Here is a 136,838-nt window from a genome sequence, read left to right on the forward strand (position 1 = left end):
GACCTACTGGAGGAAGTGCCTGAGCGAGCTATTTCCCAGGAGCTACAACCAGCTGTCAGCTCAGAGGTGGAAAGAGCTTGAGGAAAGGGGTGAGTACCTGTGGATAAATGTGTTGAGTGTGATTAGAATGGCAAAAAATGCCACTCTTGCAGTTCTGTGATGAGTGCTAATTAATCTTGCCAGCTTAGCCGTTTTAATGGACGCACTTGCGCAGCACTGGCTTGATCTCTTGCAACCGGTTCGAGCCTGGTTCGATGTCGAACTTGGCTTGGCCAAGAGAGAGAGAGAGAGAGAGTGCTCTTCGCGTTAACAGTGAAAATAAAGCGCATGTGTCCTTGGCCAATCAGCTGGCCAAAAATTGTTAGGAAAGCCCAAGACATGCAATATGCTCATTCATTTTGTTGTCTGAGCATTTCTTTCTTTTCTATACTCGAAATGTATTCAGTTGGCTATTTTGAATAACAGCATTTGTGTACAGTAACCGTTTCCGGTAACATCATTTTCGAAATCAAAACTGGACCCTTCAAAGTAAAGGCTTTTTCCAAAAGGAATATCTATCAATTCCAATTTGAATTTCTGCCATGGCACTCTGAATTTGAATTGCGACAAGTTGAATCCTTATAAAAATGCTACTTCGGCTAAATTCGACAGTATATTATTAACATAATTTCATATATATTTTGGTTTTTAAAGTTATTATTTGCTAATTTAATAAGTTATACGCGCAGCCCCTAAAAGTAGGCAGTGCAATTTATGAATTGTTGAGACTTTCAAAATATAATATAATATCCTCTTTGTTAGCAATCCTATTTGTTAGCAACATAGCTCCTGTGTTCTTTGTATCTGGTTTTCACTGTGCCATCGCAGACTGTTGCCATGCGTGTTTGCCGTATAATTATAATCGTATCATGCATATCTGCTTTATGGCGTCGATCCGCAGAAATTGCTGCCTTATCGCGCTGCTTCCAGAAACTGCGTCAGTCTCCAAGTCGAAGTCGAAGTCCACGTAGAGGAGTCCCATGTCCATGTCCATGTCCGCATCCATGGAGGCGGCCGATCAGGGGGCGGTGTATGCCGCCAAGGACACACCGTTAAATGTGGAAAATTGCCGGCGGCCCAGCAGCAGCAGCATAAAAAGCACAAAAAAGAGCTGAATAAAAAGAGGGGAGTAAATTGTTGAAAATTATCACATACTAAAGACGCCGCGAGGATGCGAGGCAGACAGCGATACAGCTCCTGCTGCATCTGCTCCTGGTGCCGCTCCCCCTCCTACATCCTCCCCCCGCTTTACCAACATTGCCCTTCACCCCGCCGAGCACGAAACAAATCACATTATTAGCCGCCGTCGTTGTTGCACGTTATTTTTAAAATTTTTCGTTTCGTTCGGCCCCCGTTTGATTTTAGGCGCCAAGCCGATGTCGCCGGCGTTTGGCTGCAAATTGCGGCGACACGTCTGGAGCGTGGCAGCAACATTCAGCAGTACACTGCGCAAAAGGCGGGCTGTGTATGTTAATAGAGTTCTTCATAAAATGATACTCAGTCTATATGAAATGACAATAAGTTGCGACACTAAGATTATTCATACTCGTAACCCAATAAGACTATAATTATTGTAATTCTTTATAAATAAGACTTTTATTATTGTAATTCTTTATCAATAAGACTATAATTGCTCTTGATAATAGTATTGATCTGTTGTTTAAAGGATTTAGTCTTTTATATAGTGCATCTTAAGACATCAGAATATCCACCTATCTTAGTAAACAACTACACCGTTTCTTTCAGTGCACACACTCACACGCACGAGCCGCAGATAAGGCAACGAAAAAAGCGCCGAGCGAGAGCGAGTGAGATGGAGATAGAGATACAAGATAAGAGAGACAGCCAACAGACGCCAGACAACAAAAAAAACAACTGCAACAACAACGACGCCGGCGAAGACGCAGCATCGCATCTACACTGGGAAAAACAACCGCACATAAGCCATATGTAAACACAAACTTGTAGTATATGAAGGGCGTATTTGTGAGATATTTTTGTCAATGGCAGATAGACTATTGACTATTGTAGCGTAGAAAGAGTGCAGTTTTTTTTGGAGTGTATAGTCGGCGCTGCCGCTGCGATGCCAACAGATATCAAGCACGTCTCAATCTCAATCATTCAGGGCCGGGCTCCGGGAAAGGTTTACGTTTACGTTTCTGCCGCTGCCGCTCAATTAACAATGAAAAGTCGGTCTGGTACGTCATAATATATTTTTATCTGATTACCTGGCTGCGGTGTGCACTAGAGGTGGACCAAAAAAGTAATCTGTTGAGCATAATATAATTTATTATGATGTGAATGAGCAATAAATCGATGCAATTACAAAATCGTCTCGGGTTTGCAAGATTGTTTAAAAGCAAGACACCTGTTTGCATTACACAACACACACAAAATTCGTTTTCAAAGTTACGAAGCCCAGCTTATGATTCCCAAACGCACAACTATCGCATCGAGTGATCCACAGGCCGTGTCACGCGTTCCCCTCCAGGAGCCTGAATGGCAGACAGTGGCGCCGGTCGCCAGGGACCAAATGGGAGCCAGGTCCAGAGATCCCACCGATCCAACGAAATCGTGCGTTAGTCGTCCGTCTCGACACACAAACATACACACACACACAACGCGGCACTCAGATACTGTATCTTCGTATCTTTGTATCTGCGGCTAGGCGACTCCAAGCGACTGGGACAACATCATTGCTCGTCTGTCCGTCATCCGTGCTGTTGGCATTGTTTCCCCTGCTTGTGCTGGTGGTTGTGGTTGTTGATGTTGATGTTGATGTTTTTGTTGCTTGTGGTCTATGTAATTTTTCGCGTGACTCCCATGTCAAGATTTGATCTGTAGCAAATCTCACTGGTCTGCTGGCGTCAGTCTCCAAGTCTCCAGGTCTCCAAGTCTCATCAAGGCGACGCCGTCCGTGTCCCGGCTTAAAAGCTTCATTACTGTGGGAATTACGCAAATAAATTGTAAAAACTCGACCCCGGTTGGAAAAAGTCCTAAATAGCAACAGAGTCTCAGGAAAGAGTTTCACTGGGTATAATAACATTAAATAACTCAACTTTTAAACTAATTTGTGGTGGTTAAGTGGGTGAAATGGCTTGTAATATAAATATGATATGACTTATTTGGAGTTTTATGTTCTGTTTTCAATACAAAATCAATTACAATGTCGGAATAATGATAATAACAGGCACCAATTCATTGCATACAATTCAATATTTACATATTTTCTGGTTATTGGGCTTATTTCTCAATAAGAAATTAGGTGCCATGCCACTTCAGAATTCAAATCATCACTTATCGATAGCAGTGGGCGCGAAGAGCGATCGAAATGCGATAGCAAATCAGCTGGCTATCAGCGCCTGGCAAATATCGATAGTCAACAAAATCCAGATGTGAGAGAACATTTTGTGTTGTTTTGGCCAACAAATTGGGCCCTGTTTCTAACCGTTTTTTCGCCATTCGGACGCGGCCGCTGGCACCTTGATCCTGCTTGGCGGAGCCTGACCAACGTGGTCAGATGGCGCGCAATGTGCTCGAGAGCAGCCTGCTGGGCGCCGGCTTCAGCATCATCTTTCAGGTGAGCCCAGCGCGCTCGGAATCTATTTTGTGTCATTGCCCAGTGCCTCGGAATTGTATTACTCATACGCCACCGCTGCCGTGATCTTATCGCCCCGCAGATACTGTGCCGCATCCTCACCTTTGGCATCAACGCGTACATCGTGCGACATGTGGGCCGCGAGGTGTTGGGCATCATGAACGTGCGCCTGCTGCTCCTGGAGAGCACCCTGCTCTTCCTCTCCCGCGAGGCCATCAACCGGGCGGCCCTGAGCGCCAATGCCCAGCAGGGCGATCGCTGCTCCTGGGCGCAGCTGATCAACCAGATGTGGCTCACGTATGCAATCCTGCCTGACATCCTGCGATAACTTGAACTTTCCTACTTCCTACTACCTTCCTAAAACGTTCTTTCGTTTTATTGCAGAGTTCCCATTTGCGCTGTGTTGTGTGCTCCTTGCCTATACATTTGGCTAAACTGGCTGTCGGCGGTGGACACCATCTACGCCTCGCAATACGAGTTCGCCTGCTATGCCGTGGCCTTTTCCTGCGTCCTGGAATTGATGGCCGAGTCGGCGGTGTTTGTCGCTCAGGTCTTTTGCTTTGTGAAGCTAAAGATCCTGCTGAATACGCTGCACATCCTGGTGCGTTCGGCCATCTTCCTGTGGATTGTCACCGGTGATCGCAGTGCGGCAATCAATGCCTTTGCCATTGCCCAACTCTCCAGCGCAGTGACCATTGTCCTGGGCCAGTATGGCTTCTTTTACTTATATCTGAAGGGCTTCAAGGATTTCGTGGCCCAGCAGGCGAAAAAGAAGCCGGCGACGCCGAAAGCCTGGCAGGTCTCGCTATACGAGCACATGGACGACTTTCCCTTCAAGCACCTGAACGACTTCCTGCCCGGCGTAATGTTCAATCCGAACGAAAAGCATTTCAACCGGGAACTGCAAACGCTCACCCTGAGTTTCGTGAAGCAGGGCGTGCTGAAACAGATCCTCACGGAGGGCGAGAAGTACGTGATGTCCGTGTCGCCGGTGCTGAGCTTTGGGGAGCAGGCCACCTACGATGTGGTCAACAATCTGGGCAGCATGGCGGCCCGCTTCATTTTCCGGCCCATCGAGGACAGCTCGTACTTTTACTTCACGCAGACGCTAACGCGGGACATCAAGCTGGCCAAGCAGCCGCAGGAGCGCGTCCGCCAGGCGAGCAGTGTCCTGAACAATCTGCTTCTGGGCGTGAGCTCCATTGGCCTGATTGCCTTCACCTTTGGACAGAGCTACTCGTATCCAGTGCTGCTGCTCTACGGCGGTCCTGATTTCGTGGCCGGCGGATTGCCGCAGAGCCTCTTGCAGTGGCACTGCCTGGCGATCTATCTGCTGGCCGTGAACGGGATCAGCGAGGGCTATATGTTCGCCACGAACACAAGTCGGGATATCGACAAGTACAACTATCTGATGGCCATCTTTTCGATCAGCTTCCTGGTGCTGTCCTACATTTTGACGGGGATCTTTGGTCCCGTGGGCTTCATCTTCGCCAACTGCATTAATATGCTGAGCAGGATTCTGTACAGCACCTACTACATCAGGCATCAGTATCGACCCCTATCACTGGATCCGCTGCTGGGCCTCTGGCCGGGAAAACTCTTTGGGTGCACGCTCTTCCTGGCCGGCATCGTTTGTTATTGGGTGAGTTCTTTTGCTAGTGCCTCGCGTCGCAAGTGAGGTGTAAAATGTCTTAATGTTTCTATTTTTTGCAGTACCAAAGTTCTGACCTTGCCACACATCTGGGCGTGGGTGTCCTGGCTGGGCTCGCCTGCCTTCTGTCCTGGGCGCTGGCTCATCGTGATCTGGTGCGACTGGCCTGGCGCTATGGTCGCCGCATCAAGATTGAATAGGTGCCAATTCGATTGGGATTGATTTCCTCGCTTCCCCTCGCACCGGAGATCCGCAATGAAACGCACAGTTTGAGAAATAATGGCATATTTATACAAAGTTGACATTTGTAAATTAATTCCAAAATTAAGTTATGTACTTATTGAGTGTTTGCAGAGCCTTGATTGCTTATTTAACCTTAAGACATGCATTAAAAGACAACGATTACTGTTTACATATGAAATTTTTATTTACAAGAAGTTGGAAAAGTGTAGTCAACTTAGTAATTGCACTTTACCCCCCAGAATACCAAAAAACTCGCAGAAACTTGGAAAAAAATACATTTTTTTATATTAAAAAAAAAATGTGTAATATAATATATATATCTTGGCCGGTTCATAAGTAAAACAATTCAAAGCGCCTATTCAATTTTTGTAAATAAAAATAATAATAATAGTGCTATACAAATATTACTTCGTACTACATAATAATAATGTCACTGAATTGAGTAGCTAAATTTGTTAGATGTGGACTGCTATTCTGTTTTGTTCTCTTGAATGGCATCCTAATCGCACCGCGATCAGTAGTTGTTGTTCACGGGTCCGTCGAAGGGGCCCATGCTCTCGCCGAAGTCCTGCATCTCCTCCTCCATGGGATCCTCCAGTTCGTCGCCCAGTTCGCCCTTCGATTCCGGACACTTTCTACAGCGGCTCTCGTTCACGCCGTAGTTAATGCAGGTGGATCCCACGCACTCACAGCAGCCGTCGTGGAACCATCTAACAAAAAGCATATATGTTAATACACATCATTGATATATGATCTTCCTGTTACCAACCTCGTACTGCTGGCGCCTGTTGTTTGGCAGCTGGTGCGGCACTTGTTCCACGACACGCACTGATCCAGATATATAACCGTGCAGTTTACGGTCACTATGTTGTCCCGCTCCTGGATCGCTTCGTCCAGGTTCTTATCATTGGTTCCTGAACGACAAGGCATTGGTTAGAGGGTTAATTAACTACACAAATCGCTTGGCTGACACTCACTCAAGAAGTAATGACCGTCCTTCTCCAGCTTGGGTCCCTTCAAGTACTTGTCGAAATCCACTTGAAACGTGAACACGTTCCAGTTGTAACCGAAGCTGTCGCCCTCATCCGGAGTGGCCACGGCGTTGAACAGCTCCGGCACTCCATCGAAGTCCTCCACGTGGGACTTTTTGGACAGCGAATTGCGGGTGTCGTTGGGCTTCGGGCAGAGTTCTGGAAAAATGAGGTAATGAGTTATAAAGTCAAGTGCTAGTTATTTTTGAAAATCATATTAGAACGTAAAATATTTCCGAAAGGAAATTGCAGTCATCACGATGCACATTCCTTTCAAACATTTACGATGCTTTTTTGTAATTGCATTTATTTTGCATCTGATAATTAAAATGATCTATTTGTATTCGTCGAAAAAAGACATGCTTTTCCTATTCCGATCTCGTGTGCATATTTGTTTTCATCGTCATGCTCGATTTGTTTATAAACAACATCATGTGGGCCAAACGTAAATTGCATTTCCCGAAATCCCCATCGGAATGATTACAGGCTATTATTTATTTACTTATATACACCATCAATAAACTGTTCTTGGCGCACTACCAAAATGGATAATAATGACAGACAATTTGCACAATTGAAAGCGTGTTTGATGATTAAAATGACGTGGAAACTATGTATGGTTTGTATAAGATTTTGGGATATTTGATTGTAACTTTTTAAGAAATGTTTTTAATGGCATTAATATTTTATGTAATGTTTTGCTATCCTAAGGACTTAAACTTGTTCCTTTCAGCGGCTTAGAGCTGCGACCCCTTGGCCCATGTAAGGGTTAAGGCTAGGCCCGATCGTCAGCTCAAGCCCGTTATCGATAACTAGTTAGCACATCGCAAGCTCCCCCCGCACACTCACACACATGCGCATACGAACAACAACAAAAACAAAGCGATGATGTGATGGTCCATCATCAGTGGTGATCAAATCTATGTATATGTATGTATTTTTATAACCACCCACAGCCCACCGCCCATCACCTACCACCTACCACCCACCACCCATTGACCGAGGATCGGACGACCTTCCTTACCCACACAGCTGCAGCACTCCTCGTAGTTCTTGCCCAGGCACTTGAGGCACTCCTTGCAGCAGGAGCAGTTCTTCAGCTCGCACTTGCAGCTCTGAGTGAGCATGCACTTAGAGACGATCGAGGCGCAGACGACCTCGTTGCAGGACTCCACTGTGCCGTAGAAGCAGACGATGGCCAATAGCACGATGGTGCCCACTGTGAGCGAGCGCCAAATTTCCATGATCGGCGGTGGCTATGTGTGTGCGTGTGTGTGTGTGTAGGGATTGGAATGCGCTCTTTACCGCAGTCAAATTGTGTGTGTGTGTGTGTGTGTGTGTGTGCGGGTGCAATTACAACAAAACAACAATTACAGGCACACAAGCACACGCAGATTGGGCATTTGATTTGATTTGATTTGACTTGATTGCTCGCCTTTGTGCACCACTATTTATATATTTATGCATATATAATATCGCAATTCGATTCCGGACGGATCAAAACAACAACAAGCGACACCACAACGAACACTAAACAGCAACAACTAGCGAGCGGATCGAACTGTGCGCTGCGGCAGCGACGTTGACGGCGGCAGAGGAGCGACTGCGCGGCGACAATGTCTCTCTCTCGCGTTGTTTTTGTTATTGCTAGGGCACAAACTGTCTTTTCTGCTTCTTCCCCACACCTAAAACAACAACAATAGAGCCAGGCTAGACACAAACATACAAGCACACACACACACACGCACACGCGAATTAAGCGCGCACACAGGCTCACCAAGCAGGCTGGCTCACACGCACACACTTACAGGCCAGCTTAGAAATTCGAATGAATGATGCTGACGCCGGCGCCGCTGCTTTTTGTTGACAATTCCGGTATCTGAATCAAATAGCTGTGTCTGAATCTGGAGGATCGGTGCGGATCAGATCGGCGTATCTAAGCGCACGCGTACGCGAACTGAATGATCAACTAGCCAAAGCAACAACACGGTTCGGTTCGTTACATAGGTGTTTATGTGCAAGTGTGTGGTGATCGAGAGAATGGAGATGAGCACATCTGCGACAGCAGTGATCAAGTCCCAAAAAGTCACGGCTAGAAGTCGCGAAATACTGATCACGCTAGATTACACGTTTTTGCAAAAGACCTCATTACATTGAACAAAGAACTAAATCAATTCATTAAAAGCTTTTTCTATGATTAATTAAATAAATTTACAAAATTCGTTAGCAATACGTTAGCACATTATACATATGCAGGGCCCAGGACCATGAGCAGTTCTATTCATTTTGCAACTGGTTTTTTTTAAGCTATTGTTTCAAAGCAAGTGTAGCAAACATAGTTTTAATTAGTTACTTGAATTTTATTAAATTTTATTATGCGTCGCCGTGATAATTTTACTCCTAATATGTTCATATTTTAATTTCCTTTTATGGATATGCGATACTTAAACGATACTTGTATTCATGGGCCGCTTGCACACCACTAGCAAGTACATACCCGATAAGCTATCGATAATTCGCGTACTATTTGCATCGCCTGATATCGAAAGGATGATAACAAAACAAGACAATAAACAGATATGAAAAACTGAGAGCCCAAGATGTTTATGTTCCGGAACTGCGCTGTTCTCCTGGTGATCGGCTCCATCTGCTGCTTCATCTATGGCCTCTTTCGCCTGCGCGTGGAGGTGGAGCCCAATGCCTGCCGGATGACATACATGTTCGGCGAACCCATGTTTGCGGTGAGTACGAGTCGGTTTATTCGGTTTATTTTACGAGATGAGTCCAATTGCTGATAATATTTTGTTTGCAGAAAGTGGGAGTCAAGGATGGCGATCAGTATCCAAACTACGGGCTGTACTATTACTACGAGGGACTGCGTCAGCCGCTGGATCCGCTCAGGCGCCGGATGACGGGTGCTCCGGTTATCTTCGTGCCCGGCAACGCCGGGTCCTACAAACAAGTGCGTTCTTTAGCCTCCGTTGCGCTCCGCAAGGCAATGTCCAACGATGCGGGCATACACCTGGACTACTACACAATTGACTACGACGAGGAGTTGTCCGCTCTGTACGGTGGCTATCTGCCTCGCCAAAGGAACTATCTAAAGCTTTGCATTCGCACCATCCTGTCGATTTACGAGGGTCGCACGGAGCAGCCCTCCATTGTGTTGATTGGCCATTCAATGGGTGGCAAGCTGGCGCAGTCGGTGCTAGTGGATCCCGCCATTGGCCAGCACATCAATACAATTATTAGCATCTCTACGCCACTGGATCAGCCGGTGCTTAATCTGGATGCCCAACTGGAGGAGTTCTACGACCAAACAGACGCCGTGCTGAGCAAGCTGCGCACTGCAACAGTGCCCACGATGACCACAAATGTCTGTGACAGCCTGCACCAACGACCACCGAATGTGCAGCGAATGGCCAGCAAGGACAGCTCGGCGCGGCTGGACAACGTTCTGCTTATTTCCACAGGCGGCGGGAATAGGGATCTGCTGGTGCGACCAGGACTCACCAGCTCCCGGTTCAACGATCTGCATGCCATGGTATTTGTATAATTCTGATTAACTGACTGAATCCGAATTTATTCTTTCTTTTCTTATTTTCAGACATCAGCGATACCCAAAGTCAGTCTGAGCTGTGACCACCTGTCGGCCGTGTGGTGCTTGCAGTTCATGCAGGCCATCAATCGGTTTCTGTTCAGCGTAGCCTACGTCCGCGATGATCGCTCATCGATCGCGTTTGGAACCAACAAGCAGCGCAACCTGCAGTCGGCATTGTCCACCTTTGTGGTAGGTTGCATTGTATTTAAAACACCATTAAATGCTAAATATATAATTACAGAAGCCTCGAAGGCGTCAGCAGAATACTGTGCGATTCGGAGCTGCTGGAAATTGGCACGAGGAGCGGCGCCTGGTGATAAACAAGTTCTTCACGAACGGCCTCAAGGGCACCTTCTTCGATTTGATTGGCTTGCAGCGACAGGAGCGGTATAGAAAGGCGGCCATCGAGGCCTTGAATGTGGATGACGAGGACTGGTTGTTCGGATGCTCCGCAGAGGACCACAATAAGACGGGACAGCTTTATTGGTAAGTGTACAGAATAGTATGTAAAAATAATTTGTATAATCCCGTTTTGTACAGCGAAAAGGCTACCTCTCTGATGCATCTCGTCCAGTGGCTGCCCAACGAAGACCGCGATCCACGCAGCGTTGCTCTTCTCGATCTGCACAACCTGCGCAAGACCTATGTTCACTGGACCCATTTGCTCGTTCGCCTGCCACCGAGCGCCAAGCGAATCGGCTACAACCTGGACATCTACGATCCCAAAGAGCGTGTGGCGGACATCAAGATGCCCCGCTGGTACACAATATCCAAACTGCCATTAATAAACGAGACTCTTCAGGGCACGCTGCACCATCGGCTGCGCATCTCCGAGATGGTGGATCCATACCAGAGCATTCGGGTGATTGTGGAGCCGCTGCAGTGCATCAGTCCCGAGTATAGGGTAACTGCGAGGATATGCGTTCCATGGGCAGCGGGCTACGAACGCTACCAAACCCTAAAGTCAGTTTGCTACAAAGGTTAACGCTTTTCGGTGTATAATAGGTGTATTTTATATTTGCAGATCGTTTGATCAGAAGCCCCAATTGTATGTAAATGTGCCTACATTAGTGCCCAGACACTATAACACCACGCTCAATCCTGTGACACTGGATCTATATCTGGATCCCACCTGCCGCTATCGAATCAGGTACTTTCTATCTCACACTTTTATATGCCTATCTCACTCTGATTTATGTGCTCTTCTAGCTACGAGTACTCATATTCCTCAGCGCTATCTCGGCTTGTTCTGGAATTCTACGGCTGGTTGCCGGCGCACCTGGTCTGCGTGCTTCTGATTGTGCTGAGAAAGCAGGTGGAGACCTTTCACGACGTGGGAACTTTTCGCAGCCTGCGTCCTTATGTAGGCTATCTGCAGTACACATCGCTCTATATTGTCACAGGTTCGTTTTAACCATCGTATTTGACCGACTCATATTAATCATCTATTCAATCGAATGCCAGCCTGTCGCCTTCTAAAGAAGCTCATCATCAGCAGCCGCGTGTTTCCGGAGCCAGAGCCATTGGACTACAGCATCAATGTGTCCATTGTAATCCACTGTGCGGCCATTGCCCTATCGCTGCTGGCCACGCTGGGCACTTGGTTGGCCCTCACGCTCTATGGTAACGCATTCTATCGCCTAGCCCTGCGGATAACACGCCTATCCCAGGCGACTTCCAACGTGATGATCTCGATCATGACCCACTTGCCCATTACGTATGGTATTCTCACTATTGCCACGGCCATGGGCACCTGCAGCGGAGTGGGTCTTCTTCTGGCCTTTGTCTTCTACTTCCTGATGCTTTCGAATGCCTACAAGGATTATCTAGAGGACTTTCTATGGCAGAAGGCGGCTAATTTGGTGCGTGGCAAGCCTTCTGCAGTGGCTGGACCGGAACCTTCCAACGGAGAAGATTCAACGGAGGAGCAAACTGCAGAACGCAAGGCGCTGGAGCAGAAAGACGAACAACAGCAGCAGCAGGAGGAGGAAGATCCGGAACCCTGTGTGGGCCTGCAGAACTTCTCCTTCCACGTCACACTGCTGCTGATGCTACTCATGCAGCTGCTGCTCAATGCCCCCAGCAGTTTGGCTTGGTTGCGCAGTCGCCGGTAATTAGTGAACTGACTTTTTAAAGATTCTCTTAAGCTAAATAGCCACTCTGTTTTCGCACTTCAGCCACGGCATTCAGCTGCCGGATCCGAGCTTGTATCCCAGCATCGTGGTATTGGCATCACTGAGTCTTCTGCTGCAGCTGCGCGCTCCACAAAAATGGTAATATGAAAATGCCCTATTAATATATTGTATTATCGTTAAATGCTAACATTTGCAGCCAGGGACACTGGATGCTCTCCATGGTGTTCTACGTTCTGGCAGGCGTGGTTTTACTGTACTGCCAGGCAGCTATCTACAGGCTGACCTATGTGATTGCCGGGGCCTTCGCCCTGCTGTCTGCCCACCAAAGTCTCTGGATCCTCTGGCGTCGTGTGTCCCAAGTCTAGTTTCAGTTTTGTTCTCCATGTGTTAATTCGTTATTAATTACTGCGTTAGTTAATTCACTTCGATTCGAGAGCGCGAGTCGTGTTCGCTGGCTTGAAGTCGCTTATGTAAACCAGCAAAAAACGAGGCAAATAAGCCCAGATCTGGATCTCCACCAGCGGGAAGTCCAAACTGGGCACGGCTGGGCGTTGATCTCGATTTGCCTCGATCGCACATTATATGTATTAATTGTTTTTACGCCTGTTTGCCGGCGCTTTCGGTTGGCGATACCTCGCCATCTCGGGTGGCAAGCACGTCACTCGCCATTTGAGGGAAATGTGTGAAAATTTTAATGCCCATTAGCAGCCGTGCCAGTTGAGCACACTCGCCAGCCAAATCGCGGTTTTCTTTTAGCCAAAGACTTAGTTCTTAGTATTTTAGTCCATCCGGAATTATTTACTTAATATTTTGTTAGTTACATTTGCTTGTTTAAGAATTTACCCTTTACTTGCTTCGACCTCTGTAAGCGAAGACAATATAAATTTGTATTAGTCACTCCATTTCTTCCGTCTTACAAATGGATTATCGACCTGATGTAGCTGCCATATGTCACAAACCGACTTTCACCCAAAACAACCTCTTGTAGAAATGTTGTAAATGTTTTTATTTAGTTAGTCCCTTGTTTTACCATTAAAATACAATTTTATACATTTGTAAAGTCAAAAAACGAGTCCAAGTATTTTGCGCGCTTTGCTGGCCAGTTTAGATGGGCGTTCAATTACGGATTCATCGATCGATTTCATCCTCGCCCACAAGGAGATCTCTAGCGCCCAACTAAATACCGATGGAATCTGGTTGTTGTGGTCCATCAACGCCATCACCGCCATCAACTTAATGTCTTATTTGTGCGACGTGGAAATCTGGATCAGTCGGTGGTCAGTGCATCGCGTCATACACGCAAACTGGGTGAGCCATTCCAGCGCCAACAGTGCCCACGGGAGTCGTTTGGAGCGGGCTGCTTTGGGTGGGCTTCGCTGGCTTAACTTGGATTGGCTTGGCTTGGCTCGGTTCAGTGGACAAACACGATGTCCCGATAAGGATGTGGCCACCAGCAGAGGCATATATAGTATTCATAACGATGGCGCTTATGATGCTTATGGCGCCGACATCTGTCAGCCGACTTGTGACGAAAGTGGCCAATATTCGTGTGATATAACCAAATGGCATTTCGCCGGGCAAGCTATGTTAATATCGGCATAAAGTGTCCATTTCAATACCGATCTAAGTAGCTCACTCAGCTTAGCCAATTAAACGGCTTAAACGTGAAACGTGGAGCAAAACAGTTGCCAAAGTCAATTAACTACTTTTTGTTGGTTGTGCAACTTTATGGATTTAATGGATTGTATCATATTTTGTGCGTGCTCTTTAATTATCCCAAGTATTTGTTGATATTGCAAAGCTACCAGTTGCAACTCATTAATGGATTATTAAATAAATATCGAAGTAAATCTCAGTTTTTTTTAGGCAGTAGTTTTCCTTTGATTCTTTATCTACAAATAAAGCAATCATATCCAACATCTAACACATAAATTTCCAACAAATCAATTGAAATATGAAATATAGTTTGTTAAAATATTTTATTGGTATAGTCACAAAAAAAAAACATACGACTTGTTAACGGCATATCATACTAGAACATACAACTTTGTACAGTTTTGCTTAGAGAGAAGTGGCAGTACGACTGTAAGACTTGGTAGTTGGATATTGGACTATTGCCAGTAGGCGGGCACCAGTTGCACGGGACCCTGGACATTGGCCATTTGGTAGGGCGGCGGTGCCATTACGTTGATGCTGCAAGAGGAGGAAGAGGAGGACAGTATGAGTTGCTAATGGTTCTGCACAGAGCAGCGTATGAGAAGGATTACCGCATGGGCTCCGTATCGCGATAGTAGCGCGGCCTGGGCGCCACATAGTTGTTCGAGGTGAAGCTGCGCGGATTGGCCACCGGGAAGCGTATGGCTGGCTGCTGGGCATTGGACGCACGTCCTCCGATCCTGGCCCGAGCTCTGGGGCGTGCCAGTCCGGATCGTGCCGCTGCCGCAGCGCCAGCGGCCGCCGCTCCTCCGCCACCGACCGCTGCAGCTCCTCCGGCTGCGGCCGCACCGCCGCCGAGATTGTTCAGGGCAATGCCACCGCCCAGACCCAAGCCGCCCAGATTCAGAGGACCCAGTCCGCCGGGCGCTGCTCCGGGCGCCGGCTGTTGCCACATGGCCGCCAGTTGAATGGGCACCAGGGCGGGCAGGGAGACGGTAATGGGCACGCCCGGTGGTGGACCAGCTGGTGCCTCTGGTGCTGGCGCCTCTGGCTCTGGTTCGTCCTCATCCTCGGGCGGCGCAGGGGTGGTGGTCTCCGGCTCGGGTTCGGGCTCTTCGGGCTCTGGTTCTGGCGCTGGAGTCGTCGGCTTGGCCACATCCTTCCAGGCGGCCAGCAGGGCCAGCAGCTCGTCCTTGGTCACATGCGGACTGTGGGATGGCGGCAGCGGGCTGAACTCGAAGCTGGGACTGTTCCAGCCGTGACTGAGGCCACCGCTACTCCAGCCGGGCGGCGGACCGGGCCCAAAGAGCGATCTCTGCTGGCGGGGAATGGGGCCAGATATCGGGCCCGGCACGAACTGGGCGCTGGCCAGCTGATCGATCAGTAGGACCACAAGGATCCCGATGCTAGTGCTACTCTGATATCTGGCCATTACGACTTAACTGCTGCTGCTGTGCGCGATTTGTGTCTGCGAAGTTAAGCGATAGCGGCGCTTATATACTCCCATCGCAGATGTGATCCCCGAACTCCGCTCGTGAATTGGGTTAACAATTGGCTGCAACCGGACTAGATCGGCTCTACCTGGACTTGGACCTGGACCCGCTGACCGGAAGCGTCATGGACATGAAGAGCTGAAGAGCTGAGGAGCAAGAGGCGTCGAGGAGCAATCGGCATTGGCATTTGGCCAACTGGTTCACATCGAATCCAAACGCTGTTCACGCATTTCGGTGTGCCTAGGAAGCGTGCACCATTTATGGCCAGCAATTGCATCACATACTTATACTGGATTACCAAAGTAAATGGTCCGCAAATGAAAATGAAAACGTATACGAAAAACGCCAGACGCTGTGAAAAGTGGAAAGCGCGTGCAAAAAGCGAGCAGATGGATGGATGGCTGGATAGCTGGGAAACTGGTTCCATCATCGACTGCTCGCAACTGTGTAGCACAGTGTTTTAATTGCCATTATCTGTGCCAACATGTAAACAGCGGGTAAATAACAAATTATGGGTAACCGCAAATCGCATAATTAAATATTCAAAGGACTCTGCTACTGTTGCACATTAATATGCAAGGCAACGCTGCGTATGAGTGATGTGCGATAATCCACCAGGAAGAATGGTCAACTGATTGCGCATAAGTTAGTGCATTCTGCAGCCTGTTAATTTGCGCAATCTTTAGGCGAAAATGCTCCCAAATTCTAATTTCAAATAAAATGTTAACTGAACAACGGTGCGTATGAGTGATATTGTATTGAAATAGATTTATGTACATGCCAGTTAAAGCGTCTAATTCAAATTGGTGGACGAGCAGTCCCAGGACTTTTTGTCCTCGTGAAACTGGATGAGCACCAGTTCATAGGTGGCCACCGTACCCGCCATCTGAAAGACATATGTATTATACACATGGAGATTAAGCCTGGATTATCTCACCGCCAGAAACAGCTTCCTGGTGACATTGAAGAACTTGAGGCCCGTTAGCGCCACCTGATCGCTGGCCAGCTCTGCGGCAAAGCGGAAGACCTCCGGATGATAGCCGTTGAGCGGAACCAGGCGCAGCAGACGCAGTGGCTCCCTGGCCTGGTCGTTGATCGCCGACACGAAGAGCAGCACGGCCGTGGCGCGGCTGAGCAGGAACAGCAGCGAGAAGTAGAAGTAGACGGCGTGGGCGGAGGAGGGCATGGTGCTGGATAACAGGGTACGAATCAATTCGAGCAGTGCTCTTGTCTCTCTCTCATGCATAACTCACTTGATGCTTTTGAGGAGCTGCAGGCAGATGAAGTACAGATTGCTGCCGAAGGATATCAGCATTATGCCGGACACGGCGTCATCCACCTCGCGTATGAGCTCCACTATGGAGCGGTAGAGAGTGCGTGACCAAGTCCAATAGGCTTCCGGCATGGGCTATGTATGTGCATGTGCATCATCCTTGATAATGATATGTGCATCGATAACCCACCTGTCGCACCTGCTGCTCCAAGCTGCGATTCAGCCTGGCCAGCATCTCGCTGAGACCGATGCCCAGCATCATCAGGAATATGTCCATGTAGCTCCAGCCGAAGGTGAGCAGCACGTTCTGAATCTTGCCCAGCCACGCCAGCCAGTTGGAGTAGGGAAACACATCGAACAACTGGGCACTGGTGCCATGCAAATAGGACTCCACGGGATCCCTTCTTCGCGGGCAAAAGTCATAGTACACCACCGAAATGATGCTCAGCAGGTGCTCCACTGGAAACAAAAAGCATGCAGTTATAGTCAGCGATCCAAAACGTATTGGTGGGGTAACACAACTCAGGGAAACCGTCAGCAGCACGAAGGCCACCAACTTGAGGCGACGGGCAGGACGAGCCCGTTGCAGGCAGCAGGTGTAGCCGGGTAGCCGCCGTTCCACCGCCGCCCAGTGGCGCATCAATCCCGGCCAGAGTTGGGCCAGTTTCAGGAACTGCCAGGAGGCGATCAGGATGCTCACGTGAAAAACTATGGGCTCTAAATGGAAATGTAAGTATGCAGTTAACAAAGTAACAGGGCGAGTGTGCATCATTTAATCTCACCCACACTGCGCACATCCAGCACACTGTGGGCCACCTTGCGGATGCTGAAGCCCAGATCCACCGACGTGGAGCAGAGGTACAAGGAGCTGTACCAGAAACGCCAGCTACGCCGACTGAAGCGCAATCCTCTGTAGGAGGGAGCACTGATACCACTCACGGGCATCAAGCAGAAGCACTGGGCCACTGCCAGAACCGGAGCCACTGCCTCGTGGAAGGAGCCATTGTGCAGGAAGTTCTTTCGCGTTCCGCGCACCTGGCATTCTGGCTTGTAAAAGGTAATTAGCGTGGGAGTCTATAGAATAAGAACCTCACCTCGAAACTGATCCAAGCCGCTTTTAAGGTTTCTTAACCAGATCTTGCCCTGAATTCCCAGTTGCCGAACAGCTCGACTATACCGATTTCGCTCCTTTAGCTGTCGCATTTTGAGCAAGCTCTAAATCCTGACTAAATCCTGGCTAATGCGAAAATGCAGGAGGATAGTATAGAAGTCCACCTGTTATCAACTAAGGGCCAGTGATGAGGAATATAACAGGTCTGTACTTAAAATATTTAAATTATATACTTTTGATAAACTGAACTTTGACATGCATCTTTTTCTTTAGTTTCAAGAATAGGTTTTATTGTGCTATATTAATTTGACAAATTGTATAGAATAATTGTACCTTTGCCATCACTTGTAACGAGTATTTAATTAGCACGACCTTTGACGAAAAGTCGGCTGAAACTCAATGGCGCCACAACATGCAAATTGGCAGCACACTCCATTAGCCATGAACTTGGCACTACTAGTGCAAAGTTATAAATGATTGGTTAGTCAAAAGGAAAATATGTGCAGCTGTCACAAGGCGAAAATTGATTGCGCATAGATCCTAATGGCAAAAATCACCAATGAAAGTAAGTTACAGCTACTGATTTAAAGCCACGAGTAAATGGAAGTGAGGAGAGAACAAGAGAATAGACAATAGTCAAGGAAATTACTTTTCCAAACTTAAGGAACGTTATTAATTTTCGCTGATCGACGAGTTACGTGTCTATTTACAACGATCCGTTAGGCCTGGCTTAGAATTTCGAAAACCGATAGGCGCCTGCGCAGCGCTGCAATCGATAGAACGCCCACGACGATAGCCGCTGCAATCGATCGCGGGCGATAGAACAGTACGCTTACTGTAAATTCATATGCCCACAAACGGGGCTCAAGCCGCTCACAATAGTCTTTCATTCCAGCTCGATCGGTGAAGTCGTTCGCTGTGCGGCGCTGCGCATTTGTTGTTCTTGTTGCCGCTGCTGCTGTTAATTGCCAAAGAAAATACGACACTTTGCGCTGTGCGAACGCGATCGCAGATGTCTCTCCGTTAGTTTGATTGGTTTAGTTGACCGGCCAAGCAGCGCTTCGGTTTCGATAAGTCAGAAGAAGTCAATGTGAGAGAAGGCCAGAATCGTTTGGCTGTATTATTTACATATTTTTGTTGCGTTTTTTTTTGTTTGCTGTGCTGCGCCGTGCAATTTAATGTCAACACCAAAATGCAATTCGAAAGCATTTAAGAAACGCCAAACGAAGTATAAATTTATAATAAGCGGAAAACACTGAAACGAGTTCGTGTTCGGGTGAGTTGTTGTTTGTGTTTTTTTGTTGTTTTTTTTTTTTGGTATGTGTTTCTCTTTCAAGACCAGAATCCAAATCCGGCCAAAAACGGCCTTACCTTTGTTAACAATTTGAGTTGCGCGTTTTATTGTTGTTGCATTTGGTCCACACGCACGCACACAGAGAAACGCAAACTGCATGCGCATGTGTATTTGTAATGGAACGATAATGGAACGGCTGTTTCCACAATTCAATATATCGCCATCTTCCTCGCTCACATCCCAAATCCCGAATTCCACCCTCTCACAGAAAACAAAAAAAATCAGCAAAGAGGGGAGAAAGAAGTGGATGGGGGAAGAGGGAGGATGCGTCAAAATGCAACCGATACACCGAGAAAAACTGATCGCCATTAGGCAGCTAATCAAGGATAATGCATGAATGCTCATGCTGTTGAATTACTTCTAAAATGCCTAATGTGTTATTTCAAATTAGAAAATGAGTCTCAGCAATTGTTTTTTTAAATCATGCCGAAATTCTGAAACAAATGAGTCATTTGTTTATTTGCATACAATGATTGTTTTGATGAAAATATCAAAATGAAAGCCAGGCTTAAAAACCCAAATGGAGTTCCGAAGTCTTTTGTTATTATTAAAACAGATTTTTTAATTCCGCCGCTTCCGATTTGCTTTCTCTTTCGCTCTTCCCCTGTCCAAACATCAGCTGCATGAATCATCATCTCCCCACGCCCCCTCCCCTCGCCAACGCAACAGTTGGTAGCGACTCATTCAGCTGAAGTCTTTTTAAAAAACGACGAAAAAGTTACGAAAAACCCAGCTCGAAAACACTATCGACAAAAGCTCGATCTTTTACAGTATATATAGTATACTACAAGCTATATGCCCACCATATCGGAAACTCATTTGGGCATTACACTGGTATTTAGCTTTCGATTAGTCAGCGAAATGCAACAGAAGCGAGGAATGCGATCACAGAAGAAAGAACAAGAAAAGATATGGAAGAGAATATTAAGTAATTCTACAAATGGGAATTACTCTAAGCAACTCGGGGAAAATCTTACAGAACACCGTTTCAATGAATTGTATTTGATGCACTATCAATATTGTATATTTTCCAAAAACCCAATTAATCCCCATGACTAAAAAGTCGAAAGGGTTTATATAGTATCAGTTTTACCCATCATTATGTTGAAGAAAATGACATGAGATTATGCTGCTTTAATTGATGAATAATCATGAATAAAACAATCGGGGCATTCACAACCTTATGAACTGGGTTAGATAAAAACGACAGCGATTGATCAAGAACTCAAGATAATATAACATAAATGCTGCGATTAGCCGTATTTGCATTCGACTTCCCGCCCGCTATACAAATACTTGATTGTAAATATTTGTTGATTGATTATTCTTAAAGCTTCGTTGGCTTTTTTTTTTCTTTTTTTGGCCGGCACCCTGAGAATTTTGAGCGTTGGGAAACCAAGGCTGATAAGACTTTAATGTAAATATATACATAGCGCATTTCATATCCGCTATGTGCTTAGCTGTGGGTACATAATGAACACATATGTACATATACATATGTATGTACTTGTGAGGGGCTCGATCTGCGTATTGCGAAGTGGGAGTAGTGTTATCTCTGATATCTGTGCCATCATCATTGCCAACTGTTGAGGGGCAGCTTGGGCAGTACACTCGCGGCCAGCGCTTTAGTTCCGACTGCAGTGCAGTACTGTAGATACTGTGGATTATTACATTGAGAGCCCTTGGATCTCTTGAAACGGCCGCTGCTGTTTGGACACGCATTTATGGAAAGGGAATTAAATGAAACGACATGGGATGGTGCCTCATTTCGAACGGAACGGGAATGCTCTGGGTTGCATATTCAGATTTCCATTTCCAGTTGCGACTCAATGCTCCCCCTATTCGAAAACAAAAGTAAGAACGCACCGAACTGAACTGAACAGAACTGAGGAGACCGAAAGAACTGAAACAACACACATAGCTGGAAGTTGAGAAAACAAACACACATGTTGATCATGCATGAAAGCGAACCGCTCGCTCCCCCGCCCCCTGAAAATATCACCCCCATGCCATGAATCCCCATATTTGGATAGTTGGATAAATGTACGGATGGGTGGATGAGGTTCCCTATCCCGTTCCCAGAAGCATAGCACCCACCACGCACCGGAAACAACGTTAAATGCGTAACAAGGCGCTTTTTAATTTAACCGATCCAAATAAAAGAATTAAATAAATGGAATTGTGTGCACATGCAAAGCAGTTGGACACCAGCGTTATCAGCAGGGTGAAGCCTGAAGTCTAAAGCCTGAAGCCCACGAAAAACGCATGATAAACCACGGCTTAATTGAAATTGTCATTGAATCAATACGCAACATGGCGCAGCATATCATGATAATGGTGGTGGGTTCTGTGCACTGAAAAAAAGCGAAACTCAATCCATTTGATTTGTGCATTGCATTTGTGTCGCAAGAACGAGGACCACATTGCTTCCATCGCTTCCGCTTATCAACGGCAGAGGAAAGGAGAATGTACATTTAATTGGTCGTAAAAAAGTGCATTAATGGTAATGGTGAAGTCGGTGATAGCTGTTCGCAATGATAACAGTGTAACGAATTCCAGAGGGGCCCCCTCTTCAACAACAAAGATTCCAAAAAAATAGAAGAAACGTTTCGAAAGTCTAAAGAAAAACTAGAGAAGATAAGAGTCTACTTGACGGCATAGCGAAACTTTTGTATATTTCCAAATTTCAATTGGAAACGAAACGCGGACAGTCAGTCAGTCAATCGCTTGGGTTATCGGAATAATCGCTTGAATTGCGTGAAGCTATCGCCGCAAAGTGAACGGGTTTCGCCTCAACGCCAGGTTTGTTTATATTCACTGCGATATATTCTATATTTTTGCTGACTTATTCATGGGAATAAGAAATGTTTGAGCTGAACTCGATACCTCGACAATAACACGACTTTGCGTCGTATTTTCCCTCAATTAAAAGATAATACGTGACTAGACCAATGAAATCCTATAATGGCTATACGTATACGTATAGTTGTTGCAAAGAAAGCAGCGTAAACTGGTGGTCAGGTAATGAGTCATCAGAGTCATCTTGGCTGATTAGCACAAAAGCCAGTTCTTCTCATCTGTATGCAAATGGCCTTACCGCCTGCAATTACTATAGTTGAAGTTGTTGAACAGGAACTTAAGATGCCACCGACTTTAGTTGCCACAGCAATTAACCACCGAATTTGTAATTGCACATAACAGGCGCCTTTCATGTTCCTGTCTGCGTGTGACATTGATCTCCTTCTGAATCCTGATTCGATAATATGCAATCTTGAAGCCATCAATCACGCAGTCAGCAGCAATTCGATTTGATGTATATATAACACCATATAATATACATACATTCAAAGCCGTTTGCCTTGCTCGAGTGATGAGGAAATTGGTGGAAAAAGTCGAACATTTGATGAAAAATTCGTACAAATGTGAATTCAAATGGCGTGCAAACCGGCTTGGTCATTACGGTTGACCACAGTTGGCCGGCAGAAATCTTATAACAAAATCAGTTAACATAAATCAAATGTCTCGGATGCGATAAGCTGGTGGGAGTACGCAGCAGACTTCCTCGCTAATCCCGCCGATCGGATCGGGTTTTCCTCGGTGTCATGCCGAGGAAACTGGGCTATTGCATCCGCAAAGCGGCGATTAGTTATCTTTTTGTATGACGTTCATTCATTCACGGATTTTCACGCGCCTGAAACTGGATTTTGCGACTTGCATTTCCTTTAACGAGCACAGAAATGGCCATAAGTTCGATTAGATAATTCAATTCTTTACCGTCCCTAACGTGCATCATGCTGCTGGGCAATTATGAATGGTGATTCAATTAATTTCTCCCAATCATTTGAAAGAACGCAACGGAAGTTTGCATAACGTATTGAGTTGTATACATCCGGCTATTAACTTTATGCTTAAATACTCATCATACGGGCTAACAAATTTAAATAAACAATAAGTTTAGCATAGGCTATTCAAATTAGACCTCCAATATAGCTCCTTTCCCTAACAACCTGATCAAATATTATTAATTGGAATGGCTACTGACATCGTTTTCTCATTTTCTTCGCAGAATGGAACAGGACATGGGTATGGGATTGGGCATGGCAACGGGCATTGTTTCGGACGCAGACATGCTGATGGATGAACCGGCGGCCACGCAGTCGATCTACCCGCATTCGGCGACATTATTCGCGGCCATTAGTGCCTGTGTGTTTGTGACGATCGGCGTTCTTGGTGAGTAATTGGCATCCTGCATTCAGCTCCTCGATTGCTAACCTGTCCTCCACAGGCAACCTGATTACCCTGCTGGCGCTGCTCAAGAGCCCCACGATACGGGAGCATGCCACAACCGCATTCGTCATCTCGCTGAGCATCTCCGACCTGCTCTTCTGCTCCTTCAGCCTGCCACTGACCGCAGTGCGATTCTTCCAGGAGGTGAGTCATCATCATCATACCCGCCTTATGGCAACTGATAATTCATATTCTAATGCATATTTCCAATTGCTTGATTTCATCGGCAGAGCTGGACTTTTGGGACCACGTTGTGCAAAATCTTTCCGGTGATCTTCTACGGCAATGTGGCTGTTTCACTCCTCAGCATGGTGGGCATCACCCTGAACAGGTAGGCGCAGTCTGGTTCGTTTTGTCGCAAGCTAATCCGCAACCGCCACTCTAATCCCCCGGCAGATATATACTCATCGCTTGCCATAGCCGCTACTCGCAGATATACAAGCCCAAGTTCATAACCCTGCAGCTGTTGTTCGTTTGGGCTGTGTCCTTTCTGCTGCTGGTAAGTGAAGCATCTAGAATGCGCAATTCTTAAGCGTCCACATGTGTTGTGTGTGTGTATATGCATTTAACTAATCCATTTCCTTTTCCAGCTGCCGCCCATTCTGGGCATCTGGGGCGAGATGGGCCTGGACGAGGCCACCTTCTCCTGCACAATACTCAAGAAGGAGGGGCGATCGATCAAAAAGACGCTCTTCGTGATCGGCTTCCTGCTGCCCTGCCTGGTGATCATCGTCTCGTACTCGTGCATCTACATTACGGTGCTGCACCAGAAAAAGAAGATCCGCAACCACGATAACTTTCAGATCGCGGCCAGTGCGGCGGCCAAGGGCTCGTCGTCATCCGCCGGCGGATCGTACATGACCACCACATGCACGCGAAAGGCGCGCGAGGACAATCGACTGACCGTCATGATGGTCACCATCTTCCTGTGCTTCCTCGTCTGCTTCTTGCCGCTCATGCTGGCCAATGTGGTGGACGACGAGCGCAAGACCTCGTACCCCTGGCTGCACATCATCGCCTCCGTGATGGCGTGGGCTTCCAGTGTCATCAACCCGATCATCTATGCGGCCAGCAATCGCAACTACAGGTGAGTTTGCTGGCAGCTTTGGCTTTTAACAGGGATCTAGATCTATGGCATATCTTTTGTTTTTTAGAGTGGCCTACTACAAGATCTTTGCGCTGCTCAAGTTCTGGGGCGAACCGCTGTCGCCGATGCCGAGTAGAAACTATCACCAAAGCAAGAACTCCAAGGAGCTGTCGGGCGTCATCCGCAGCACGCCTCTCTTTCACGCTGTGCAGAAGAATAGTATTAACCAAAAGTGCCAAACATATTCAGTGTGATCGAGATCGCAGTCGAGTCTTTGTATTAGAGCTTGTAATTCATATCAATTACCTACTTATTACTTGTTAGTTCATAATTATTTACGATGTATGGCCGTGCTTACATCAAAGACAATCGAATTAAATACATATACGTAGACCAATTGAGAATTCTGGTGTTTTTTAAGTTTGCATATGAAAAGAAAGCAGATGGTATTTAAAGTCAAAGGCTGAACTTAAGATTCGACCTTAAAACAAGGTGCTATCTCATTGTTTTTGCTCGACAATGATCTTAAGGACCATTTAGAAGTAAATACGCATTCACCAGCACATCCCAAACAGTGATCACTGCATCTGAGATAGCCTTTGGATAAAACCAACATTGTATGTGAATCAGTGAATACGGCACTTGTGTTGCAACTAATTTCGATGAACCCATGGCCAAGCCATGTGCAACTCGCGTTTCTCGGTCACAAATCAAACACGCATCGGTATTTTCACTTTAAAAAAAAGATTTTATTTCGTTTTTCTTCTTCATTGAACCGAAGAACCCTTAACACGCACTATAGACAGACGGAGTATCTGGATGCATTCTAGGCCTTGACGGCGAACTTCCTCTGGGGGAAGACGGAGCGCTTGCGGATCTCCTTGAGGGTCTTGCGGTTGGCGTCACGCGGAGACAGGGCCTTGCGGATGGCGCGGGTCTTCTTCTTGCGCAGATCCAGGGGCTTGTACTTCTTGTTCTTGAAGACCTTGCGCAGGTTCTCCTTCTGCTTCTGGTGCATCACGATGTAGACGCGGGCGATGGCCTTGCGGACAACGCGGCTGCATGGATTGGTCGAAAGTGCAGAAAAGACAAGAATTAGTTTTGGGACGCTTAGCCACTGTGCCGCTGTATACTCACATCTTGGAGAGCTTGGAGGGAGCTCCACCAGTCACCTTGGCGACGCGCAGACTGAGCAGCTCATTCTTGAGCTCATCCAGCTGCTTGGTGAGTTCCTTCTTGTCCTTGGTCCTCAGCTCGGAGCACTTAACCTTCACCTGGTCGGGAGCACAAACAAACAGGCAGAGAACAGACCATTAGTATATATCGGTGCACTAGAAATAGCATGGCCATTGGCCAGTCAACTGGCGCTGTGGTTCGAGCTACCATCGGCGCGAAACCAACCATTTTTCTAGCTCTGCTATTTTACACTCAGCACAGAAAAAAAAATAGACGAATTATCCGTATTCACTAAACTAGCAAATCAAGAAATTCAGCACGTGGCTTAACGCAACCTCTCCGGAAACGCGGCGAAAAGAAAAGGAAAGAAGAAGAGGTGCTAGGGGTGAGCATAAAATAGTGTGCTAGCTTTGGGCGTCTTAACTAGCGTGCTGCTGCATTATTAAATGTATTTTGTATTAACACCATGCACATCAGTGATTTACAACGCGGTTTAGGCATAGTTTTGCCTTTAAATTGTTTGTTTCATCGTAAAATTAGTTAAAAATCTCTTCGCTCACAAAATACCAACCATTTTTCTCGCTGGTCACGTCAAAAAAGAAAGATGGGACTGGGAGGAAAGAACTAGTTGGTGGTGGCACTATTGTAACTCCGCGCGGCGATCCAGTGGCAACGCTGATATCGAACCGGTTCCGAGTCCGTCGGAATAATAAATAAATCAAATTACTACGATTGCTAAAATACTTTAATAAAACTATGGTAAGGCAAAGGCTTTTAGGAAAGTATTTCTTTTTTTAAAATAACACAATGTTGGAGAGCTATACAATTAATACAAATTTTTTATATAATCCTTTAAACTATTTACTCTTATGGATACTATGGATATTTATAGATACAGCGACGTTAAGACATTTCTGTAATATTTCTAAAATTGTTTTTTTTTTAATGTTTCTTTTCCAACAAATATTTGTTCTCATATGCATCAGTTAAATAGTAATAATGGTAAAAGCAATTCGTAGCTGAGAAAGAAATTCTAAAATAATAATATTCAATAATTGTAATGAGCTAGATAGGTCTGATAAAAAATAGCCAGATTAAAGCCAGAATCCCACCACTAATTTAAACTCCCGGTCTGGCAGAGCTGCAATCACATAGGTCCATCTCTAGCGTGAGAATGTAAACAAAGCAGGCAGGTGGCAACGCCGCAATCACTCACTCCAGATAATCTGCATAAATAATACAATTGGCAATATTCTTATCGGTTTAAGTAAATAATAGTAGTGATAAGCAGCAAGCGAAGCTCAAACCATAGAATGGCTGATCGGGCTATCAAGCTCCTGGTGATCGGGGAGAGCGGCGTGGGCAAGTCCAGGTGCAGTTCCAAGTCCAGGAAGCAATTCCACTGCGTATATTACCAAAAAGCTTGCATCACTCAACCATTTGTATTTCGCCATAGTTTGATACATCGCTTCGTGGAGAACAAGTTCGACGAGAACCATGACGTCACGATTGGCATGGACTTCAAGAGCAAGGTGATGAACGTCGACGGCATAGACTACAAGGTGGCCCTGTGGGACACGGCTGGCGCCGAGAGATTCCGCAGTCTGACACCCAGTTTCTACCGAAAGGCTCTGGGCGCCATTGTGGTGTATGACATCAGCAACAGGGACAGCCTGGTCAAACTGGAGGCCTGGCTGGCCGAGCTGGACAGCTACAGCGACAATCCCAACATTGCCATCATTGTGGTGGGCAACAAGATCGACCAGGAGCGAGTGGTCGATCGCGAGGAGGGTCGCAAGTTTGCCAGGAAGCACAGAGCGCTCTTCATCGAGACCTCGGCCAAATGCGATCAGTTCGTCAGCGATGTGTTCCAAGACGTAGTGGAGAAGGTGAGTTACTTTCCCAAATGCTTACCATCAATGCTTCTAACCACACCCATCCGCTCTGCAGATTGTTTCTTCCGAATACTTCAACAATGGCAATAGCTCCGGCGGTCTGGACATCGCCAGCAATCGGGATTTGGAGGCAAGCGCATCCACGTGTTACTGTTGATTACAGATGTTGTACGTGGTTTTTTTGTCAAATTTATTTTGTGTATTTATTTAATCGTTTCAATATCACTAGCATAAACTCAACCTTAACGTTCAATCGTGTACTCCTATCGAAGCAGGGATAAAGATTCACTTAATTTGCAAGGAACAGTCTGCCAAATCAGTCAGTAGTATCTTTCCATTATCCCTGTACGAACTAAAGTTAATTGGTATATTCTTATTCTAAGGGGCTCACAACTTCTTCTCAATTTTAAATTTATTCTAAAAAAAAAAAGTAATAATATTCCACTTTGCGCACATCTGATACAATACATGTGACATTTTATCCGGCTTTTGATTCCTGCACAACTTTCGTTTGCTTGCAGTTCTTTTGCGACCAGTCAAAAGTCAAGTTGAGAGTTTTCTTTTCATTGTTTTATTGAAATGAAGAAAGTTTTCCGTTTGCGTTCAAGAACACAACAAATAAAGAGGAGAATTGGATCAGAGACCAACTGAAATGTACATGGGCTATGCTATTTTTATTTCCGTACGATTTTCCCTTCTTTGCTGCTTCTGGTGGTGTAAATTTATAAGTGAGTTTAGTGTGTATTTACAATAATCGATGAATTACTTTAGCAATTAACGCTAACAAGGTGGATTTAGAAATCATTGAGGCTGCGCTTCTGCTTCTACTTCCGCTTTTCACGATCGGCTCCCTTTTCATCAATTTCTTGTATATTCCTTTTTGCACGCGGTAGAGGCTTAGAAAACAAAGCTGGACATTTGGCCGCAATAATTTCCGGAGCACGCCCCCTATGTACAAACTTGTAATCGCATAGGTTCCGTAAGAGTAACTTAGAGTCTATTCACGCAGTTGCTCCTCCATCGATCCCATGATCGCACCTCCGCACCTGCTCCCGCCCAGTTCCCCAGGGATGCGCACGGCGGGCATCCTACTATTTCCCCGCAAGGCCGAACCTCTTGGCGTCAAGTTCGTAGATAAGCAGTCGCCACATCTTCACCACAAAGACCTCGGCTTCCTCGTCCAGTACCTGATGATGCCATCGAAGCAGAGGGAGAAGGGTAGAGTATTGAATTAGTTATGGTTCATATTATTATTGTAGTGGCAATCTAGTGGCGATCGCTCCACACTCACCATTTGCACATCATCCAAGATGCTTTGAGGCGGGCTGCCGGCCAACACTTTGGAACATATAAAGTCCACCAGCGTCGGCTCCGGCTCACCGATATACTCGATGATTTTCTTATTGATCCATGGACGTATTTTGCGTTCCATTAGACCGCTGTCAATCTCGTTGCGTTCAAGCATATAATTAAATAGCTCCTCCTTTTGCGTGGGTATCCTGTCAATAATGCTTTTTATATGCCGCCGTTTTTCATCATACACCTTTGCACCATTCTCATCCTTTTTGGTGTTTGCAGCGGCAGCATCTCCGCTACCGCCGGCAGATGCAGCTGCCTCATTCTTACCATGTTTGCTGCTGCTGCTGTTCTGTTTGTTGCTGCTGCCGTTGTTCTTGCCACCGGAGCCACCGTTCGAACCGGAGCCGGAGCCCGAACCAGAACCAGAACCCGACCCCGATGAGCCGCCCGCCTGTGCGATCTTCTGGCTAACGGCAGCTGCTGCGGCGGTGGCCGCCGACACGGCGGAGCTTTGGCGATCCGCCGAGCTGCTGTTATTGTTGCTGCTGCTGCTATTCGCAGCACCGCTGCTGCTGCTGGCTGCATGATTGGATGGCGTCGTGTTGCTCATGTTGTCATCGTAGTCTACGAAAGCAAGGCAACAGCAAGGCATTAGAGGATGTCTATGATAATGCGTCGAATCGAAAACTCACCTAGCGGCACCAGCTTACGCTTCTTGGGATTGATGTTTTCATCGTTGTCGTCGTCGTTGACGAATACGCCAGTGGCCTCGATCTTCTTCTTCTTGAGGTTGTTGCCCAGAGTCAGCGAGATGAGGGGCATTGTCATGGGCGGCGTGGCCGAGGGCAGCATGCCATCGTGGCCCGATCCTTGGTCATTCAGCAGGGCGCTCTGCGTGGGAGTGTGGATCTGGGCCAGTGAATCGCGCGACTCACTGTTCTGTCTGCTCAAACTGTTCGTCCGCGACTGGTCGTTGTTGTTGTTCTTGGCATAGCCACCACTGGCATTGGAGGCTGTGTCGGCCATGGAGGCGCGGTCGTCATTCGATATGGAGTCGTCATCATTCATGCCGGCCGTGTCCGGATCATAGCTGTCCAGCTGCTGGTTCTTCTGTCGCTGCTTCTGTCCCTCACCGCCTTCACCCGCTGCCGAGGCGGCCTGCTTGCGCTGATGGGCCGAAGCTGTCGCCGCTGCCGGCGGGTCTTGGTTCACACTGATCAGAATGCGTGGCTCGTAGAGCTTCTCGATCTCGCGACGCGCCTTTTCGAACTCCAGCGATGGATTCTCGTATTCCCCGCTAAAGAACTTAGACTTAAGCTCGGCCAACTCGTCGGCCTCCTTCTCGCGATCCTTGGAATCGGCATCCGCCTCGCGCACTCGTTCCGCCAGTCGCTGCTGCAGTTCGCGACCCCGATAATAGAGCGAATCGTCGCGCTCATCGTCGTAATCTTCGACGAACTCCTTCAGTCGCTTGGCATCGGTCTCGCGCTCCTCCTGGCGCAGCAGCTCCTTCAGGCGGTACTGGTGGGCATAAAGTTAATATTGGATGAGTGAGAACATATGCAGCAGACCTTGGTGACTTACCTTCTCGTTCTCCTTGGCCTTGCGCTTCTCGCGTATCTCCCAGTTGGATAGGCGCGTCTGGTAGGCGGCCTCCTTTTCGCGCGCCTTCTTCTCGGCTTTCTTGCGGTCGCGCAGTTCGTCCTCCATTTCCTTTTCACGCCGCGAGTCCCGGGCTGGCTTCAGCAGCTTCTCCTCGCGCTCCCGCTCGCGTTCTCGGTCGCGCTCACGTTCCCGCTCCCTTTCGCGTTCCCGTTCGCGCTCACGCATCTCGTTGCGCTCCCGTTCGCGCATTTCGTTGCGTTCCCGCTCGCGCTCACGCTCCCGTTCCCGCTCCCTTTCACGTTCGCGCTCGCGCTCCTTGTCGCGAAGCTCGCGCAGCTCACGTTCACGTTCCCGTTCCCGATCTTTGGAGCGGGATTTCGAGCGGCGGCGGCGCGACTCCTTGGAGTCGGAGCGGCGCTCCTTTTGTGTTACCTCAGCCGGCTCCTTGCGACTGCTGGCACTGCGTCCCGTGGAGGAGGACGATTCTTTCGGCTCCTTAGCGGCAGCTGCTTCCTTGACCAAAACGGGGGCTGCTTCTTTGTCCACCTTTTCCGATGCGTCAGCGCCATCGGCGTCGGTTGTTGAAGAGGTGGCTGTGGCGCCGGAGGAACTGGTGGCCCCTGTCGTTGAACTGCTAGACTTGCTAGTCGACGATTTGCGCTCCTTCTCGCGCTGCTTTTTGCGCTCCTTGTCGCGTTCCTTCTCCTTGCTGGCCGCAAGCTTCTCCTTTTCCTTCTCCTTCTCCAGCTCCTTGCGATGTTCGTCGGCCTCCGCACGCATACGGAACTTGCCTATCTCGCTGCTAATCAAGTTGCGCTTCTCCTCCTCCAGTGCATTTTCACTCAGCACCTTGATCTTGATGTCGTCCTCGCGGCGAGTCTTCTTGTTGCGACTAGTGCTGCCGTACAAATCGGCGCGACTGCTGCTATCGAATCCGTCGAACTCGTGCTTGTGCTCCTCCAGAAACTCGTGCATCTGGGCAATGGCGAACTCGTCCTCGGTCTTTTCGTCCACTGGGTTGGAGCGGTCGCCGTTCTTGCACTCCTGCTCCTTGTAATCCTCGATGAGTACCTTGTTCTTGGCATCCACTTTGGCCACCAGCTTCTTGCCATCGATCTCCAGCTCGCTGAGCAGGCGTACAGCTCGCATCGCTGCAATAGGTCCGCTAAAAGGAGGTCAAGGATATCGGTTAGCAGAATACCAATAGGAGCATTTAGAAAAGGTATGCGTTCAGCGGCTATCTACGGTTGCAACAGCCTTCAAGAGTAATCAATTGCTTCTCTAGCATTTAACCATAATTTGGAACCTAAGCCTAACAAGGTGATTTTGGCATGACCTAAAGACAGATAAGCGTACTCAAATTCGCAGAAGCCAAATGTGGAGACCCGTTTCCAGTTGATGACCATGCCGCAGGCGGTCAGGATGCGTTTGAGCAGTGCCTCCGGGACGCGTTCGCTGATGTTGCCCACGAAGACGGTGATGATCGGTCCGCGGAACTGTGGCTGCGGCTCCGGCGGACGATGGTATACTGTCGGCTGTGAGCTGATGGTGGCCGAGTTGCGGAAGCTCCTCGGCGGCTTGGCCATGTTCTGCATCATCTGGAAGCGAAAGAAGTTGGTGAACGAGGATTTGGCCTCAGATTCAGACAGTTCCATTGTGATTGTGACCCAGAAAGGGAGACTTACGTGCGGCGGCGGTATGGATGCATTCATGTAGGGCGGCATGGGCGCCCGCGGCGGGTACGACATCTTGTGCGCCGCGACTGCTTTATGATGTCCTGATGTCCTTTAAAAACCCAACTTTAGCGAGCTTGCAAAATTAAAGCCGACAATTCACACACACACACACAGACGAGCAACGCACACACACACAGGTACGCACGGATGGGCGCAAACGCCACACGGAGTGGTAAATGTGAGTGTGGATGTCCTGTTTCCTGCTTCCTGAGCTGTACGCCCGCGAGGTTCACTGAGCAGATCTCGGGACGGCTGGCCTGCAAGTTCTGGTTTCACGGCGCGTGCTATATCCACGCGTAAATTACCGAATAGAATCTCCTTTTTCTGCGGCCGTTGCTCTAGGGATGGTAGCTGCTAGCAAGCTGCTATCGACTGATGGCGTGTAAAAATCGATGGGGTCGTTCAGTTATCGATTGCCGGCGGGGCTGCCAACGCTATTCACATTCGCTATTCGATTTCATTATTTTTTGCGACAGCGGTAAACAAATATTTTAGTTATTGGGTATTTAAAAAAACTTTCTCTTTTAATTGTATGCAAGATACCCCTTTTTCGACTAATTCACAAAATTTTGTTTTTGTCCTTTGTATTTGTTAAGCCTATCGTTGCTATCGATGTTGGCTCACCTCTAGTAACGTAACCGAAAAACAACTAAATAATACTTGTGATAATACATAACAAAACAATGCGTGTGGGCCAGTTGCTCCGCTTCCGGAGCACCACCTTGCGCAGCTCCACCGCCAAGCAGGAGTACGTGCCGCATCACAAGCCCGCCGTGGAGGACGACATCAAGCGGCTGGAGGACTTTCTCCTGTCCAAACCGAATGTTTTGGTTCTCACGGGCGCTGGCATCTCGACGGAATCGGGTGAGTTCCTGGATTTACCAACTTTACTATGTTCAGAATGCATTCCAAAAGTTTTAAAAGTTTTCACATTATTCATTTACTTATATAATGCTAATTGCAGTAACTTGCTTTAAAGTATTATAATTTGGCAATTTGAGAACACATCATTTAAATTTTAATCAACATTTCTAGTTCTCTAAAACCTTGAAATAATTTTCAGGCATTCCCGACTACCGGTCCGAGGGCGTGGGACTCTACGCCCGGTCCAATCACAAGCCTGTTCAGCACATGGAGTTCGTCAAGTCGTCGGCGGTGCGAAAGCGGTACTGGGCCAGAAACTTTGTGGGATGGCCCAAGTTTTCCGCCACACAGCCGAATGCCACGCACCACGCACTGGCCAGATTCGAGCGGGAGGAGCGGGTCCAGGCGGTGGTCACCCAGAATGTGGACCGGCTGCACACGAAGGCGGGCAGCCGGAACGTTGTGGAGGTTCATGGCAGTGGGTATGTGGTCAAGTGCCTGTCCTGCGAATACCGTATCGATCGTCACGAGTTCCAGAGCATACTGGCGTCCCTCAATCCGGCCTTCAAAGATGCCCCCGACATGATTCGGCCCGACGGCGATGTGGAGATCCCACTGGAGTACATCGAGAACTTCCGGATACCCGAGTGCACCCAGTGCGGCGGCGACTTGAAACCGGAAATTGTCTTCTTCGGTGATTCTGTGCCACGGCCACGAGTGGATCAGATTGCAGGGATGGTGTACAATAGCGAAGGCCTGCTGGTGCTCGGATCCAGTCTCCTGGTTTTCTCCGGCTACCGCGTAGTCCTGCAAACAAAGGACCTTAAACTACCTGTGGCCATTGTGAATATTGGCGAAACGCGCGCCGATCACCTGGCGGATATCAAGATCTCCGCCAAGTGCGGCGATGTGATACCCAAACTGTTTGACTTTCGCAACGCGAAAAACGCCAGCTAATCCTCACCGTTGTTATATGTTTACCTCCCACTAAAGTTGTAGTTATGGAAAGCAACACTTTCTATTTTAGCTAAAAAATAAATGTTAAAGATGAATATTTGCAAATGGGAAGTATGCACCTAGCATAATGAGTGTCGTTTATTCCTGTGCCTTTGGCTCAATTTCGCGCAGGCTCCTCCGGAGCCAAAACACAATGACACGCTTTCCGGAAAAAGGGTTCTCTCATCCCCCAAGTACACCCACGTCCATGTCCTCCGCATCCTCTCTCAGGGCGCTCTCTCTCAGCGTGAATGTGAGCTGAAATTCCAGCACATCGCAACAGGAAGCGGAAGCAGGAGCGCCGGGGAGAGCTGCGCACTTTCGCTCGCTCCCGTTGAATGTTTTTGTTTTTGCTTTAGGCCGCTGCTCTCTGTGCTCCACATAAATGAACCGCAATTGAGGCATGGTGGTCCCGCTCGCACACACAATCACACATCGCACACACACATCACGCACACATTTGCACAGGCAGTGACACTTTTCACACGCTGTTCATTACCCCCTCCACGAATCCCCGCCTCCTGCCGTCCATTCCTGCTAGGAAAACAAATGCGTAGGCCCCGCACAGTGGGCAAAATCGCAGGACTTGTAAGCATCATTAGTTATTTTAGAAATATTCAAATTGTATGGGCTAAAAGACCTTCTATACCTTATATACTCATTTTCTGTCCAAAATGCTAGGATTTTTATGCATATCTTTGGAAATAATGATCCAAAGTTGGAGTGTTATACCTCGTTGAGCTCGCAATTAAATTTCCAATCGAATTGCATTCATGGTTTGAAATATTAATTTTGACCCATTTATTGCAAATTTTGATGATGTTACCCCTTACCGAAAATGCGAAAAAATTAAACAATTAAAATTCTTTGAATGCCTTCAAAAAGTGATAGGGCTCATTAGTATTGAAAATTAGCTGTACAAAACAGGCATTCTTTTAGCAATATGACAATTTTTAGCGAAGTTTTTAAAAAAACCTCTTCGAGAAGCGTCAAAAAGTATGCTATAGAATTCGTAATCTTCGCAACCGAAAAATTAAAAAAAAATCTGAAGGAAGGGGTTTTGGAAAACAGTAAGCACATATGATTTTTTTTAAAGTAGCTTTGCAGCCCAGTTGCAGTAAAAAACGGATTTTCCCATGCATTACCCGTGGAAATTGGTGCTGGTGCCCACCTGTAAGTAGTTGCTGTACTTGCACTCCTTTCGACCGCCACTTGACTTCCTACCCTACTTTAATCTGCGTCGCGGGATTGCGGGATTCCGCTATGCCGTTATTCCGTTATGCTGTTATTCCGTTATTCCGGAATTGGATGTGCACTCGAAACTGGAAACTTTTGCAAGCGAAGGCAATTGGAATCCGGTCAAGTGCGTTGTAGTTGTAGTTGCAGGCGAAATGCCGTTCGACAACCACCGTTAACCGGCACCGTTATGCGGCGCTCTCTCATTTTTTCCCTCTCTATCTTACTCTCACGCTCTCGTTTGAGATGAAAACTCATTGCGATGTGGGTTCCGTTGCGAGTTGAAACTTAGTCTTCTTCATTCTAGAATTAAGTGCCGCCGCAGCAGGAGTCGCACAGTCAGTCGGCTAAGTAAATGTAAATCGAGCTCAAGTCCGTGCGTTCACCGAGTAGCCGGAACGGAACAATACACGGACGGAGTCCGAAACCGGAACACGAACCATAAACGTTGATTTTTTTTCTGTGTGCTAAAAGATTTGCAGTGCCAAATAATATATGTTATTGTTTTTCATTCTAAGTTTAAAGTGCGTTTATGGTTTATTATGTTTGTGAAACCAATGGCTCATTTTGCTATTCAAAGAAAACGGAAGATGGAAATCCCTATTCCCTTTTCTTATCCTTTTTTACCCACCCCTTGCCTTACTTCCCAGCTTGCCACTTTCTACTACGCACTTTCACACACTCACGCACTCCAATTGCGTAAAAAGCCAAATGCGCAGCAAGCTGCACTGCCACGCCCCTTCCAAAAACGCCCACTGCTCCGCCAAAAAACAGAGAGAGAGAGTGAGTGAAGGAGCAGACAGAGAGAGCGGGATGCTGTGCGTATGCGTGTTTTTGACACTTCCTTGTGCATTTTAGGGATACACACAATGTGCGTGTGCTGTGAAATCAAGTGAAAGGCCAAAACCATCAACTAACTGAATTAAAATATTGAAAAACTTTAAGAATTGAGCGAAAAAAACCAGTTAAAAAAGATAGGCAAGAAGCTGAACGGAAGCCAACGCTAGAGGGCGCCACAGCAGGCGTGTGTGTGTGTGAAGGAATTTCCTGAAAGGACAATAGGAAGAGAGAAGTCGGGGAGGAGAGAGAGAGCGAGCACAAACAAAAGGAGAAGTCCCGTGTGCGAGCAAGATGGACAGCTCGCCGGATCTGTCGCTCAAATTGCGACGCGGTTCCAGCGATTCGCGTGATAACTTCTACATGGATTTTGCCCAGGGCATCGACTCCGACATCGAGGAGGTGGACAACACGGCCAACAATCAGGAGGCCGGCGAGGTTCCACCGCCGCCGCTGCCCACAGTTTCGCTGGCCGAGGAGGTACTGCTCCTGGTGGCGCCACCGCCGCCGCCTCCCTCTTTACTGGGTCAGCCGCTGCCCACGCTAACGGAAACGGATGATATACCGCCCACACCCACACCGCCACCACAGCAAAAGGACGATGAGGGGGACGATGAGGAGGAGCGGGAGGAGCCCGATCCGGAGCAGGATCAGGGAGCCCGAGCAGTGCCATCGCCACCGGGTTCACCCATTAATTCGGTCCTTGAACTGGAGCTGATACCACCACCACCATTATCGCCCATGGAGGATGCCGGCGTTCGCACCGATGACGATGGCGAAGGCGAGGAAACCGATGATGCCGAGGAGGTGGCGGCCATTCCGCCGCCACACGAAATGCTGGACATTGAAAGCAATCCCGATGAGGAGGAGGTGGAGGAGGAGCAGGAGCAGGCTTCCCAGGAAGACACTCCCAAGGAAGAAGACGAAGAGGAGGACGACGACAAGTCCACGCCACCGCCACCACTGCCACCGCTTCCCTCAAATTTCTCCTACGTGCAGGGCCACAATCTCGGCCAGGTGACCCCGCCCCTGACCAAGTCGCCATCCACCTCCCCCTCACCGCCCGTGACACCGCCGCCCTGCCCGGAACTCAACATCAGTCGGATGGTATCGCCGCCTGCCCAGCACATCAGTCAGATACCACCGCTCACGCCCTCCGACGAGAGCGAGGGCGAGGCGGAGTCCCAGCCGAACTCACCGCCACCCAGACTGGAGGCGGAGCAGCCACCACCCGACATGGATCAACAGGAGCCCGAGGATCCTGAGCTACCTGAGCCGGAAAACGAACCCGAACCCGAACCGGAACCCGAACCCGTGAGCGGAGCTCGGGAGGACTATAGCCGTTCGCTGGACAACGAGGATGAGTCCACCACCATAACCACACCGCCCAGCAACGGTTATTCAGCCTCCTCCATCATTGCTCCGCCTCCAGAGCATTTTGCGGAACTAGACGAGGACAGGGGCTTCATTCCACCACCACCCTTGGAGCAGGAGCCCGAGGAGGAGGAGGAGGAAGAGGAGGAAGAGCTGACCAAGGGGACGGACGAGATCTCCGTGGACAGGGAATCGCTGCAGGATCAGGGCGGCGACAGCATCAGTTCGCCGCGGCCCGCCAGCATCTTGACTGGATCCATTTCCACATCGGTTGGCGGCGGCGGAGCAGGTGGCTCACCGAAGCTCGAGAGTCGCGGACCAAGTCGCAGTGGCAGCCAGCGATCGCAGCTGAGATCTGGATCGCAGCAGGGATCGATTGCAGGATCTCGCGGTGGCTCTCGCATCGGATCGCGCACAGGATCCGTGGCCTCCGCCCAGGCGGCAGGCGTTCTCTCCCCGCAGGCCTCGCTCAAGTCGCAGACATCCATTCGCTCGCAGGGACAGGCATGCGTCCGCAGTCCAGCCGGGTCCATCAAGTCCGGATCGCAGCGCGTGCAGAGTCCACAGGCCGGAGAGGGTGCCCCGGCGATGCCGTCGCCGCCGCTAATGAGGAGTCCGCCGCCGGAACTGGCCCGCCAGATGCACAGTCCGCCAAGGATAACGACGCCGCCAAGGGTCTGCAGTCCGCCGCTGGTCAGCAGCCCACCCAAGCTGGCCGAGTCCGCTGCCGCTGCCGTGGGAGTCGCAGCCGCCGTCAAGGAGCAGATCGGGTGAGTTGTGGGTCTATTCTAGTGGGTCTATTCGTTCCACCTGTTGACATGCTTTTGGATAACTCATTGAAATGGTTTATAGATAGGGTAATCCATTGTTTTGCAGCGCTATTATGTTAAAAGCTTTAGTTTGATTATCGCATTAGCACAGGGCTTTATTATCTTATCATGAAGAGCTTAGATTTTCGCTTAGGATTCGCGCAAGTTCTCCCCCAACTTGAGATGTAAATCTCATTGGGCTTCGGGGCTAGAGAAAAACTTCTCCTTGAGTTGCTGCTCCCGCCGCACGTATCAAACTGAACCATCACGTCTGGTTCTGGTTTCAAAGTTCCCTGGGGCACTCCATTAATTGCATAAAAGTCCTCGGAACGTTGCGCCCTATCCTATCCCCAATTTCATCTAACTACTTCGTCGTCAGCCTCCATTAGTCGCTGCTAATAGCTCAACTTGTGTGCTCGTCCTGCCATCGTGTCAGTGCTCCACCTGGGCCACTCCGCCACTGCTCCACTGCTTCATTGCTCCACTTGGTGCTCTGGGCGCTCCTCCTGCCACGTAATGCGCCATCTGCCATCTGCATACGCTTCGCTGGATCGCTGCCTCGCTGCGGCGTTTGTCTGCCTGCATCCTCCTCCGTATCGTATGCTCTCCACATTAATTAAACAACCGTTTCCAGAGCAACACCCTCACAAGTTTCACGCCGTAAACAGAGCCGTAAACTGAGAGAAACGAGGACGTTGCACTGGCAAAAGGCCAGCTCTTCAGTGGCTTAAAGGTTCAATATTTATGTTAGCAATTTGTGCTATCCAAAACTAATAGCATAATAGCTCAATTACTCTAATACCAATTTCATTGAAAGGGCTAACAAGGCAAAAAGTTTACATTCAATTTAGTTGTAGAATTTCGTACTTCACGTGCAAGGACCACACGGCGTATGCGGCATTTTAAGTGCGTATACGCCCGGTATGCCGACAGGCCGTGTGTGCACATGGATGTGGGAGGTGGTTGGTGGGTCTGACTGTAGGTTACGAAGGGAGGATTTTACAGGTGCACACGACCTGCTCGATTGGCTTGACATGCACAAATTGTTGCAGCTCCAATAAAAACGGTTGCATGCAAGGCAAAGAAAGGCGGAAAAAAAAACGTGGAGCAACGCGGAGGTGAAAGGTGAAAAGGATGCCCGGGCAGGTTGTTGTCCTCGGCCATTGCCACACCCATTATTATGGCGCTAAATGCGAGCGGCTCGCCAGCAAATTGCCCCAAGCCAGCGCAAAACCACCGAGAGACCACCGCAAAATGGGTCAATTGAAAGTTTGCAAGTTTGCTGTGGCATGTGCTCAGTGGCGACTTTTGTGTTGGCATTGCGGTTTTGTCCATGGAGTGCAAGGAGCACCATGGAGCACTAATGGACACAATTTCCATGCCGACTTAGCCGGGGTGAATGCATTCGCACCCATGAATACTTGATGTCTTCCGCCTTTCGAGTCGAAATGGAACTGCCCCGTCTGACTGACAGGTAAACGGAATGATGATTGCTGATGGAGTCGCCACTTTTTCGATCGATTTCTGGCTATCAGTGGAACTGTCAGTGTTACAGTTTGCCCAAGCTAAACTCCGCATTCAATTGCAAGGTGGATAATCCAGCGAAATCACGTTACTTCCTTGTGGCTCCTTGTTGCGATTAAGAGTAACTCATGAAGTGGCACTTGCCAAAGTGTTTACTCCTTTGACTTTGTGGCGCTGGCAGGCGAGATGCAAACCCAGGTGGTAGCTGGAAAAGCTGAATGAAAAGCAGGTTGCCCCAGCGTCATCCATTTATGCAACAGTCGGGGCAAATGGTTGCCGTCGCGTCGGGTTAACAACCCCAAAAAAATACGAGGACACATCAGGACGCCATGAAGCACACACAGCATACAGCACGCAGCACGCTTTTTGAAATCAGATAACAAGTGCGCTCGAGTGTGCAATCCACACAATTGCAGCCGCTCCTCATGTTGCATGCACCACTGTCTCTGTTTCGCACTCGTGTTGATGGCTGTGACCTGATGTCAAGGTTATTCACAAGCCCGAACGCTGGAAAACAAGTGCAAACATATTTCAGCCATCTACATTTTATTTGCTTTGCCAAAGCTAAAATATAGCAATTCTTGTTGGGAATCGTATGAATGCAGTTTGCATAAGTATTATATGCATATTTCCATATTTAATAACTTGCCAACTTTTCTTTCCGTGCCTGCGATTTTGCGTGGCTCTACAGCCAGATGTTATAATGATGCCCGGCATTATTTTCGAGTGGCTTTGCGATTTGAAAGGTGCATTTGAATGCGAATAAATGATGCGTGCTCGGATCGGATCACATCGGATTGAACGGATCCGTTGGCTTTGTTGGCTTTGATGGCCTTGTTGGCATGGGAAGCGTGTGAAGCAGGATGTGGCCCCTCGACTTGCTCCTCTTTCCCATTGCCGATTCACCTGTCATCCAACATGTGTCATGTGTCAGATGCATGCCGCGCCGCCTTAATTAAACATCCCAATCACGTAGCGAGCATATTTCATATTTCCATTTGGCCAGCAAACATTCGCCGAGTGTGTGTGAGTGTGTGTGTGAGTGTGAGTGCCGCCGCCAGCTAAAAAACCTGCACAAATCTCTATAATCTTTTATCAGCGGTACAGTGCGTGCCATTGTGTATGGCACACATTGCTTTCGCCTTTCATTTGCTATAGCTCACCATACAAGCCAATACATTTCAAAGTCAAAGTTCGAGCGAGCATGGTATTCATGAAACGCACTGTACTAGTCGCACTTGTATCCCGATTTGTGCTGTGTCCACTAGACGGCGATTAGTTTCAATTGGCCGTGGCGAATGGTTGGGGACTTTTCATTAAGTTTCTGTTTCGAGTGGCTATTGTTCTTTTTGTGTGCTGCTATTATTATTATTCGCCAGCTCTGTGTGCTTATCTCGATCTGAATCTGTATCTGTATCTGTTTCTGAATCTGGATCTGCTATCTGATATTAAGCGCAATTGGAGAGCGCATGCTGTGTCCGCCGGTGGGTGGAAGTGGGTGGAAGTGGGTGGAAGTGGACGATGGGTGTTCCGGAAGGCCAGAGATTCCCCCGGAATGCCAGCGTCTATAAATAGAGGGCCATCTTCTGGCAGGGTTTAAAGTTCAGTCGAAGGCTGCCGACTGCCGGCTGGCTGCTGGACACCAAGTTCAATGTATTCGCGGCGGAAATGTCTGGCATCCGATACAATAAATCCCAGCACACACGCACACAGATATATAGACTTGTATAGAGATGTATATATATGATTTGGAGGGGGGACCATTATTTAATTAAGCCGCTCGCATGTATTTGTATCTGCAAAATCGGGTGCGCGGCCCAGAGCCCAGAGCCCAGTCCACCGATTTAGTGAGTCCACGTCGGTCCGCCAATCCAGCCACGCATTACCATATATATATTCGCCAATCGCTGATCCGCTGATCGCTGATCCCACTAATGTCGGCCACATCCGGTTCATCTTCCTCTTCCATATGCAGCTCTAGTAGCTCCACCGCCGAACCGCTGGAGCCATCGAAGCCAGAGCCGCTGAAGCCACCAATAGCCACCGTGAGCTACCAGGATGAACAGAAGCCACCACCACCAGCTGTTGCTGTTGCTGCTGCTGCTGCTCCAGCGGCAACCACGGCGGTCACCAGTCAGCCGAGGTCGCACTTCACGAGCAGCCACCATCACTACCACTTGCCGCACCAGTTCCAGCATCCGCACCACCAGAACCACCACACCCACAGTGTCAGGGTGCCCACGCCGACGGTGCCCAGCAGCTATGCCCCACCGCCGCCGCCGCCCGACAGCGGGAGCAGCAGTTCGCCCGCGGACCGCCGGCGACTGTTCATGGCAGGAGTGGCTCCGCCGATCGCCGCCGGCGCTGGCTCCATGATGGCCATGCCAGCCGAGCCAGTGGTGGCCATATCGCCGGGTAGGGTCTCAGCTCGGTCGGGTTCGCAGCACCACGTGACCATCGACGAGTCCAGTCTGCCCAGCCACAAGGGCAACATCCAGGAGACGCCGGGACCCAGTGGCCTGATCATTGGCGGCGGCGATGGTGAAGGCGATCGTGACATTGGAGGCGGCGGTGGCGGTGGACCAGACAGCTCGGATCCGCCCTCCTCGCCCGGCGGCAGCAGCTCCCAGCCGGCGCTCAGCGGCAGCCAGGCGGACGGACAGCTGGCGCTGATGTACCACTCGCACCAGCTGACCAACTACCCAGTGCTGCCCGCCATCAAGCGCACGCACCGGCCATCCTTCGTCTATCCGCCGATGCCAAGGGTTAAAGCGTAAGTAGAATCGTTTATTAGATAACTGGCAACTATATAATATTGTTATATATTACAGCGGCGATGCACTGGCCACTCTGTTCTCCGCACTCTACGGCAAACTATTGGTCGTCATGGGCATAGCATTTCCCATGGCCGAGGTTATTTCCACCTACATCCCACCCTCTTTCTATGAGGTAAGCACTATAAACCCACAAATAGCTGTGACTATAACACTTTCCATCTTCCGGTTAGGTGTACTATTTGTACTTGTACATTGGCAGCATGATATTCCTGCTCTTCATGTACGCCACTTTGATATGGGGACGTCCCAAGTTGCCGGTTCCGATTGGTAAGATTTGAAACAGTACTGGAACAGTATGTGGATTATTAAATCGAAATCTCGCACTTCGCACAGCAACATCGCCGAATAAATCGGCAACGAAGGCGAGCGGTACGGACAGCATGGACGAGTCGGATACGGACAGCAACTCAGTGCACCACCGACTTCCGCCGCCGATTCCCGTGCGACGACCATCGCTTCTCTCGCCACTCGGACGCCGGGATGCCCACTACGGGAGCTTCTATCTGCGCATGGGCGCCGTGGGTAAGTGTGCTTCACTGGGCTCCAGTAATTTGTGTACACGATTCTAAATGCTAATGCTGTCAATTGTAGCCTTTGGAATTGGCAGCATGATCTACTCGGGCCTGGAGTTTGGGCAGTACTTCGAGCTCAACCCGGACACCAAGTGCCACAACGTGCTGCTGGCCTTGACTCCGGCCACCCGGATGGCCTTCATCTTCATTCAGATGTACTTCATCTTCCTGAACAACGAGCAGATCAAGGTGTATCGCTACAAGATCATTGCACGCTTCGGTTTAATGCACATGATTGGCACGAACCTGGCCGTTTGGCTGAATGTCCTGATCCAAGAGACGAAGCACGAGATTTTGACGTTCTACAATCCGGAGAATCGCACGCTGAGGATTTCGCACCGAATACCAGGACACTCCAGAGGTCATGCCATAATCCAGCACGATCCGACGGCCCATCTGCGAGTGCCGCGCGGCTTGAAGGGACCTTACCAGATCTTTGAGTGCCGGCGAACGAACATCATCGGTACATTGGTGCAGGACGCCTCGCCCTTTCTGTTTCCCTGCACCATCGAGTACTCGCTGATCTGCGCGGCCATATTGTACGTGATGTGGAGGAGCATCTCCAGGCCGCAAACACCGACGCCCCAGCGTCCGGATATGATCAGCTCGCCGATGAAGCGATCACCGCACCACTATTCCGTGGACTGTGCCCGTGCCCACAAGGGATTGTTTGTGGGCATACTCATCCTGGTGCTAACCATCATATCGCTGATCATCTTCTTTGTGCTGATCTCACGGCCGGAGTTCGTGGCCATGGCCGTAACGGAGGTGACCATTTGCGAGCTGCTCATCTATGGCACGGCCACGATAGCCACTTTGGTGGGCATGATACAGATCCGTCATCTGCAGTACGATGCCTACAGAAGTTTCTCGCTGGATGACATCCTGCTGGTGGGTGCGCAGACCGGCTCGTTTCTGTACAACATCTTTACGGTCATCGCCGGGCATTTCACCCTGCGCAGTGATGACATGTTGGTGCCCATCAACGCCCTGGCCTCCATTGTGCAAACCGCCTGCCAGACCATGTTCATTTTGGATGCCAGCCGGCGGCAGGCCGTCAGTCCGGAGCACTTGCGCAAGAAGCCAGGCCGCGAGATTGTCACCTTCATGCTGGTCGTCAATCTGGCCATGTGGGCCATCAGCACGCTGGAGAAGTCACGCGCGGAATCGCATCCCATTCAACTGAACTTCTACGGCTTGTGGGCATGGACGATTATCACGCATGTGTCGATGCCGCTGGCCATATTCTATCGATTCCATTCGACAGTCTGCCTGTGCGAGATCTGGAAGAGGGCCTACAAGCTGAAGCCCACGTATATGTGAGAATTCGCCCGCTCGCGCATCCAGAGCATTGCGCAGCAGCAGCAATTCTGCGAGGATCTCAAGACGAACCTGTCCTACTGCTACTGCTCCACTACGCTGGCTGGCGGCGAGCTGGAGACCGTCGAGGAGGTGGATAGCGGCGAGTGTAATTCGGCAGAGGATGCCGCGGCCGGATCGGGAGGATCGGGTGGATCAGGCGGATCGGGCGGATCCCGAGGAGGTGCTGGAGGTGCCGCCGAAGCGGGAGAGGCCGGTGGAGAGGGGCAACAGGGCGGCGACAGCAGCTGTGGACTCAAGGTACCCAACCGGGCACTGTCGCCGCAATCCCTCAATACGGAGAAGGCCTTCTGTCCGGTATACGTGATCAACGGCGAATGAGTTTACGCGCACTTTGAGTTCATCGACGCGATCAGCGGGCATGAGCTCAGCTTTGTCTAGGACTTGCATCTGCTGGACACGAAATCAAACCAAACCAAACGAAATCAAACCACACCACACCACTTCACACCACCATTACCAATCCACCCACCAACGAACAACCAAAAACCATACAACTAGGCACCCATCTTCGAGAACCACCAAGAGCAACAACATTTGACCAAGCGGATGCAAGCGTTGAGAGCCAAAAACATATCCTAAAAGGAAAGAGGAGAAGAGGAAAACATTAGGAGGACATGGGAGTACGAAGGGTCTCAAGCAATGGAAAATCAAAAAGTTAGGCACAAGCTATGATAAAAACAATGGGTTAATCTTAGGATATGCAGCAAGGATAAGTCAATGTTGAAATTGCAAGCAATGCCACTAGGGCGTATACGCAATAAATTCCCAAGCAATTGTCACTAGTGCGTATACGCAATATCTTAAATGGTTTAGTCTCGTAATGTTCACCTAAAACCCCATTGGCTCTAAAAGAAAAAAGAAGGGAAAGGAAGTTTAAGGGATACATATGCAGATTTTAGCATTAACCAAAATGTTGTATGCGATTTGAAGGGCCGTATTTTGGGATCTCTGGTAGCAAGTGAGCGCAATGAGTAGTATTGTAGGCAAAACAGAAAAAACAACGTAACCGTAGATGAATTCATGTTTATCCCACACACATACAGCCGCAAGTTCTACGGAAATATCAAGTTTGATAAATGTTGCAAGAAACTGGACAACATTTTATATATTTATATATAGCAACTGACTGAGGATCAGCGAAAACGGGTTGTGAACCAACCGCACTACGAGGTATGCCGCCAAACTAACGATCAACCAAAAATATAGAGAGCAGTATACCAAATATGTACGAGTATAACCGAAAACAGCGAGTTCTATCACAGATATTTACAATGATTATTAATCGGCGTTCCAAAGCAAACTGCATATATTTCAGCAACTACACGTTAGAAAAGGAAAAAAGATAGAAAGAGGAAAAAAGGCGAAAAGTGGAGAAAGGAGAGGAGTAAGAGGGATTGGAGAAGTCATTAACCCCACCAGAAATCGAGGAGTCGCAAAAGTTATTAGACAACACCGTACTACATAGTAGACGGTTCACACAGCCTAGCACCTAAGGATATAATACTCACATACATGCATGTAGAAGTTCAATCCGCATTGCTAAACCCCCAAACCGCCCCCTTTTCAAAGACCCCAAACCCACCCATGGATGGTTTGAGCCCCTTGTTGAGACGCCTGATTTGTAGCTTAGCATTTAACCAAAATTTGTTAACTTGACTTGAATCCGAATAGGTTTTTTAATGTGATACGTTTGTGCTTGTTCCGATTCCCAAATTTCCCACAATTTACCCGGAAAAACCAACCCAATTCAGTATTATGAAAGCTCAAAGAAAACGAAATTGTAGAAGGACAAATCAAGAGATTGCGAATAATTCGAATAAAATCACTTACTGTAAGACGCACAAATCTATTTAAGAACGTATTAATATGTCTGTGTTTTTTTTGTCTACCATAATGGTATAAGATACGTATAGATATAGACTCATAGACTCCACTCACACATACGACGATGCGATGCGATCTATGTTTTCAATGCCAAAGAGTTCCATTATGTAGCCTATGTTGTAATTCTTGTTTCCTGTTGAGTTCGAGTTTTTTGAATCTACTGACTCATCCATTGTATATTCAAAGTTATATGAATGCCAAAATCGAAATCGAAATCAAAACCAAAAACAAAAACTTAAGGGAATACAAAAACAAACGATATATATATATATATATATATATATATACATATATATTAAATTAGTTATTTCAATTTTTATACTCGTACTAAATTTTTAACTAGAATTAACTGTAACTTTGTATGCATTTTCTTACATGTATTTATTGTACGCCGACTCGAAAAACACTGCTCGAAAAATCGCATGTTCAGCGAAAATGAAAATTGAAAATTGAAAATCGAAAATTGTATTGTATTTACAGCCGATTGTATTAGAATTTATTGAAACTAAGTAGTTATGATGAGCGATCGAACTCATTAGAGGAACTCCTAATCCACGTAGAATCGAAGGACATTTTATGCGAAATTAATAAAACTCAAAGAAAATCGGACACAAAAAAAAATCAAAAACAAAAACAAACTGAAATATTCAAGTTATACCCGACAACCACTATTTGTTCTTATTATTCAAGAAGAAAAATCAAAATAAACGTAATAATCGTAATTGTGGGACTCACTTTTAAATGCGTCTAAGAAAACTGCTTTCTATTTCTGAACTTTTAAATTTCATATTTAACTATTTAATGATTTAAATTCTTGTATATTTTCCAAAACATAACCACCACACTTTTTGCTTTTCTATTTCCATTTTCCAATTGTTTTATAAACAATAACATTTCAACTGCATCTTTGAATTCATATAATATAATAATTCATACAATATTTATGGTTACGCATTGGATTGTTCAAATATTCCCTAGGAGTATTTGCTTTATTCGCATAGTAAGTAATTGCAATTTCCACATTTCTCTCCATCATTCACTGTTCTATTCTAGCCTTTTTCAAAAAACCTACGCCCCCCCGTCTAGAATCCACTTTCTATTTCATTTCAAAACCTTTTTCCAAAAAGAAAATACTCAACCAATACAACTTGACTAAGGAAACTAGGAAAAGCAATTTGTATTAAGTGTTACAAGTATTTATACGTATTTACAATAATGGCTATGAAGATATGAAGTTAAAACACACAAAGTAAAACTAGTCGTGAATGTTCTGTGTTCCCCAAAAAAAACATACATAAATTACCACCACCACCACCAGCAGCCCCTGTACACCCAAAAGAAAACTATATTGACTATAAAAGAGCAGTAAATATGCAATAAATATGAATAATAAATTGAAACGTAATTCGATTACTATGGAAAATGGCGTTGTTTTTCATACCGAATGTGGGTCAGCACACGACTCTTAGATACTTAGTGTGAAAAGCGTTGAGGAGTGCGCTTTTCGGTGCCTCAGGGTGGGGTTCTCAAGTGTTGGGGGCTTAGGGGGGCGGGGGAGGAGAACTTCGGGATGGCGCTGTTTTTTAGCTTGGGGAATGGGCGCAGTAGCAGATACAGATACAGATACAGATACAGATACAGATAGAGATACAGCTGGAGATAGAGATAGAGATACACATTCGCAATTATATCTTGAAGCGCGTGCATGTATCTGCGAGTTTCCCCGTTTCTCCTACTTTCTCCCCCCTCCCCCCCTTTATGCTTGCATCCCTTAGAGCAAGATGGACTATGGCATTCCCCAATTCCCCACAAGCTACCTCTCTCTCTCTCTCTGTCTCTCTCTCCCTCTCTCGCTTGTTCGGCGGCTGGGAATCCTTTTTGTGGATGCTGTTTCCCCTGACTCGCAGTGCACTGCAATCTGTGGATGCCATGTGCCAGATATCCTTGGGTATATACACGCACCAACTGGTTACCCGGGATTGGAACCACGCCCTGGCCAACCGAGCTGGCCGAAAACTAGGTTACCACCGCTCGAGACTACATGATTACACATGAAAGGCTAAAAAGCAGGAGAGTTTCGATGCTCGAGAAAAAGTAAAGCTGCGATGTTTTGAAAAAATGTTTGAATATTATACACGTATGTAGGTTTATTTTTCCACCACGAAAACATTTCGTTTGAATTTCCATGGCGGATTTAGTCCTAATTCAATTAACTTGCCGCCCATCTGAACTTATTGTTTATGCCCTTTTGTGTGGGGGTGCTTTTGTTGTTGTTGTTTTTTTTGTTTGGTTGTGGGCACGCCTGCAATTAGATACAAATGCGAGCGGCCTACGTACATAAATGCACCCTGTTTGGCGGCAAAAGCTGAGAAGCAAAAGGTGAACGTCCTTTGGCAGGACTCGACGCATGCGCTGCGCCTGGGCAGGAGCATGGAACATGGAGCATGGAGCATGGAGCGTGGAGCGTGGAGCAGCACTTCTCGCACTTTGCCGCCCAAGAACAAGAGGAAATTCGGAGAGCCGCCCAACCCAGCAGCTTTTTTATGCATCTTTGGTGGCCCGATTGTTGGCTCCACTTTGCACTCGCCCCGTGTCATACCTTTTTGGCCCATTAGCGTCTTTTGCTGCACATATGTATGTATGTATATATGTACTGTGGGTCGCCCAGGGGAGTTCCCGCTTTTCCGGGCAGTCGAGTTCGGATGGCGATAATCTGATTACGCCGCTGGACACCACGGGACACCCGGAAGAGTCCACTCCTCGAGGCTCAAGGGCTGGCCACCAGTGGACGAGAAATGCAGGTTTGCCCAATTCCCTAATTGCTTGGGCAAACATGAAGGCTACTACTATTTACTCGGCCGATAATTAATTCCAATTCACAACGATTTGACGACTTCCGTTTGTGTTTTCTACCTCGCCAAATAAAATATTAAAAAAAAGGTTTGATCAAACAGTATGTTTCAGTAATATGCATACACTCGTATGTGTGCCACATATGTTCAGTTTTCCACACTTTGCAGTGCATTTGGATGAGGTATCGCCATTGCTCTCGTGTCTGGCTTAATTATTCAATCTGTCGCATAGGCATTACCACTAACTCACGTGCTTTGGCCACATTTCCCAGACATTTGGGCTATAATCATTTATTACTGTGCCTAGGGATTCGCCACTCGCCACTGCCACTTTTGCGTTGCAGCGTAGGGTGTGAAGGGGGAGTGGCAGCTAAGAAATAGAGAAGTGGCAGAAGTGCACTGAAAAAACACTGAAAATGAGTTGTTGGTAAAGGACAGTCTGAATTAATTGTATTAATTTTATCTTTATACATTTTGGATAATATTGAATTATGCTATTGCAAAGTAGCTTAATTTGTAACAATACAATACAATTACAATTACAATGCCTTTTTTTAATAGATTTAATTTATTTTTATTTAATTTTTACATTTGGGATAATATTAAATTATAATATAGCCATGCAATCAAAACAAATCTTTAAGAGAAGAGCAACAATTTCCAATGCGCAAGAGAAAAAAAAAGTGCTTCAAAATGTTCTCTTTACGTTTTTACAAAAGAATCCGAATATCGTAAAGCGTTTACGATATTGATTTTTTCTACGTTTTGCTTTTGCGTTTGCGTTTGGCTTTGCCTTTGCCATTGGCTTTGCATCGCGCTGCTTTTGCGTTTGCCTTTCGGTGTTGTTAGTTGCGTTGGAAGTTGGAAATTTCAGTCAGAAGCGAACTTTTGCGAGTGATGGAAGACACTGCCTCTTCAGACCGGTGCCCAAAAATAAAATAAATAACTCATAAGTAACTCAGAACTGAGAACAGGAACAGCAATAATAGTAACAATTAAGAGCACACGGTGATTTTCACTAGATTTTCATTACTTTTTTACTGGTTGCTCCCGTAATTGGTATTTTATTTTTGCGTTTCTCATCGCAACTGGCGATTGTTGCATTCCAGTAATCGGTGATTGCTATTAATCCGTGTTATTGTTGTTGTTCTGCGTCCAAATCAATTTGCTTTGTTTTTGTAAAAGTGCAGTGAGAAAAGTGCTAAACAATTAGGCATCCGCATGACTGGCGAATAAAAACAGGAAGCTGCACTTTTTTTTGGGCAGTGCGTCGTCCATTTTGTCTGTTGTGCGTGTGCCAGTGTGTGTGCGTGTGTGCCTGTGTGTGTGACTGAGTCCGTTTCCGGTCCAGTCAATCAACAGCAACAGACTTGCTTGTATTTTGCATTCGCATTTGGCCAAAAACGCAGGACCACAATAGCCCTAAATCTGCTGAATTGTAGCGAAGCGAAAGGAAACGAAATAAATAGGAAAAACGCGCGCAACAGACGCCACGCCACGCCACGCCCCCCGCCCCCAACGGCATCCTCTTCCTCCGCACGAGCGGAAGCAAAACAAAGGGAAAACAGGACAGCAGGCAAGGAGCAAAGGAAGTGAAAGGAAACGAGAGGAGAACAAAGCAAGCGGCCGCAAAGGAAACGCATATGAGCTGAACGGCAGGATATAAACCCCAAAAAAAAGTAAGTCAAGTGATGGATCAAGATAACCCCTTCCATATCTTCCATATGACATCATTCCAAACCAAACTGACCAGCACAGTGTTAACTTGGCCAAGAAGGAAGCCCGCAGGCAATGTATCATTCAGTAACAAAGGTGCAACAAGTTATGGTTGCGATACATTTCAATCTTACATTTCGTAGATCTTTAGCCTGCCAAAAAATGGAGAAAAAAAAGTGCCAGTTTGTAATCTGATCTATTGAGGTCCGACCGTAACACTAAGCTCCTTGATCCCCCATTCCCCTTCCCCCATCCCCCGCGAAGGCAATCAAACGGCTGCCCTTCTCGGGTTACACACACATTTCTTGGTCTTCCATTAGAAAGACATTGGCATCACCACCTTCGGTCCAAGTAAACCCATAAAAGTGCTGGGCCAAATGGAAAATCTTAATTGCACAACGCCAATTCTGCGCACCAACAAAAAGGCCTGCTTTCATAGATCAGCAGCTAGTGATCCATTGCTGCTATTAATTTCGCTTACAAGATCCTTTCACTTGTTCCCCGTTACAATACCTAAATAATATGTAGCTAATTGAAGCAGGTTTGAGTCACTTGCAAGTAAGTCACTTGATTCTGTAATGTCACAGCATCGAATTGATCGCCTGAATCACTGAGCTAAACTGAAAGTGCCAAGTTCAGAGGTGAATCATTGTCAGCGGTTCATCACTGCCACATGGAATACGATCAGAATGTGGCATCGATTCGCATCGATTCGAAATCGACGCCTATGTTTTTGGGTTTGGGTTTGGGTTTCTCAGCATGGAAAATCATTTGCGAGGGTTGAAACCGCGACACGCGATTTCTAATGGTGGTTTGTTGCTGTTGCTGGTGGGTGGGTGAGTGGGTGAGGTGGTGCTTCCTTGACGATGACGTTGATGATGAGGTGGTGGCCGAGTCGGTGGTGGTGGATAGCCATCCAGTGGACAGCTCGAAATCTGAAAGGCAGGAACAAAACAAAACCAAAAACAAAAACACAAAGCAAAACGAAAACGGAGTGCATATTCTGCATACGGTCGCGTTTCGTGTGCCAGCATACATATGTATATTAACTAATGAGCCGACGACCTCGAGGGGATGGACAACTGGGTGACTGGGGATGTGGGTGGGTCGGTGGTTCTGAACGAACGGAACGCACCACCCAGCCGAAACCCACTGTGCATCACGCACACACTGAAATTTGCATAATACAAACACAATTAGAAGGTTTCCGAAAACATGAAGTGCTCTAAATCCAATCGCCCAATTATGGCTATATGTTCCGAATAAATTACAAGTTATTTAGAAAAACATTTGCTCCAATTTCCTGAGAATTTCCAAATTAAGTAGCCACTATTTCGCTGAGTGCTTTGGCCAACTGGCGACTGCAGACGGGGGTTTGTTTATAAGGTCACCACCCTATTTTCACGTATTGCATCCATCTGCTGACAGTTCTCATGCTCATTTCCATAGCCATTTTCATGCCCATTTTTATGCCCATTTTCATCTTCATTCCGATTCCCATTCCCATTCCCATTTCCCTTTGCATTTCCATTTCCATTTGGATTCCGATTCCGATTCGTTATTTTCTTTCTTTTCGGTATACAATTGCATATCCGGTTCTCCATGTGGGCGCCGTCTCTGGAACGTCCACGGATCTGCATAGATCAACTTCTCCTCTCCTCTACTCGCCATACATTTCACTATCTTTTATTGTGGTGCGTTGTCTTTTTCCCCTGGCGCCGATCCACCGATCCACCGAGCTTCTGTGTGGGTGGGTGGGGCTGGTTGGGTTAGGGTGGTTCAGTTGGTGGTGCAGTCGGCTGTCATTTGTGTGCAATCTGTCATCGGACACTGTCATAAAGTAGCTGCAATGATCTCCCGATCCAATTCAAGTGGCACAGTTTGTTTACAATGGTAAACCAGAAAGCTAAAAAGCCAGAAGGCCAGAAAGCCAGACAGTTGGTCCCACTCGTGTTTCCCCTTTCTCATCGACGGCTGCAATCTGCCATCTTGTGTCTTAAAAAGGGAAAACCTTGTTAGCCGCTTGATTGGCACGCGAGAAAAAGAAAAGAAAATACTCGAAAAGTGATATGCATTTTCGCGTCATTCGGTGCGTAGTTTGCTGCAATTAATTGCATTCATACATTAAAACAGCGAATTTGGCAGTGTGTTTCAGCCTTAGATTGAAATCGGGTCAAGTTAGCGTTTTGTTTCGTTTCGATTCGATTTGCGATGGTGGGCAATAATAATGTTGCACAGAGCCAAAATAAGAGAGCTCTCAATTAACAGCATTGGTCTAGTTTTTGCGCCAGTTTCTCAGTTTTTGCGCGAGTGTTAGCCATCGAATGTTAATGGTATTAGCCAAGCTTTCAATTTGCGAGACTGTGTTGGTTGCCGCTTGATGTTTTCTCTGCCTGCCGAACGAGAACATGCGACAATTCTGGCTTGCAAATGGCCATGGAAAAGCGTGGAAAAACTACGAAGCTGCTGACCAACAAGCCAAAAAAAAAAAACATGGAAAAACTACAGAATTACAGCGTACAGAAAACTGGTAAAAAGATAAAGGCAACAATGTGGCCAGAATGCTTTTTATGACCGCCGACGTTGCCTTAATACGCTCTAAGTTGGCTTTTACTAGTTTATTTGTTGTTTTTTCTTTCAACAGAAAAAAGGTAATGGCGTTTCCCAAAGGGCCTCGTTAACTCACTTGACTATCCACTTGAAGATCACCTCGCAATTTGATGGCAATTTACCCAGCATTTTACAAAATACAATACTTTACCACGTATATTTCGTTTTTTAGTTCCCAATCGATTGGCATTCAAATTTGAACAAATACATTTTTTGGCATTTTTCGAAAATTTTTATGATGTTACCAAAAATGAAAAAAATGAAATTTCCCCTAATCTGTAAAAAAGTTATAGGGTTTGTTAGCATTGGTTATTAGCTGCTCATCTTTATCACCATTTTAAGCTAAGTTATGATGAAAATACCCATCGAAAATATCGAATATTTGCCAAAAGTCGTTTTTCCGAATTTCCGGCATAAAATAACACGTTTTTTTAACATTTCTTTAAAAATAATTGTCTGAACTTGGAATGTCATACCTCGTTGAGCTCGTAATTAAATTTCCAATCGAACAGTGTCCTCAAAAGGCGATTCTATTTTTTAGCCATTTTTTGCAAATTTTGATGATGGTACCCCTTACAAAAAATGCGAAAATTTGGCCAAAAAATATTTTAACATAGTCGGTCAAAAAGTGATTTGGTTGGTTAGTATTGGTAATTATGAGTAAAATTCTTTTCGCTTTCTGACCATTTTTAGCCAAGTTATGCAGAAAATACCAATCGTAAATATTGCATTTTTGCCGAAAATTGATTTTCTGTTTTTTTGCGTAAATAATTATCAGTATTTTGAACACAACATTCGAAATAATGGTCCAAATATGGATTGTTATACCTCGTTGAGTTCGTAATTGAATTTCCAATCGAATTGCATTCCAGCTTGGACATGTCAAATTTGACCCATTTTTCGCAAATTTTGACAATGTTACCCCTTACCAAAAATGCAAAAAATTAAAAAAAAATTCTCGACAAAAAATTAGCTGGACTGTTGGCATTGGTTGTCCGCTGCTCAAAAAGGTATACTTTTTGACAGTGCGACTAATTTTGACCAAGTAACTGCCAGAAAACTGCTCAAAAAAGATTTTTTTTGGCTTTTTTCAATGTTTGGAAAGTCCATACAGAATCTACACACTTGGCCAAATGGAGCAAGGCACATAAAAATATTATAGCTTTTATGATTTCTTGCCAAATTCCAAACAAATATTTTCAATCGCAACCAACTGAATACAATGCGCTCGATCGGCTGGCTATATAGCGACTAAGAAAAATGAAAAACAATTCTGCCCTTGAACAAGTGGAATTTCCAGAGGGAAAAACTGGCACAATCTTTATGACCCTCCATCGCTGGCAAATCCAATCCAATCAAGATGATATGATGCCGATGGATGGGTGCCAAACACACATTTTGACAGATTGAGGAGCTGCTGCTTCTGTTTTTTTTCTGTTTTCTTCAGATTTAATATTGAAACTAAAGAGCTGTAGGCAAATGGAAATCTTGATTCAAAGTCACGAGCAGTGGCAGCCATAATTTCTTGCCCGATTTTTCGCCACACTTTTCGTTTGGCTGCCAGCCAGAAAGCTAATAAAAAATTGCCGATCTTTATTTGTATTACTATATATCTAAACACGAAATCGGGCAAAATGGTTGGTTGCAAATGCATGCTGCACATTTGTAGTTGCAAATTGTTTATTTTTTTCCTCTCGCCTTTCGTGCGTGCGGAAAAACAAATTCAAAATAAACACATAGCGGCCACTAAGTCAGTGGAAAACTTTATAGTCTAGACTACTCCATTCATCAGCATCTTTTCGTGTGAATACCTAATAAATTTTTCTGATCTTTTTTCTCCGCTTTCAGAACGACCAATTTGCGAAACCAAAAGTCTTGAGAATATTCAACTGCTGCTGCAAACCGTATGACTGATTTTTCAATTTGAGCAAAGCATAGCGATTACCTACCTAAGAACTTTATACCAGCTTACAACTACGAACGCATTCTCGTATACACCCGGATATCCATTTGCGTATTTGAATGGCACGGCAATAGCGCCGATTATCTAGGATTACATATAGTAGAGCGCTAGCAAACGATCCCGTAGATAGTTTTTTGTACTCAAACCGCTCTAGCCGATTTAGCCTGAAAGTATTTACATATATACATACGTACATATATCCGATCTGATCCGATAGATAGGAACAGGAACAGGAGGAGGATCGGCGGAGGAGCGAAAGGAATGCAGCGGTGTCCCTACATTCATGAGATGCGCGAAAGATTACTGGACCAGCCGCGGGAGACACTACAACTGGAGAACATGGAGCGGGCCAATCTGCTCGACAACCGCCAATCGGCATCCGAATCCAACCAGGTCGGCACTGTGGTCAAGGTAGGGGCCATCGATATACTCGCTACAAGGATTGCCCCACTCATTCACACTCAATATACATTCATATACATATATACATATCATCATCCATCTGTTCATCTAACCAAATCGAAACACACACACATAAAACCCATTGTTTCACACGCCCAAATTATCGAATTTACATCTGTCAAGTAACTGGAACCTAAAAAACAAACATGATTTGATTTGAGTAACAAACACAACTTCATACATTTCAAACATTGCCCATGCAAATAATTGTATATATATTGTAATGAAAGTTAAAAGCAAGAATATAAATATCCTTCTCTATAGCAGTGTGTGTGTCGGTGTGTGTGTGACAGATTAATGACTTCTTTTTCTAAAGATTTTTTCGCCCTAGCCAAAGAATTTGAAACGGATCCCAAAACTTAAACCATCAAAATCCTTGCACGAGTTACCGATTCGCCCTTTCTTTATGTTTCTCGAATTCGAAATCGAACTGAAACGAGCCAAAACCATTATGAGTAATATAATTTGCAATAAATTGGAATTGTTTTAATAACATATAAATATTATTTTCGAAACGCATGTGAATGAATCAATATAAGAGGTTGATTGCCACAGAAATTGCATTTCATTTAAGAAATCTAGAACTTGTGCCCCAGTTGCAATCAAATGAACTTACAGTTTTGAAGTTTGTGTGGCAAACTCTGGAATTAACTTTGTGTATATACCACCTACTACATGTTGTACTATATGAAATTCCAATTTATTGGCGTCCATCGAGAACGAGTACATTCAACGCAAACTAACCGCAAAATGTGTGTTTTTGATCCACCAACAGCTGCAGGGCGATGGCTACCACACGAGTCCTGCCCACCAGCGTACTCCACTAGTGCCGCACGATCTCGGCGAGGACTTCAATTTGGATTTCGACGATGATTTTCCGATCGATGCGCGCCGACCGAAAAATGCCAAGTAAGTGTGTTCCATTACTCCTTTTTTTTCAATGTCCCCCCATGTCCTTTATGTTCACTCTGCTCTACATATATGTGTTTTTGTGTTCCGTTGCATTCTTGCATTCCATTTCCTGCGTCACTAAACTTCCGTTTCACATTCCAACGTTCCGCAACTAAAAAACCAAAAAAAGTAAATAATAAATAAAGTGTGCCAGAGATCTCGTGACCTGCAATTCATGTTAACTTTTATGGTCTGTGACCTTGTGACCTCGTGACTTCCCTAGTAGACCCGTAAATACCCTACAATCGCAATTCGTGCTCAATTTAATCAGTTGGCAAACCGTTTTACAGCGACAAACATCCAGCGGTTCTCACGCGCCCACAGCAAAGGTCAGATTTGCTATTAATCATTTATGCAAAAAAACCCAAACTTAGTCGCCAAAGGCCAAGCACACATATATCTCTATACATATAGAACAAGTAGCCCCTAGAAGTAACCAAAAATCTACTTTCCTACTAACCCGCGAATGATATATTAGCTAGTTCGCTCTGGAACGTAGTTGATCTTTTTCTATCACCTGCATTTTGACTTGGCTTTTCTTATAGCAGTAGTAACACCTTTACCTACTTTAGGTCCACTAACCCCCAAATCTCCTTAAGAATTCTTCATTTCGGGTAATTCTACGGGTTTTGTACTGAGTGCCTGCATACATTCAAAACTAAGTACTACATTTATCCGCTTAGGAAGTCGCAAAGACACCGGAGCCAAAAACCAAACTCAGCCCAAATTTCATTCAGCTTTTTCTTTGTATCTTTATGGCATTGTGTGCCTTTTACTTATTTATCTATTTTTTGGCATCCAGGGGATTATAATGTCAATGAACTGGACGCAAGGCACATTGCCTTACATTTCCGATGGTGTGGCATCGTTTTTTTTCCACGAGCGTGTTCCTTATTTCATTGCTCCTCTCTGGTCGGGACATAAAACAAATAAGTAGGCGGCGAGTCATCCAAAATCGCTTATACAATGCTGTTGCCACTGGGTGGTGCATGGGTGGTGCAGGGTGGTGCACGGGTGGTGCACGGGTGGTGCAGGGTGGTGCTGTGTGGCGCTGGGTGGTTTGGAGTTGCAAGCAAATTACGCAACTTGACAAACCGACAAAGCATTCCACTCGGCTGGCTGCGGCATGAACCGTCAGCGATGCATGCCAACCAGATCAGTTGGCGTCTTCCATATGCTACATACACTGCTAAAAAATAAGCAGCATATTTATTCAGAAATATTAGTAATGATTTCGAAAGTAATAAGCAGTTATACAATATATTGATTTCTTTGCTCGTAGTGGCAACTTCCTCGCGTCGATGTTCATTTTGCGCAGTGTATTGCATCCCCAGCAGCTCCATGCCCAGCCGTTGGGTGGCAGTGGAATCCGTGGAACTATGGCTTTGTCTCCGCCACCAAAGAGTCATTGTACGAATGACTTACATTCGTGAGTTTCTGCAATTTGCCAACACAATGGGTGGCATAAGGAGAGCGTCGCAAACTATCGATGCTTGGCATTTGGCCAGAGTTGTCAGCCTCACTTGAGAAGCACCATCCTCGACTTGTGTTCCAGTTGTTGTACATGGAGAACTTAACACTGCAACACACAGCGTTCCCCATTTGGCTACATTTCTTGCGGTGTAGTTTCTCGTTATTGATTTGGCTCCACTCAGTTCATTTAAAAAACAAAAAAAGAACAAATGCCCATCATCTATTCGCGGCAAAACATTGTCACCCGATTAGGCACAAGGTTTTTTTGTGGTAGGCCCAAGGATCTCGGTGGCTGGACCCCCAATGCTCCATACTTTGTTTTAGAAGTGCTAATTTAAGCCACCGATAAAGACCTCAACTGCTACGAGGGTTGCCTGTATACAATATAGGGTATAATTAGGCAAGGCCACAGCAACCCTTCTACGATTTTACCAAAAGGGGCTGCAGGATGAAAGGACACAATAATTATAGAAGCCACCCGGGTTATTGCTGCCAACAAAAAGTCGGAGATTTATATGTGCTTTTGTTTTAGCTTAAGGATAACAGGGCATTATTTTTAATATTATATCTTCAATTGCGCATTATTATCAAAGAGACTGACAGCCGGTTGATTAGGGAGTCTCTCATCAATTGCCAGGCTTTTGCAGTGCATTTTTCCACTGCGGGGATTAGTGAGTGGCATCTGGGTCACACGTCTCCGCCTGGCGGGGATTTGGCATTTGGAATCCGGAATCCGGGATCTGGGTTCAGGGTGCGGCTGCCAGCGATTCGATAGAATCTAACCTACCGCCTGTAACCCTCGACTTTGCTGCTTTTATGCCCCTTGATGCAACTACGTCGCAGTTGGCGATTTGCGACGCAAATCCTTAGATGCCGTGTCCTTACACTGAACATGAAATATAACTTAGAAGTGTACAAAAAAAGGCAACTAAGTTGCTCAAAACTAAACACTGCTTATTACTTACTGTCTCGTACTTGTAACCATGTTTCCAAACTTATATAAGAAAAGCGAAATAATATAGTGAAGGGGCAGCAGTGCGTAATTTCTCTCAGTGCAGCCACACACTTTTTATTGCCGCCACTCCTCTGCTGAATGACTGCAACCCCTTGTCGCGCACTCTGCACTCGACGACGTTGTTAGTTGGGAATTTGAAGGGATGGGGCGTTCGTGTCGGCGAATGGGCAACCAAAACAGAATGCCGCAATGTTTTTGCGAATGTGCGGCACACAAGGACGCAGCGCTGAAGTTACGATAAACGGCAAAGGACGAAGCCGAAAACGAAAACGAAGCCAAACTCCGAAACGCAACGAACCAGACAGCATGACGACGTCGTCGCCTTTTATCGTAAAGCTCTGCCGCAGCGCACAGTGGGTAAAAACGAATGGGCAATTGAACAGTGGGACTACTCAAAACGACATCGAGAACATTAGTTGGACAAAAGTTTGTGTTTTCGGCTAGTATTACGTTAGTAATCAGTTAAATGAAGTAGAATGCAATGACAGCATATAAGTTAATATAGATTTTGATAAGCGCCCACTATGCCAAAGCGACTGATGGTTCGCGGGGTGGTGGGGAGTGGGGACGTTGGGTGGTTGAGTGGGTGGTTGTAACATGCCGCGTCACAATGCGAACAACAAAAACACCAGATGACACCAGATGACGGTAGTAAAATCAGTAGAGACAGGCCGGGCATCGTGGGTAATTGAGTTTTGGGCTGTTGCTTTTCGATGACTGATGGATTTCTGTGTTGGATTCTGTTCCTTTCCGTTCCGTTCCGTTCCTCAGTTCCCCGTCAGCGCCACTGATGCACTCTGCACATTGCCATGCCTGCTGATTGGCATTTGGCATGCCACCCCACCCCTTCCCACCCCCCCGTGGAAACTCATCGCTTTTCCCTAAGTGACCCATTTACATCGTGTGTGCGGCCAAAAAAAAGAAGAAAAAAAAACAACAATGGGCGTCCGCTTCCTGATGCAAAACTCAATTAAAAGATACGTTTTTGGGCCAGGTCTCAAGACCGAGTTGGGCAGGAGGGCAAAATGATGACCACAAAAAACAAGTGGTTCAATTTAAAAAAAGTAGAGAATTGGGTTTAGGGATTATGTCTCATAAACAAAAAATATTTAAATCAAATAAAAACTCAAGTCAAAATGTAAAAGGGGCATAGACCAACTAGAAAACCTTAATGTACTTTCTAAAGAACACGGAAAAGCCAAATGTAGGAAATCGAAAAATGAGTTGAGGTACCAGCACCTTACATTCTAATCAAGGCGGAACAAAGCCCGGTGAATGCTGCATGCAAATCACATGAATGACAGGCCTCTTTTGGGCGCAGGATCCCCGACAGGACCCACAATGCGAATATAACCCAGCAGAACTGCAGGACTACAGAGCAACAAGAGCAACAAGAGCAAACATCGCACATCAAGTCAAGTCGCGCAGCGAATTGTGTCCTACTTTCTGGCATACTCAAAGGACCTTTTCCCCTGCATCCTATCGAGAGCATCCTGCGAGCTGCAGAACGAGAGAACGAGAGCGAGAGAGAAAGCGCGAGGCGATTAGGGAGGAGGCAAAGGCGAAGAAAGAGACGGGGCTATGCGAGCAGAAAGAGAGAGTGCGAGAGATTCGGCGCAGATTGAGGGCGGCTGCTGGCCGACAAAGGATGCTGGACTTATCCTGCCAGGGCCCGTTTCAGTTGTAGTTGGATAGTAAAGGGTCTTGGACGTATCGTGCGAATCGTTCGCCAGGTAGCCTCCAGAGTCCTCCAAAAAGCCAAGAGTCCTCCAATCAGTTGGAATTTTTCAATGAATTAACAAATAGTTGAACTCCCAACTGAAACCGAGGCTGTCGTACCATTATTTTTTGAAGTTTCAACTTGAAAAGTGATAATCGCAGTGCTCCAATCAAACTGACATCTAAATCTGTGAAAATTACTGTGAAATCTATCTAGAGCGTAGCATTCAGTGTTTAATCAATGCACAATTTTGGGCCAAATGAAGCAATTTGCAGCGGGGTTTTTATGTCATAATACCAATGATTTTCCGCATTAACTACAGTTAATACTTTTGCCCATGCCTCCAAAAAAAAAACAGAAAAGAAAGCAGGCTTTTAATGGCACCGGGCAATATACACACACATTAAGCAGCTTATTATACACACAGCCGAGTGAGAGTGAGGGGGACGGAGAGATGCTGGGCGAAAGGAACAGCACGATAGCTCAGCTCTTAAGAACCTGAGCCCCGCGAACTCCCAATGCAGAGCGATACTATATTCCACATACATAGATCCCTGTCCGTGTCCGTGTTTGTGTCTATGTCCGTATCCAAAGCATACACACCAGCACACCCGGATTCTGTGGGCTCCTGTCCACAGGATACACTTTCCCCGCCGGAATGCGATGTGCGAAATGCCAAATACGGCTTTCAACTCAACTTTCAACCCCGAATCTCGCGAGGAGAGATGAGAGAAGAGAGAGGTCACTGGGTCGCTGGCGCTCCCATCCGGGATGCAGTGTCCGTAGCGAAAAGTATGGCCACGCCTCATTTGCCCATTTGTCAAATGCATTTCAAATGCGTTCCACAAGGAAGAGAGAGGGACAGAGAGAGAGAGAGGGAGTTAGAGAGAGAGAGGGAGAGAGGAAGAGTGTCAGATACATTTATATATTAGGATGCTCTCCAAGTCAAACAATAGTCGTTCTGTTGCATTCGAAAATAGAAAATAAAGCCTGCAAATTGCTTCATTTAGAGTTGCCGCAATACATAATTACGAACTGTGAAGTGAAATTGACGGAAAAACAGAAAAACTGATAAGTAGTTGAGGAATCGAGGTATCCGGCGCGAAGGACCAACCAAATCCTATCGCCCATCGATAGAAAATAAATCGGCAAGCAGATCGTCGACAAAAAGCCAGCACAACGGAGACCGAAACGGAAACGGAGACAATGGGCGGCGGTGAAGTGAAGGTCGCTACCGTCGACGTCGAGGGCGGGGACAACATGGCCACCTTGCCGGTGTCCCGCTCGCATACCGCCGGCAGCACCGACAGCGCCGAGAAGAACAACGCCGCCAACAAGGAGATGGAGCTGAAGAACGTCATGCCGCAGCCGCTGCAGAGGTGCGAAAAGCGGGTGGAAAAGCATGGAAAAGTTGTTTTGGGAATGTGCTCTGGATAGTTTGGGGGGAGACCATCTACTGACAAGGGACAAACTGATAAGTCCTATCACCCTGGTTTACTTATGTCGCGAAAGAAGTTCGTCAAACTGAAAGGCTTGCTGGATAGCATTTATTTCCTTTATAAACGCGTAGAAAGTCCTTTTAACCAGCACTTGATTATCAACCAAAGTGGTAAAAGGGGTAAAAGGGGTAACGCGGAATTGATTTCATTTCATTTACGCATTTACATGCCCACCGAACTTTGTATTAACGAATTTTGGGTATTAGCTTCGAGGCCATTCTGCAATTAGTATTTAGCTATTGGGCTAATTCCTGTGTATAACAGCTTCACCCAAAACACTTGAGCACACTCACACACCCACACACACACACATAGAGATAGAAACGCACACCTTGTACATAGACAACTAGTATACACGGTCGTAGTATGCATAGTATATAGGGTATATGTATATATATATAACCAAATGTGCAGTCCCAGTCGTAGAGCGCCGTCTCATTCTCTCATCGAGGTCCTTGCAAAGATTTAGGTTTTTTTTTTGTTGTATGCGCTTCCCGCCCCGCCCTTTTAACCGAACACCGCCCACGCCCACCGCCCCCCAGGCTGTGTAAATCCATCCACTTAAGTTAGCATATATGTATGTTTGTAGTGTAACGAATTGGATAAACAATACTTAATTGACATCGAATCTTATAGGGTTTGCTACACGTTCAAGCCAAATCCAAATAAGTACAGTTTTATGCCAGCGAAAATAACGGTACAGGGCACATATGAAACCAATCCGATAACGGGACCCATCGAACTATGGTAATGTGACATGTGACATATGACCTATGTATGAAAACCATGACCTATCCCAATTGACCAAAGTGCTCCAGACCCCGCCGAACTTCCTCTGTTTCATATTCCTCACACTGCTTGGGATGATAGCTTCATATCAGATACTTTTATAAATCACAAGATACGGACGATTAAAGATATAAAATCATCCATCAGATTGGCGTACCTTTCGAATACTCGCTGCTACAATGGGGGGGGATGTGCATCACATGCAAATGGATGCTTAAGTGGGGTGGGAAAATGGGGGTGGTGTATTTAAAGCAGCAGCCACTAACTGGGTCACCAAATACGCAAACTGCTGTGGAAGGCACCGTGGGACGCAAGCGTAGCGTAGTCGTAGTCTCGATTGCAATTTATAGAACTTCAGTGGTATTTCTAATCAAAATCGCACATATAGCTTATATTTACAAGCACTAGTATGAGGTTTTTGTTGTACAAAGTTCTCAAGCTGTGGTAAAATGCCCACTGTGCAGGTCGGTGGCTAATCAAACATCAAATAGGGGCTAATGCACGGCGTTTATGTGCCTGAGATGTTGAGTGAAAATGCACTTGAGTTTTAGTTGCATGTCGGATACTTTCTCACACCCAAACAGACACACACACACACACACAATGAGCTACTGTCTCTGCAGAAGAACTCAAGCGAAGAGGGGAAAAGTGGAAAATTAGCAGCCAGCGCTGGAAGCGGCACAGTGGGTCAACTCGGGGGAGTTTTGGCACCGATTTCTGGCCAGATCTTGACACAGTTTCCGCACACTCACACACACACAATCACACAATCACACAATCACACAATCACACAATCACACAATCACACAATCACACACACACACACACACACACCATCCGTATATACGCGCACCCCGATTTTACTCTTCTGTACATACAAAACTGAGTTGTGAAGAGCAACGTGAGAACTTCAGCGTACTGACCACCTCGCGGTATCCTTTCGCAGGACATCGCTGTTCATCGTGACCAGTCTGGTGTACGCGATCCTACTGATCGTCGTGTGCATTGCCTACGTAATCAGCGATGTAACCACCCACCGACTGCCGGTTTTGTACTACGAGACATTCTTCACATATCTGTACGGCGTCAGCATACTCTTCCTTCTCTACGTCTTCTGTTTCCTGCTGCAGGGTGAGTAAATTCGATTTGCCAGCTGAATTATTGGTCACCTGAATGTGTCTACAAGTAAGCAGTAAAAATAGTCGTCTTGCGGTTGCACTTTATAGGAATTCCGCATCGAACAAAAACTGTTGCCTACTTCTAGGCGCCATTCTTGTGAATCTTATTATGTGTTATATGTATGTACCTTGTTTACTTTACCTCTTATCTTGTCCAACAGAGAGCTCTTGCTGCAATGGCGGCAATGGTGGCAGCAAACCGAAACCCCAGCCCAAGGAGAAGAAGTCGAAGAAAGCCAAAAATGCCGATCCGGCCGATTCGAAGGACGCGAAGGGCTCCAAGGACTCTGGCAAGGCAGCCAAGGGCGCCGCATATCAGGTGTGTATTTCACAGATCCCTTTAAGGTTTATATATTAAGGATTAAAAACAAAAAACGGCCTCTTGAAACATGCGTAACCTAATTATGGGTTTCTTTCCCCCTCTATTATTATTATCGAAGCACACACTGGCCAAGTTTCTGGTTTGCTATCAGCCTTTTCTCTACTACTCATAAGTTAGCTACTGTTAGCTGCTTTTACAATACGCTTACAAGTCCCTTGCCATAGAAACGAAGTATAGACTAATAGATCTAAAGGCTTATTTTTGTTGCCAGCTAAGATATTTTCTATGACCCGTTCAACAATTGTAGTAGCAATGCTAATTATGGGAGCCAAGTGCTGAGGTCGCAGCAATTAGTTTAGCACCGAGGGCTGTCTGTTGTGCCCCACACATGTGTATACATATTATCTCTTGGTCCATTCGCATGTAGGAGGCACCTGTGGACGCCGAGGTGGCCGTCACCCCAAAGAATGTGCGCAAGCGCAAGACAACCCATAGTGATCTGACGCACGGCAGCTTCTTCCTGCGAGTGGGTGCCATTGGTGAGTGTGAAATTGGAGTAATCCCTGCATGGGGAGAACTATATCTAGCATATCTAACCACACATTGAATCCGTCTGTTTACAGCTTTCGGTTTGGGCGGCATGATCTACATTGGCCTGGAGTTTGGCTCGTTCTTTGAGATACCCTTCGATTCGCCGTGCCATCACATCCTGATCGGCGTGAATCCGCTGCTCCAGATGATCTTCACCTTCATGCAGATGTACTTCATATTCATGAATGCCCGGGTAAGTGCAAAGGCCATGCTGATGCTCTGTGTCCAACTCTAAACTAAAAAAAAAAGAAACTAAAACTAAAGAACACTGTAAGCGTATGACTACTACCTACTACTACTACTACCTATACTACTTATACTACTGCTACCTACTGTTATTATCCACGGCTATTCTATACTCGTATGTTAAATGTAAAGCCATCATTAAGAACACGAATCCAACCAATCCAGCTCCTACTCAGAACCCCAGCGAGGTTAGTTGCTCCAGTTTCCGTTTCCGTTTCCGTAGAACTCACTCAATGATTAGGTCGCGGCATTTTCAGTTAGGTCGCGTTTCCGTTTCCGTTTTCGGTTTTGGTTTCGGATTCAGTTTAAGTTAAAGTTTGCCTTGATCGATCTCAATCCAAATCTCACCACGAACTTGTAATTGGCGTGCTAATTGGCAGTTTTCAGTTCAGTTTTCATCCATCCGCATCTGGTAACTGCAATCTGCATTCTGCATTCTGCATTCAGCATTTGCAACTGCATCCATCGCCGATCACATCATCTGCCATATCCACTCGCTTGCTTCTCTCAATCGCTAAAAACGAACATTGGAAGAGCGCCACAGACAACAGACAATCCGATATCAAATGCCATTGGGCATACACACAAAGTAATCAATACCCTTATATTTTCAAATACCCAGCACCACACACGCATTTCAAGCAATCAAAATGAAATAAATCAGCCAGCCAAACAGCTCATTCATACAATCATTCATATTTATAATTCATATTCATATTCATATTCATTCATACATGCATACTCATCCAAACCACGTGCATATTCATTCTTTTAAACAAATTTCGAAATTTTGCTACGTAGTTATTTAATGAACCATTTTTGTGTACATAATCCCACAACTCCGCCCCATTCGCGCGATCGCAGACTAGGCCGCCATTTCAGGTACGATATGCAACTCATTTTCTACTCTACTCTCTACTAGTCTACTCTACGCCACTCCACTGTACTCACCACCTAAAAACTAAACCCGTACCTGTACCTGTACCTGTACATCTGCCCCCCATCAAACACTCATTTTGCCCACCTAACTGCTACCTCTCCAATATGTATGCCTACGATTTATACACATGATATATCATATCATATCTGATAACCATATGATAACCACAAGTCTAGTCAAGCTACTGTATCTTTAAGATACGTCCTGTGCGGCAGTTTGGTTTTTGTTGCGCCCACTGTCGCTGCAGAGGGGATATGCCTATATACTATATATAGTAGAGTACCCATATATTAATAAAATATATTATTTGGGACTCAAAGATTTCAATATGTATAGCTTCTTGCATTATTGGCGCGACTAATGAGCAAAGAAGGGAGACCTTAGCAACGAACGTTCATTTTATTTGTTTTCACTGTATTTTCATTTCTCATATATATTTATAGTAAATATGTACATATTATATTAAAGTGGAACCCCCTGCAGAGCCAGTGGCTTGCAGCTCCTTGCAAAGGAGCTGCGTTTTGCCCGAAATCTAATCTCTAATCTCTATAATCTCTATATAAGTAATCAATGTAACCAACTTGATCGCCGTGAGACTCTCCGCCGTACTCAAGCGCACCGCGCACACCTCTCTCTCTCTCTCTCTCCCTCTCTCTATCTATCTCTATCTCTTTCTGTGGGATACTGGATCTCCAGCTGAACATCCACCGCTTCAAGGTGATCGCCCGCTTTGGCTTGATGCACGTGGTGGCCACCAACATTTGCGTGTGGATCCGCACGCTGGTTAAGGAGTCGCTGCTGGAGATCACGATCTATCATCAGAAGAACGAGCCGGAGGCCGGCGCCTCCTCCATAGCACACTCCATCCGGCAGCATGCACTGCGGCACGCGGGCACCGTGCTGCGCACCCATGCGGGACCCAACAGCGAGTTCGAGGTGCTCGATGGCGAGGACATACTGCCCAAGGATGTGTACAAGAGCGACAATGTGCTGTCCAAGCTGGTGCGCAATACCGTCGATGGTATTTCGAAGAGCCTGGGCATGGGCGGTGACCAGTCGATTGCCAGCACCACTGGCGGCATCAGCACCACGACGACGACCACGACAAGGGCACCGTTCACCACACCGAACTACCAATGGCACAGCACTACTATGGCCCGCAAGCTGAAGAAGTTTATCACCAGCGCCACCACCGCGGCCACAACGGCGGCGGGCAGCAGCAGCACAGCCAGCAGCACCACCATATCACCGACCATCAGTAGCACCACCATTCCGTCGACCACCATCAGTAGCACCACCATCACATCGAGCCCCACCTTCAGTCCATTTAGCCCATCCACCACCACCACCACCACCACCACCACCACCGCTGCCGCCCTGAATCTCGAGACCAGCGGCAGTGAATCGCCCTTCGGCGGCCTGCAGCGCATCCTCTCCAGCGCTGCGCCGCCGAGCCTGGCGCCAGTCGATGGGTTCGGTTCCGCTTCCGCTGCCACGCCAGTGGCCAGTGCCGGTTCCTTCGTAGACAACTTCCTGGCCAGCACACTGAGCCCGGCCAGCAGCACCGAGGGCTCGGCCAGCATCATGAACAACCTCTTCGGCCAGGGACCCATGGAGAACAGCTTCCAGACGTACAGCGATCTCGGCCACGAGGAGGCCACCGGTCTGGTGAGCTTCGAGAATCTGGAGAGCCTAGACAACATATACCCGGCGGCGTTGTCCTCCAATATCGGCACACTCAACTCCACCGCCTGCGGCCGCATCGACATAATGGGCACCATTGTCTACGATTCGGCGCCCTACCTCTATCCGTTCATCATCGAGTATTCGCTGATCGGGGCGGTGGTGTTGTATGTCATGTGGAAGCACATCGGCCGCTATCCGGGCCGCATGAACGACGAGGATCTGGAGCATCGACTGGAGGTGATGCTATCGCGGCGAGCGGTGGCCATGGCGCAGCAGGCGCGATCCGGACGCGTCGACTGCGTCGGTTCGTCGAAGGGCCTATTCTTTGGGCTACTGCTGCTGGTCGGGGCTCTCATCTGCCTGATACTCTTCTTCGTCTTGGTGCGCCATCAGCAGTTCTCGCTGTTGGCCATTTACCTCGCCGACGCCAGCCACTGCATCCTGATGGCCTTCGCCATACTGGCCATTATTGTGGGATTCATCAGGTCTGGACGAGGAGTGCGGGGAGTGTCGGGAGCAGACTGCACAGAGCAAATGTATCTCACACCTATCCTTTTAACTTTACCTAATGCCACATTGATACTGAAGGATAGCATCTTAACCCTTTGAATGACTCTGAACCATTTCTCTGTGCAGTTCCCGCATTTCCGTATAGTTCAAAAACTAATCTTCTTCTCATTTTTCCCATCCCAACAACAAAATAAAGGGTCAAGAACCTGAAGTTCCGCTGCGAGGAGCAGTCGAACCTGAACGACATCTTGCTGCGCATCTCGGCCTTCGGCCTGTTCACCTACTCCGTGTTCAGCATCATTGCCGGCAGCTTGAAGGTGCTGGAGAGCGAGCCCAGCCTGCTGGTGACGACCACCGGCGGCGTGGCCGTCTTCCAGGTGATCCTGCAGCTGCTGTTCATCGCGGACGTATCCCGCCGCCGCGTCCACCTGCCGGAGCACGATCGGAGCAAGCCGGGCCGCCAGATTGTCACGTTCCTTCTCATCTGCAACGTGGCCATGTTCGCCATCTACACATTCGAAGCTCAAAAAGTATTCGCCAATCCTGTAAGTAGATATGTACGTAAGCGAGACTGAGTTAAGTAAGACGATTAACGTTCTCGTTCTCTACTCGTTATTCGATTGTTATTCGATTTGTGTGCTTTGCATGGGCATTTCTTTCTAGTATTCATTCTAGTTTATTGAGAACAAGAACACCAAAAACTATAGCATACTTTTTGACGCCTGCAATGCGTTCACTAACACACAGACAATACTTTCATAGATTTTAAACAGCTTTTTGTCTTGCCGTGTTGTGTGTTGTGTGTTGTCCTGCATGTCGTTGTTGTTTAAGCCAGGTGGCCCGATTTTGGAGCCAACTATTAACGCCTTTACCGCACATACTATGCCCACAGGTTCAGCTGGAGTTCTATGGCTTTGTGCCCTGGTCGATCATCCAGCGCATCACACTGCCGCTGTGCATCTTCCATCGATTCCACAGCGCCGTGACACTCGCCGAGATCTGGAAGACCACCTACAAGGCACGCCTGGAGTAAGGCGTTGGCGATAGCGATGGCTGGTTCCCGATGGTACCCGATGTCTATATAGGCCGATGATGGGTGGGAGTTATAAAAATGCACCAAAAACCGAAATGTAGCGAGCCCAGAACGCAAAAGTGAAGCAGTTAGGTTCTAATTACGTACTAAACATATATGCATACTACATATAATATATACATTAGTGCAGAATATGTACGAGAGCATATTATGAGTTTTTTGTTTAAGGAAACCAAAGCGTAACGAAATGAGTAACGAAACGAACGAACCAATCGGACCAAACTGCGCGATTAACAATTAACGATTGCCAACCGATAACGATTGCAGGTCGCTTCTTCATTTCCCCCACCCCACTTTTCTTCTTTTTTTTTATTTTTGTTTACTTTGTTAACTCGTGGAGAACTTAAGAACCTAAGAACTAAGTCATAGCGTTTACAATTGAACCGAGAACCTAGAGAACCGATAACCACGGCACATGTTTTTAATCTGAGTTACGTATTTAATTTAGTTTAGTTTAGTTTTGGTCTCTAACACGCTGCAATATCTTGTTACTAAATCGAAACTACAAGTTAATATTAATTTCATGATTGTTTAACCATTATCAGCTTCGGCAACCGAAACCAAAAACCAAAAAAAAAAAAAACGAAATCGATTAAAAATTCACATTACAAATAAGATGGAAATTATTCTGAAAACACATAAAAAAAAATGGTTGTTTACTTTTCGCGTGTTTTTCGCGACTGCGAATGAGGGAAATTCCCGTGACTATACACTGAAACACAAAACAGGGACACTCAATGCAATGCCATGAAGAACGCGGCCACAGGAAACGGAAACGAAACGGTAAATGTAACAAAGCCCGGAAACGGAAACGAAATTCGATCTGATCAGACTTTTCCACCAATCGAGAACAACAACAACAGTAACAGCCGAACAACAACAAACTGTGATGAATTCATATGATTTACTGGTATAATTTGCTACTCCATTACATTTCCCGATTTTCCAATTTCCCGATTTTATTTAACCATTAAGCATTTTCGTTTTTATTCTCAGCCACAAGTCACTAACTGAGTTGACACAACTTTTGTAAGAATTTAGAAACAATGGCGCTAAGACAACTTCATGGCCAATTGTAAAAACAAATTGCCCGAAACACCATAACTAAAAACAAAATCATACATATTAAAAAAACACAAAAACCAGAGAAAACAAAGAAAATTGTGGCTTTTAATGGCCAGAAAAACAAAAAAACCAAAACAAGAAAAACCAAAAAAAAAAAACATTTTTAATATACATTATATAAAAGTTTATAAATGTCCATTTTTTGATTATTAGTAGTGATGTTAAAAGAAAAACATAATTAACGGTAAAAATAATAATATGTATGTATGTTATAGCAGAGAATCGGATAAACCAAACCAAACCAAAAAAAAACACAACTTCTTAAGCAACACTCGAAAAAAAAAGAGAAATTGCGAAGCAAACGAAAATCTTTCCAAGTGAATCCCCGCATTTATGAATGAAAATTTTAGCTAAAGCGATATGGAAAATGAAGAGGAGTCATTCTGCCGATGAGATGACCGGAAAAACAAGCGTATAGGAACGGAAAAACCATTGACAAGCATCAAATTGTTTACAATTTACAATGTTAAAAAGGAAACGAACATTTTGAAAGATATATATGCCACGTATATCTATAAATATATGTATACTAACCCACCAAATTCAAAGTATTTCAACGTTTTATACAAGGAGACGATGCGCAAGACAAGAGATCGGACCCCTTCTGGAATCCAAATGCCCAGAGAATTCCTCTCCATAAAACCAAATCACTCATCCACATTTCCATTCCCATATCCATACCCACACCCATATCCATACGCATAACCATTTCCATACCCGATTCCCATTCGAAATACAGCTGCAACTCGAGTCAGAAGGCATCAGTTCGCTAAAGACCAAAGAAGATTAATGATTAATTGAGAATCCGATTATAATCTGTAATCATAATCCAGTCTACAAGTCTATATAATGCATGTTAACTGTAGGCGCGGGGAGTTCAACAAGAATACGTATTCAATACTCGTAATCCAATCAAATGTAATGTGGTAGCAAGCTAGGTAAACCAAGCCAAAAATCGAACAAACCATAAGTAGTTCAGCACTCGCTCAGTCACCCACGCGGATCTACATCTGGATCAGGATCAGGATCAGGATCGTAGGATCCGTATCCGGGGAATCATATATCCAAAGTTTGCGAATCAAATTCAGTTTGAAACTTGTACTTGCGTAGGCTCTTAGAAATTGTACTTGAATGCATACGCTACATAAATCACATACATATATATATATTTAACTATGCATATATATATATAAATATTTATATATATATATAAATAAATTTAATTGTTTTTTCCTTAACATTTAGTTAAACGTAAGATTGAATCATATTTTATGCCGTACAACCGAACAGAAAAGTGTGAGCAGAAAGAAATGTTTATTAAATGTTTCAACTAAGTTGTATAATTATAAGTGAGAGTTTACATAATGGAATTATGTATCTGTATCTAAGCAAGAGCAAAACACTGACAACATTTTAGGGCAACAACAGCGTCCAAGAAAAACGAGTTGGGAATTCGAGTAACGTTCAAATTGAAACTCAATTGACAGAAAATGAAAATTCAGACAGAAACTTAACGCACAAGAACAAACAAGAAGAAACATGAACAAACAAGATCAACACCAAAGCAGCAGCTAAATCCCATGAAATATACAAAACTTAATGAACGGAAACAAAAACATGAACAACTTATATACTCGTAGGTATATAGACAATTTCAATAACTGATAAATATATATATATATATATACAAAGTGAAAACCAAAACCAAAAACCAAAAGTAAAAGGCAAATCAGCAAAATTTACATGCATTTCAAATACATTTCCCATAACCGCATCAACTAAACAATGAAATCAAGTAAAGCAACAATTACAAACGAAAGTTAAAGTGGATAAAACGATTCGACGAATGCGAATGAATATTATAAATTATAAATAATGGATGTGCGAACGCAAATGCTCAGCAACAAGAAACAAGAACAAATTCAAACAAAAATTGTAAGCCATTTTTTAATCATTGTCGCATTTAAGAAACGATAACAAAAAAAAAAAACGAACACAAAATTCAACCGCGATTCATTTTTTTCAACAACACTCAACAAATACTCATACACACACCCGAACACACATCCACCACATTCACAGTGACATTCACTCAATACTGAGCTCATTGCATAACGAATACAAATTGAAATACAAACATTGAGTAAAAATTTGATGGTAAACGAAGTAAAGATGACATACAAGTAATTTTAAATTGAATAAAAATTAGTATTAAATATGTACAACAAACTTCAAGGCTGTTTTATTTGCGGGCAACAGTCAAAAGCAGATTAAATCAAACTTACAACTAGTAACTACAATTACTCGACCTACGGGCTAAAAGGCTGGACTGGCCACATTCAGATTGATCTGGAAGCTGGCCCAGCGGTAGTCGCGGCTATCCGGATCGCGCAACAGGCACATCAGCGGCGGCTGCCTGCGGTTACCCTTGCATTTTGGGAGCTCCCCGATGAGCTGCTGCAGGCCGGCGGGTGTCACATAGCCAACTGCACAGACGAGTGCCTCCGTGAAGCTGAAGCCGGCCGTGCTCACGTAACCGAAGACCTGGCGACTGCACTGGCGACGCACACTGTCCCGCATCTCCGCCGGATTGGTGGGCAGCCACAGGCGGCACATCTCCTGCAGCTGGGCGCGTACGAGATGAGCCGTGTTCGCCGGCCGTATGTGGACACGTTTGGTGGCAGTCTCCTGAAGGCGCCGCTTCTCGCGCACCCTCCGCGACCGCAATCGCTTCAGCTTCAGCTTGTGACTCTGGCGTAGATCCTTGCGCGGCTGTTCATTCAGGTCCGGCTGCGGTGGCTCCACGTGAACGGGGGCCTGGACGTTGTGCTTCATCTGCCTCCAGCGCTGCTTGTGATCCGCCGCCGTGGGCAGGCAAATCAGGGCGTTGTCCTTCACATGGCCGCGGGATAGCAATTGAAGTTGAATCTGGATGATGGCGTCCTCGGGAAGAGTCTGTGGCAGTGGGCTACGATGTCGAATGCATTCGGAAATCTCCTCCAGCTGCTGGCGATGCCGCAGCACATAGAACGACGATCCCTCGCTCGCTGGACTGAACGAGGCACGCCAGTCGCGCACTAGATGCTTCCAGGGAGCACTGAACGGACTGACCACGGCCAGTTTTCGGTAGTTGGTGCGCTTGTTGGGCGGCATGCGGAAGTAGCGGGCGCGGAGCTCATCCGCCGAAGCAGCAGCTTTTTGAACTCCTAAACGGAGCAACATTGAGATGATTAGGGGGAGATGGAATATAGGAGTGTGACCCACTTACCAGCTAATGTATCAGGCAAATGTATCTCGGCGCCCGACTCCCTAGCCACCGAATCCAGTTCTCGCAGTCCGCCTGGCCTGGCGCCCCACATGGTGAGTGTGAGCCAGAGGGCCATGCCGTATCCGGCCGGAGCAATCACATCCCAGCCGCAGCCGTAGGCCAATCTCTTGTATCTGGGGTCCTGAGATCCTGGTCGTTGAATAAGAATTACGGGAAGCGCCTGCATTTGCTGCTCGAAGGCACATGGAGCTCCTGGCACCACGGCATGTTGTTGCCGCAGCTGGTCGTATTTGTGCGTTGACATGATGCCCTTGGCCAGTCGCTCTCGCGCCTCCTTGCTCCACAGTGGACTCTCCGGCAGACTCTTTGGCTGATTTACGAGAAGATCACCGGCGGAGGGTGGCTGTTCCACTTTGCTGTCTGCTTTCGTGCGCTTCCTCGGCCGCTGCAGACGCGGATCCACCACAAGGGGTCCCATCACTAGATTGGACAGCAGTTCGGCGGGCGAGCTGAGCTGCAAGGCTGCCTGACAGTAGTTGGATTGATCCTGGACTTCCTCTAGTTGTTGCGGACGTAAGCTGGCAAGTAAAACTTCTTGGGCTCGAGGTCCTGTCAAGCGGAAACGATTGAACTCCCGCTGCAGCAGCACCAAGTGGAGGGTGCCATCGGAATTGAAGTAGCTAGGCTGTAGTTCGAATGCTTTGGTTTTTGTCCAGAAGCGAAGGGGTTTCTGTTCAGGCTTCTTCTTCGTTTTCTTGGCGGGCGATGTTTCCTTGGACAACTCCACAGGCTCAATCTTATCCTCATCCATCGTTTCCTCATCCACAGCCTCGTTCAAAGGTAGCTTTTGTTGCCTCGTGGACTTTAGCTGGAACACGCTAAGCAACTGATTTAGCACGGCTTGAGCGCCACTGGGATGCAGCCACAGCCAGAGCGTGTGATCCGCCTGTTCCTCATCCTCCTCCTCTCGTCGCGGCCGCCACATGAAGCTGGCCCGCTGCAAAGCTCCATGCGGATACCGGCCATCCTCAAATATCTCCACGCTGCCCTCGCGTCGTCCACTCAGAAAAGTTCGGGCTGTGATCCCCAAACCACACTGCGGACTGGTTAGCCGGGCGAAACCTTCGCGTAGCACGTCCAAGGGACCGCGCAGCTCCACGCAACCGTAGAAGGAGATGTCCTGAAGCAGACAGTGCTCGGCGCTGGCGCGATAGCAGGCGCGGTAAGTCTTGTCGCAGCTGGCGTAGGGCAACCGGTGGCCCCAGCGGTCGACCATGTGGAAACGCTTCGCGTGCCAGATGTGCGTCTCCAGCCAGACGTGTCGCCTCTGTCGGCGCACGTACTCCCGCATTAGGTTCTTGGGTCGCCGGCGGTACTTCCTCGATGGGCGCTTCCCGTTGACCGGCTGATTGCCGCCCTTGCTCATCTGGGACTTGTGCGCCTGGCGGTACTTGCGCGGCAGCCGCTTCGGGTGGTGCGACATGGCGCGGCGTCGCATGTGCTTGGGCAGCGTCTGGAAGATTAGCTTGCTGCTCCGCTGCGTCGTCTCCTGGCAGTCGGCCACCAAATTGCGAATCTCCTGCAGAGCCTGCGCCGCATAATGGTACGTGGTCACGTGCGACGGCAGTGTGACCCGGCCGCCCACCGCAGCGTCGTACTCCAGCTTCTGGGTGCTCATCGGGCGTTAGCTAATTTGGACACAAATCCAATTCATCCAAAATCAAAACAAACCGGCGGCACGTGTGGCGGTTACTTGTGAAACGATCTGGCAGCTCTGTTCGATGCTCTGTTCAATTATCATCGATGTTGGCCAGCAATCGGCTGTCGATAGCGATATGCGCGTACCTATCGAATTCCAAGTGGCCTATCGATTGTGCCGACTATCGGCGACCACTAACACCAACAACGTTTTGGAATTTGCCTGCGTTTTGCTTCGTCGTCGAATTCAATATTCAATATCCCGTGTGTTTTGTGTTGTTTCCCCCCAGCTTACTAAAAACAAATCGATATGGTGAGTGCAGGCTGTTTATTGCGATGCTGTTTACTGTTTACAACCGCTTTCGCACTGGAAGTCGGTTTTCGGCGCCTTGGAAAACCAACACTCAAGTTTCCTTCTTTGTTTTCCTTTTCTCTCCCTCTCTCTCTTTCTCTCTCTGTCGCAGGCCGCTTACACCGAGGATCAGTTGGCTGGTGAGTCGAATGAAGAAGAAGAAGTGGGGTCAAGAACCAAAAGTCAAAAGTCGGCCAAATCGCATATATATATATATATATATATATGTATATAGAGTATTGATATGTGCGCTGGCACCTAGCGCCCTCTCCCTCCCACTCGCACACGGCATTGGAATGCGGGAAAGCGATGGCACATATATTTGTGTGCATGAATCATTGATAAAGCAAATACGCTGGAAAGCAGCCATACGAATACGATCGTGACTCACCCAAAAAACCAAAAAAAAAAAAAAACAGCGAGAAAGTCCCGAAGCCGAAATTGCAATACTCTGTGCTACATGTTTGTCATGGAATAGCTGTAGGCCCAGTTTCACGTCATTATTTCGAAAGACGTCCGAGTTGCCCATGTTATCAAGTTAAGAACTTAGAGAAACTATGCCAGCTATGGGTTATGATCAGTGGATTGCGTTCAGCTGAGCAAAACCGTCACAGAATAGCGATAAATGGCTTTGTACCAAGTTTCACATCAATATCTCTTAAGATATCCAAGATTCAGTTAGTTAGTGTAAAGCTTGGTCGCTTGAACATAGCCTTATAATCATAACCAACACCTCAGTATGAGTGTTACAAAAAAAAAAAGAGAACACAGTTAAAGCGAAAGGAAGTGAGCGATAAGGTATAGATAACATAGCGGTCTAATGGGATAATCACCCGGTTTTCTGACCCGCCGGCTGCTCGTTTCAAATAAAACTGCAATTGAAGTTGCAAAAACCGAATAACCAAGCGATAAGACAACCAGTCAGTTGACAAAAAATAACAAAAATCAGAAAAACCAGCTTCCATTTACGGAATATCTCCTTCTGTGAGTCAAATGCAACACGATGTCGTTTCCATGGCGAATCAAATCGAAACTTTACGCAATCCCCTGTTTTAGCCTAATCAAAGTCAATGAATGGCATCTGATAATTCAATTCAGTCATGCTGACACTCTGACGTCAGCGTTCAACCGCATATGCGCATATGCGTATGTACAGGCCATATATACGATATGCCATATACCATATTTATTTACCCATTCCAACTTACCTTGTTGCAATCTTTAGCCAGCCGGCGACGTTTTGTCATTGCCTAAAATGGACAAAAATGTGCTGGATTCGTTTGTTTTTATTGCCATTTTTGGATGTTGTATTCGCATGATAACCGAGCATCCGAGCAACTCATCGAATGGCGAACACTCTAGTATTCAGATCTGGAAAGGATCTGCAAAGATAAATATTAACTGCAGCCTTTTGCAGCTGGGGAACTTACACCTTCAATTGTTTAAATCCAACTGCACGCGAAATGGACTTACGATTCCTCCCCGCGAAACGAAACCCTTCGAAACCACCATTTCCCTTAGCCTTTGAGTTTCTGGGTTGTTTATTTTGATTTTGATTGTAAACAGGCACTTCCCGGTAGAGAAGTGACGTTTACCCGCGCAGTGAGGGTATCCCATGGCCAAGGAAGGCGGAGTGGCCGGGCATCGGCGCCGATTCGATCCGCTCCGATCCGATGGGTCGCCAAATCCGGGCAGACGGAGTTTCAGGCAGTCAGTAGCTGGCAAAACGGTCATCGGAGTGGTTCAATATGTATTACTACACGGCGCACGTGAAGCAAACCTTTACCACACTGGAAGGTGATCCATTTAGCCATGTAGTGGGTGGTAGAAAGCTATAGGTCCCCCCATTTCCATTATCCCTATAATATATGCCCTTGTCGATGGGTTTTTGTAAGTTGTGACCACAATTACTACGATTTGAAAAGCATCTGTCAACAAACACGCACTTTCTATTCGCAGAATTCCAGGAGGCCTTCAACCTGTTCGACAACCGCGGAGATGGCAAGATCCAGCTGAGCCAGGTGGGCGAGTGCCTGAGGGCTTTGGGCCAGAACCCCACCGAGTCGGACGTGAAGAAGTGCACCCACCAGCTGAAGCCCGACGAGCGCATCTCGTTCGAGGTGTTCCTGCCCATCTACCAGGCGATCTCGAAGGCTCGCTCCGGCGACACGGCCGATGACTTCATCGAGGGACTGCGTCACTTTGACAAGGACGCCAGCGGGTACATCTCCTCAGCGGAGCTGCGCCACCTGCTGACCACGCTGGGTGAGAAGCTCACCGACGAGGAGGTGGAGCAGCTGCTGGCCAACATGGAGGACCAGCAGGGCAACATCAATTACGAGGAGTTCGTGCGCATGGTCATGAGCGGTTAGGACCAGCCAGGTTCTAGCTGTCCAGCTCCAAGCTGTCCAACTGTCCAGCACCAGCAGTAGCAGTATCACCACGACAATAGAAGCAACACTATATCCAACACAACAGCAAACACTAAAACACCTGCCAAGCTAGCTGAGCCGTTCATTCCGCCAAAAGTTCCAACTCCGTGATTCCAACTTAGCCATTCTTCCCCCGGATAAAGCATTAAAACCAAGGACAACGACCAATAATTATCGAGATATAACAAATACAGGGGAAAGTGCTTAACGAGCAGCTAAAAACTGAAAAACTTAAAAACTTCGAGATTGGAGCTATTCCCACTTCCAAAATTAACCATCGATGTAGACATAGATTCATGATTAACCATAACTAATCACCGCGTCTGTGAATGTGCGTATTATTCTAAAATGAACACTAGAGAAGGTTAATCATTAGTTATCACCTAGTGCAGACGTTCTTTTGTACCAATCACACTCGATACATATATATATATATATTACTATACAATACTTCAATGGAAGACAGCGAGAGTATCAAGAAAAAGTATTTCTAAATTAAATTTGATATGCGTCGGTGGCGTGTGTCCGTATTTAAATGCGCATTTTGAAGTTTTACATGTTTATTTTTTTTAAATAATTTAATATTTGTATTTAATAAATAATAAAATGAGATCCAATGAATGTGTAGGTCTTTTTACAAAAGAAACGTACTTAAACTATTAAACCAATTGAAACCTTACCTCTTGTCCTTATTTATTGTTGAAGGTGGAAAGTAAACAAATAAATGGGCGCTCAAAATTATGAGTCATTCAAGACTTTTAAATATTTAGGAAACTTAACTGAAATTAAGCTTATTTTTGGTATTTTTCGGAGTTATTGTGCTCAGAGCTTTCCAACATTTCTAAACAGATTTTTTAAGGGAACAGCAATGCAAATTACAGTATTGACGAAACAATATAATGTAATTAAGCTTTTAATAAATTAAATACACTTATTATATACGATTATTCATCAAAGTTATTGATATTTAAATTTGGTATTCTTCGGACTTAAATACCGCGCCAATACTCGCCAGTCTGGCATCGCTGCTCGCTCGGACAAAACTAATTTGTATACTTTATTTAATTGGCCGCATTCCTTAATCATTCGCCGCCTACTGAGTGGCTATTGACCAAGAGGCCTGCTAATCCCAAGCAGGATGCCCCGGAACACGGAGGCGGGCGCCGGCAGTGCGGTTACCGGCGGGTCTGGCGTATCCGGCGGAGTAGGCGGTGCCCCCGAGCCCAGTTCTCCGGTTCAGAAGGTTTGGAAGCCGGAATGTGAGTGGAGGAGCACCTCTTATGCTAATGCTATGATTAACCATCATCCCCCTTCCCCCGCACAGTGTACAAGCTGCAGCTGGAGGCACCGGCTCCATGTCCATTGCGCTGCCAGCGAACACTGCCCCTTCCGCCGGCGAAGAGCACGGCGGAGGCTGTGGAGGCCAACAACATGGCGGGCAGGCTGTACGGCTCCGAGTACCATGGCCTGATGGGCCACCTGGAGGCGGAGCAGCTGCTGGCCAACGCCCGCGACGGCAGCTACTTTGTCCGCCGAAGCCCGCAGTCCGATGGCTACTACACGCTGAGCCTGCGGTTCAACAAGCGACCCAAGCACTACAAGCTGCTCTATAAGCCCGGCGTGGGACACTATCTGCGCGGCCAGGACAAGCGCTTCGACACGGTGCACGACATGGTCGCCGACGGGCTGATCAACTTTCACATGCAGCTCCATGCCAGCCCCATCATCCAGCAGATTAACCAGCAGACCAAGAACTGCTACCAGCAGAGCCCCTACATGACCTTAAATGGCCGCAAACTGAGGGCTCTGTCCAATGAGCTGGGCAAGGCCTCCACGAAGGAATCCCCGCCAGCCGAGGAGACGGAGCAGAAGCAGGAGGAGCTACCACCGCCTGCCGTGGATCCCATGCCGCTGGTCTACGAGAAGCCGCATCACTTCAAAGTGAGTTCAGGCTAAAAAAGCCAACTGTAATGAAGCATCTAATCGAAGATTGTGATCCAAACAGGTGCACACCTTTAAGGGACTCAACTGGTGCGAGTTCTGCGCCAACTTCTTGTGGGGATTCACGGCGCAGGGCGTGAAGTGTGAGGCCTGCGGCTTTGTGGCGCACAGCAAGTGCTCCGAGCTGGTGCCGCCCAAGTGTGTGCCGGATCTGAAGCGCATACGCGGCGTATTCGGCACGGACCTGACCACCATGGTGCAGCTAGAGCCGCATCATCAGATACCCTTTGTGGTGCGCCGCTGCGTGGAAGAGGTGGAGGCCCGCGGCATGCTGCAGGAGGGGATTTACCGCGTGTCCGGCTTCGCCGACGAGATCGAGGCCCTTAAACTCGCCCTGGATCGCGAGGGCGAGAAGACGGACATGTCGGAGACGGCGTACGGCAATGTGAACGTAATTGCCGGCACGCTGAAGCTCTATCTGCGCCTGCTGCCTGTGCCGCTCATCACATTCCAGGCGTATCCCAGCTTCATGGCAGCAGGACGTGAGTTATGGCTATGCTGCATCTCATCCCATGCCATTCTAACTTTAATTCTCTTGCAGGCACCGCCAAGCAGACGGAGCAGCGGCAGCTGATGGCGGAGGCAGTGCGTCGCCTGCCGCCCGCCCATCACAGGTGTCTGCAGTACATGCTGGAGCATCTGAAGCGGTGAGTATGGCTGCCAGCATGCCCAATGTGTTCTTAAGCAATCCCCTTTTTGCGCGCAGGGTGGCCTCCCACTACGCCGTGAACAAGATGAACGAGCACAACCTGGCCACCGTGTTTGCGCCGACGCTGATTGCCACGCCGCAGCACATGACGAATCTGACGGAGGAGATCTTCATGCTCTCCTCGCTCATCACCCACTGCAAGACTATATTCGCCCCATCGTGAGCAGCGTGGACCTGGAAGCGATAACTTCATCGCCAATTAGAGAAGCACGGCGATGCGAATCGGCATGTCTCCCTGTCTCTTTCGAAACGAATCCTTAACTTTGGCACGAGCGCTCGTGTCTTGGCGATTCCACCAAAAACTTAGCCTAAGATGAAATGATTTTTATACAAACTTTTATCAGCACGAAACACAAGAAATCCAGTAGAACACATTGAATGTTGTAGGAGTACGAATTTAGCGATTTTTCGAAATATTTTTAAGCGCACTATTATGCGTCACAAATAAAGAAGGATATTTATTATACATATACATTAACATATGCCAACTCAGTTGCACGTTGGTATGGAGTAGGCAATTCGATTGTGTTTCGAACAGGGCAGGCCGATTTTTCCTGTAAGAGCTGAAAACAGGGCAGGCCGAGTTTTCCTGTAAGAGCAAAGCACGAGCCAAAATCACTTTCGATCTGAATTCACAGAGATTAGTCGTCTAAACTGCTTGTGCTCCTGAATATTTTCTGATTTTTTTTGTTGACCAAAAAGTTACATTGTGTTTTTCCAATTGTTGCGAACACCAAGTTGAATTTGAATTGTTACAAACACGAAGTTGAATTTGAATTGTTCCAAACACCAAGTTGAATTTGAATTGTTACAAACACCAAGTTGAATTTGAATTTCGTTTTGATTTGATTTGAATATTGAACAATAGGAAAATGCCCAAGGAGATGGACCAAGGCAAAGGCGACAACGCTAAGGAGGAGAAGAAGGAGAAGAAGGATAAGGAGAACCAGCCGAGCAACGAGATGCCCGGCACATCGAAGCAGAGCAAGAGTTCCGAGCAGATTGAGAAGAAGCTGCAGGAGATCAAGGGACAGAAGCCGCACTTCAACGATATGGTCGTCGTCTTGGAGGATCTAGTGACTCCAGTGACGCCCAAGGCCATGACCACCAAGAAGTCCAAGAACACGGAGATGTGAGTGCTTGATGCCAAACAATTTATTCTGTGCCATAATGCAATCTTAATTCCAATCCTTGCCACAAACTTAGCCAGTCCAAATAGAAATACATCCAAGGTACACACACACACACACACAAATACTCGTATTGGCAACATGTATTCATACCTTTCTCTGTTCCTTGACATGCAGGAATCCACAGACTCCCGGTAAGCCGGCAGCTGCCAAGGAAGGCGAAGGTGCTGCTGCTGCTGCTGCTGCTGGTGCTGCTGCTGGTGATCAGCAGGGGGATACGGTGTTTGCTGATACCGTGGCATTCGTGATGCAGCCGGATGGCACTCACAAGGTGTACACCACACGCGAAGAGGTGACCGAGGAGGAGCAGGTGGCACCCACGCGCGAGATACTCGTCGACGATGGCGAGCTCGTCATCTTGACCGGCGACAATGGGGAGGTGGTCTACCGCCCCAATGACTCCGTTACCATCGAGGCCGAGGATAACCGTGTCTTCGTTGTCGGTGCCCAGGAGAATGATGTCACATACGTCCAGACCGAGGAGCAGGAGGTCCAGGAGACAATCGAGGGCGAGAACCTCGTCGAGTAGTCGCCGGTTAAGGAGTAGGTGCAGGAGTAGGGCCATACTAAATATGCCAAATATATCATTGTTTTCGCTAGTTGAATCAAATAAATATGCAAAGCATTTAAATATATAAACATATATACATAATTCTATTATTTCATTACCAAGTTGCAAATCATGGTGACATAGTAACCTTTGACTTCCATGTTCTCCTCACGTCAAGCGCTTTGAGGCAGTCCAATTTTCGCTCGGCCCAAAATTTTACTTTTGAACCAAACCATTCGATTTCGAAATCCTTGGCACAATGCTCCAGAATGCGACGCGGGAGGTGGCAGCTCAGGGAGGATTCTTCTTCAAGCAGTCGGAGCTGATGCGCATGCTGCCAGAGATTCCCAAGCTGCTGGACATCTACGATCTGTTCGTGGTCAATGGGCATGGACTGGCGGCCGCTGGAGACGAGCTAGCGGGTAAGTGATTCCCCGCACTGGCATCCATGTCCATGTCCTAATGCTTGCCCCTTCCGCACAGCGCTCGTGTGCATGGATCCTGGCGTGGGCATACGGCTGACGGATGTGGCGGACTGCCTGCGCACCATGGGCCTGAGTCCCAGTGACGACGTGATGCGGACGCACCTGGCCGAGCTTGTGCGTCGGCGCGAGGCGATGGGCGTAAGGAGCGCACAGCGGGCCACCTTCGAGCTGGTGCTCACGCTCTACTGCCGCCTGGCCGAGAGGGAGGTGGAGGAGGAGCTGGACAAAGGCTCCGGCGTCGAGGATGTACTGCGCGTGCTACGCAGCCGGGATCCCGATGGCACTGGCATGCTGCCCTACAGCCAGCTGCGCCGCATGCTGACCACCATGGGCAGTCGGCTGGACGAGACGGAGGCGTACGGTGTGCTGCACTGCGTCGCGGACATTGATGGCAATGTGCACTATGAGCACCTGGTGCGCCAGCTGTACGCCAAGGATCCGCTGGCGGAGGAGCGGCTGCAGCAGGCGCAGCTCTATCTGCAGGCGGTCGGACGCAATGCCATCGACATGGACATGGGCAAGCGGGACGAGTTCATCGACGCCATCCGGCGGGCGGATCCCATGGGCACCGGTTTCATCCAGCCGGAGCGCCTGCTCGAGCTGCTCAATCGCAACGAGGAGCAGTTCACCAGCGAGGAGCTGCAGCTGCTCACCCAGGGAATGGAGGACACACGGTGCGAGCGGGGCATCAACTACCAGCGCTTCCTGCAGTTCATCATGAACGAGTAGTGGCTGCCGTGCTGAGATCCTATTTTGCATCCTGGATGTGGCTGCTCCTGCGTAAATTCCACTGGGAAATCTGAAATCTTAATTAGCATTAAATAAAACCGCGTTCTTTTCGTGCGACGGTGTGGCAGCACTGGCTGCTCTATTTTTAGATTGCCCTCTATGTTTCAGATCAGCCCATTGCAGGGCTGCCAGATCGGGATGGCACTGCTTTACCGGCACGCTTTCTACTCGTATGTAAGTCGCATGTAGAATGTATGTGTGTAATTAACCTACAGAATACATTTTAAATCATCTACATTACAACGTGGTATACATGGAGTATCCTACGCACGTATTACACTACATTTTACACGACGTGCGTTTGCATTACACGATGTAACATCAAATTAGTATTTGACATCATGTTACAACAAGTGATTTACACGCAGTTTATTTTTGACATAGAAAATAATATATTTCTAAAATCTGTTTTCATAAATCTGATCGTTAATAATTTGAAACCAGAATTTGCCCAGAAATAAAACGAAATCGTGTGTATATTTTATATATCATCCATTTTATTTCATCTAACTTTCATATATAATTATGTGTATTGTATGTGGATTTGTTTTGTTTTTCTTCTCTAAGTAATTACACAATTTGCAGTTACCTATGTATCTTTTTGTTCTTCTGCCAAAAAGTTTGAACCTGAAGACGAAGAAAATGAGAGAAAAATCATAGCAGAGGCAGTGGACTGGTTTTTCTTTTTCGATCGTGAGTTTTATATTGAATTGATTGAATTTGGATTGTGGTATGTACATTTTTACAGGACGTAAGACATAGGATGCAAAAAAAAAAAAATGTCACTAATTTTAATTCGCAAAAAAAAGGGTCTTAAAGTATAAAAAGCCTTGTTTCGAATGGACAACTAAATTAAATCACATTTAGCATATTTTAAAAATTTCGCAAATCGTTGCAGCTCTTTTTTTACGCGGTAATGTCTTGTGTTTTTCTGTTTCTTCTTTTGTTTTTTATCATTCATGCGTGTATTGTTAATAATTTAATATTTACACTAAAAAAAATGAGAGAATATTTGTTATTGTATATAGATTAATTACGAGTGCTTCTTAGGTGTATGAAAAAAAATGTTTTCTTGGTTTTAAGATTAGGTTTTTGTGTTTCATTTTCATTTTCGTATTTTTTTTTCGTTTTGCTTATTTTTCTGCCATAAACGTAATGCTATTAATTTATACGATTTTTTTGTTTATCGCGGGCATTCGAATTGCGCCCGTTTTGCGCTTTTAAATTGTTCATTGCATTTAGCCGGATGTGTGTTTCGAATCCTGTGGGTTTATCGTTGTCCTTAGAACAACACATCGATGTACATGTTTCATCTGGGTCCCAGGTGCGCCTGCTCCTGCTTCACTTTCAGCAGCAGCTGCTCCTGCAGACGCATCTCCTCGTCGTGGTCATCGCAGATGTCTATCTCGGGATCGGCGTCCCCATCCGCATCCGCATCCGCATCCGCGTCCACGTCCGCGTCCACATCCGCGTCCACATCGTTGTCGTTGTCGTGCTCGTTGTTGGTGTTGGTATCGTTGTCCACGGGCTCCACATCCTCCTCCACCTCACAGTCCTTGTCCAGCTCCATGTCCTCGATGTCGTCCTGCTCCTCCTCCGCCTCCGATTCCGCAATGGTCACGGCTGCGGAGGCGGACGCGGATGCCACTGCCACTGCGGCGGCGGCCGCTGCATTCCGCGCGTTTGCTGCTGCAGCAACAGCTGCTGCGGCCGCTGCAGCAGCCACCGCTGCCTCGGCGTAACCGGCGGCGGCATTGTGATGGTGCATGTGGTGCACCGCATTGTGGTGCTGGTGGTGGTGGTGCTGCTGCTGCGCCGCCTGCTGTTGTTGCTGCTGCTGCAGTTGCTGCAGGTGGTGCAGGTGCTGCTGCTGGTTGTACGGGTGGTGTGCCGGTGGTCCAGCCGATCCCGAACCCGCACCCGCTCCCGATCCCGAACCGGATCCTGAACCCGAGCCTGAGCCCGAGCCTGCAACTTGCTGCTGCTGCTGCTGCAAGGAGCTCTCTGCCGCGTGCAAGTGGTGGTGGTGGTGGTGTTGCTGCTGCTGCTGCTGTTGCTGCTGATGGTGCAGCAGCATGTGGGCGTGCGCCTGCGCCTGGGCATGAACGTGGGCATGATGGTGGCCCTTGTGGTGATGATGATGATGATGGTGGTGTCCCTTGCCACCAGCGGAACCCGCCGCCGGCGGTGGTGCGTCAAAGAGGAGACGCGAGATCGAGAAACTGGAGATCGGTGAATTGTGGGTGCTGCCCGCCGAGTAGCTGGTGTTCGTGTCATCCGAGGTGGGCGTCTCCCGGTCACTCTCGTCGCTCTTGAGCAGCTCGGCGGCCTCCAGCGACTTCTTGTGCATGCCCAGCAGCCACGGCGCCACCGACTCGTCCTCCTTGGCCGACTTGATGATCGTCTCCGGCAGCGGCAGCGAGTGCCTCACCATCGCTCCGTACAATCCATACTCGGCCATTTTGGTGCTGTGGCCCCAGCACTTTTCCGTCTTGCGCCACTTGGCCCGTCGATTCTGGTACCACACCTGCGGATGCGGGACAAAAGGATGCGCCAATTAGTGGGGGCCAACTGTAGACCATAACTACACTAACTTAATATACATTAGATCAGATCTAAGCTCGTAAAGGTTTCAAAGTAACGCAATAATCCGCAGATTAAATGAAGAAATTATCGTCGAGCACAAAGAATGTGAAAATCCGGGTTGGGAAAAACTAATTAATTTAACAGGGCCCCTCCCCCTTTGCCCGCCTCCCCCTGCCTCTTTGTCACAATAACAACAACACTTGTTCAAGTACTTATTAGTAACAACATTAAACATTAACAAGAAATGCTGCCAGCCGACGACATTAAACGGTCAATTTTCAATTTTCGCCAAGTTTGCGGCCGTTTTCACCCGCTTTCCCCGGGGACAACTTAATCTGCTGTTGTGAAAAGTTCAAGTTTTCCCAGGGTTGCTGCAGCAGCAGCGACATGTGCCGCAATTCTCCAAGGACCAAGGACGAAGGACCGCTTACGAGGGACCAAGGACCAAGGACGAAGGACGAAGAGCCAAGGAACGAATCGCTTTAAACTCCCCCACCATTTCGCCACGCGGCCTCGTCCTGCACATTTGTTTTTTTTATATTTTATTTTTTATTTTATTCGAGTCGGTGTGATGTCAACATTTGCATTTACATTTGTACGCCTTGTTTATTGTTGCACTTGAGCGGCAACACGAAAAAAGCAAAGCGAGTACATGGCAAATTAAATCTGCTTGAGTTGACAACACTTAACACCACCCCCTTGCATCTGTATGCGCATCTGTATCTGTATCTGTATCTGTATCTGAAGCCGAATATGTATCTGTATCTGTATCTGAGTACGCATGTATCTGGGGGATGCGTCCCTTCTGGGCGGACTGGCTAAAACTCAATCGGTGTGGCTAATGCCATGATGAATGGCCTTTTAAAAAGTGCCTAAAAAACAGCTCAATTGCTTATGCCATTAAAAGTAGCTCTGCAAATATGTAAACATTTCAATTTCGATTTTTTCAAACCCCAGTACTGAAGTAAAACTATGCAGACTTTTTGGAAAAAGCGAAAAAAGTTAGAAAATGAAGGGGGACACGCGAATAGCAATTTGTTGAATGCCTTTGCTGCACAGCCATAACCTCTTTTGTTTAAATGTTAATTACATAATTATGCATAATCATTTTTAATTTCGTTTTTTGTGCGCTGATATTAACAGCTCATTAAAAGCGCGGCAGCAAAGAAAGGCAGAAGTGTGTAATTAATGCAAGGAGCAACGAAATTATGCAAAATTACAAAACAACAAAAAACATACTAAATATAGATGGTGCAACTCGTAATTCGCAATTCGCAATTTGCAATTGTTAGTGAGCTGGCTGTTACGTTTTATTGCAGTTAAAAATGTGCACTTTAATTGGTGTTAAATGCAGCTTTGACTTTATGTGTGCAATTAATTTGCATTTCTGCAAAATTACTTAAAAATGCATTTGGCTCACACGCTTTTATGCTTTTTGCATTCAAAATAAAAGTGTCTTTTCAAAAATGCAATTTCCCCTTTTGAAATCTTATTAAGCAATTTGAAATCAATTTATTTAATGGTTCGCCTCCTTGCGCAATTTAAAAGTTTTGAAATTCCAGTTTCTTTTGATTTCTTTTTTTTTTTTTTTGAACCAAAGAACCCTTGAGGAAATGAAAAAAAAGTGAAACTCTTCTGCTCTTTTTTGTTTGTCTTTGAAGTGCAAGTGCAGTTTCTTTTGTCTTTCGAAAATCGCGTATTGAAAGTGGCATTTTTATGGCAATTTGGAAAAATTTGAGCATGCGGTGAAGTGCAATTGCACTTTTTTCTTTCCATTTATCGCAATATGCATTGTTTTAAATCGAGATTGTTTTTTGTTTTCTCAACTGGACTGCTCTTTGTTTTCCCTTTTCTCTGTTTGCGTGTGTGTGTGTGGAAATTAGCAAGCAAAAAAGGGCGGCAAGGAAATTGGAAAATTGGCAGACAATGCAGTTCCTAGCTTCGTCCTTGTCCCACCTTCAACAGGTGACAAAAGCGTCTTATTGCTCAGATATATCACTTATAACCTAAGTCAACTGGTGGTAATAATATGTTCTTGACAAATCTGGGACTATAAGCAATACTAAGTAAATACTTGTCTTAAGGCAGAAAATTTCAGCTTAAAACTGGCCATACAAGTTGATTTCCTGACACTTTTGTCGCCTGTTCGTTAACTTTTGGCAATGGCAACGTTTTTGGCAACTCGCAAGAGCCAAAAAGCGCTGCATAACAGCCAATAAGTGTGAGTGAGAGAGCACGCGCTTCCAGTGAAAGAGAAAGATAGAGTGAGGGAGATGGACTGAAAAACGTGTTTGGCCATGTTTCTTTTGCTTCGCGTCGAGGGGCAAATTTATGCAAAATCGAAAAAAGGGGAAGAATTGCGAGAAAAAAACACACACATAATACGCGAAATGCACGCAAAATGGAATGCAATTAAAAGCGGCAGGCAAAAAACGCGCAAAGAGAGAAAGGGAGAGGATGAAAAAAGTTCGGATGTTTTTTCCGAAGTTTTGCATGGCTGCCGTTTCTCTTCCTCTTCCTCGGCCCATTTCCTCTTTCGCCCGCCCCTTTCTCCGCCCATTCTTATAGTGCTGCTAATGATTGCCTCTCCTCTTCGCCTCCTCCCCATCACCTCTTCGTCTCATTCTCCTCCTCCTTCACTCTTCTCTTCCAGCTGTGCGCCATATTTGCACTTAATTGAAGTGTATTTGCATGTGTGTGAGTGCTTCGGTTTTATATTTACTGCAGCTCTTCCTCTTCTTCATTCTGCCCCGACTGTCGGCTTGTGTCGTCGTTGTTGTTGTTGTTTCGCTTTTTGCTTGTTTTTTTTGTTGCCTTTCAGCCAATTGTGCTTGTTAATTTGATTTTCGCACACAAATGCAAAAAGCGAAATGCACTCACACCCACGCTCGCACTTACAGTGCATTTGATGTGGCGCCATCTTGCGGCTTTTCAAGTGGTTAATGGAGTAACGGGACAAGTGGGGTTGATTTATTAGCGAGCAGTCCCCAAAAAAAGTAAAATGCTATTTGCGTTCTCGATCTCGCGTGTTTGTAGTCTAAGTTAAAAGAAATCTCTTTCTATTTTAAATCCGATATGCGCACTTTAATCAAACAATTTCGAGGCTACTTAACTGTTAGCCGTTGCAACTGAAAGAGAGAGAAAGAGTAAACGCGTGCCAAGATGCGATCTCTTTTCTAACTGTTTCTTGGTTGATTTCTCTCGTTTGAAGCCCTCTTATGTGTAATGATACTCTCTGCGACTCTAATTTGAACTTGTTTGCTCTTTGTGCTTCACTTGCCTTCGGTTTGCATTATCGAATCAGTGTAATTTGCAATTTTGAAGCTCGCACCTCGCGTTTCGCGCTCTTGTATCGAATTTTTGTGTGTGTTTTTTTTTGTGTTTATTTTGGAGTGTCGGCGAGTGCCGGTCGCCACGTTTTCTTACTTCATTCCGTTTCCGTTTTTGTTTCGCTACTTGTACGTTGCAATTGCAATTGTGTGCACTCGTAATTACGTAATCAGCGAGGCCTCATTACGTGTGGCAACACTTGCCAAGTGCCATTCGCACTCCCCATTTGTGCATTTCCCTCACACGGAGCTCCACCATCTACCATCCACCATTCGCGGCCAAAACACTCCCCTCGAATCGAAGCCGCCTTTGATTGCAATCTTTGCGGAACTGCTATAAAAAAAAGCCCATAAAAAATGGCCGTAAAATGGCAGCTGATGGCCCGCGCATCCTCAGTCGGCAGTGCTACGTGACAGCCGCATGGCCCCCAATCCCAAAACCAATCCCCCAATCCCAATCCCAATCTTCCAAAGGTAAATCCTGGCTATATCAATCCGTGTTCACCTCTAACCTGATATATTGGTTTTCATTCCAGATACATATGCATGGACGAGGGCTCACCTGAATGCGATCCTCGGCAAGGCCAGTTTTCATGGACAGCAGCTCCCGCGCACTCACGTCCGGGTAGTGTGCCTCCTTGAAGGCCTTCTCCAGCTCCTCCAGCTGGCTGCTGGTGAAGATCGTGCGTCCGTGGCGCCGCTTGTTCTTCTTCTTGCCGCCGGGACCGGTGCCGCCAGGACCCACAAGGACGTCGGCACCGTGGGCGGCCAGCAGGCTGTTGGGATTGCCACCAGCTCCGCCCGCTGCTCCCAGAAACGCCTCGGAATGATGGGCATGGGCGTGGGCGGCATGGGCGGCGTGAGCGGCATGGGCGTGGACATGGGCATGAGCATGGGCGTGCGCCTGAGCGTGGGCGTGGTGTGCATGATGGGCGGCGGCAGCGGCAGCGGCATGATGATGAGCGGCGGCCGCAGCAGCCGCTGCATGCTGATGGGCGGCCAGAGCGGCCGAGTGATGCGGACCAGCGGGCGAGGAGCGACTGCCGGAGCTGCCTCCGTTCCCGCCGTTTCCAGATGTCGACGAACTGCTGCCCGACGTGCCCGATCCTCCGCCCAATCCACCGACGCCGGCTCCTCCACCGGATCCACCATTACTGGCCGTTGGCGAGCTCAGGTGTCCTAGGCCATTGGAGGTCGGATTGCCGCCACCAGATCCCGATCCCGATCCGCCGGATCCGCCGTTGCCCGATGAACTGCTATTTTTGCTGGGCGACTGCTCATCTCCACTGGCGTTGGCCAAGCTGCTGGCGTACTCCTGACCACGAGCGGCTGCTTGTTCTGCGGAGAAAATGGGATATGAGGGGTAAGTGATCCATTTTTATATATTATATGTAAGAAGGAACTACTGTTCCAAGAGTAGTTGGTCTGCCTGAAAAAATATTCAAGTGCGGAAAGGCTTGCGTTCATATTTCCCTATATATACCCCTTTCCATGTGCCAATGCGAATTCCTGGCGCTTGCTGAACACATGTAAGATGTATGTGGCCCCCGATTCCCGATTCCGAATTCAGACAAAAACCCTGGCCAAATAGCAAAACCGAAAGCAAAACCCAATCCCTGTGGCAAATCCTATTTCCCTTAAATGGCAGACAATGGCGAGCAGATATTCGAGAAGTCGATTTTTCGCACACGATAAAGCGGCAGCTGGAAAATCCATGCTCCATGCCCATTCAGCTCGATTGTGTCGCGTAGATTTTGACAAGTTGCCTGGATTTTTATTCAAATGTCAGCGAAGGGTTAAATGTGTTTCGTGTGTTTGTGTGTTTGTGTGTTTGCACCTTCCTAGAAAATCGACAAAATAGCAACACACACCCTTTGGATGGTAAATATTTTCTTTGGCTTGGCTTGGCTGCTCTGGCTCCTTGAGGATGACGGATGACGGTAAGGCGGAAAACCGAAAATTGGCGGAAAAGGACCAAAGGACGAAAGGACGAAGAACGAAGGTCCTGTGTCCTGGGTACTGGGTACTGGGTCCTCAGTTTCGTGTGCCGTCTTTGTTTTGACAATTAGAGTGTTAGGGTGTTAAGTGGTTTAGCCCTTTTTTCGGTCTCAAATTAAACGCGAATCGGCTTAGGCGTGTTGCACAGGGCGTTCTATTGTGATTACTAGAGAGAGCCGATTCAAAGGGATAATACTTAATAATGATAATGCTGATGATGAGAATGAGGTCGTCTATCTTTTCTTTGCTGCGCTTCCGGCCACTTAATGTGACCAATCCATTGATGGAGTATACTCTGTTATAGATGGCTTAATAAAGGCTAATGGGTTTTGGGGTAACTCGCATTTTAATATCCAATATCAAACAGTAAGCAGTTCTAAACTATGTATTTTACCTGTATTATTGAATTATCAATTGAAATGATTAAACGCTTACTGGGGAACTTGGTAACGAACCAATTTGGACCTAATTCTGCCACCCAACAACCCAAACATCCCGTTTGCTGTTCTGTGCTCTATAATTATATGGAGCCGGACCTCGAGCGGTGCTTTTATTGCCTGGCTACTTTGGCGGCACAATTAGACACACATCAATTAGCAATTAGCTGGTCAGCGAACGACAGCTGACCAGCCCTCCACCACATCCCCTATCTATATATATATGTATATATATATATACAAAGCCAAAGTCAGACCCTCGCAGAAGTGCTTCAAAAAGCACTCGCACACTTATAAATATCCATCATAATGATACATATATAAATATATACATGCATATATATATCTGTATATATGTATAAACAGGAGGGGGCGATGAGTGGTCAGCCACTTTGGCCAGCTATCGATGTCGCCTACACTGCGAGCAAATAGATTGGCTTATTCAACTGAAATTGTTAACTAGAAACAAAACTTGTTTGTGTACCAATATGTAACTTTCAAATTTTTGTGAATTGCCTGTATATCTGAACATCATTTCATGTTACTGCTAATTGCCCTTGCAGTTGACCCTAATTTTGCGCAGTGTACAGCCTGGTCTCTGGTCCAGCTCACTTATATTCCGTTGAGTTGAGTTCAGTTTCATTCGGTTCGTCAACTAATTTAATTTGCTACTCGGGTAAGTCAATCGGGGCATGAGTTGCTTGATTTTCTGTTTTCTGTCATGCGATATTTTGTCCCCCTCGTCCCCCGTCCCCCGTCCCCCGTCCACCGTCCGAAGTTTTCCGTTTGCCATTTTCCTTATCCATTTTCGTTTTCATTTTCATGTTCATGTTCATTCCCATTTTGCGGGGTTTTCCTGGCTCGTTTTCCGCCTAAATTAATTTGATATGTACTCGGTAGTTCTTTTCCTGTTTTTTTTTTTCTTTTGGTTTGTGGCTGGGGGTGTAATATATACGAGCATCTCCTTTGTGTCCTGCTCCTTGGGACGTGGATCCTTTTGGGATCCTTTGTGCCGCGATTAATTGTTCAATTAAGCAATATTTTGATCGAATGGCTTTTGTTCTGTGCGGCATTCCATGAATTTCATCAACTGCCCAGTGAAGCGGTCACGATAATATGCCAATTTATTGGCGTATTTAATTGGTTTCGGCGCTTAGTTCAACTGCTGCTTTCTGTTGAAAGTGACTGATTAACTTGGAAATCTAGTGATTTAACGCTGGAATTTGTATGTGTTTAGTTTGACCTTAGTTTACCCAAGTTTACCCTTAAACGTTCCCTTAGCTTTTCCACTTGGCAGTACTATGCATATTTATTGCTTTAATTTGTGCCCGCAAACTGGAGCTCTTTCTGTAGTTTTCGAACAACCTATCCCATCAGGCGAATGGGATTTATGGACTCGACTACCCCGGGGAACTCCTCCTGATAAATGGCAGCCGTCCAAGTAGCAGATCCTCCAAAAGGACCCCCCGCCATTCTCCAGCGACCAAATGTAAAATTACCAATAAAGTCAAATTGAAATTGCCAGACATATTAATAAAAGCCCACCAACCACCGTTTGGCATCAGGAGTAAAGTAGAGTGGAGTGGAATGGAGTGGAGTGTTGTGGAGTGGAGTGGAGTAAAGTGGATCTATGCCTGTCTTGGGTCGTTTTCTAACGCGATTACACTCGCAGAAATCGTCTACACTCAAACGGAACTGCTATATGAACGACTTATCTGCTGATTTAAGCAGTCGCAGTCAGTTAGAACTCAACTTTAGAAATTCTCGTTTTTGCCCATTTTTGCTGAGTTTTCTTTTGCAGTGCATCATTGCGTAGTAGCTGAACAATTTAGTGGATGGGCCACATGGGTGCCACCAGGCGATATAAGAAGTAAATGCAGAAAACCCAGCGAAACCGACGCTGCCCCCCTTACAAACGATTTATACTTCCCTCCTCTCCAACATTTTATTTTTCCGCTTTTAATTTTATTTTCGACGTAGAATGAGAGAGAGAGAGAGGAAGGAAGGGAGGAAGCGGGAAAAAAGAAGAAAATTTCTGTTGACAGGAAATACACTCGAAATTGGCAATTTTGCATTTACGTTAATAATACTCAAGCGTATTTACTACTTACACACTTTTTACAAGGAGGCGGTTGTCTAGGCGAAAAATGTGGACTTTTCCTTTTTCCCCTGCTCTCCTACTTTTTTCCTCTTCCATTTTCCTTGTTAGTTTATTTTTTTTTTGGACCCCAATAAGAAAAACGTATTTATTTGCGCCAAGGCAACATTGCCCCATTGGGTGGTGCTGGTGGTGGCGGTGGCATTGCCGGGTGGGTGGCCCGTTTTTCCGGGCGTTTTTCTGGGGGTTGGCTTTTCTCGTCTGGGGCGAAAGACGAGGGCTAAGTATAGCTGAGCCAATATGACGCGCAATTATTTGTAATGGAGACGTAAATAAGTTGAAGAAGCAAAGTGGTAAAAGAAAAATGGCAAGGCAAGTGGGTGGTTGGGTGGTGGGGTGTTGGGATGTCTGGGTGGCTGGGTGGCTGGGTTGTCTGGGTTGGCTGCCTTCCACCCAACTTGTTAGTTGTTGCACAACGAGAAGACTTGCTTTTTGTTTTGGGGTTGCCTTTTCGGCATGTCTCCCACATTTTCGGGTGGTTGTTTGTCGCCGCGGGGGAAACGAAATTTTCGGGGTTTTTACAGTGGGGGGGCTGCTTTTCCGAGGTTTTATTTTGGAGGACTTTAGCAGTGTGGGCGGCTGGACGTCCCGCAGTTAGCTCGTTAACTCGATTTGCGCTCGCATTTCGCTTTGTTGCCGTTCCTATTGCCCTTGCTGTTGTAATAAATACGAAAAGGCGTTGTTTTTCCAAGATGGCGGATCAGTGTTTGTGTGTGTGTGGAAGCGGGACACACACAGCCAGAGATAGCGGGATTTTCCGCTTTAAGTTTAAATAATAGAATGAAAACTATTTGCAAGGTGAAGTGAAATATGTGAGAGCAAGTGTTATTAGCTGTAAAAAGGTAGTTCCCAAAAGTAGTTTAATCAATTTTATTTAATATATTTATATAGCCTAAACAACGATCAATTAATTAGAATGTATTTTTGAATCCTTGGGCTGCACAGTACACTCCATTTCCCTGTTGAAACTCAAACAAAAAGCAATGGCAAGAAACGCCAAGGGAAAAGCAACAATCAGACAATGACAATTGCAGAAAAAAATCGCTGGGAAGGTGTGGAAAAGTGGGGTGTTGTGGGGCCGCGGGCTTTTCCCGCTCTTGGTTTTGTGTTACGCTTATTTTTCAATTTCGCTCGCTTTTTTTTTTATTTGCAGACTTGCAGCCATTGATTTTCCGAGCTGTGCTTAAATTTGCTTACTCGCCTTGAAAACCCCCGCCAACGGATTTTCCAACGCCTCCCCCCAAAACACCCAACCACTTGACGCATTGTTGCTGTGTATTGTATTTCGATTTTCAAGCTGATTTTCTGCCTTTTTTCCTTGTTGTTGTTTAGCCGTGTTTTCCCTGGTCTTTTCTCCTACCGCTTTTTATATTTTTTTTTGTATTTTCCTCTGTTTGTTTGAAAGCTTTCCGTTTCTGTTTTTCCATCCATTCGGCAGCGAAGCAGTGAAGCCTGAATGAAATAATTGGGTAGTTAGTGCGATTTTCCTTTCGCTGGCCCCTTGAAATTCGCTTCTGCTTCTGCTGCTGCTGTTGCTCTCGTCTCGCTTTGCATTCTTCCGCTTTTAATTTATTTATACGCCCGACACTTGAGTGAGTCAGGAGCTTTTCTCAGCTTTTCTCCGACGTTTACCTCTGCCGCTGCTGCGCACAAACAGTTTTCCCAAACAGACCCCTCCCCCCTTCCCCATTTTCACCTTATAATTAGACATTATTTCGCGTTCAGTTGGCTTCTGTAGTTCGCAAAGTGGGCGTGGCTCGAATAGGTGGCTATTAGCTAATGAAATTCAGCCAGCAATGGCACATATCGAGCTGGAGGTGTGGGGAAATTGAAAGGGGAAAATTGTGTTGTTCGTACTTGAGTCGTAAAGCTGGGGTTAAAGTTTATGTTTACGGTTTTAAAGTGGGTTATTCGGATATACTAGTATATCCCACCTTGAAGATAATACATTTAAATATACCAGGGCAATCTAAACCATTTCAACACATTCTTACCGCTTTATCTACATAACAAAAAAAAGCAAACCAGCAAAAACATGATTCGAATCAGAAGCCAAGCCGAAATGTGTATGTTTCACTTTTGTAAAATTCATTTGGCCATAAAACGGGCAGGGCACAGTTTGGAATTGAGCACTTTTCGGCCCTCAATTTGGGCCACCTTGCAAATGGTCGGTCGGAACGTTGTTCCATTTAAATGGGCAACTAACTCGAAACCGGCAAACGAAACAGCCGAAGGACCAACAACCCTTTTGTGGTCTGTCCATTTCGGATGGCAACGTTTTACAACACTGTAAATGCTGTGCGGAAATAGCGGTAAATATAAAAACACACACACACACACAAGCACTCACACTTACACAGCAGGGTGTTAAAATGCCTGTTTGTGTGTGCTCAAATATTTATTAACCCATCAACACATGCGGAAGTTTTTCCGGCCGTTTCGTTACAAACACATATAACAACCGAAAACTTTATACCACCCCCTTTACATATGTGTATATATGTGTGTGTGTGTGTGTGTGTGTGTATTTGTGTGTGTTATTCGGTGGTAACAAATTCGTGTAGCGTTGCAAATTGCTGTCAACAGGGAAATTAATAAAAAGTCAAACGCCTTTTAAAGGCGAAGCAACACCCCCAACCTCCGCATCAAATGGGTGCTTGTGTGTTAAGATCGGCAAATAAAATAAGACCCTTAGCAGCTATGCCAACTTTTGGGTTCTCTGCGAGGTCATAAAATGGATTAACACGTTTAATATTCAATTTGCGCACACGCAACGCTATGAAAATGCCGCAATGAGTGTGCGAAAGTGGCGCAAGTTTACTTTTGGGCATTTGATTCGATTAACGATTAACGGCAATTAAAGTGCCAAAATTTGTCGAGGTAATTGCGAATGATGATGGGAAATAAAATGGAAATTCGGGCTATTATCCCATTTTTATAGACGACTAGAGGTACAACATCCTCTCGTTCTGAAATAGGTGTTATCAATGGCCAATTAGCATAGCTACTCAGTTAATCTTTTTACTTAATGCTATTAAAATATATCTTTATATTTTGTCTTTCTTTTTAAAGTAAATGATTTGAGTAGGTCCAATGCGTGGTTACTTATATCTTAGATTCTTTCCCATGGCTCCGATTTCCAGTGAATAAGTTTTCCCATTCTTAGCGCATCATCTATCTATACTTATTGCCCTACTCCTTCCAAACGGATTTTTGAATTCGGCAAAATGCATCTCCAGCACTGACTGGCTAAAAATTGTCCATCATGCTCGCCTGCTGTCCATGCAATTTTCCCAAATGCCACTTGGCCCCAAATGCTGAATGCTGAACGCTGTTTGCCCTCTGGGGGCTTAACTGCAAAATCATGCAGAAAATGCTCGAGCTCGGGGGGATTGGGATTGGTATTGGTACTGAGATTGGGATTGGGACTGGAATGGATTGGGCTTAAACTGGCGAACAAAGCCACTTAACTGATGCGCTGACTAGCCTTGTAGGTTTATATAGTTTGTGGCTGGAAGTTGGTAGTTGGCGGACTCCAATCTTCGGCTCCATCTCGGACCCTGAGACCCAAAAGGCTGGAAAATCTATATCTGTATCTGTATCTGTACCTGCATCTGTATCTGTATCTCTAGCTGTAGCTGTAGCTATATATGCAATGGTGTCTGTGCAAGTTGTTTACACGCCGCTCTCGAGTGCTTCCTAGGAAAATGACGACGACTGCGACTACGAGTGCAACTGCAGCCTGAAGTGGAGTGGTTGTGGTTGTGGTCCAGGTTGCATTTGGCTGATCATGCAGCTGGTTAAAATTTTTGGACGGACCGAGCTCCTTTCAATGCCTGCCACTTGTTGTCATCAATTTCTGGCTCCGGCTTTGGCTTTGGCTGTGGCCCTCTGTTTATCTGTTTATCCAGCGGGGCCACTTCGGTGCATTTCGGTTGCACTTCGATGGAAATAACATTTTGGGAAAAAACCTGCCTCCGCACCAGTCCCTGCCTGTCCCTGTGCCTGTCCCTAAATGTGAAAACCACGCGTATCATCCAGCCATATTTGTTTTCGTTTCATTTCGTTGAAACCCAAACTTGAAGTTTTCTAATTAAAAAATTATTAAGAAAATAATAGCTGCTCTTTTCGTTTTCGTTCTTGTTCTCGTTTTCCTTTCCTTATAGTTTTTTTTTCTTTCGACCTACTCATTGTCACATAATTAACACTTGATATAGCAATTTGTGTACAATTTTTATAGAAATTTTCCCGCAGTTTTCCTCTGCTTCTCGGTGCGAAAAACTATCGTATTTCCTTTGCGGCAGGGGCAGGAAATGTGCAAGGATTTGTCTCGGAAGTGCGTCCTTGCGGAGCACAATAATATCGCAAAAATATCTCAGACACCTCGTACCCCTCGAACATTATGTTTCTGAAGAGCGAAGATTCTTATCGTGCTGCTATTTTTTGAGGTTTTATTTTCCAGCGGGTTTTGGGGTCCTTTATTCCGGTTTTTTTGTGGTAATTATTTTTTGGCTTTCAAAATTGGTGCGATTGATTTTCAGTCGGCAAGGACACGCGCGACAAAGGACCTTTTTTTTGTACTATATATATATATAAATTTATTTTGGAGTTCATGTAGAGGATTAAACCATACTTGAGGAAAGTGTAAACAGTTTCTAAAGTAAACCAAATATGTTTCTCTAACTGTGGCAATCGTTAAACGATTCAAGTTAATTTGTTAATCATTCGATCAATGGAAACTGTGGCAGAACACTTTCCCAAAGTTGTTCATCCGCTGTACAATTTTTTTCTTCCCTAGGGGAAACACAATTAGGGGGAACCAATTTGTCTGCAATTATTTGTCATTAAGACAAAATCCAGGGAAAAATTGCCCATGACTAAGGCGGCAAGACAACAATGGGCGAGAGGCGAGAAAAAGAGGCACTGACAACCAAATGGCTTACCAGACGACTCAGCCAAATGTGTGAGGAAAAATAAAGATACAAGATACAAGATGGTACAAGACAAACACGGCCAACAAGGCAAATATCAGGAAAGAAAAGGGAAAGAAAAATAGTTCGCCAGCTCTGCGAACAAAAGGACACAACATACGCCAAGGATCTCTCGGGTAAATATTTATTAGAACCAGAAAGCCAAGGTGAAAAGAGAGCTCCTCAATGGCCACTCAAATTAAGGCTAACAACGTGCAAGTAGCAATTTTGCCAGACAACAAAAAAAAAGAGGGAAGAAAACCTGGAGAGGAGTGGAAAATTGAAAGGATGCTGCACATCCATACACTCACGCCTCCATTTTTCCAATGTTACAGCTGCGGTTAACCACTCGAGTCGATTTATTTTGTACACAATTTGCCTCCGAAACTAACGCCTCGTGTCCTGCGGATCCAGTGGATCCAGCAGCTAGTATCCAATGGCCGGGAAAGGACACGCCGTTCGTTGCCTTTTTTACCGCTCGCAAGGAGCCTCGGGGTCTCAACTTCTGCTGTTGTGCAAACAAAGTGCGAACGGACCTTCGGCAAATAGACCACGATGGGCATGACTAACGAGAACAAGTCGCAAAGGATGTGCCAGGATATGCCAGGATGTGCCCAGGATGCAGGCGAAAAAAACTATGTACTTGTACTCGAGTACATCGAGTACTTTGACTTGCGGTGAATAAAAAGGTTTTCAGTGAATGGATTTCGTCATGAACTAGGTGGAAATGTAACTAATACGATTATAATATTACTAATTATTAAAATGTAAAAGTAAAATGTAATTCAGTAATGATTGGAACTTTTCGCTCAGTGCAAAGGTAGAACTAGAAGTAGAGCCAGATAAAGACCACTTTAAAGTGGCTGCCAGCAGCTCCCGGAAAGGTCAACAATGACGGAATGACAATGACGGAATGACTGAATGTCTGAATGACAAACGAAGAAACCGAACCGAGGAACCACACAAAGGGAGCGGAATGACAAATAAACAGATGTAAAGTGTGAAAATTTAACAAATTAAGTGCGTGTAACTCTCGGATACAATTGCGTTTGCGATGTGTGCGAGTGTGAGTGTGGGTGTTGTTGATGAGTGTGTGCTCGTGGAAAATGTGTGGAAAATGTGCGGAAAAGAAATGGGCAATTCAGGTGAAAATTTTGCGCGGGCGTGGCATTTTGGCATGGTAACTGAGCATAAGCTAGTAAGAATGTTAAAGTTACTATAATGTTTATATCCCAAATAGTTTTCAAAAGTAATCAGAACATGGCACTATAAAATATTGAATTTGCCAAACTATGTATGCATATACATTTCAAATTGTACGTTCTAAAATGACGTATGTGCATGTACGTATTATATAATTCAATGTTTCATTACCGAATTCACCGGAGCTTTAATTTCATTCAATGAAGCTCCACTGGCTATCGCATTTTGATGGATGCTCGTGCCAACTGGAGTTTGCTAATTTCACTGAAAATTATTCGCTTAATTAGCGATACACACACACTCTTACACACACAGAGGCACCGAAATCGTGGCTCGAGTGAAGTGTGTGTGAGATTTCACACTTTGCTGACAGGACGGCTGCTGCTCACAAAACGCCCCTGTCCGCCGCCCCTTGCCCCTGCCACGCCCCCTGTCTATTCCTCCCTCATTCTTTGGCGTACACTGGGAAAAAACCATTTGTGATTTTATTATGGAAATCATAAGGATCTCGCCGAAATGGTTAGATCTATATTTACATTCTGCAAACAACACTATGTTTCAATACCAATGCAAATATATTTTTTATGATTACATCATAGGTAAATTAATTTGTATTCTGTTCCGATTGAAAGAATAGCGTAGATTTCAGTTCAGAGTTCCATTCTTAGTGCTTAAGAAATAAATGAGCTTGATCTTTAAACTTTTCTGCGCTCCATATTCCATTGTCAATTGGTTTTTTTGCGAGTGCACGAGTGTTATTAATAAGCTCGGACCCCCGCCACCTCCCCTACGCCAGCATACTCGTTCTTTGTCCTGTGCTTAATCGTGTCGCTTCATTGTTTTAACTCCAATGCGGACGCAACTCGATTGCCAACCCCTTTGAGCTTATTAGTTGCGCCTACGGGTGGGCAAAAAGGATGCAGGACGACAGATTCGGGGCACGGAGTGCGAAGTGCGGAATGCAGGAGACAGATGCGGTTGCCACTTGGCTGCACCCGTACAGCAGATGCAACAGAGTGTTCCATGCCACATACGCAGCTCCTTGCCCCGCACTCCCCCTAATTAGCCGCCTAACTTCACCGCTGTACCCCCTTTGAATTTGAACTTGAAGTAACCGACTGGCAAAGTGCAAGTGGAATATGTTTTTTGCTAGATTATCGCTCGCAGCAAAGGGAATTCACTAAACACTGAATTGTTTAAAAAGTATTCATTGGCAGTTCTTTGCTTAAGAAAGGTATTGCCAATATATAACGCCAACCTTATCAGAAAGTTTGCGGCAAATGAAATAATATGATTGTGTAGATATAATCTATTTTAGCGAAACGCAATGCTCATCAGAAGCTCTCTGGCCCACGAATCCTCTTTGAATATATATATGAATAAGTTTAATTTCCAAGCACTGACCACATCCATTGACGTGAATAATAAGCCAGCAATAGTAATTGGCCAGTCAATCAGTCAATCGGGAAACGCCACTCACCTGCAAACTGAGCGCCGAAGTGCTGCTGGAAGTGGCCCCGGAACTCGTGGGGCGTGCTGAATCCGGGCGGCAGGAATCCCCGGAGATAGGCGGCCGCCGCCAGGGTGGTCATGTGGTGGTGGTGGGCGGCGGCCGCGTTGCCCGGATCCGCTGCAGCGGCATAGCCGGCGGCGGCATAGAAGTTGGCCGGATTGAAGACGGGCAGTTGGCAGTGGGCGGCAGCCGCCGCTGCCGCTGCTGCAGCGGCCGAGAGTCTGGAGACATCCGGCGATATGGATCTGGATTCGCGGAGGCTGTCGATCGCCTGCTGTTGTTGCTGCTGCAGCTGTTGCTGTTGTTGCTGCTGCTGCTGCTGTTGCTGCTGTCCGGCGGATAGGGAGCCATTTGCGGGCGTACTCGCTGTGGGCGGGGGCGTGGCTGCCGGCGAGGGCGGCGCCTCCGAGGGCGTGGCACTGGCACTGCCCTGCTGCTGATAGGCGCCCAGTCCCAGGATCTCCTGAATGGCAAACGGAGTACGCATCTTGGTGGCCTGCATGTTTGCCGACGGTACTTTCGATTATTGGTGGTACACTTGTGGGCGATACCCTTTTTAGGTTGTCAGTTCAGTTTGTTTTCGGAAAAACGTTTTGGAGTTCCCAAGTTTCTATTTATTGCACACTCTCATGGCAGTTGCGGCAAAGCACACGCACACGCACACGTACACAGGAAAAAATAGGTTCACTCACGCACTTGTGTGGGTTGCAATTGTGGATTGGATTTGCTTTTATTGTTTTTATCTAATTGTGTGTGTTTTTGAGCGCTGGAGCGTTCGGTGCGGCGTTCGAAAACGAACTGAAATTAAAAAGCGAACTGCACGCCAGCAAAAGCGTCGCTTTGAACGCCGCTGCCGGCGCCGACTGTGCTGCCGGCGTCGCTGCCCGCTCCCACACACACAGGCTGACTGGGCACAAACAACTTGCAGCGCCATCTTTGCGAGCGAAAACGGGATGGCACGAGCGGCGGTGCTGCAGTCGTCTCGCTCACTCACCAGCGAACTTCCAATGCAGAGGGGATATCGTCCACCCTTCTCGCTCTCACGCTAGCAAATCGAATGGCGCGCTCTCTTTCTTGCCTGGAAGTCCTTCACACGTACACTGTACACACTGTGCGTGTGAGGGTTGCTTGTGTGCGTGTTAATTACACGGGATTTCATTTCACACCGAGTTTTTTGGTTCTTCGACTTCAGTTTGTTTTGCGACGCCAATGATGTTATATGTCCTTATCTATATGTTTATATTTGTACATGTATATATATCTATTTCTACATCTGTGTGAGTGTGAGCGAGTGCGTGTGTAATTGGAATTATCTTTTTCTACGTTTTTTCTTGTTTTTTGTTTAGTTAATAAATAAACACAAATCAAGGCAAAGATTGGAAGTGTTGCCCTTTGTAAACCACAATCAATTTTATGGGAAGATCACTATATAAAAGCACCTTTGAAGATTTTCTACCGAATAGTTCCCGCCAAAATTTATAGGGCTCACAAAATGTTAGTAAGGTTCTAAAACTAAATAACCAATTTAAGTATGAGGTCTTTTTAATAAAATTATACTTGATCTTCCTTTTTTTTTATTTTAATTTGACTTATTTACAATATTATCATTACTTATAAAATGAACAGCTTGGGGCTCTTTAAACAAGTTCTTATAATTAAACCTTTTTTTGTTATATTTTTGTAACACGGAATAAAATCGGTTGGCCTGCAAATCAAATTGGAACCTCTCCAAAAAATGCCTTTATTCTCTTAAACTTTTCACACTTTTCCCGCTCTTGCTCTCTCTCTCGGTTTTCTCTTTGAATGTAAAGTTTTTCCTGGAAGTTTTAAGTCCCCTGCGCTTTTCCGCTTCCGTTTTCCACGTTTTTCCTCAAATTGCGAGCATTGTTCAGGCCAAAGTTGGTCATGTTAATTAAGCTTCGCTCGCCCGGTCTCTTTTCTGCTGGGTATACCCGTCTCTCTCTTATCGATTAGCTGCGACAGCCGCCGCCTCTCTCCTACCCACCTCTGCCCACCTTCTTCGCGCCAGATTTCACTTGCAAACATTAATTAGTCGCATTACATAACAATTGCATAATCAATATGCCATTTCAATTAACTGCTTGGTTAGCAATTAGTCAGCCCACAAAGCCGCCCTTCCTTTTCGCTGGTTTTTTGGTCCTGTCAGCCGGATATTTTGAGTAATTAGCACTCAGTAACTAAAACTACACAGTGAAAAAGCTGTGGGAGATGACTTAGAGTGGGTATTTTGGAAATTTTAAGCCATATATCCTCCAAAACGTAATGGTTTATTGGGAAATGAAGTTGGATTGAAAACTAATTGGTAATTTAATATTTAATGGTTATTTCATATACGTACTCTATTATTACATTTGGTAGTACTTGATATTTGTACAATTTCAATATCTACAGCTAAAAGTTATCGGGTTAAAGTTAATGGGTGACAACGTAATTACGTTTTTATTTTACTATTGATTTACCTTTTTAAGTTCACTTGACCCTTGAAATGGTTCTATTTTGTTAGCCAACCCCAACCCAATATAAAATAATAAAACCCATTAAAACTGACAATTTGGATACCATCTAAATGGAATTTTTCGTTTTAATCTTCGCATTTGCTGTCTCAAGTGGCATTGTAAAAGTACACATAAAACAAATCCAATTGAACGATGAAAAGTGCGTAATTAATGGAATTACTAAATTCGAGAATGCGAACGACAATATGAATATGTTTTAAAATATATATTTAAAGTGACTTTCTTTCAAATGCACCACACAAATGTGTAAGTAAAGCCTTTAAACACCATTTTATTAGTTTACACGCGTAATCCAGATGCGCAAACAATTGATTCCTTTGGGATAAAAGGCCCAACGTTGTTTTTTGTTTTTGTTTGGGGCCCAATTCCCCCCGTAATTGGTTCGCAGCCATCCTCACATGACTTTGCAGTGAAACAGAAGTGGTCAGGACACAAAAGTTCGATAAAAGGAGTTTCCGTTTCGCATTGTCCTCGAGGACCCGAGCATTATTTCATATTTATAATGTAATCTGCACTTGAGCCTCAAAGAGACGGCGCATAAATCACGAATACAAGTGGAGACGGGCTTGGCGACTATTCTGTGGATATATGTATTTCTACATATGTATATATATATTTATAAATATATATATATATTTCAGATTCCATATGCAGAACGTCCACTTCATGGGCTAAAAGCCTTTGTATGCGGCTCTTTATTTCCCATTTTTTCAGCGCCGCCTTTTTTTGTTTGATGTTCGACGGCCACTCGAGATGCATTTGGAATAAGTCGTTTTCATATATATTCTTATATTCGGCGCGGGTGTGGGCGCAGCAGTTGCTTGAGCTCTCCGGCTTTTGTTGAATGCAAATGGGAAACTCACATCGATTCGATTATTGGTTGATTGATCCTTTGATCCCACGATCTTGAGACATCAACGATATCAGTTCGACACCCCGAACCGCCACTCATTAGGCTAAAAGCCTCGCTGGCCCAACTAATTAAGCGAGTAGGTGAAAGAAACATCTGCCATCGATTGCAACGCTTTTGGCTTTTTGTTTTTGCTCACTTTGACTGGGTCCCCGGGGAATTGCGATTGAGTTTGACTGAATTGGATTGGAACTGGAACTGAAACTGGAATCGCTCGGCATTATCCACATCCAACCGCATATTAGCCCCGGTAATGCCCCCGATTTTCGCTTTTGTTGTTGCTTAACCAGATAGGAAACCTTGGCTGCCATTTGACTAATGACAAAACCACAATCACTCCATGGGACCTGCGTTGAAAGGGTTTTGGGGGCACTGGTTGCGAGCTAGAAAATTTCGTCCTTGAACACCGATATCCTGCTGCGGTATATGCGTCGAGTCTGTTAAAAAGTGTGCTTTTGAGTGGTTTCCTTACATTCAAATTATAGGTTCGTATGAATGTTGTTTTTCTAAGCCTAGAAAATTGAAACCTACACTCTAATATTTTTATCTTTTTAATGTATTAATCTTATGTGAGTTCTTGAAAGCATTAGCTTTACACTTTTAAAAGCCTGATTATCCTTGAAATATGTAATCCTGAAACGACTCATTTATTTATTAGCAACTAGCTGCAGCTAATCAGCGGAAGGGGTTTGTAACATTTGAGATGTCGCTCAAGAGACAGACTGTACCCCAAAAACCTACACTTCTGTATCCTTACGCCACATTATCCTGGCCATTGTTCTGCACTTTCATTTCGTTATCCTGGTTGACTGGCTGACTGGTTGACTGGTTGACTGGCTGACACGCTCCCAAATGGCGACGTCGCTTTGAGCCACTTGGAAATCGTTAATTTCATAATTACATGTTTCATGCACACGCTACGAACTCCGAACTCCAAAATGGGGAAGTCCGGGCTGTATATGTATATTCAGATATATGTATATGCGTTTATTTACATATGTCTGTGTTTCGTTGCGGACGTTTGTGGATGTGTGAGTGGCACATAAGTGGCAGCCAGCCAGAAAGCCAACACCATTTTGGCCATAATTTAGTTTTGCCCGTCCATTAGCAGTCCAGGCCACACGAACTGGGCGGCGGAGCGGGGGCGTGGCCTTTGTTGCAATGCCACTCAGCGGGAAATCAGCACCAGGATTCGCATGGAGTGAGCTGGACTGGTGGACTAGTGGACTGGTGGACTGGTGGCCAGGGAGCGCCTCGATGTGGACGAAGTGGCCTCGAAGGAGCGGCCACAACATGCCAGCTACACGCAGCGAAATGTACGAAAAACTTTCCCAAGAAGTCTTATTATTTTACTTTTATCTTTTTACTTTTATTTTGAGATAATTACTGATCTTAATAGCTGTAATCATAACAGTTTTCACTTGGTACTGCTATCATTCATATTTAAGTAGATTTTTAACAGCACAGTATTTAAAACCTAGTTCGATAATGCTGATTTCTCTCAGTGCTGCAAGTGTTTGAGAGAAAGGGAAGCAGTGGTAGAAAGAGACAGAAACAGGGGCAGCGGCAACAGAAGAAGCAAAAGAAGGACGAGTGGATAATTATTAATAATTATCGCATTGACGTGTTTTCGTTCTCAGTTTTTTTTTTTCATTTTTTTCCAGTCCGAGGGTGTGTGCGTGTGCGTCTGTGTGTGTATGTGTGTGTGTGAGGTACATATATGTAACAGTGGTGTAAGTGGTTTACATAATTGGTCAACTTCTGCTCCATTCCTTTCGAAAGAGCCCCTTCTTCTTGTCCACTTGGCTTCCTCCTCTTGCATTTTTAGATTTCCTTGGCTCGAAGGGTTGGTATAAAAAAAAAAAAAAAATGGGAAGGGGTTAAGAAAAAGGAGCAGGGGGTTAAGAAGTAATGTATTATTTTCTAGTGCGCGATATGCTTGTAAATCCAATTAATTTGTTAAATATTCTATATATTATTTCTAAAATTGTTAGAGCTGGAGAATAATTTGTGTCGTTCTGTTCAGGTAGAAAATGTATAAATTTGAATTCGCTTTTATTCTTGGATCATAAGCATTTTCCCCCATGCCCCTGGCCTAATCAGCTGCATACTGCCAGAAGAGAATGGGGAACCGTCAGTGATGGACCTTCACCCCTTGGAAAACCCTCATTGAACCCCACCCATGAATCTGTTTTGCTGCGAGCTCATTAAGCCGCCGGCGTATTAAGCGAATTCCGCTTTTTTCAATTATATCAGCAGAAACAACATTCAAATGGAATTCAAAAACGCTCATAATTCAAAATTAATCCCAACATGGGGCGTTTTGTTTGGGGGGGAGGTTGTCTTTGGATTCTTTGTGGACATTGCGCCTAAATGAGCAGCAGCTCACTCTTCACAGGCGATTTAAATGAATGCGAATCTGAATCTGAATCGCAGACTTAAAAAGCAAGCGAGTTACGGGGTGAAAAGCGGCGTTTTCTTTCACTTTCTGCCGACGTGGCCTTTTCTTTTTGACCATTTAAGTCGGTAGTACACCCTACACGGAAAGCACAGCAATGAGAGTAAACGCTTCTTTCAAGTGAGTTGTCTGTGTTTGAAATGTATCTAAAGGTTTATTTTCTTAATTACGCAGCTCAAAATGCTGTCGCTCCATCTGACGGCCAATGGCTTCGCAATTATGTGATTTCAGAATTTTTCAATTAAAAGAGTTGAAAGACAAGTCTGCAGTAGTAGACATTTGCTGACATTTTGTACAGAGTTTTGCGCTGTATTAAATTAATTAATTTTTTTCAGGGATTAGCGCAGCTGATGTTGTCTAAAAACAAACTCGGAAAAACCAGTTGTGCAGTTTTCTGCCCGCCCAAAAAAAGTGTAATCAAAAGCGTAAATGACAAAGTGACAAAGAACATATAAAGTTCTGAGTTCCTGGCGAAATATTCCTCAAACCCTTTTTCACATATTTATAGCACGTTTATGGCAAATGCAATCGGACCACGATAGATGGCGCCACGCAAAAGGACGAGAGTCCTTTCGAGCTTAAAATAACTTTGCGGTTGGTGCCTCAGCTGAAAGCCCAAAAAAGCTTGCCTGCCAATTTGGCGAGGCTTTATCTCAGGAATTGTATGTTTGGATAATTTATAAAATAATCACGTTTTTCAGCAGTTAATGTCTGCTTATTTAGAGATGTTTTTGCAATCGCAAAACTCCTGTCGTCTCAAATTTTCCTTGTTTTTCAAATAGTTTTGTTTGTTATGAATGCATGTCCTTTCTCACATGAATGTGCTCTCAAATTTTTTTGCCAATCACAATTGCATTGATATTCAATGGAATTCAATGGAGGTTTGACTTCTGAACTCCTTTAAACTGGCAACCCAATTAGGCAAAAACGAGATACAGTAACTACTGCATTTGCGTCCTTCAGCCGGAAACTTAAATTGGTTAATTTTCAGAGGGCTTTAGAAGGGATGTGGGAAGTGCGAGCTTGATATCCGATGTAAGACAGCCGACAGTGGATGGATTGGATTGGATGGATGCGTGACAGTTGGAGCACTACAAACACCCGCAAACACACACGCAGTGCCATATCCAGTGCCACATTCACATCCACATACACATCCATGCCAGTATCTGATTGAATCAACTTTATTTCAAAATGATGCCACTTAAGGACAACCCGACGTGTGTGTGTGTGTGTGTGTGTGCGTGTGTATCTGTGTGTTGGATTCAGCTTTGCATGCACAAACTTACACACACACACGCAGAACTCAACCGAATCCGTAGCATACTTTTTGGCATGTGCAACGTGCCGACCGAAATAAACTTGATAACAAGCAATTTCTCACGTCTCTCGTTGCCATTTTTGGTTGCCAGCGATGCTTTTGTTGCCATTTCTGATTTCCAGAACGATGATGAGGGCACACACTAACAGTTACGTATGCAGGCATCACAATCTGCAGGAATACACTGCTAAAAATAATTGAATACGTTTCTAGACAAATGAAATGCAACCGAAAAACAGTTTTCGTATATTTCTTATAAATAAATTAAAATATTAGCAAATAGAAAACCTAGCAGCAGATATTGTTGTATACATTTGGTAATTTTGGTGACTAATTAGTTTTTTTTTTACCGTGCAGATGCTTTTTGCTCCTCTACATTTGGCTTCATGTTTTGACTTTCGACGCGTTCCGTTCCGTTTCGTTCCGATCCGTTGCTCGTTTTGCTTATCATTAGTTTAATTGGTGGCATGACGACATCATTGACATCTATGCCGCCCGTCGCCCGCCCCCCGATTTTCCCGCTTTTCCGCCTTTCAGTCTTTCGGCATTTAATTGGACGTTGGCAGTCGCAGGCGCAGCAGGTGGTGAAAAAAGGATGGGCACAAATGAGGGGGGTGAGTAGGATTAAGTAGGGGGAGTTGCTTCTATTTTGACATTTGACACAATTTGGATGGCTCGCAGCGGCATCAACAAACCTCCTCCCGAAAATGCCAACACCCCCGAAGCCGCCCTTACTGTTGGACTTTTAATTTGTCACTAATTTTCCACGTCTCGTCAAATTTCATTCCTCATTAACGCCCAACGGACGCGAAAAAAATATGATTCTAACTTCGCCGACTTAATGAAAGTGTCAACTTTAACGAGCCTCAAATTGTTTTCATTTTCACTTGGCAATAATAGCATTAATGTAATAAAAATAATAATAATAATAATAACAATAACAACGAAGCGGGCAGAGACTTCCCATTGATTGCTTCATCAGCGCCACATTTCATTTCCTGGGAGCTGGAGCTTTGTCATTTGATTGATTGGAAAAATCATTCAATCTGGCCTACGGGCTTTCTTTGTTATTTGGATAAGAGGGGTTTGTGCGCTTAGATTGGGCTAAAGTTGATGCTTTTCGATATAAGTTGATTACTGATAATGATTACCCAATGGGGCTCTAACTTCAATTAACATTGCATATCAGCTAAGAACACAATTCAGTACTGTGTACTTTGTGTAGTTATCTTAGTGCGTCGAAACAGCTGAACTACTAAGCTTGGTGATTTAATTGATTGTTGACGAACCTACAGCAGTTATGTTGTAGTTGGGAATGTGGATTCCCAGAACCTCTGCAGGATACCTGATGAGCAGCCGGTGAGAAAAAAAGGATGCTGGGCAAAAGCTGCCTATTTGGACAATCGCTGTCAAAACATTTGGTAATTGATACCAGGACCTTCGTCCTCAACCTCGTCCTCGGCACACAAATAAATAAATTGGAGGAAACGCGGCAAGTTGATTAAATTGCGTGAAGAGCTAAACGACAACCGCCAGGATAATAGTAGAAAGGATTGCCCGTGTCATGACGATCGGGTTTCGATTACAAAAAGGAAATGGCCCCCCACTCCACATGTATTTGCTTAAAATGCCAAAATGCCGCTTCCTGGCGCAAATGTCATTCGTCCAAGGATCTCCACAAAGGATACCAAAGGGGACCTCGCTTGAAGGATGAATTGTTACCCCCGCCAAATTTCGTTTCGCAATAAGCAAAATGGAAATCAAATGCGCCATCTTGCAGGTTTCCCTGCATCCGCATCTCTGGTGACATTTATCGCGTGTTTTGACAATCAGAATCCGAATTGAAATGAAAATCCAACCCCCCATCCTGCGGCTAAAAAAAAAACTCATTGACATTTCCACTTCCCTTGGGGCATTGGTAAAAAAGGGGGAACTCTCAAGGAACACCACCGCAAAATGGCGCCTTTCGTCCAGCATTTGGTTATCCAGCAGAAACCAATTTAAAATTGCATTCGATAAAGGAAATACTTAATTTCGAAAATATTTTTAAGAGAATTGCGAATATATTTTCAGTGAACCAGCACTTTCGGCTTCCAATTCGAATTCGAATTTAAATTCCACCCCCACACCAGCGGACACAAAGGAAATCCTCGTTTTCCACTCGAATTGAGAAGCAGTTTCCCCTCCTGCTCGTGTTTTTTTTTTCCCACCTCAACCGCATTATGCAATCATTATATTTTTCTGCCTATTAACAAATAAATAAGTCCACAGAAATTTGCATAAATATTGTGCAGGTGATTTGGTCAATGGAGTGTGCGGCGTGTGGGTCTCCGATTACGATTACGAATGAATGGTTTAAGATTAAGTGAATGAATTGACTACTCAATCGGAATGGGTGCAGGAAAACAATGGAGCTACCGTTTCTTCAGAGCAGAGGAATATGAATAGTGAATACAAATAGAACCGTTTACGATATAATATCTTATACATCTTAGAGTGAATGGAATTAAGTATTTGAAGTGGTCCAACAAATCGAATGTATAAAACCAATCACAATTTCCTCGATTTCGACAATAAGTGTCCGGTGAATAAGCGAATAAATCGAGTTGTCACTCACTTAGCCATGAACAGCATTTTGCCCTGACCATTTTCCCATTATTTTTCCCAACAGCTGAGGCACCTTTTCGCATATGTCCTTCCGCTTCTTTGTTGCTCAATTTGTGTCTCAATTTGCCCATTTATTCCCATACACTTGGCTTGCCATTTTCACACTTGTTGGCAAGAAGGACGAGGACAAATTGAGTTGACAGGACGCAGGAAGTACTCAGGAAAAACTAAACATTCTATTCATAAATAAATGTGTCCATTTCTTGTTAGCTATTTCGAATCGAGTAAATCCTCTTTGAAAGTCAAGAAACCCACATAGCTAAATTAGTCAAAATGAAATGTTAAAAAATAGTTTCTAAATTCCGCCAAGCAATGTTTTCAGAATTTGTCGATTGGAGTTAAGTTTTGAATCCCATTAAACTTTAGTTTTTGTTGGTGTCGAGAAAAGCTGAATGGTGTGGAAAACTCAATTGCAGTTCACATGACGGGACAATTGGAGTGCTGGGATGAGTCCAATATCATTATCATCTTGATTACACCTGCCACTCCCATCGCTTTTTCCTGACTAATTGCTGCCTGCTCTTTGCCGTCGAGCGAAAGTTTCTCCCGCGGAAAAGCGGGGAAAGTCAGCCGTGAAATTTTAATGATTCGTAAGTTGATACGCCTTGTAAGGAGGAGGGCTTAGACAAAAAAAAGAAGAAAATGGTAAACGAGGGCGGAATGGTGAAATGGTGGGAAATGCAAATTAAGTGAGTTTCTCGGCTTTGTCAACCTTCCACTAATCCTGTAAAGGACAATTTCTTATTGAGTATCAAAGGCAAAAAGCGGGGGAAAACCCAAGAGCACTGAAACAGAAAAAGGTGGCAAGCAGCCGAATGCTGAAGATAAAAAAAAACGAAGCGAAGAAAAACCCTCCCGGAAAAATGCGAACAAATGAGGTGCGGGGTGCACGTCAAAAGATTATGACAATTTTCCCACCACAAATGAACATGAAAATCCGACAGGCGACAACGACAGCCAAAGGAGCAACAGCCCAGGACCTCGAACCATTGTTAGCTGCTGTTGACAAGGATAAAGGACATCCATGGAAAATAAGAAAATGACAAAATTCACAATGGCGCAAAAAATCTGTGCGCGGCAAAACGAAAGAAAAGCCCGAACAGACAGTAATCAATGCGAGAGGAAAATAGCGAAAATTATGATTGATGTCGATTGTTTGATTGGGTCTAGAGAGATTGGAAACCTGAGGAGGGCACCGAATGGCCTTCCCACTAAAGTTGTCGTCGGGGTCACCATTTTGTGAAAGTACAAAATACTTTCCTAAGAAAACATTGCAACATTGCCAAGTTTCCAAGTTGCGAAGCAAGGTTTCCTACTCAAATTGCAGCTGATGAAAGTGTTGCCTCGGGGTCAACCTAATAAAAGTTTATTTTAGGGTCACCATTTTGTTAGAGTTTAAAAAACGTTTGCAAAGAAATAGGGAGTCTTTGAATTGTAGCATTGCTAAGCCGCGCACATTTTTGTTAAACAAATTAACAAGTTTTTCCCTGAGTTTGCAACTTGAAGTGCAACTGAGACGAAGTGGAGTGGCGGCGTTGCCACCCGGGGGGCGTTGCCACTTGAGCGCGGCGACGGTAACCCTTTTTCTCATTAAAATCATTTAGGAAACACTTTTTTTGCGCCAAGTATAATTTCAACAATGTCCTCAAAAGTTCCCAGCCACGCAGGACTTCTTAAGGGTTAGACGACGGCAACGAGGCTGACTTCGTCATCGACGCGGGGTGTTAACCTAAAATGGAAGATGGGGGCTGACGGCTGCGAGTGCGAACGCGAGTGCATCGAGGAGGCTAGGATGCTGGAGCTCCTTTTGATCGAATTAAGACGCCCAGCATGGCGTCCAAATATGGCCAACTTGTACTTGTCACTTGCCACCGGAGGCTGGTGCACCCAAAAAAAAAAACCCACCCACGATTCACATCCCAATTCACCCACTGCAACCACCCAGTTCCACCTGCCTCGTGCTCGAGTGCAGTTTATTGTTTGATTTCGCTCTTTGTGCATTTGCTCGCCCTTTGAAATTCAAATTGAGACTCAAATTAAAATCAAGAGTGAGCAAAGCATTCGCCATCATTCCATGTCGGCCATCATGGTTCTCTTTTTTTCTTGTATTTTTCGTATTTTTCATTATTCATTTTTCGTATTTTTCATTTGAAAATCTTTGGTATCCGCCCAATTCGCGGACATCAAAGTGGAGCTTCCCATGTGAAATGGGGAAATGTGGAAATGTGGAAATTTACCGAAAGCTCCCCCTTTTATGATTGTGCAGCTTGGCTTGCAGTCGCGCCCCTGGAAAACAAATGGGCATAAAGACAGCGAATAAAGGGCCTTTTTAAGAGGTCTGAAAGGTTTCACGCTCCAGTGCGGTGCTAAATGAAACTTTTGCCAGTTGGACAGATTCTGAAAAAATAAAACATTCAAAGTGAGCCTTTTTTTTTTTTTTTTTTTTTTTGTTGCAAATTTTGATGATGGTACCCCTTACATGCGAAAATTTACTCATTGGTAATTAGCTGCACAAAACAGTTCTGTATGACAATTTTTAGCCAAGTTATGATTAAAATGCCCATTAAAATTTGTTTCATTTTTTCCAAAAGTCGTTTTTCGAATTTCGGTCATAAAAAAATCAGATTTTTGCCACAACTTTTAAAATATTCGTCTGAATATGGAATGGCATACCTCGTTAGGTTTGTATTTAAATTCCCAATCGAACGGTGTGCTAAAAAGGCAATTCTATTTTTTAGCCATTTTTTGCAGATTTGGATGATGGTACCCCTTACAAAAAATGCAAAAAATTGAAAAAAAAAATGAAATTTCCCCCAGTCCGTCAAAAAGTGACAGAAATCGCTAGTATTGGTAATTTACTGTTTAAAACAGTTATTCTTTTATGTTTGTGATCATTTTTAGCCAAGTTATGGTTAAAATGCCCTTTAAAAATTTGTTAAATTTATGACAAAAGCCATTTTTCCGAATTTCAGTTACAAAATAGTTAGTTTTTTGGACATAACATTAAAAATAGTTGTCTGAATATGGAATGGCATACCTCGTTGAGTTCGTATTTAAACTCCCAATTGAACGGTGTCCATTAAAGGCAATTCTATTTTTTAGCCATTTTTTGCAAATTTTGATTACAAAAAATGCGAAAATTTGTCAAAATTTTTTTATCCCAAAACCATAAGAGTAGTGATAGGGATAGTTAGTTATGTTTATTAGCAACACAAAACAGTCTTCATTTTATCTCTGACACCTTTTTTGGCCATGTTATGGCGAATACGCCGATTGAAAATATCACATTTTTGTCAACATTTTTTTTTATTATTTTTTGATAAAAAAAATCAGTATATTATAGATTTATAGGCATAGGCACGCTTAAAGGTTGCAACTCATTATTCATTTAATTGAATCTTCAATGAATATATTTCTTATATTTTAATTGCATTGTTTTAAAAATTATTTCCCAAGGAAAAATATAAAACATACTCGTATTATATGCATTTATGATGTGCATTTGTATTGCTGAGCTGCAGGATGTTATGTATGCTGAAACCCTTTTAGCAATTTTCATTCACCTTTTTGAATCGCCGATGGGCAGATTAAATACATTGGTAAAATGCAAAAAAAAATATTCAGACGCAAAAAGTGCAATAAGATCCTTTGTGGCACACGTGTTTCATGTCGCCGAAGGACGGCCGTCCGTCAAAGGGATATCGCACCTCAAAGCGAAATGCAAAATAATTGTTTATGGTCTTTTAACAATTTGCACGAACGAAAAGAAATCTCGGAGAAATGCAAGCATATAACAATTATGAGCCAAGGCATAAGGAGCATTATGCAAAGCAGCCAAGGATATCCGCGGGATATGGAAAATGCGTCTCATTACAGAGCCATCAGGTTGATATATGTATGTATGTATGTATACACACACGGCACCCACACATACACACACACGCACAACCTCTCGAGGACGACGTCGTTATCCTTAATTTATAAAAGTGTGCGTTGCCGCTGTCGTCATCTTGTGAATATGCATAAAACTGGAAGGAATTAAATTTCCGACTTACCAGCGACACGTAGCGAAAATAGTTGCAAATAAGACAGTATTTAAATGCTGGTGTTTACCCAATTTCCATATAGAAAAATACTTTGCAAATTTCATTTAAGCTAACAAAACAAATCTAAGCTAAAGATGCTCTTAACAATTTTAATTTCCAGCTTCAGCAATAAGTTCTTCCGGTGTATCTCTGAAATGAAATGTAATGCAATGTAACCGAATAACGAACCAACCAAGCGAAACCGCCGGCACCACTGAGCCACCCACCGCGCCACATGATCCCACACCCATGCACCACATCATCACCTGCCGGCTGCAGTTTTCCTTTTGTGCCCATCCTTCAGTAATTTGCATATGCATTAATATGCTTCAAGTATCCCATATCCGCATATCCATGCACATCCTTAAGTCCTGCCATCGCAATATGAATAACTTCGTGGTGCTTTGGCTTTTGTGCACTTGTGCGGAATCAAAGAGTATCCGAATGATGAGGCTCCAAAGACCGCCGATTTTATGCGGTAAAGTTCAGGTCGTGTCCTTTTCATCCTAGTCAAGTCCATCCCAGTCATTACTGGCAATTAATTAATGCAATTATTTGCATAAGCAAAACAGTTTCTTTTCAGGCAATGGCACAAACTTTACCCAAAACTGTTTTTCTCATTTTTCGGTAAAATATAATAAGTTGTTTGTCAAAAATATTTAAAATAATTGTCCCAACGTGGAATGGCAAACCTTGTTTTGCTTAGGACTACAATCCCAATTTGTATTCATAGTTGCAAATGTAATTTGTTTTACAACTTTAACTTAAAAAATAATTATTTGATTTGGAATGGCATACCTCGTTGAGTTCGTATTTAAATTCCCAATCGAACGGAATTCCTAATTTTTGACCATTTTTCGCAAATTTTGATGATGGTTACCAAAAATGCAAAATAGTAATTTTTTTGTTAGCCATTTTTTTTTTTTAAATTTTAATGAAATTGGAGATGGTAATTTTCTTTATTAATAAATTTTATCTAAAAGCTCTTGGCGAATGTTAAATTGTTGCCTAAAGTCGCGTTTTGTTCGTTTTTTGTCAAAAAAATTTGAGTTATCGACAAAAAAATGTCCGCCTCCCTTATGAGCTTTCTGGTTACATTCTGATGCTATGGCTATATTATGCAATGGGGCTTTGTAAGATTTGGGACTTCCAAAATTAGTTTCCTGGTTAGTTAGGCGATTGTTGGCCACAAGTAACCACCGATTACCGAAAGGGGTTGCCGAATCCAAGTCGTAATCAGCGTTTTAATAAACGCCTTTCCCAACCCCTCGACGAAGGAAAATGTATAATGGCTTCCTCTGCTGAGGCCACCTATGTAGGGGTGGGAACGAGAGAGGGCTACCGCAACGGAGAGAGATGGCTGTATGGCGAGTGAGAGAGTGAGGGCGAGTGGTGTGTGCGCAGGTCGCACGAGTGCGAGCGAGAGGGCGCGAGGGAGAGAGCGCAAATGCAATTCATAAAATGAAAATGAATAAATGAGGCCACAGAAAAATGGGCGTGCGACAGAGAGGGCACCATAGCGAGCGAAAGAGAGGGCCGAACAAATTAACTGGGAGGGGCATGGAACATGGAACTCCTGTCAAGGATGATTACGAAAGTCAGAACAAGGCGGAAAAAAAAATCGAGGGTTGCTCTCGGCCACTCTATGAGCCACCCATCCATAAGCCCACCCAACGCAAAACCAACCACCCCCCGCCGCCCCGCCCGTTCAGCAGGTAAGAAACAACCACCAGTGGGTCGTCGTGGGTTAAACAGAGATAGCCAGCCCTCAGAGTCCGGAACCCTTGGACCTTGGCGCCAGTTTGGGTCCTGGTTGGTCGGCTGTCCGCATTTCAGGGGGGGCAGCGTTTGCCGGATATTAGATTGGAAATCTCGTATCCACGTAATCACCGATTGTGATGCTGATGACTTGATGATCTGGGCGGTAAACACTTGACGAACTCGAATTTCGATTGCATCGAATCAACAATTATGCAGGCCCTTCTGAATCCGGCCCTTCCGTATCCGGATCGCTCCTAATGAGGCATATCATGACGACTCCTTTTTAATGAGGCCTGCCGGCAATTGGACTGATTGCGGGTAAGGGCAGTCACTTAATGCCAGGCTTAGTCACAGGGATTAAGTTGCACCTGGTTAACCACACGAGTTCATCAGAACACAAAGAAACGCAGATTGGTGGCAGAGGTTGACTCCTAAGTATTACAAGCTTAAACAATACTATAATTATTCATTTATTAAAACTTATTACATATTATTGAAAACTACAGTTTTTATTAAAAATGAGTGCAGTTTCTCAATTGCGCATCTAGGTAACAGGTGTCTAGTTAAAGTACACAAAGTTCATATATATAATGTATATTAATACATTGATCAGCGCCCAAAGCTCTTGGTAATGATACACGGCCTAAACCTGTGAAGGGGGTTCACACAACTCCTACCAACTATATTTCACCACCAATCAGTGCCACATAGCCCCATACTGGATGTTCCGCTTCATTTGCTTTGCTGATTTCCAAGTTTTTCCCATATTTCAATGCAATTTTCGTTCTTAATTTCGGAGCAAGAATCCTGAGTTCGTCTTCGCCGTCAGTTGATTATGTCGCTGTGGGAATTGAGTTTATGATGGCAAACCACTCGCATCCATATGCAAATCTCGTTAGTTGAGTCCCATTCCTGCGCAAATCGTTAGCGTATCTCGAATGCGGGAAAATCGAGGTGGAAATTGAATTTCGCAACTTTTTATTTGGCCCTAAACACACCTCCACAATGGCATATTAATTTCAGATGTGAAATTGCAGAACGCTTGCCAGCAAGGCTTTTCAAAGCAGTGTACATCCATCCAAGGGTCCTTTTTCGCCCCCCACACTCACTCTTTATGTTTTATGGCCTAACGAGTTGCAGCATCTCATTCATTATACAACGATTTGCAGTATTATGGCCTCGTTTGCTGCCCCAACCCTTGAGGTTTTTCTTACGGGGCTGTACTGGGAGAAAAACCTGGGGGATTGCCATCAAGTTCAGTCATTTTCCCCCTAGAACAACGAATGGTCTTTAAGTTAATATTTTGGTAAGAAAGAAGAACCAAATCATAATCACAGTTAAGAAACTAGAATTCTATTTCAAATCATAATCACAGTTAAGAAACTAGAATTCTATTTCATCTAATTGATTGTAAATTGATTTAATTCGAAACTGACTTAGTTATGAAATGATTAATATATATTCTGCTTATATTTCATCTATATTTCTTTCTTTTGCTCTGTGTGGTGGAACTCATCAATTTATGAAATCTTTTTTTTTTTGCTTGTCCGGATGAAAATTTGCATTAAGTGAAGTAGTCATCAGTTATCAGCATCAGCAGCAAAATCGTCGTTATTATCATCGTCATCATCGTGATTATCGTGGGGCCACGCAGCGAATTTTGAATTGAATAGATGGGCGCAGTCTTGGGCTGCTCAAGGGGTTTTTCCCAATAAGGGGGCACTGGGTGGTTCAGTGGTTGAGTGGTTAGGTGGTTGGGTGGGTGGTGCGGCATTGTTTGCGCCAACGGATCTCAAAACCAAACCTCATTTGGAGCAGAAATATGCCAACCGTACTCGACATCCCCCCAGCACTCGGAATAATAGAACAAACTTTAGAATCGCGAAAAAAATGCAATGGATATACATATATATATGGGTATGGAAAAAAAAGGGGTAAGGCTTGGGGTTAAGTTGTGCGCTTCAGTTGCCTGTTAGTTTCAACGCAAAATCAGCAACATTATAATCGTCCTCATTAACGGGCGTCCTCGTTGGCGCTGTCGTTAATATCCTGGAAAACCTACCTCGTCAACTCATCAGCGTCATTAGCGAGGAGCAGCGGAAGGAAAGAAAAATCGGGCCAGCAACTGTGCGCCGATATAGTCGACTGGCGCATGCCCTATGGCGACCCTCTAATTCTAATTCATAAATCAATTGAAAAGGAGTAGAAAGCGTATGCTGAAAACAAGAGCTGATATCAAATTTTTCATTAGATGTGTCATTGTAATTCTTTCAGTTCGGTTTTCTCTATCAGTGTTAAGAACTTCACTTGCATTGGCTGTCCAATCAGTTGTTTTCCCTTTTCGTATATGAAGGGTATAGTTATAGCGCCTCCACTAGACAGCGATTTCTACAGCTGCCGACAACTTAACCGACCACGTCAAATCAATCCATTTCAATCCAATCCAATTCACTGCTACCTGGCAAGTTCGTTGAGTTTTCAATTGATAATACACTTGACTGAATCCAGCACATCGCCCAACCTCCTTTTAGGATACATTCCATCTTTCAGGATCCATTCAATGCCCGTTCAGACAACTGCACAGCCCAGCGCAAGCTCACTGGAAGAAACTAGTTTTGTTTGCAGATCAAATATTATGGTAAAAATGACCTAAGTTGGTGATCATTTTATGATAATAGTTAGAGTATAGTTATGTTACTACTTCAGCTTAGTAACTAATTAAGTATACGTATAACATGTTGAATGGCACATATTTTTTCGGTGTAGCCGAATCGCAATTCCGCAGTCAGACAGTCAGTCGATTTGTCAATCAGTCAGTCAATTGGGAAACGCAATTTTCTATTGGCAGTCAGTGACAGGAAGCCAGGATGCCAAAGGACGAAGGACTATGAACGAAGCGGTTAGGGGCGAAGGGAAAATAATATTTCAGCATTTTTACGCTTCCATTTATTATTATATTGTAGCTCTTAAGTGCACTTTCAAGGGGTTGTGTAAATTATTCAGCTTAATTCGGTGTTCGGTGTTCGGTGTTCGGTGTTCGCTGTTCGGTAACTTAACCCTCATGCAATCGGACAATCCACCCTATGCATTTGATGTATTTTTTCTTTGCAATTTTTTCTTTGACTCGTTGCGATTCGCTCTGGGTGCTCTTATTATATTTGTCATCGTTCTATGTTTTCTCATATTTCGCTAATGGCTGCCTGGCAGGACTCTTTTTTTTTTTTTTTGTGGGCTGAACGCGGTGCATTGCGCACAGGATGTCATTATGGCGCACAATTGCAATGGGGAATTATGTTGGCTGTTGTCCTCGACTTTCCATCCTCTTCCTTTTTCCGCAAAATTGAATGATATAGAATTTGTGATTTCGCCATTTCTGCAGGCCACATTTAATGGATTGCTTCGAACCAATTATTGGGATGCAAGTACTTAGCGACGCATCAGTTAGAAGGAATATGCTGTTTAGAAAATGTTTCAAGATGTTTAAAATGAACATGTTTAAACGGCAACAGGTATATTTCTGCCTGGAAAATCACATTTCGCATTTTCCATTATCGTGCGACAATGGCTTGTTGCATGCCAAATATTGGCAGCTAGCTGCAAAGGGTGAAAGGCAAAGAGTTGGCCAAAAGCGGGTGGCATTGGGTGTAGTTGTGCGGTGCCGTGTCAAAAGCAGTTAACAGGAAACGATTTAAGTGAGCCGTACTAACGTACTTACACACTGGCGCATTTGTGTGCGTGTGACGCAAGTTATTAAATCGAATCAAGTCGCAGGTGCCGGCGTCATATTTATTGTGCAATCATCATAACAAAAGCGAATTCTCGATTCCGATTGCGATTCCGGCTCGGATTGGGAATTGCAATCGGATTTAACAGCCAACTCCTTCGACTGCCGCTGACAGTCCTTGTGCTAAACGAATTGCAACTAAACGAATATATATATTTCTATTACTATTTCCATTTGGCATGTTGACACTTTAACTGTTGACATTGCACTCGGTTTACTTGGTCTTGGCGACTTTTTGGAAGTACAGTAGTCTATGGCATTCGAAAATTGTTATCAACATTCGATATAAGGTTTGTTTTATACTCAAAAGCTCAATTAAAAAGGGGGCAAATAATGTATAAAATATCATACACTTAGGTAAATTATTATGCTATACAATACATAGATTATGCTTTTATAGATGCAGTTACTTACAGCTAAAGATTGGCATCCGTTAGGTTTGAAAACTAAGCAGATGCCCCTAGAATTTGTATAATAATAACGATGAACCGATGATGACAGACCGCAAACAGCAGCGCTACCCCCGAATTCGGAGTTTTTCCCCGGGTTTTCCCACTTCAGAGGCGACTTGTCAGAATTGGTTGACATGTTTGTCCTTCGTCCTGCCGACGGTGACGTGAAATGTTTGCACTTCATCCTTTTGTCAGCGCGATGGCAGCGATGGCAGCAATGATAAAAAGGCCCATTGTGCGCGGTATCTATCAGATACGCTTCTTTATGCCCCTTAATTTATTTGCTCACACGACAGATGTTGCATTCGATACATTTCCGCATAACATAATAATATCTGCCTCGATTCGTGGAATAGCAAATTGTTTAATTTCATTTTTATTTATACACCAGGTAGAGCACTTCTAGGTGCTCCAGGTGCCTTTGCTCCATCAGCGAAAATATGAAAATATGCGTGGCTTGAAAATATGCTTCTCATTTGCATGGCAAAAGCGTAGAGACCAAAGAAAAAAATCGCTATCAAAGACATTTTCCATTTCCCATCGTAATCCGGCATTAATTCATTTACGAAATAAGAAATTTCCATTTGTGCGTCGAAGGGTGAAAATTGCCGTTAAGCAATTTCTTTTCCTTTCATATGCAAAGAAATTGTGTGTGTTTTTTTTTTTTTTTTTTTTAGCTGGAGCTTGGGGCGGAAGTGGGCGTGGTTGGGCCAGGTGGAGCGGATGCAAGTTAGTAGAAGATAGTAAAAATGGAGAGATACGTAGAAAATCTCTTGGTCTTCGAAGTTGATTGAACTAAGTTGAAGTTGATTCGAACTAATTGATTGAATACATTACATACCGAATTTGGCATCAACTGAAATGATTTAGCACACAAAAGGCTGTGGCAACAACCGCATGACAATCGAGATCCCCACACATTGCCACACACGAAATCCACAACTCCACCACCAGGAAATCCCCCCAATGCCCCCCACGTATAATGCGGTATATCCATTCTGGACAGCCTTGTTGACTGCGTTTGACTGGACCGCAATGAGTGTAAACAGAGCCGAAGGGAAAATGCTTTGGGTTTTTCCGAGCGTCCGCCGGATTACACTGGGCACAAGGAAAAGGCAAAGGAAAATCGAAAGGAGCAAGGAGCAGGCGGACAGGCGGGCAAGGATAACAACTTGGCCCATTGTCAAGAGGGCTCTAAAGCTTTTAGCTTAAATACACTTCGGGCCAACTACTTGGCGGTGGATTTTTTGGGGGGATTTTTGTTCGTCCTGCCATTGACATATTTGGCCGGCCTCGTCCTGCGCCGGCTGTAATTTAATTTATCGCTCTTATTGTGTATCGAGCAAATTGCAATGAACGACAATCGACATTAAATGCAACTTAACGAAATTGCCAACAAATCACTCGTCTACCGCCCCCATTTTATTCTGGAGAGCAGCGTTTAATCGACGGAAATTAAATCAAATCGCTACGCGGCGTGACGCATACGCAGCGTGGTCCAAAGGACATGGGCAGGCGCAATGGCCACACACATACACATACACACACACACATACGCACACACCAGCAAGGTGATTCATTAGCACCAATACTCGTGAGGTAAATTAAACAACAAGCAACCCTTTTGCGAGTGTGCAAAAAGCTCCTCTTCCCTCCTTTCCTGTTGAACCCTTAAAAGCTGCCAATTTGTGCAAACTTTTCAGTGTCCTTTTAGTCGGGACACGAACCTAGGGCTAGAGTATCCTGAAATTCGGGCACCTCCATACTTATGGCTAAGCAATATTACCTGAATGGCTATTTATCAAGAGTGTGCCACAAATCTATACAGACTTAAAAACTGTGCTGTGCAAAGTGCTGATTAATACTGAAGGCCTTTGGTTTGAGCTAAAAAAATCGACTAGTTTTATCTAACTACATTCAAGTGCACAGGCTTAAGAATATACGAACTATTCTATTTAAAATTAAGAAATTAAATACCTTGAAATAGCCATAGCCCAATTGAAAAGGATTACATTTTCTATTGCCACAAAGCCATTTGCCAAGTGTTTTTTATAAAAATTATCGATTACATTGTAAGACTCAACTATTACTTCCTGCTCACAGATGATGATATTATATAAAGCAAAACAGTACAGTTAAATAGGTTTTAAATTGATAACTAGCAATTAAAAGAGGATATAAATCAGTCGCCGATACAGTTTCATTTAAATCAATGACAAAATAATATGTTTTAGTCATAAAATGCATTATTACGTTTAAATACGTGAAGTTATAAGAATTGTCCCAATATTGAATACTAAATAGCTTATCAAGGGGACACTCACTATTTAGTTTCATAAGCAAAGTTGCTTACATCGAATGCTTGAATCCAATTTTTGGCAGAACTAATCAATTCTTAAAGCCAAAGCCCTGAGTTATTAGGCATTGCAAAAGGCCATTGATGTCAATCAGCCTGAGTGGGATTACCTTGATTGTCGCGGAAAAGGAAGAAGGATATGGATATGGCATAAGGATATGTTCGGCTAGGTGTGAGGTCCTTTTCGTCTCGAGTGCTCAACCACTTCAAAGTGCAAATGCCGAAATGCACTTGAAGCCAGCGAATCGCTTGATTACTTATTTAGCATTTAGCATTTACAATTTACAATTTACACCAATTTCCATCGCGCCTTCGACAATTGTCTAATTGCAATCCGTGGATTGTGGAAATGCCTATTATGCAATCAGCGCTGCATCTGCAACCCAATCTGAATATGATTTTCCATTCAGTCGGCTGTTCACGCCACTTGCGCATTATTCAAATTTTGCAATTTTCAAATGAAAAAACAAAAGCAAGGCGCTCTATTCAAAAATGCAAAGAAAAAACACACGCAAAAAAAACATACAGAAAAGAAAAGGAAAAGAAAAGAAAAGGATTGAAATGGTATGGCGAACAGTCGCCGTTGCCGCAAATCCTTTTATGATAATTTCTCAAGAGTGTCGTCCTTTGATCAAGCAAGTGCCCATTCAAGCATGAATGTGAATATGATTTCCAACCACACACACCCATGAGGATTTCATAATTCGCTAAGCGAGATTAAAATTGCCAACTGCAGCCAAACGTTCGCCAAAATGGGCACAAATGAGAATACCCAAGTAAAAGGGCAGAAATTTAAAACAAATTGTCCAACAAAAACAGTGTGTTAAACTTAATTTAAATACATAATCTGACTCATTTAGTTTATAGTTGCGTTATAAGTGTTTATTCATGAATTGGCCATCCAAAGCAACGCTCCTTACATGCAGTATATAATATAATACATACATTCTGAATTTCCTTTAGAGCGTTGATTTATCTATGGCATTTTTGTCCACTGTTCCTCGGAATCACCTGTCCATATCGAGGACTCGTTAGTAGTAGGATTTATTTTTTGTACAAATATGCAAAACCGCTTGAGAAAAACCCCCCTCGTTTCCCCCCCATTCCAATTTTCGCTGGCTCTTTTTTTTTGTATTAATTTTTTCCTGTTTCTGCACCGTGTCCGTGGCTCGTTTCCTGGGAAATCACTGCAATTAAAGCGTAATTGTTTTTACGCATTTGTCCACTCCACTCCGATCCCATTCTGCACCGACTGCTTAGCCCGGCTCGTGTCTTTTTTGAAGAGGCCTTAGGGGCGTTGGAAGAAAAGTATATGGCTGAAATGAATTTACAACATTCATAATGCACCGCCTGCGCTTAATTTTCGCGCATTTGGTGGGTGTGGCGCTGAAGGAGCGAAGAGCCTCCTCGCAATTTCCCAGCGAATGCGAACGTACGAATTCATTTGCATAATTTTTTAATACTCCATTTCGCCATTTCGGGCGGAGCATCGTTAGCTAACGAGGTGAGGATGTGGTGAGTCCTGGGTACTGGGTACTGGGTACTTTGTACTGGGTACTGGGTTATGGCTCCTCGGCGTCCTGGAGTCCTGGAGTCCTACTCGTAGAGCCCTAGAGACCTGGTGGGTGTCCTCATTATTATATTTCCCCGCCTCGTCGAGCACACACGCGTTTTGTAATGCCTCCATTTCCATTCCCATTTCCAGTCGCATTCTCTCACTCTACTCTCGGCATTTTTAACTCGTTTTGCCCTCTGCGAGAACAAAAACCAGACCATCCAAATTAATGCAAAAATATGTTGATTTCCTTTGAGAAAAGCATTTTTCGCTTTTTGCTTTCTGCTTTCTCGCATTATTTTGTTCAGTTTTGCCCATGTTAGCTACCAATTAGAATGCAGAAGGTGTGGATGTCCTGCAGCCGAGTTGTGCCATTAATATTTGTAAAAATATTCTAAATGCATTTTGTTTATTTATGCGTTTTTTTAGTAGAAGCCCCTTACCAAATCCAAGAATTACTCAGCTTTTAGCGTTTGGGTAACATTTTAAATACATATATTACCAACGTTTTGACTGATTCGATTCGAGCAATTAGCCAGCGGACTTGAAGCTCGTTGGTTCGTTCATCGATTATACATTATCCATTATCCAAAATCCCAATATCCCAATATCCAATAAATCAAGCGCTACCAACTACAGTTTACACATCATTATGGACAATTATCCAATCAAAGAGGCGTGTGCAAATTGCTACCCAAAACGCATCAAATGAATTAATTCGATTGAGACCCATCTCCGCAGCAGGGGCGTATCATCCATGGCATATTCTAAAAATTTAATTGGTTCCAGCGAAGGAGAACCAGACCCTCGAGAGGCACTTTCGCCCATCGGCGCTGCCTCGTTAAAAAAGGTGAAAAACTGTTGTAATTGTTTTTACAGAAGCGGCGGAAAAAGCGGCCAGGCAAGTGTGTGCATATGGGTACGAGTGTGAATATGGGTGCGAGTGTGAATATGGGTGTGAGTGTGAATTTGAGTGTGGTACGTAATTGGTTCTGACGGCTAAATGAACCATTTACCAATTAAACCCGATTGCCAGCCAAAGAACTGAGAACTCGAGAACTCGACAACTTGAGAGCCATGTGTGAGTTTTTCACCTGACCTAGAGAGGAGATGGCTTTGGGCCAGGTCAACATGCCGATAGTCGTGAATGGCTAAAAAGAGTAGAAAAATATGAAGCTAAACACATGCACTATTGGTAATTTGCTCTTAATTCCAAACTGGGGATATCAAATGTGTAGAGAAACTTAGTACCTGATTAACCCATAAGAAATCCTAGAAGAATCACGTTACCTTCTCTGAAAATTGCGCTCGTTAGCAGCCTTTTGGAGAAACGCTTTAGTCACGCTTGAAAACGCGGCGGTGGGGGGAAAAAATGTAGAATTGGTTCAGAAATGGAGGAAAAAACAAGGCTCTTTGAGGAGTTGTGTGTAAACGTTGCCAGTTTGCTGGAAAATCGCTGGGAAAAGGAGGAAAGCATTTGCAAAAGTTGCTGAGCCATCGGACGAGTGGAAAAGCACCTGTGCCTTCTGCTCCTGCTGGCTGTTTTTTTTTTTTTTCATTTTTTGAGTTAGCTGAGAGGAGGAACTCAAGTGGCCGAGGATCCTTTGTGTTGAATGGCAGATTGGCGTTAATCATCCAATTAATTGGGCTATAAGTCAGCCTCCGATAGTCCGGGATAATGGATAATGACGGGCAGGTTGGTATCAAGTGGAAAAGGTGTTTAAGTGGCGTAGTTCTTGGCAAGTCATTACACATTATGTGAGAGCGATGCAAATGCAATTCGGAATAAAATTGGACTGCAACGTAAAAATATAACAATTTGCGGCATGAAATGTCATAAGAAATAATAAAGCCCAAATTTGTTAAAAGTTCCACAGAATAGATAAAGAATTATTGCATTTAATTATCAGTAAACGAATGTAGCAAACTTTATTTTCTGTTAATAATGGAAATATTTTAATTGGGTGTGTTGTTCCGCATTCTTAGAAATTGCTAAACATCTACTTCGTCTATTGTTTTAGAAGACATTACTATTTAATTCCACACACACGAATTCCTCTTGAAACGCCTTCAGCTGTTGCTGCCTGATTTTTCGGATTTTTCGGTGGTCAAAATCAATGTCATGGCCATTGTTTGTCCTGGGCCAACTGTTGCTACCGAGGATTGTTGTGTTTTGCCCAGGTTGCCCAGGATGCTCGATCACACCTTCGCCGGTGAAAGGTCAATGCTAACCCCTAATCCCGTTCGACCCTCTTCGCACCTCTCCTGCAAAACGGCCTATTTACATTGGCACTTCTTTGGATGGACTATTATTATAATTACTCGGCATCCTGCCGAGTTGGTACCAGTGTTTGTTCTGCAGATAATATAATTACAAGTAATTTCTGCTGCCCATCGCTGCTGGCGATGTGATCACGATGTGCCGAGCCCATTCTGCGGCAGGACAATGGCGCACTGGAATGTCCTGCCAAGTCCTGCCAAGCGACCTGACAGCCCGACAACTGTTGTGTCAATATTTTGACAGAAGAATGCCAAATGGAGAGTGCTTCTTTTTTGCACAAAGCAGGAAGAGCCGCAGGAAGATGGGGAACAGGTCTGAAGGATCAACGATCAAGGATCAAGGATCGCTCGCTGAATGAGTCAGCTGGGAAATATGCAGACTGGTTATGGCAAATTGTGCGGATCGCCGTCTGAAATCTTCGCGACACTTAAAATAATCAAGTGCAGTTTCGAAATAATATGTTTCCAGCAGTAGCATTGGATTATGCGTATTAATTTTGTAATAACTGAAGGAAAGGATGTGGAGAAGTATCCTTAAAAGATAATGGAAGATCCCATTAATGACAATATCTCACTGTACCATGGCATTCTTCCACTGAAAACAATCGGAGCACACACACATGCACTCATAAAGTGTCCAGGCACACATACACAGACGTTTGCATGAAAAGACGATATAAGCAGCAAACTAAAATAGAAATTAAGAGAAATGGCGAGAGAGGATGGGGAAAAATACGAAAAAAAAAAACAAACACAAAGTGCAACTCAGATGGCGGAAATGAAAAGAAATTGCATATACATAAGTGTGTCTGTGTGTGTGTGTGTGTGTGTGATGCTTTTTCCAACGTATATATGTGTGTGTACATAATGAAAAAGTACTTCATTAAAAATCAAGTATGTGTTGATTTCCATATGAAAAACAACAACAGAGGCATAAACCGACCGAGGAAATGCTAAGTACACGTACGTAATGCACTAGTGGGAGGTGGGCGGTAGGTGCCACGCCCCCTTACCCCCCATCGAAGGAGGGGCGGTGGCCATTGTCACAGGAAATGAGTTGAGCCATAATGCAGGCAAGAAACGGAGGGACGGAGAAACGGAGGGACGGAGAAACGGAGGGACGGAGAAACGGAGAAACGGAAGCAGGGGGGAGAAATGGAGAAAGCCCTAGACTTTGGCTCAGAATTGAAATTAAAAATGTGTAAATGAAAAAATGAATAAATATGCACGATGGTGGGTGATGATGACGATGATGATGGTGGATGCAAGAATATAATTGCTACATTTCGTATTAAGCACCCACTCCCGAACATGGATACCCCCCCCCCCCCCCCAACTTCTAGCCACCCACCAACCACCCACTTCCGCTGCTGGGCAAATGGCAACAATTGAAAACTTTCTTTGATCTTTCGCATGGAAATTAATTTCTTGCGCCTTTTTGTTGTTGCTCAGCAATTATTATTCGTATTATTCGTATTACTCGCAATGAGCCAGGCGCTTTCGTGGGGGAGAAAGGGCTTTCGATAATGGAAGATTGGAGCACTCGATGCTGTTGGGAAATGCGATATAAATAAGAAATGTATGCTCTCCAAGTAGAAGTAAGCACTCTAGTACTTGTAAATATATATGAGGGATTTATATAAATTAAATTATGCAGAGGAAATTGCAAATTTGAAGAAAAATGTATAGAAACACATGACAAAACATAGCCATTTTCACGTGTCTTCCAGCGCTTCCATAATGATAATGATAATGATGAGGCTGATTTGCCCAGACCACAGGCAACTTTTATATAGACATCCGCTCGTCGGGTGTGGGTTTTCATTACAATTATGCCTTGCTTTTCTTCGTGGCCTAAACCACGCCATTTTGTGAAACAATGGAAAATGCAGCCAGAAACCGCAGCAATTTGTGGCTTCAACTGTGAAGCCAGTGATACGGTGAAAATCTCGCATGCGGATTCGTATAAAATCCCCCTGAGTTGCACTGAGAACAAAAGAGTTCACTTACTAAAGCGTGGCAAGTATGCACACATTATTATTCAGTTACATAAATTTTATATATTATGATAGACTTCATATATTATAGATTTACAGAAAGCGGGTTTTTTTGTTTTTGAAGAAAACCAAATAAGTTGTAAAGGTACCAAGTATTTTCTAGCAGTGCTGCTCCTTGTTCTGCAGCCGCGAAATTTTGCAATTTGCGCATAATAATCATGATAATAATAATCGCACCCACACATGGTATTTTTTCTTTTTTTTACCTCGGGCCAGGGCGTTGGCGCTTGCCGGAGAAATTCCACAAAAAATGTGGGAAAACCACGGAAAAGGGGAAAATAATTCTAATGGGGCGTTGTAGGCGTGGCATAGCGTGCATGTGTGGGAGTGTCATTCGCCTGGTTAATTGTGGTGGAAATGCAGGAGGAGGAGCATGGGGCATGTGCTCCGTTTCCCACTTGTGAGAATTGCGCAATTTTCAATTATTTCTTGGGGAAAAAATGATGTGGGGGAACAGAATGTGTGAAAAACGTGGGGTAGCTGCCCAGCTGGGGGGCGGGCTTGCATAGGTGGGCGTGTCATTGCAGACTTTTGCATAATTATAAGCTGCGATTCACCCGCAGCTTGCAAATTATAATTAATGCAAGCTATAGTGTGAGTGCCGCCTTTTTCAAATGTCCGCGTGTGGGGCAAAAATTATGCAATGGTCTGATTATGCAACTGCAAGAAAAGTGCTCAAAACCATTCGTTTTAAAGTCCCTTTCCTCAAGGATAAGTGCTTAAAATCAGAAGTAGTTGTAACAAGTCATATTTCTCATCTAATTTCATCCCGAAAATCATTTTTAGCTTACACTTAGTCCTCTTTATTGCAAAAGTTGTTTCCGTGACAAATTCCCATTGTGATCTGCTGAATTTCATATATTCTCATATAATTTCCAGCTATATTGGTATAGGCTGAGACCTGGATTTTTGCATTCAGCAGATTTATTCATTGTCCTTCGCCCTTGAAATCCTCGCAGGCTCCTTTGCGACTGAGTTTCCCATAAATCCAATTCAGTTCCTTTGATTGCGAATGCGTGAATATTGAACAAACGAAAACAACAAACAAAAAAAAGGCGGCTGAAACAGAAAATTAATCAAAATTCGTGACGAAAATTGTGAGTTGCATTCGGAGGCAGGTTGATTGAAAGCGCCTAGTGGGTGGTTTTTAATCTCTGGACTTTAGAATGCGATTCATGCACTTTCTGCACAAACAATCAAACGCATTGCATTTTTGGTTTTGTTTTCATTGGGCTCGTTTCTGTCAATTGCCAACTGATTTCCTTTTTAGTCCTTCGCCAGATGGTAGGATCAAGAAAGAAATCCAAATTCAAATTTACATTTTTGTTTTGATACTCATTGCAATTCAAAGGTAAAAAGGTCCGTGGTTCTTTAGTGTATTTGGTAATCCCTTTTATTGAAAACATTTAATGCGCTTACAGATAGGTAAATTTCCAATTTGCAAATACCAATTACTGGACACTTGAAGTTCCCATTTCACGGACTTCACTCTCTTACTTCAAATCCGGAATATTTCATTACTTGCATTCAATTTCGATTCGCTCGTCCCGTATGCAAATCGCGCTTTCAATGGCTCATTAGCAGCAACCAGATTCTAACAAAAGAATTTTCTATCTCCCGAAAAAAAAGGGAAAAAACAAAAAAATCAAAAATACAAAATACAAAATGTGAATGAAAAATGCAATGGAGAGAAATGTTGGCAACTCTTGCCAAACTCCATGGGTCACAGCTTGAAGGCGAAATAATCAAATTTGCACGCGACTCTGATTTAAGAATTAACAAATAAAATGCCAGCGAAATATATTCAGAGTGAGGGCAGAGCTCGAATAATAAGTAATGATGGCAGCGGCGGAAACGCCTGCAATTTGCCACAATTGAAAGTGGCTGCCTTCCCCTTTTTTTTGTCCGCTCTTTTTCTGTTTTTTTTTTTGTGCGTCCAGCAAGCTGCCATGTTTTCTGTGCTCTGAACATTTTTCACTCGTTTTCATTATAACACCGTGTTGTACACCCATTTTCAGGCGAATTGCGCCCCTTTTGGTTGGCTGCCAAGTACCGCCACCATCGAGAACATCAAAAACCAGGCGTCTAATTGAAGTCATTCCCACTTCCACTTTCACGTCCCACTTCCACATCCCACTTCCCACTTCCACTACCATTGCCCAGTCCACTCCCATTTAACACTCCCTTGCCCCCGGCGGCTGCTTTGCATAGCTGAAATGCTGAAGTCCCGCTCATACAATTTGATTAACCCATAAACGAGACGCGGGACCTTCCATCATCATTAGCGACCCGTCGACAGCGAGCTACACTGAGCCAATTGGGGGTATTTTAACCCCTTTTTGCAATACTAATTAGTTGTAAATGCTATTTTTTCCATGCGAATTTTATGCTTGATTGAATGGCTTTGCACCTAGCACAGACTTATTAAGAACTAACTAACCCATTTCGGTTTATAAAAACAATCTTTATAATGACAAATTTAATTAAACAAAGTGTTTATTTCTGATCGATGATGGAACAGACAAATGCTTTCAGATGGGCATGCATTTTGTTGCACCACTGCGTTTCTCTCAGTGTGTCGGCCATCGGGGGTACGCGTACATTTTTGAACGCCACTGCAAACTCAGCGGCCAGCCACTTCTGCTGTTACACTTCAATTGAAGTTCGGCCATTTTGGTTTTCGAATTTCACACCCCTCGCCGCTGCCTTATTTTCGTTATTATTATTGTTATTGTGTTTTTTGTGCAGCTACTAATTTGTTTTGGCTCGTATTTGGCGTATTGCTCTGTTGCCTATTTTCCAATTTGAGGCTACAACCACCGACGATGGACAGAGTTGCCACCACCCCTAATCACACCCTCCAGCACCTCTACCCCTTGCCCCCTCACCATTTCTCATTCCGGTTGGGTTGTGTGAGTGTGTGTGTGTGTAGTGCAGTGTTTGCCTTTCGGTTTACTCAAGTGCCAACTCGAAGGCCTGTCCCATAAATTGGTTCGTCGTCATTGTCGAGCACACACTTCGGCCACTTCGGTAGCTCACACAGCCAGATAAAGGCAGGTACACTGAAAGAAACTGTTCCTAGCGGTCAAACGGCTGAGATTCACGTGCAATTTGAAGGCACAAAGACTGCGTTTCATGGCTTTCAAGCTGATAAAAATGATGCAAATAACAAAACATACATTTCTGTAACATAAGTTGGTTACCTTAAACGAGGTCCTGCTTTTTTCTTGGTGTATCTTGAGAACATAAGCCGAAAGCAACCCAGCCCAGTCGAAGAACTAGCGCCTGTCAGCGAGCATCCTCACTCTCGAGTGCCCTCGAATGATAAATCATTTTTCCCGTCGCTCACACAAATGATGATCGAGTATTTTCAACTTCAGTTCGTCTGTTACATTTCGCTGGGCGGAAATTAGTGCAGATAATCCCATTAAAGGACGTACATATATCGTTTTGTTCATATGAGATAGAGATGCGGCGGATATGAGTAAAATTTGCCTCTGAAAGAAGATTCCGTTGGCTTATTTCGTGTGCATATTTTTGTAATATACGTGATAAAATAATCGAAGTAAAAACTAGGTGGCATTAGACTAATTAAATAATTTGCGCAAACTTTCACTAATTAGCGAAGACACAAACCGACCGCAAAACAAGGACTCGCTGATTGGCTTTGGTGCAAAATTAGCCATAAACGCAGCAGTGGCGCCCTCTGTGGGCAGCGACCGCAAACTTCGTTTTTTGTTCCCAAAGGCAAAAATTCATTTTCTCACGTTACCCATGCGAAATAAACAATTAAATAATTGAAAAACTAAACTCGAAATAAGCAGCAAAAGCAACAATGGCCAGAGTCACAGAAATAGCAGCCACAATAACAATAATAAATAATAGTAATATGATAATGACGATTATAATTCACGGCTAATACCAAATGCCTCCACTTGTACGGTAAATGCAATTAGTATGCTCTATAAATTGTTTCGGGGGCAACGAAAATGTTAAAAATGCAATGCAAAAACCAATTACTTTTCGATAGTTGTCTACTTCTTTTCTTATTGTTATAGTAATATAGTAACAAAAATACAATTTTCTAAGTTAGAAAAAGTATTTTCTAGAGAAAGAACAAAACCAAGAAGATTTCGTGAAAATGTTTGTGAGAGTAATACCTTATTAGTATGTATATTTATAGCACAGCTTTGAAGAGTATTTAAATTTCGCCTATATGGCAATAAGCAAAAACCTTCGCTCCAAAATTTTTCTCTGCTTTTCGGGCCATTATCGTTGTTATTATGCCATTGTGGCGCAATTAAAGTTTCAACTAATCACACGGCAACAATTGTGTGACAATAATATTGTCTAAAGCCCCTTGAAAAAAACAAAAAAAAAAACACCCCCGTTTCCCCGCGAAGATTTACCGAGATTTGTTCACACTTAACAACTTAATTACACAACAATGTGCTTGTTGTTATTTATGCCATTTGATTTATTATTATTTATTACTGCTTTTATCATTCGACCAGTTTTGGTTTTGGCTAGCCTTATACCGCCTGTCAGTCGGCCATCACTCCGAAAATAATCGAGAAACTCGCTGGGGGAAGCCTACACAAAAAGTAACTGAACTTTAATTGTTCATAATTAAGTTTGTTCGATTTCGATTGTGTGGCGTGCATTGTGTGTGTGTGCCAAGACAATAATAGTTAAGTAAATAAATCTCGACACATAATTGACAATCGATTTTGGTAAACTTTCGCACTTGAGATCATAATTAAATCATTTGGCGGGCCACGTCAACTACCAGAAATGTGAAGAGCAACTCGAGACGAAATAAGGCACCCGGTATCAAAGTATTCAAATTTATATGAGAACATCTGAATATATTTATATACATATGCATATATAAATATAGAGCCGGACTATGGCCAGGTAGCCGGGTTGTCAGTCCTTCGTTGGCACGTCAAAATATTTGCAAAACAAAAGCACACAGGTCCGAGTTCTTGGAAACTTGAAGGACATGCCAGAGGACCCAGTAAAAAAAAAGTGGGGAAATAAAACATGAAATCGCCAACATTGAAATGTAACCAATGGATAATGGCCAGGTGAAAACTAGATGGTTCTCCAGCGAAATGGAGAGAAACTATATTCCTCAATATCGAATTACCCATAATCATCGCATCGGCGAAATTCAATATTTATTTTGACAGGGTCCCCCGGCGATTGTAATTGCAAGTTAATTAACAATCAAATTCCAGTAAATATACGAACTTCGCCTTGAGAACTCAACTCAACTCGCATACCCAATGAATGAATCATATCCATTCGGGGGCAACCTGCTTAAGAAAATATCGAATTACCCGCGAAATTCTTCTAGCACGCACTCCTCGTTCGCTTCCCTTCTTTCTTCTGCCTGTAGCCCTCTCTCTCTTGCACGGCCGTGCTGCCTCTGTTTCTTTCATTTCTAAATGCCAGACTGCGTGGCCCGCGGATATGCACCATACATACTCATGTACATACATACATATGTACTTATGATGATGTGATCGGTGCTATAGCTTTCCGTTCCGTTCCGTTTTCGATCCGCTCCGATTTCGCTGCGATGGCCGTGTGAGCGTTGGCATTTCAATTGTCT

The 136,838-nt window shown here is 45.1% G+C and overlaps 18 protein-coding genes across 38 annotated transcripts; 11 read left to right on the forward strand and 7 right to left on the reverse strand.

Annotated features, from left to right (window-relative positions):
- The first annotated feature begins 3,413 nt into the window (after window positions 1–3,413).
- Window positions 3,414–5,700, forward strand: LOC6524116 (protein RFT1 homolog). Its single transcript, XM_002099944.3, has 4 exons — window positions 3,414–3,619; window positions 3,720–3,934; window positions 4,022–5,279; window positions 5,351–5,700. Exons 1-4 carry the CDS (start codon window positions 3,560–3,562, stop codon window positions 5,486–5,488), a joined length of 1,671 nt encoding a protein of 556 aa, XP_002099980.1. The 5' UTR covers window positions 3,414–3,559; the 3' UTR covers window positions 5,489–5,700.
- On the reverse strand, window positions 5,691–8,541 carry LOC6524117 (protein twisted gastrulation). Of its 3 annotated transcripts, XM_039370229.1 has the most exons (5): window positions 8,371–8,541; window positions 7,587–7,818; window positions 6,509–6,721; window positions 6,301–6,445; window positions 5,691–6,241 (listed from the first exon to the last, which is right to left on the reverse strand). In XM_039370229.1, the coding sequence occupies exons 2-5, from the start codon at window positions 7,804–7,806 to the stop codon at window positions 6,046–6,048; spliced, it is 774 nt and encodes a 257-aa protein (XP_039226163.1). In that variant the 5' UTR covers window positions 7,807–7,818; window positions 8,371–8,541; the 3' UTR covers window positions 5,691–6,045. The 3 variants fall into 3 exon arrangements, with proteins under 3 accessions (XP_039226163.1, XP_002099981.1, XP_015045510.1); XM_002099945.3 differs by having other exon boundaries at window positions 7,587–8,540; XM_015190024.2 differs by lacking the exons at window positions 7,587–7,818; window positions 8,371–8,541 and adding an exon at window positions 7,065–7,092.
- A 540-nt stretch (window positions 8,542–9,081) lies between these two features.
- LOC6524118 (GPI inositol-deacylase) lies at window positions 9,082–13,218 on the forward strand. Its single transcript, XM_002099946.3, has 10 exons — window positions 9,082–9,303; window positions 9,375–10,106; window positions 10,170–10,352; window positions 10,405–10,649; window positions 10,704–11,126; window positions 11,188–11,313; window positions 11,373–11,566; window positions 11,628–12,273; window positions 12,341–12,436; window positions 12,495–13,218. The coding sequence occupies exons 1-10, from the start codon at window positions 9,163–9,165 to the stop codon at window positions 12,661–12,663; spliced, it is 2,955 nt and encodes a 984-aa protein (XP_002099982.1). The 5' UTR covers window positions 9,082–9,162; the 3' UTR covers window positions 12,664–13,218.
- Window positions 13,219–14,272: 1,054 nt separating this feature from the next.
- Window positions 14,273–16,152, reverse strand: LOC6524119 (translation initiation factor IF-2). The gene is made up of 2 exons (XM_002099947.2): window positions 14,566–16,152; window positions 14,273–14,491 (listed from the first exon to the last, which is right to left on the reverse strand). Exons 1-2 carry the CDS (start codon window positions 15,384–15,386, stop codon window positions 14,410–14,412), a joined length of 903 nt encoding a protein of 300 aa, XP_002099983.1. The 5' UTR covers window positions 15,387–16,152; the 3' UTR covers window positions 14,273–14,409.
- A 37-nt stretch (window positions 16,153–16,189) lies between these two features.
- On the reverse strand, window positions 16,190–18,155 carry LOC6524120 (gustatory receptor 5a for trehalose). The gene is made up of 7 exons (XM_002099948.3): window positions 17,815–18,155; window positions 17,503–17,763; window positions 17,243–17,437; window positions 16,911–17,179; window positions 16,701–16,855; window positions 16,385–16,637; window positions 16,190–16,333 (listed from the first exon to the last, which is right to left on the reverse strand). Exons 1-7 carry the CDS (start codon window positions 17,921–17,923, stop codon window positions 16,241–16,243), a joined length of 1,335 nt encoding a protein of 444 aa, XP_002099984.1. The 5' UTR covers window positions 17,924–18,155; the 3' UTR covers window positions 16,190–16,240.
- Window positions 18,156–18,703: 548 nt separating this feature from the next.
- Window positions 18,704–24,956, forward strand: LOC6524121 (protein trapped in endoderm-1). The gene is made up of 7 exons (XM_002099949.4): window positions 18,704–19,107; window positions 23,252–23,415; window positions 23,471–23,616; window positions 23,703–23,803; window positions 23,869–23,971; window positions 24,063–24,559; window positions 24,627–24,956. The coding sequence occupies exons 2-7, from the start codon at window positions 23,253–23,255 to the stop codon at window positions 24,811–24,813; spliced, it is 1,197 nt and encodes a 398-aa protein (XP_002099985.1). The 5' UTR covers window positions 18,704–19,107; window position 23,252; the 3' UTR covers window positions 24,814–24,956.
- Window positions 24,957–25,286: 330 nt separating this feature from the next.
- LOC6524122 (60S ribosomal protein L35) lies at window positions 25,287–26,390 on the reverse strand. Of its 2 annotated transcripts, none has more exons than XM_002099950.3 (3): window positions 26,307–26,390; window positions 25,697–25,833; window positions 25,287–25,617 (listed from the first exon to the last, which is right to left on the reverse strand). In XM_002099950.3, exons 1-3 carry the CDS (start codon window positions 26,307–26,309, stop codon window positions 25,386–25,388), a joined length of 372 nt encoding a protein of 123 aa, XP_002099986.1. In that variant the 5' UTR covers window positions 26,310–26,390; the 3' UTR covers window positions 25,287–25,385. The 2 variants fall into 2 exon arrangements, with proteins under 2 accessions (XP_002099986.1, XP_015045511.1); XM_015190025.2 differs by lacking the exon at window positions 26,307–26,390 and adding an exon at window positions 25,961–26,115.
- A 522-nt stretch (window positions 26,391–26,912) lies between these two features.
- On the forward strand, window positions 26,913–28,287 carry LOC6524123 (ras-related protein Rab-18). 2 transcript variants are annotated; one of them, XM_002099951.4, is made up of 4 exons: window positions 26,913–27,107; window positions 27,192–27,624; window positions 27,686–27,798; window positions 27,860–28,287. In XM_002099951.4, the coding sequence occupies exons 1-3, from the start codon at window positions 27,049–27,051 to the stop codon at window positions 27,785–27,787; spliced, it is 594 nt and encodes a 197-aa protein (XP_002099987.1). In that variant the 5' UTR covers window positions 26,913–27,048; the 3' UTR covers window positions 27,788–27,798; window positions 27,860–28,287. The 2 variants fall into 2 exon arrangements, with proteins under 2 accessions (XP_002099987.1, XP_039226159.1); XM_039370225.2 differs by having other exon boundaries at window positions 27,686–27,876.
- On the reverse strand, window positions 28,186–32,638 carry LOC6524124 (RNA-binding protein 25). Of its 3 annotated transcripts, XM_043206759.1 has the most exons (7): window positions 32,375–32,637; window positions 32,220–32,319; window positions 31,891–32,132; window positions 30,514–31,699; window positions 29,622–30,450; window positions 28,922–29,553; window positions 28,186–28,817 (listed from the first exon to the last, which is right to left on the reverse strand). In XM_043206759.1, the coding sequence occupies exons 2-7, from the start codon at window positions 32,280–32,282 to the stop codon at window positions 28,722–28,724; spliced, it is 3,048 nt and encodes a 1,015-aa protein (XP_043062694.1). In that variant the 5' UTR covers window positions 32,283–32,319; window positions 32,375–32,637; the 3' UTR covers window positions 28,186–28,721. The 3 variants fall into 3 exon arrangements, with proteins under 3 accessions (XP_043062694.1, XP_043062693.1, XP_039226157.1); XM_043206758.1 differs by having other exon boundaries at window positions 32,220–32,637; XM_039370223.2 differs by lacking the exon at window positions 28,186–28,817 and having other exon boundaries at window positions 28,928–29,129; window positions 29,257–29,553; window positions 32,220–32,638.
- A 249-nt stretch (window positions 32,639–32,887) lies between these two features.
- On the forward strand, window positions 32,888–34,202 carry LOC6524125 (NAD-dependent protein deacylase Sirt4). 2 transcript variants are annotated; one of them, XM_039370224.2, is made up of 3 exons: window positions 32,888–33,134; window positions 33,334–33,616; window positions 33,672–33,864. In XM_039370224.2, exons 1-3 carry the CDS (start codon window positions 32,954–32,956, stop codon window positions 33,718–33,720), a joined length of 513 nt encoding a protein of 170 aa, XP_039226158.1. In that variant the 5' UTR covers window positions 32,888–32,953; the 3' UTR covers window positions 33,721–33,864. The 2 variants fall into 2 exon arrangements, with proteins under 2 accessions (XP_039226158.1, XP_002099989.1); XM_002099953.3 differs by having other exon boundaries at window positions 32,890–33,134; window positions 33,334–34,202.
- Window positions 34,203–36,020: 1,818 nt separating this feature from the next.
- On the forward strand, window positions 36,021–48,009 carry LOC6524128 (proton channel OtopLc). The gene is made up of 6 exons (XM_015190029.3): window positions 36,021–38,347; window positions 41,886–42,683; window positions 42,742–42,859; window positions 42,918–43,014; window positions 43,081–43,269; window positions 43,339–48,009. Exons 1-6 carry the CDS (start codon window positions 36,498–36,500, stop codon window positions 44,640–44,642), a joined length of 4,356 nt encoding a protein of 1,451 aa, XP_015045515.2. The 5' UTR covers window positions 36,021–36,497; the 3' UTR covers window positions 44,643–48,009.
- Window positions 48,010–50,334: 2,325 nt separating this feature from the next.
- On the forward strand, window positions 50,335–73,025 carry LOC6524130 (proton channel OtopLc). 13 transcript variants are annotated; one of them, XM_039377848.2, is made up of 14 exons: window positions 50,335–51,121; window positions 55,613–55,668; window positions 55,945–56,138; window positions 56,965–57,098; window positions 57,431–57,469; window positions 63,484–63,594; window positions 64,583–64,767; window positions 64,976–65,133; window positions 65,255–65,275; window positions 65,564–65,675; window positions 65,760–65,920; window positions 67,610–69,084; window positions 69,306–69,666; window positions 70,002–73,025. In XM_039377848.2, the coding sequence occupies exons 3-14, from the start codon at window positions 55,989–55,991 to the stop codon at window positions 70,140–70,142; spliced, it is 3,048 nt and encodes a 1,015-aa protein (XP_039233782.1). In that variant the 5' UTR covers window positions 50,335–51,121; window positions 55,613–55,668; window positions 55,945–55,988; the 3' UTR covers window positions 70,143–73,025. The 13 variants fall into 13 exon arrangements, with proteins under 13 accessions (XP_039233782.1, XP_039233781.1, XP_039233784.1 ...); XM_039377847.2 differs by having other exon boundaries at window positions 50,335–51,117; XM_039377850.2 differs by having other exon boundaries at window positions 50,335–51,117; window positions 55,613–56,120.
- Window positions 73,026–73,538: 513 nt separating this feature from the next.
- Window positions 73,539–76,370, reverse strand: LOC6524132 (ribonucleases P/MRP protein subunit POP1). Its single transcript, XM_002099960.4, has 2 exons — window positions 74,596–76,370; window positions 73,539–74,533 (listed from the first exon to the last, which is right to left on the reverse strand). The coding sequence occupies exons 1-2, from the start codon at window positions 76,271–76,273 to the stop codon at window positions 73,644–73,646; spliced, it is 2,568 nt and encodes an 855-aa protein (XP_002099996.1). The 5' UTR covers window positions 76,274–76,370; the 3' UTR covers window positions 73,539–73,643.
- Window positions 76,371–76,467: 97 nt separating this feature from the next.
- LOC6524133 (myosin-2 essential light chain) lies at window positions 76,468–79,756 on the forward strand. 2 transcript variants are annotated; one of them, XM_002099961.3, is made up of 3 exons: window positions 76,468–76,606; window positions 76,758–76,785; window positions 78,605–79,756. In XM_002099961.3, the coding sequence occupies exons 1-3, from the start codon at window positions 76,604–76,606 to the stop codon at window positions 79,015–79,017; spliced, it is 444 nt and encodes a 147-aa protein (XP_002099997.1). In that variant the 5' UTR covers window positions 76,468–76,603; the 3' UTR covers window positions 79,018–79,756. The 2 variants fall into 2 exon arrangements, with proteins under 2 accessions (XP_002099997.1, XP_015045517.1); XM_015190031.2 differs by lacking the exons at window positions 76,468–76,606; window positions 76,758–76,785 and adding an exon at window positions 78,302–78,442.
- A 336-nt stretch (window positions 79,757–80,092) lies between these two features.
- LOC6524134 (N-chimaerin) lies at window positions 80,093–82,259 on the forward strand. Its single transcript, XM_002099962.4, has 5 exons — window positions 80,093–80,336; window positions 80,402–81,018; window positions 81,083–81,560; window positions 81,620–81,725; window positions 81,785–82,259. Exons 1-5 carry the CDS (start codon window positions 80,216–80,218, stop codon window positions 81,948–81,950), a joined length of 1,488 nt encoding a protein of 495 aa, XP_002099998.1. The 5' UTR covers window positions 80,093–80,215; the 3' UTR covers window positions 81,951–82,259.
- Window positions 82,260–82,394: 135 nt separating this feature from the next.
- LOC26534757 lies at window positions 82,395–83,620 on the forward strand. Its single transcript, XM_015190032.3, has 2 exons — window positions 82,395–82,919; window positions 83,095–83,620. The coding sequence occupies exons 1-2, from the start codon at window positions 82,660–82,662 to the stop codon at window positions 83,504–83,506; spliced, it is 672 nt and encodes a 223-aa protein (XP_015045518.1). The 5' UTR covers window positions 82,395–82,659; the 3' UTR covers window positions 83,507–83,620.
- Window positions 83,621–83,664: 44 nt separating this feature from the next.
- On the forward strand, window positions 83,665–84,889 carry LOC6524135. Its single transcript, XM_002099963.3, has 2 exons — window positions 83,665–83,949; window positions 84,011–84,889. The coding sequence occupies exons 1-2, from the start codon at window positions 83,787–83,789 to the stop codon at window positions 84,739–84,741; spliced, it is 894 nt and encodes a 297-aa protein (XP_002099999.2). The 5' UTR covers window positions 83,665–83,786; the 3' UTR covers window positions 84,742–84,889.
- A 595-nt stretch (window positions 84,890–85,484) lies between these two features.
- LOC6524136 (hormone receptor 4) lies at window positions 85,485–103,796 on the reverse strand. Its single transcript, XM_002099964.4, has 3 exons — window positions 102,963–103,796; window positions 91,279–92,054; window positions 85,485–87,328 (listed from the first exon to the last, which is right to left on the reverse strand). The coding sequence occupies exons 1-3, from the start codon at window positions 103,495–103,497 to the stop codon at window positions 86,111–86,113; spliced, it is 2,529 nt and encodes an 842-aa protein (XP_002100000.1). The 5' UTR covers window positions 103,498–103,796; the 3' UTR covers window positions 85,485–86,110.
- Between the last annotated feature and the right edge of the window lie 33,042 nt (window positions 103,797–136,838).

This window comes from Drosophila yakuba, chromosome X (assembly GCF_016746365.2).
Source record: "Drosophila yakuba strain Tai18E2 chromosome X, Prin_Dyak_Tai18E2_2.1, whole genome shotgun sequence".
Lineage (NCBI taxonomy): Eukaryota > Metazoa > Arthropoda > Insecta > Diptera > Drosophilidae > Drosophila > Drosophila yakuba.

Bases quoted from the DNA above. Each gene is read 5' to 3' on its own strand.
- LOC6524121 (XM_002099949.4), top strand. From the start codon at position 23,253: ATGGAACAGGACATGGGTATGGGATTGGGCATGGCAACGGGCATTGTT. The intron at 23,416-23,470 runs GTGAGTAATTGG...TGTCCTCCACAG, and splicing joins TGTGACGATCGGCGTTCTTG to GCAACCTGATTACCCTGCTG. The intron at 23,617-23,702 runs GTGAGTCATCAT...TTTCATCGGCAG, and splicing joins CAGTGCGATTCTTCCAGGAG to AGCTGGACTTTTGGGACCAC.
- LOC6524132 (XM_002099960.4), bottom strand. From the start codon at position 76,273: ATGAGCACCCAGAAGCTGGAGTACGACGCTGCGGTGGGCGGCCGGGTC. The intron at 74,534-74,595 runs GTAAGTGGGTCA...TGCTCCGTTTAG, and splicing joins TTTGCCTGATACATTAGCTG to GAGTTCAAAAAGCTGCTGCT.
- LOC6524130 (XM_039377848.2), top strand. From the start codon at position 55,989: ATGCAGCGGTGTCCCTACATTCATGAGATGCGCGAAAGATTACTGGAC. The intron at 57,470-63,483 runs GTCAGATTTGCT...CGAATCTTATAG, and splicing joins CTCACGCGCCCACAGCAAAG to GGTTTGCTACACGTTCAAGC. The intron at 65,921-67,609 runs GTAAGTGCAAAG...CTGGATCTCCAG, and splicing joins TCATATTCATGAATGCCCGG to CTGAACATCCACCGCTTCAA.
- LOC6524119 (XM_002099947.2), bottom strand. From the start codon at position 15,386: ATGGCCAGATATCAGAGTAGCACTAGCATCGGGATCCTTGTGGTCCTA. The intron at 14,492-14,565 runs GTAATCCTTCTC...CTCCTCTTGCAG, and splicing joins CGCGATACGGAGCCCATGCG to CATCAACGTAATGGCACCGC.
- LOC26534757 (XM_015190032.3), top strand. From the start codon at position 82,660: ATGCCCAAGGAGATGGACCAAGGCAAAGGCGACAACGCTAAGGAGGAG. The intron at 82,920-83,094 runs GTGAGTGCTTGA...CTTGACATGCAG, and splicing joins AAGTCCAAGAACACGGAGAT to GAATCCACAGACTCCCGGTA.
- LOC6524117 (XM_039370229.1), bottom strand. From the start codon at position 7,806: ATGGAAATTTGGCGCTCGCTCACAGTGGGCACCATCGTGCTATTGGCC. The intron at 6,722-7,586 runs GTAAGGAAGGTC...TCATTTTTCCAG, and splicing joins GGAGTGCTGCAGCTGTGTGG to AACTCTGCCCGAAGCCCAAC. The intron at 6,446-6,508 runs GTGAGTGTCAGC...CTTGTCGTTCAG, and splicing joins GGACGGTCATTACTTCTTGA to GAACCAATGATAAGAACCTG.
- LOC6524116 (XM_002099944.3), top strand. From the start codon at position 3,560: ATGGCGCGCAATGTGCTCGAGAGCAGCCTGCTGGGCGCCGGCTTCAGC. The intron at 3,935-4,021 runs GTATGCAATCCT...GTTTTATTGCAG, and splicing joins ATCAACCAGATGTGGCTCAC to AGTTCCCATTTGCGCTGTGT. The intron at 5,280-5,350 runs GTGAGTTCTTTT...TATTTTTTGCAG, and splicing joins CCGGCATCGTTTGTTATTGG to TACCAAAGTTCTGACCTTGC.
- LOC6524118 (XM_002099946.3), top strand. From the start codon at position 9,163: ATGTTTATGTTCCGGAACTGCGCTGTTCTCCTGGTGATCGGCTCCATC. The intron at 11,567-11,627 runs GTTCGTTTTAAC...ATCGAATGCCAG, and splicing joins ATCGCTCTATATTGTCACAG to CCTGTCGCCTTCTAAAGAAG. The intron at 12,437-12,494 runs GTAATATGAAAA...TAACATTTGCAG, and splicing joins CTGCGCGCTCCACAAAAATG to CCAGGGACACTGGATGCTCT.
- LOC6524125 (XM_002099953.3), top strand. From the start codon at position 32,954: ATGCGTGTGGGCCAGTTGCTCCGCTTCCGGAGCACCACCTTGCGCAGC. The intron at 33,135-33,333 runs GTGAGTTCCTGG...AATAATTTTCAG, and splicing joins TGGCATCTCGACGGAATCGG to GCATTCCCGACTACCGGTCC.
- LOC6524135 (XM_002099963.3), top strand. From the start codon at position 83,787: ATGCTCCAGAATGCGACGCGGGAGGTGGCAGCTCAGGGAGGATTCTTC. The intron at 83,950-84,010 runs GTAAGTGATTCC...CCTTCCGCACAG, and splicing joins CGCTGGAGACGAGCTAGCGG to CGCTCGTGTGCATGGATCCT.
- LOC6524122 (XM_002099950.3), bottom strand. The intron at 25,618-25,696 runs GTGAGTATACAG...CAATCCATGCAG, and splicing joins CCCTCCAAGCTCTCCAAGAT to CCGCGTTGTCCGCAAGGCCA.
- LOC6524124 (XM_043206759.1), bottom strand. From the start codon at position 32,282: ATGTCGTACCCGCCGCGGGCGCCCATGCCGCCCTACATGAATGCATCC. The intron at 31,700-31,890 runs GTACGCTTATCT...ACCTCCTTTTAG, and splicing joins TTTGGCTTCTGCGAATTTGA to CGGACCTATTGCAGCGATGC. The intron at 30,451-30,513 runs GTAAGTCACCAA...TATGCCCACCAG, and splicing joins AGGCCAAGGAGAACGAGAAG to TACCGCCTGAAGGAGCTGCT.
- LOC6524133 (XM_015190031.2), top strand. From the start codon at position 78,394: ATGTATTACTACACGGCGCACGTGAAGCAAACCTTTACCACACTGGAA. The intron at 78,443-78,604 runs GTGATCCATTTA...TTCTATTCGCAG, and splicing joins AACCTTTACCACACTGGAAG to AATTCCAGGAGGCCTTCAAC.
- LOC6524134 (XM_002099962.4), top strand. From the start codon at position 80,216: ATGCCCCGGAACACGGAGGCGGGCGCCGGCAGTGCGGTTACCGGCGGG. The intron at 81,019-81,082 runs GTGAGTTCAGGC...TGATCCAAACAG, and splicing joins AGAAGCCGCATCACTTCAAA to GTGCACACCTTTAAGGGACT. The intron at 81,726-81,784 runs GTGAGTATGGCT...TTTTGCGCGCAG, and splicing joins ATGCTGGAGCATCTGAAGCG to GGTGGCCTCCCACTACGCCG.
- LOC6524136 (XM_002099964.4), bottom strand. From the start codon at position 103,497: ATGCAGGCCACCAAGATGCGTACTCCGTTTGCCATTCAGGAGATCCTG. The intron at 92,055-102,962 runs GTGAGTGGCGTT...TTTTCTCCGCAG, and splicing joins CTTCGGCGCTCAGTTTGCAG to AACAAGCAGCCGCTCGTGGT. The intron at 87,329-91,278 runs GTGAGCCCTCGT...CCGCATCCGCAG, and splicing joins TTGCCGAGGATCGCATTCAG to GTGTGGTACCAGAATCGACG.
- LOC6524120 (XM_002099948.3), bottom strand. From the start codon at position 17,923: ATGCGACAGCTAAAGGAGCGAAATCGGTATAGTCGAGCTGTTCGGCAA. The intron at 16,856-16,910 runs GTGGGTTATCGA...GCACATACATAG, and splicing joins TGGAGCAGCAGGTGCGACAG to CCCATGCCGGAAGCCTATTG. The intron at 16,334-16,384 runs GTGAGATAATCC...TATGTCTTTCAG, and splicing joins CCAGGAAGCTGTTTCTGGCG to ATGGCGGGTACGGTGGCCAC.
- LOC6524123 (XM_002099951.4), top strand. From the start codon at position 27,049: ATGGCTGATCGGGCTATCAAGCTCCTGGTGATCGGGGAGAGCGGCGTG. The intron at 27,108-27,191 runs GTGCAGTTCCAA...ATTTCGCCATAG, and splicing joins AGCGGCGTGGGCAAGTCCAG to TTTGATACATCGCTTCGTGG. The intron at 27,625-27,685 runs GTGAGTTACTTT...TCCGCTCTGCAG, and splicing joins TCCAAGACGTAGTGGAGAAG to ATTGTTTCTTCCGAATACTT.
- LOC6524128 (XM_015190029.3), top strand. From the start codon at position 36,498: ATGGACAGCTCGCCGGATCTGTCGCTCAAATTGCGACGCGGTTCCAGC. The intron at 42,684-42,741 runs GTAAGTAGAATC...TATATATTACAG, and splicing joins CCGATGCCAAGGGTTAAAGC to CGGCGATGCACTGGCCACTC. The intron at 43,015-43,080 runs GTAAGATTTGAA...CACTTCGCACAG, and splicing joins CAAGTTGCCGGTTCCGATTG to CAACATCGCCGAATAAATCG.